Source organism: Onychomys torridus, chromosome 8, assembly GCF_903995425.1.
Source record: "Onychomys torridus chromosome 8, mOncTor1.1, whole genome shotgun sequence".
Lineage (NCBI taxonomy): Eukaryota > Metazoa > Chordata > Mammalia > Rodentia > Cricetidae > Onychomys > Onychomys torridus.
This window is the reverse complement of record NC_050450.1, coordinates 49,892,383-50,012,872: the sequence shown is the minus strand read 5'-3', so window position 1 is coordinate 50,012,872 and position 120,490 is coordinate 49,892,383. Positions and strand designations below refer to the sequence as shown.

Sequence of the window (120,490 nt, the reverse complement as noted above, 5' to 3'; positions counted from 1 at the left end):
GGCTGTGGAGGAATTAACAGCAGGCCTCAACTGGACTTCCAGTCCGGCCAGAGGGCTGGAGCCTGAGAGAGGCAGCTGGGGAAACGCCAGGCCAAGGCCGGAGGGCTTTTCCTCGCCCGCAAAACAATGGTGAAACAATGCGAGATGGGAGGCGGTTCCCTAACCTCCATCCATAGCAACGAAGCCCATGCTTCCCTCAGAAAGGAAGACAGTGAGATAATATGGCCTGCCTGTTTTGACACTACCAGCCAAGATAGAGGCTAGACCATGTGGTTGCCCTTATTTAAGATGGTGCCTTGATCATGTGATTGCCCTTGTTTAAGATGGCACCGCCTGATCATATGATCACCTCTATCAAATATGGCACCTGACCACATGTTCATGGAGGGTTTTATTTCCCAAAATAAAGCAGATAAGGAACAGATAAACTGAAGCATTTAAAAGTCAGTCAGCTGAGAGCCCCCTTCCAAAGCAGGGGGAAAAAAAAAAGTCAGTCCAGATCTCTGTGAGTTCAAGGCTAACCTGGTCTACAGAGCAAGATCCAGGACAGGCACCAAAACTACACAGAAAAACCCTGTCTCGAAAAAACAAACAAAAAAGTCAAAAAAATATAGGTGGCCATGCCAATCATACATTTCCACTCACACATAGGAAATAGACTTTGTGATTTAAAAAAGACAGAGAAGTAGCAGTGCACCTGGGCAGGAAAGACGGACAACACACACACACACACACACACACACACACACACACACACACACACACACACACACACACACACACACACACACACACACACACACAATCCCCCTCCACAACCCTAGGCTGTGGCATGGTCAGAGCAGCCTCAGGAAAACAAACCCAAGCCATGGGTCCGCAGCAGTTAGGGGCGGGGGGCACAATGAGGTATAAGGCCCATCAGACCGACCTCAGGCATCGCACAGGGTCATCAAGGGCCAACGATAATGATACAAGATAGCTAATGGACGTTTGTCACAAAGGCTATGGGCCATGGAATTGAGAGGGCACAGGCCATCTCCAAATGCTGTCGCATAGGGATGGGCCAAAGGGGTGTGAGCCCGAAAGACACATGATACTAGCAAGTGAAACAAGATGAATCTGACCTGTGGAATTGAGTGGGCACAGGCCATCCCCATATGCCCAAAAGTCAAGTAGTACCACCGAGCTAAACAAGACGAATCCTCACTTGTGGGGAAAATGGCCAGAAGGGAAAGGGAGGAATCTTACCGATCGGGTAGGGTGAAGGGTCCCCGGCAGTGCTCCAGCCTGAAAAATGGGAAAATGGTGGGTGCTACAGGATCCCAGAGCTGCTCAGATTGCTGGCCGGCAGGAGAAAGCAGTCGGATTGCCCGGCGACACTGGGTGTCAGTGTTATGAATTATTGAGAATTATTGCATGGGGGAGCACCGAGGGTATCCCACAAGTGCAGAGAAACATGCTGGACAGATGAGCAGCGGGATGGGCTGAACGGCATGTGGGCATGGCGGTGGCGGCAATGGCCAGTAGCAATTCACAACCCAGACGCTGCATCCAAATGGAGAGTTTATTATACTAGATGAAGAGAAAGATAGGAAAGAGAGAGAAGAAGAGAGTTCCAGGGTACACACCTCCTGGGAGGAAAAAGTGGAAGAGAGAGGAAAGAGAGGGGTTTTTCCTTAGAACAAGGCTTTTACATCAGGACGCAGGGTGACAGGCGACAACGGGGTGGGATTTCAGGAGGGGGTCAGAATATTAACAAAGTATATTGGTTTGGTTCAAGGTCTCCCCGCCCACCCACACCCACACCCACACCCCAGTAGATCTGGGTAGACTGAAAATTGTGTTAGTTACGTTCAGGATTACCCAGTAGATTAGGGTAGTGTGTGGAAAGTATATTGGTTTAGTTCAAGGTCCTGCCTTGCAACTGATGTTAAGAAGTCATTACTTAGCCGGCGGCGGTGGTGGCGCACGCCTGTAATCCTAGCACTCGGGAGGCAGAGGCAGGCGGATCTCTGTGAGTTTGAGGCCAGCCTGGGCTACCAAATGAGTTCCAGGAAAGTAGCAAAGCTACACAGAGAAACCCTGTCTCGGAAAAAAAAAAAAAAAAAAAAAGAAGTCATTACTTTACAAATTACAGTGCATTATCAAAGAATAGCCACGATACTTGAAAGGAAATTATGAAAACGGAGTAGAAAAAAAGAAATGAGTCTGATGTGGAATACTGTTATCCCAGCACTTGAGATGAGGAGCAGGAGGATCCAGAGTTCAAGGTCATCCTCAGCTTATATTGAATTTGCAGATAGCCCTGCCCTGTGTGAGGCCCCAGTATAACACACACACACACACACACACACACACACACACACACACACACACAGAGAGAGAGAGAGAGAGAGAGAGAGAGAGAGAGAGAACAAGAAATGCATTTCTAAAATTTAAAAAGATGTGTAGAAAAAGACTGTTGTTCCAAGTCAGCAAGCCCTTCAAGCTGAACCTGTGTTAAGCAAAAGTGAGCTGGTCAGAAATAGGCTAGAGAATAAAAATAAGGACTATCTTGAAGGGATCATAACTTCTCAAGAAGTTTACATCTTTTAAACATGGAATGAGAGCAACTGGGAAAGTGTAGGCTAAGGTTTTGTTTGCTGGGGCCTAGGTAATGCCTCCAGTGTTGCCGCGGTCAGCAGAAACCGTTTGCTCTGATTACTGTTTACTCTGGAAGCTTTGCTTCCTCTGTAGCCTTGTGGGCCTGAGGGTATGTGCTCATCTGTTACCAGCATTTGACATCGATCACTCACTTGATGAGTTTTAGGATTTTACTTCCTTCTTGATTTTTTCTGAAAGGAGACAAATCATTATGTAGCCCTAATTGGCACCTCAAAGTCCTAGTTGATCCAATTCTGCCTTCCAAGTGCTGAAATTACAGGTGAGTGCCAGCAGGCCGGACAGTGTCAAGGACAGAACAAAAAAGGTAAGTCTCTCTCTTCAAGGAGCTTATTCTCTATTGAAGGCAGAAGACCAGAGACAAGAGAAGGGTTACAAGAGATGATGCATTTGATCTTAACCCGGAAGCCAAGAAGCGATAGAACGAAGAAATGGTTTAAGGACTAAGAACAGAGTGAAATCTGGGGCTGGAGATGGAAAATGTAAAAGGGGTAGGGGACGACTTTAGAACAGGTGACCAGAGCTAGCAAGGTGACATCTGCATCAAGGTGAACCTTGGAAGAAGTGACAGCGTGCTCTTTCCAAACAGGACATCTCAGGTCAAGGAATGGTGTGTGCAAAGGCCTCCAGACAGGAGCCTACTTGTAGCTCAGGGTTGGAGCCAAGTGGACCAGAGGGAAAGTAATTGGAGACATCACAGAGGAAGTGGGTCAGATACTGTAGGGTCACAGCTTTGATTTCTCCCCTGAGTCAAATGAGAAGGCGTTGTAGGGGTTTTTTTGTTTTTGTTTTTGTTGTTGTTGTTGTTGTTGTTGTTTTAAGCAATGTAATTTAGGTTACCTGGGTGGGGGGGGGAGGCTTTAAAAAAGCAATTGTAGGTTCAAAGCAAAACAGCAGAAAATTCATAGACGTGGAGCCGGAGGGTAGATGGGTAGTAGAGCACTGGCTAGCTTACGTGGTTGCCTTAGGTCCAATGTCCAGCGTTGCAAAGGGTACAGAGAATTCTCGTCTAGTCCCTGCCCCAGCCCCAAGTAGTCTCCTCAGCTTCTGAATCCACCACACACACACACACACACACACACACACACACACACACACACACACACACACAGAGAGAGAGAGAGAGAGAGAGAGAGAGAGAGAGAGAGAGAGAGAACGCTACATTGGTTGTGCCCCCATGAATCTGAGAGTATACCTAGTCATCTGAACTCCATAGTCTGTGGATTGTGACAAAGGCCAGTTTCCCACCCCGTAAATAGATAACTAGGAACCCCCACCCCCACCCCGCTCCCGCCTCTTGACTAGATAACTGGATTTTTCAAGCACCTCTTCTGGTTTACCTTTTCAATGGTTGAATGTTCGCTCGTGAGTCAATAAATTGACCCTCTAGAGCGTGTCCGTGTGTCACAGCCTCTGTGTCCTGCTATGACCTGCTCTTGCCAGAGCAGACAGCAGAGCCACTGTCCTCTCCCAGTGCCCTCCACCCCGTGTTTGTAGGACTGCCACAGCTGAGTTCAAGTTGGTTCCTTCCTCTGTCCCTTTGTCTCTGGTGCTGGGGATAGAAGGCAGGCCTTGCACAAGCGAGGCGGGTGTTCTGCTGCACAACTACACACTTCAGCCCCTCTCACTGCCGTCAGCGCTGAGATGACCCGCTTGCTTTTAGAGCTTGGTACCAGTAGGTTTTGCTATTTCCTTCGTGGAAGGCTGGCCACACCCTGTGCTTCTTCCTGGAGAAGTGAGGATGTCTGTGTGGCTGACTGGCAAGGTTGGGACCAGGTCCCCAAGAGGCAGAAGAGGCTTCTTTGTACCCTGTGGTGAAGACAGAGCACTTACTTCCTCCTGAGTTGGGTGAGGATGCTGGATCAGCAGTTCTTACCACAGTGGGGAGAAAGGGAAATGAGTTTCTCCATGTTGGCAGTTATACACTAAGTAAATCCCGACTAGTCATTGTGTCTGCACTAGGAGAGATGCTTTTGGGATAAGAAAATAAGATTATGGGGGTTGGGGATTTAGCTCAGTGGTGGAGTGCTTGCCTAGCAAGCACAAGGCCCTGGGTTCGATCCTCAGCTCTGGGGGGAGGGAGGAAGACAAAGAAAATAAGATTATGACTGACTTGGTAACACACACCTTTGATCCCAGTACTCCAGAGGTAGAGGCAGGGGGATCTCTGTAAATTCAAGGCCAACATATCAAGTTCTAGGCCAGAGCCAAGGCTATATAGTGAGACCCTGCCTACAGAGAGAGAGAGAGAGAGAGAGAGAGAGAGAGAGAGAGAGAGAGAGAGAGAGAGAGAAACAAAAAAGAAAATAGGAGCCGGGTGGTGGTAGAGCACACCTTTAATCCTTTAATCCCAGCACTCCGGAGGCAGAGGCAGGTGGATCTCTGTGAGTATGAGGCCAGCCTGGTCTACAGAGTGAGTTCCAGGACAGGCTCCAAAGCTACAGAGAAACCCTGTCTCAGGAAGAAAAAAAAAGGGAAAGAAAATATTATTACTCAACAGCCTTGCCTTGAAATAAAACAAAGTTCAAGCCTCTGTGTGGGAGTGTGTTTGTTCTTGAGTTCACTTTTGATTTGGTTTTTGAGACAAGTGTCTCTTAGTCCACGCTGGCCTCAAACTTATTTTGTTTTAGCCCCCAAGTTCTGGAGTGACAGGTCCAGCATCATCCTTTTTTAAAAAAAAAAAAAAATGTATTATTAGGATTTCTAGAGTCTGTCGCCAAGTACTTCTCAGGTCATCAGACCTTTCTCTGTGCTAGCAGTAGCCTCAGCATTATCTGTTCTACAGGTGACAGAGAGGAAAGGGGAAGCCAAAAGTCTTGAGAATTCAAAGTCAACCTGGGCTACGTCATGAATTTGGGGACAGCCTGGGCTATATAGGGAGACTGGTCTCAGGCTTGGGAGGACCTACATAAACATAAAATGAAATGTGTAGCAGGTCTGAGTGGCTGGCTTAACAGCGGTCCTTGCCATTAGAAATGATACTCTGTGAAAGTGGTAGGCAAATGACAGACAAGACAGGGCATGCTTTGGCATGCAGAAGTGCTCTGTGTGGGCTCCCCTTTTGTCGACATGATGTTCAAAAGCATGCACTTAGGGGCTGGAGAGATGGCTCAGGGCTTAAGAGCACTGGCTGCTCTTCCAGAGGACCTGGGTTCAGTTCCCAGCACCCACAGGCAGCTCACACAGCTGTCTGTAACTCCAGTTCCGGGAATCTGACAGCCTCACGTAGAGGTGAATGCAGGCAAAACACCTATACATGTAAACGAACAAAAACATATGCTTCTGGGCTGAGATTTTCCTCAACTTAGTAGTTGCTGCTGCACAAAGGGAACTCAGGAAAAACTGGAGCTGGTGTTTTCTCCTGGCTTGCTTGTGTAGTGGATCGTGGTGAACACCGAGTTCAGTCCATCCAGGTTCCTACCAAGGGGCCAGGAGTTTCACCAACCACTTCTTTTATGCCTTTATCTCAGATATTGACACAATAAAGAGGCAGTTTGTCTATACTGCTGTGAAAGCATATTTGACTTCACAGTACCCCTGGCACCATCTTGGAGGCCTCCAGATTCCTCAGAATCCCCAAGTTGAGAACCATCGTGCTAGCCAAGCGTGGTGGTGGTTATATTTGAAGCATTTCTGGACTCAGTCAAATGACTTAAGAGAAAGGGAAAGTTGAGTTGATCGATGAGCTTACTAATTTGTGTGTGTGTGTGTGTGTGTGTGTGTGTGTGTGTGTATGCACACCTGTGTGTGTGTGTGTGGTTTGCATGTATGTGTGTGTTGTATATATGTATGTATATGGTGTGGGATGTGTGTGTTGTTTGTGTGGTGTGTATATGTGTATGTGGTGCATGTTTGTGTGTGTATGTGTGGTATGTGTGTATGTGTGGTATGTGTATATGTGGGGTGTGTGTGTGTGTGTGTGTGTGTGTGTGTGTGATGTGATTAATCTAGGGCTTCACACATCCTAGACAAAAGTTCAAGCACTACACTTCGGTCTCAGGCCAGCCTAAGCTTCCGGGAAGGTTAAATAACTGACTTCTTAATGCTGCTTGTTAAATCTGAGTATTGCAAATTTTACACATTACCTTTTTTTTAGCACTTTAATTTTATGATTATGCCAGGTGGTAGTGGCACAGGCCTTTAATCCCAGCACTCAGGAGGCAGAGCCAGGCGGATCTCTGAGTTCAAGGCCAGCCTGGTCTACAGAGTGAGTTCCAGGACAGCCAGGGCTACACAGAGAAACCCCATCTTGAAAACAACAACAACAAATACAAACATTTAATGTGAAATATTAGACATGGCATGGTAATGGTGGAAAATTACAGCCTGCTCTAGAAATCTTCCAGTTGGCATAACAGCCTCTGGGATGTGCTGTCCAGACCCCTGAGACGAAGGAGCTGCTGTGCACTGGGGCTGCAGCCATTAGCTTTCAGGACCAGCATCAGGCGGCAGCTGCACCCACCCTTCCATTAGGAGATGTGTTGTGGGATGTTTATACTCTGTGTGAAGACATTGCTGTGGTTGGGTTAATAAGGAGCTTTAGGGCCAGTACCTAGACAAGAGATATATGTGGGTCTTTCAGGCATAGAGAGAGAGAAGTAAGATGAATCTAGGAAGAGGCCAGGAAGATTGGAAACGAGTAGGACACACAGAATGGGAGAGAAGTAAAAGCCATGTGGAGTATGTAGATTAAAAAAATATGGGTTAATTTAAGTTACAAGAGCTAGTGGGGAGCTGGGCAGTGGTGGTTGCGCACCTTTAATCCCAGCAGTCGAGAGGCAGGGCCAGGTGGATCTCTATGAGTTTGAGGCCAGCCTGATCTACAGAGTGAGATCCAGGACAGGCACCAAAACAACACAGAGAAACCCTGTCTTGAAAAAAACAAAAAACAAAAACAAACAAACAAACAAACAAAAAGACATTTCCATGTCATTATTTAGGAGCTGGCTGTTGGGGACAGAAAAAGACTCATTACAGAGATGGGCTCAGTGCTGGACAACTGATTACTTTTTGTTTTGTTTTGTTTTGTTTTTAAGACAGGGTTTTTCTGTGTAGCTCTGGCTTTCCTGGAACTCACTCTGCAGACCAGGCTGGCATCAACTCTGAGTTTGACCCATCTCTGCCTTCCAGTGCCAGGATTGAAGGTGTGCACCACCACACCCAGCTGGCTCCTGATTTTTTGCTTCAGAACTTTCTGCTAGGGAGGCTCTCTCTCCTTTGGTCAAGGTTGTAATACATTTGACCTCAGTTCATTTCTGTTCCTACCCTCATCCATTGGTGGTAAGCTCTCCAGGTCAGTGTCTGCTTTCAGAGAACTGAACCTGTAGGGGTCCAGCCCTGACCTATTGAGGGGTCCTTTGAAGCGGGAAGTGAAGAACTGAGAAATGCTAGATAGACATATAGGTGAAGAAAAAAGATAGAGCTTCAGGAGGGCCCTGGGTTAATACCCAGCAGCCTCAAGATTATTTCTAATGGGCTTTTTATACACTGGCAAAGTGAGAGGCAAAAGACCTCCCTCTTTCAAGATCAAAGCACAACGTACAACCAAAGTGTAGACCCTTCAAAACACCTGGTAACCATGCCCCATGGCAAAGCATCTTGTGATTAGACCTTGAAGTATAAGACACCCAGTAACCTTGCCTTTGCACCCTATTACGCAGCCTTGGAGAGTGACATAAACTCTGACTCTCTGACCTTGAGTCCAGCCACAAGTTGGAATCTTTGTGGGCTCCCACATGAACCTTGGATGCTGTTTGATCATTTCAGTAGGTGTTTTTTTAGAGAAAGCACAAATCTAGATATTTATGCTAAGGATTGATCCTAGGGTGTTGTGCATGCTAAGCAAGTGCTCCTACACCTGCCCTTCCTTAAGAGTTATCATATGTATCGGTGTTTTCCCTGACTGTTACTTGCATGTATGCACATGTATTACATGTATGCCTGATGCCCACCAAAGTTAAAAAAAAAAAAAAAAAAAAAAAAAAGGCACCAGATCCCCTGGAACTGGAGTTAGAGATGATTGTGAGCCACCATGTGGGTGCTGGGAACCAAACTCAGTTCCTCTGCAAGAGCAAGAAGTGCTCTTAACCACTGAGCTCCCCCCCCCTTTTTTTTTTTGTTTTTGGAGACAGGGTCTCTCTGTTGCTTTGGAGCCTGTCCTGGACCAGCTCTGTAGACCAGGCTGGCCTCGAACTCACAGAGATCCACCTGCTTCTGCCTCCTGAGGGCTGGGATTACAGATGTGCGCCACCACTGTCCAGGTTTTTTTTTTTTTTTAAGACAAGGTTTCACTCAATCTTCCAGGCTGGTCTTCTGACCCTCCTGGTATCACCAGATTGTGCCACTAGACCTAAACAAAGACTTTACAGATTTTGATGGTATATGTCTTATTTTTTTTGAAGTTCTAACAAATCAATTATGACTAAAAATGCTTGATCCTTTTTAAAATAAGTAATACCATGCTTCATTTTTTAAAATTTGAAATGTTTCTATTTTTCTTTCTCTTTTCTTCCTAGAAATAGTATTTATTTTAACAAAACTGGTACAATGTCCCTAAACCTATATCCTAAGTCAAAATGTACAAATAAAATTAAAAGATAAGAGTGTTGTATTATAGACACTTCTGCATAAATAACTTTTTGTTTTTTGAGACAAGGTTCCTCTGTGTAGCCCTGGCTGTCCTGGAACTCGAACTGTAGACCAGGTTAGCCTCCAACTCACAGAGATTCACCTGCTTCTGTCTCCCAAGTGGTGGGATTAAAGGCATGTGCCACCACCAACCTGCTTATAACTTTTTAAACTGATAAAGTTAGAACTTCCCTGACATCTTCTGAGGTGTGTACATATCTGTGTCTGTGTGTGGGTATGTACATGTGAGTATAGTGCCTCAAAAGCCAAGAAGAGCATGTCAGATAACCAGGAACTGGAGTTGTAAGCTGCCTGATGTAGATGCTTGGTTCCAACCTCAGGTCCTCTTATCCAACCTCAGGATGTGTTCTTAACTGTCAAACCCAGCCCCTTGACAAGACTTAACTTTAAATGCCTACTTGCCCTCTGGACCTGCACTTCAGGCCAGGACAGTTCAAAATCCTCATCAGAGAAGCTTGTTTGCAGTTTCATTAAAATAAATACTATTTGCAGGAAGAAAAGAGAAAGAAAGAAAAATAAAAACATTTCAAAATTAAAAAAATTAAGCATGCTATTTATTATTTAGTTTAAAAAAGGATAAATCATTTTGATGAACACAGAACCCACAACTGACCTAGATAAAGAGAATAAGAGATTTTGGAATGTTCCACGCAGAATGGAACATAGACATCACACCCCACCACCAAAGACTCAGGGATTATTGCGGAAGAGGGCATGGAAAGAGTGTAAGAGCCGGAGAGGGTGAGTGACTATAAGGACACAGTGTCTTCTGACACATACATGCAGCTGCATGTATGAAGTTGTGACAACGTGCACAAGAACTGTGTGTTCCCAAGCAAGACCAAATCCCAGCATGGAGAGGGGCATTAGGCGCACAGTCCTGCTTCTAGCAGAGGAAGAACTGGTGACTGCTAGCTCCTGGTTGGGTGTGAAGGAAGGTGAATAGGGTGGATCTGGGAGAGTTGGGGGAGGGAGCGCTAATATGATCAAAACATACTAAAGTCTCAAAAAGCTAATAGGAGTATAGAAAATCAAACATTTTCTCTTCAGTGAAGTTCCCTTTGGAGTTAGCCACTTGACTCAGCCGTTACTGACATCATGATGTTAAACTCTTTGGGGTCAGACATTCAAGTTTTAAAAGCAGCTTCAATTTGAGCGAAGTTCATTTTTCCATGCTTTGTTTCTCTGGCATCTCCCATCTCCCACTGAAAATTATAGCCAAGGAGTTAAGCAGTTGTACTAGAACTCCAGGGCCTAGTAGATCATTGTGAACACACTCCAGTGGATCTTCCTGGTCACTACGAAGCTGAAAACATACAGTCTTGACAAGACTGCCTCTCTGTGCGCACGTGTGAGTTTTTTCAAAGGAGAAGGAAGTATGGAGAAGACTGTGGTCTGACCACCGAACAGCAGCTCAGTGAAAACTGAAGAAAACGAGCACTCAGCACCGAAATTCAAATGACCAGATGTGTAGAGTGCCAGTTCTGAGTTCCACTGTGAATACCACATTACAAATAAACGATTTTTAAAAGTAAAATCACAATTCAGCGGAAGGGGGGAATTATCTAAACAGTTGAATGACACTCCCATACATGTTAGTTCCTGATAAACGTCAAGTCAATCATCCCTTTTTCCTCTATCCCCAGTTCACTTAAAGTATCATCAGCAAATCTCTGACCTTCAGAGAAACCCACGGGAGTGAACTGGAACCCACAGTCTTTAACAGTAGGGCTTGAGGCTTCTGGAGGTATGTGGTCATTTCCTGTCCTGTTCATTCAATGACCTCAATGTAATGTAAGCCCCTTCTTTCTTATCTCCATGTCTTTGATGGAACGGTTTTCCCTCCTAGACAGACATGTTGAAAGGGGCTTCATGTGGGGGTTTCTGCACAGCAGAGGTCTCAAGTGAGCAATCTCTCACTGTGGGCTTGCAAATCCATCTCTCATTTTCTTTTATGTATCATTAAAAATGTTTATTGTTTAGAAAATTTGATATTTCCAATAGTTTACTTGGGGAACATGTGCTTTTAAATGTATCTCAGTGATTTTTGTTTGCAAATGTTCTTTATTTAAACCACTATGAAAACAAGGTCTTGCAAAACAGATACTTTTTTGAGCTAACAAATATGGCTATGGTAAAAATAAGCCATTATATTGTGAGATGAAAATACTCGTCGGGGTGGTGGCACACGCCTTTAATCCCAGCACTTGGGAGGCTGAGCCAGGCGGATCTCTGTGAGTTCGAGACCAGCCTGGGCTACAGAGCGAGTTCCAGGAGCAAAACTACACAGAAAAACCCTGTCTTGAAAAACCAAAAAAGAAAACAAAAAAACAAAAACAAAAAACCCAAAACAAAAAACCCCTCAATTACTGTTTATTTGTTTATGTTTTTGTTTTTTAAGACAAAATCTCATGAAGTATGCAGCTTTGCTCCCACATCCCCTCCCCCAGAATGCTCTGACTCATCAAGAAACAACAGAGCCGGTGGGTCGGTCGCCTAAGGACTGCAACCGCGTAAACCGGGAGCCAAACATAAATCTCCGCCCTTTGAAGTTGGTTGCTGGGTCTTTGTCACAGTGATGACTGACTAACGCCCGGAGTTTGGAGGATCTTCGCCAGGACTTTTGTGGGTTGTGAGTTGTATCCTAAGACAAAAACAGAGACAAACATGTATGTACACCATGCATTCGGCCAGCCAGTGTGTCCTCCCTCATCTGGACCCGGAGGCGAGCAGCAGTAAGGGCGCTGGGTGCTACTGCTGGTGAGTATCGAGGAAGTGCTTGCTCTCAGCACACAGCACCGAAGCTGGCTGCTTCTGGGTACAGGGCAGGTCCTCTGTGCCCTGCGATCCTGCTGCCGTCACACTGTGGGAGCGCTGCCAGCCCCACTCCAGCTGTGTCGTCTCCACCCTGTTCTAGTTACTTTTCCTGTGGTAAAAATACCCGGACAGAAGCAATCTGTGACAGTGTTAACTGTCAACTTGGTAGAATCTGGAATCACCTGGGAGATGGGCTGCAGGGCACACTTTCGAGGCACTGATGTGGGAAGACTGAAAGGAACAGAATCGTTCCCTGGACTTGGGACCCTGCACTGAATAAAAGGAGAAAGCGAGCTGAGCACATGCACTCAGGCTTTCTAACGCGGATGCAATGTGGGACTGAAAGGCTCCCTGGAGCTCCTCTGCGGTGACGGTGACGTCCCTGCCAGGATAAACTGTAGCCTGGAACTGGGAGCTATGCAAGCCTTTCTCACATTGCATCTTCAGTGGGAAGCAGAGAGTGATGAATGCCTGTGCTCAGCTGCCTTCCTCCGGCCCATTTGAGAGTAGGGCTCCCCGCTTCAGTGAACCTAATCACGATATGTTGTAGAATATTATTTTAAGGTGTGTTACTTTTGTTTATGTTGCATTTGTTTAACTCTGTGAAGCTGTGTTACTGTGCCTCTGCAAAACACCTGATGGTCTAATAAAGAGTGAACGGCCAATAGCGAGGCAGAGAAAGAATAGGTGGGGCTGGCCGCCAGAGACAAAAAAAAAATAGGAAGAGAAATCTGGGGGGAAGAAGTAGTCAGAAAAGGAGGAGGACCCAGGGGCCACCCAACTACACAGCAAGCCACAGAGTAAGAGTAAGATTTACAGAAGAGAACAGGAAAAGCCGAGAGGCAAAAGGTAGATGGGATAAAGCTGGCAAAAAAAAAAAAACAACAAAAAACAAACAAACAAACAAAAAAACGCCAAACTAAGGCCGGGCATTCATAATGAAGAATAAGCTTCCATGTGTGATTCATTTGGGAGCTGGATGGAGGGCCCCCAAAGAGCAAGAAGTAAACCAACCAACAACAATACAACAATACTCACTTCCAGGCCTGCCCAGAGGCTGATCTAACCTAAAGCTCCTTCACGGTGTGCCTAGAGGCTTGTCTCCTAAGTGACGCTGTGTCCTGTCAGGTTGATAAGCAATACTATCACACACACACACACACACACACACACACACACACACACACCATTGCTCTCCTGCACTCAGACACCTTACATTCACTACTTCTGCAGAATTTATAGGTAGTGACCTCTCTAGGTATTTGTATTTGTTGGGAAACCGCTCATGGTAGATCTAGCTACATGATGCTAAAACATTTGGGGTCAGTACACTTGAAAACTACATGAGGAGTAGTTGGAAAAGAGGAAATATCCTGAAGGCCCTGGTCTGTGTTGAGGGAGTACCAAATAAAGTTGGTTTTGATATTTTACTTTTAAACAATCTTTAAATAGTAATTTTGTATGTACTTGATAATATTCCAAATAGTTTATACTTTGAGCTCATTTCCTAATACGTGTATGTTGTGTTTGTGTGTCTGTGTGTTTGTGTGTCTGTGTGTCTGTGTTGTGTGTGTGTGTGTGGGTGCTGGCAGAGGCTAAAAAAACGAACAGCTGATCCCCTGGAACTGAAGACACAGGCAGTTGTGAGTAACCTAGTGTGGGTGCTGGGAACTGAACTTGGGTTCTCTTGCAAAAGCCTTACATTCTCTTATCTGCTGAGTGGTCTCTCCAGCTCCCATTATTTAACTTTCTACACAGCCCAGGGAAATAGTGGCTGTCCTTGTCCCCAAACCATAGATGAGGACACTGTAGATTGGAAAGTTGAGGAACTTGTACAAGGTCCCACAGCCTCTCAAAACCAAAGAGCTACCCTTCAGTGAGTGTCATAAAATTATATTTATATCCTATAAGTGTTCACATTACAGATAAACTTCGGAGTCTTTCAATCAGGTAAGGGATACACTCAATTTTGTAGAGTTGTTTAATGTGGTCTCTGCTTCTGAAGGCCAACTTTCGTATTTAACACAGCCACTGGGCCAGTTTTTACAGTAAGGATAGAAGTGAGCAGTCAAGGAAGCAGAATTCCAAAGCCCCACGCGTTGGGAGGATGAGGAAGAAAGGTGCCAGGGCTTGGGTATGGTTTGTTCCTTCTGAAACAGTAGATTTAATCTCCCTAAGAAGAGGTGGGGCCAGGGACTGTTAAGGGGTGACTGTGGGTCTGTCCTCACATTCATTCATGAGGTTACTAAGCTCATATGTTGTTGCCTTTGGAGTGGGTCTGCTGTAAAGTAGTTAGGGAGGGCCTGGGAGTTGGCTCATCTGATAGGATGAAGATGTTTGCTATGTCACCAATCTGCCCACCTGTGTTGCACGATTCGAATCCTAAAGAGTCTTATTAAAAACGCGTAGTCAGATATTGGGGTAAGTGCTGAAAGATCAGAGAGACACAGCAACTTCTCACCACTACCGAATCCTCACGCCCAATAGAAGGCGAGATCCTATCTCCACGAATCCTCTGACTGCAGGCCTCTGAGTCCTGAGCCAAAAAAGCTCTCTAGTTCCTGTCTCCTCTTGCCTTCTATGCCTTTCTCCGCCCAGCCACATCACTTCCTTCTTAGTGTGGGGATTAACGGCTTGTGTGTTTTCCAAATACTGGTAGCAAACGCATGAGATCTCAAGTGCTGGGATTAAAGGCATGTGACTCCCAAGTACTGGGATTAACGATGTGTGCCACCACTGCCTGGCTCTGTTTCTCTCCTAGACTGAATCAATCTCATGTAGTCCAGGGTGGCTTTGAACTCAGAGATCCAGACTGATCTCTGCCTCCCGAGTGCTAGGATTCAAGGTGCGTGCCAGCACTGCCTGGCCTCTATGTTTAATCTAGTGGCTGGCTCGGTCCTCTGATCCTTAGGCAAGATACACACACACACACACACACACACACACACACACACAGTATATCACCACACACCTGAATTCCACCTCCACGTCCCCTGCAAGTTATCCTCTGACCTTTACATGAGTGAACAAAAGTATACACAATAAATACATATTTTTTTTAAAGTAGTTAGGTATTGGAGTTATAACTCGCTGCAGGGCACTTTGCTTAGCATGGGTGAGGTCCTAGGTTCGATCCTCAACACCCAGAGGAAAAAGTTTCGGCTTGCCTAGATCCCCCAGTAGACCCTGGATCTCATCTTAGGATGCTTTGTGATACCTTGTGCCACTTCGTGACTCTGCCAGCAAGGAAGCCATCACCAGATACAACCTCCCCACTGTGGACAAGAACGACAAGCCAAAATGAACTTTCACAATTTATTGCTATGGTTTGTGTCCCTCAACGTTTCTTGCACTGGATGCTCGGTCTTCAGTGTGGTGGGAAGTGAGGTGAATTGAGAGGCCATCACGGGCAGGGCCCACGAAAGGGATTGCTGTAGGGTCTCCTGGACACCAGTTCTTTCCAGAGTTGTGATAAAAGAGCAACACCCCGGTCCCTTCCCACACTCTGGCTTCTTTGTGGTGTCATCTCTCTCTGTCCCATAGTCCCCTGTGAAATCTTTCTCCATGAGCCCCTTGTCAGAGCTGGTGCTTTGCTGTTTGGAGTTTCAGCCTCCAAAGTTGTGAGTTGCATAAACGTCACGTCTTCATAAAGGACCCAGCCTCGGGCATTTTGTTCTGACATCGGAAAATGGGCTTACTGAGTCTGTGGTATTGTGTTCTGAGGAACACATCGACTAAAAGAGACATTGCTTTCATTCCTGACCTGTCTCAAAGCAGGAGGTTTTTAGGGTCTCTACCTGGTTGTCAAGATGAGTGAGTTTCAAGGGGGCTGGGGAGACGGCATAGTGGTTAAGAGCACTGGCAACTCTTCCCAGAGGACCTGAGTTTGATTCCCTGCATGGTGACTCACAACCACTTGTAATTCCAGTCTTGACAGCAGCATCCCAGCACACTGAACACCCGCTTAGGCACAGAGTCACCCGTATTTGGGGAGACACTTCCTTGAGCAAAAATCGACGGTCATTTGTCACCCGAACAATCATAAAAGAGGGAGGGGGAAAAGCCAGAGGCACACTGTGTAGACGGTTCTCTTTAGAAAGGCTCACAGTAGTGAGTCCAGACAATTTCTCTCAGAGGAGGTTCTGAGCCTTCCACAGAGATCCAGGGATCCCCCGCAAGGCCCAGATCCGTGTCAGACTCTATCCCTTCAGTGGGAAGGCTGGCAGCATGCCCTGGGAGTTTTTGTCTCCACCAGACGACCCTGGCTGTCTGCACCGCATCAGCGATTCCCGGAGCCGGAGTTCAAGATCCGCCCCTTAGAGGGCGGCTTCAGGTCAGGGCGTGGCAGGCTCCAGCCTGCCCCGGCGCCGGCCCGGAGTCCGCAGCCGGTAACTAACCAGCTGTGGCCGCACCCGCTCGCCAGCTCGCTTCAGCGACGGTGGACTCGCCCGGGTGCCTGGCGCCGCGTCCCGGGGCGCGCACTCCTTTTCTCGGCGGAGGGAGCAGGACTGGGGCGCGTCGTCCTACAAGACGCGCTGACGTCGCACTGGGCCGGTAGTCGGCGCGGAGCGGCCGGCGCGCGCGCGTGCGTTGGGCGCTCCCGCGGAGCAGGCAGGAGCTACCACCGCGGCTGTGCGGGTTCCAGGGCGGCGGCCGGCACACAGCAGCGCCGCGGGCGCAACCGAGCCGAGGCAGTCGCACCTGCGGGGATGGCGCGGCCCCGGCCCTGCACCGCTGCCAGGCGCGCGGGTAGCTCCGGGCACGCCCAGTGACGGCGGCGGTGCCCTCGGCCGGGCAGCGCCCAGGCCGCTTGGCCAGAGCCCCGCGGCCGACGGCGGCCCGGGCCATGAGGAGCGGCCGGGCCCAGGCCTCGCTGACCCCGGCTCCGCGCGGCGGCCTGTCCCGTTTCCGCTCCGGTCTCTCGGCATGAGCGTCCGTCCGGGCCCGGGGCCGTGGTTGCCCCCGTCCCGCCGCCCGTGGGCGCGCTCGGGGCCCTCGGGCCCGCGGTGCTGATCCCGGCTCTCCGCCAAGCTGCCCACCCAAGCGCTCTATGTCCCGGGGGCGCGGCCATGGAGGTGGTGGGCGACTTCGAGTACAGCAAGCGGGACCTCGTGGGACACGGGGCCTTCGCTGTGGTCTTCCGGGGGCGGCACCGCCAGGTGAGCGCCGCTCGCCCGCTGTCTAGGGAAGGCCGGGGAGCCGACGCCCCGATCCCGGCCGCTGGGCTGGCGCCCCGAGCCGGCCTGCCTTTGTGCTTGCTGTCACTGGCTCAGGGTTTGTTTTGGAGGCCGGAGCCGCTAGACTGAGCTCCACCTACCGACCGGCGGCGGGCCACTGATGTTCTTCGCTGTCCGTGTGCTGGGTAACCGGAGTACGCCCAGGGACTTGCTGCTCCGGGCAGCCAGCGGTCCCAAGGCGACTAGGACCCCAGGGCTTGCAGGGTGCAGCGTGCTTGTCCCGGTTCATGTTTGGTGGACCTTTGTCCCCTCTCCGCCGCCCAGGGCTTTCCGGAGCTTGTCACCTTTAAGGTGGATAATTGCACACCCAGCGGAAAACGGGCGAGTTTCCCGTTAGCCCGAGGCTTTCTCGGACTGGGAGGTATCGCTTTCCTCTGTGCCTGGGGTGCCCTGTACCGTCTCTCCGCTGCTGCTTTTTTCTTTCTCCGCTTCTTAAGTTAGACAAACTCCAAGTGGGATTTTGACCCTAATCAAATAATACAACGTGGATGCAAGTTCCAGCCTCAAAAAAAAAATTTTTTTTTTCAAGCCGCTGTTTCACAAGTAGGGTCACACGGGGTTTTAGAATCTAAAGAATTTGAGAAGGCACATCGGGAGTGGAAATAATTTTTTTAAAGGCCTTGGTTTTGATTGTTGCCAAAGGGCCTATTAAAAATAGTACAGTCGTCTGTTTCTCATTCATTATAAAATGACTTTAAAATTCAAGAAAAAAAAAGTGTAATCCAGTCAGGCTAACTTTTCACCGAACTCTGTCACTTTCCAAGTTTATATACACATTTCTCCAATACTCCTATGTTGTTGTAAACCTTTTCCAACTAATGCTGTATTGTACTTACTAGTTTTAGTGACTGTGTTGTAGGACATACCCTTGTTATTGTGTCGTTTATCAAATCATATTTTAGTTTGGGATTTGTGATCTTTATCATGTTTCCCCAGGACTGTATGCACATTTATTTGCTAAAAGTATATTTATACTTAACAAGTTTTTATTGTTTTTGAGTCGTTTCTGTATTATAATTTTCAGGCATAACATTGTTTTTCCTTTTTCAGAAAACTGATTGGGAGGTAGCTATTAAAAGTATTAATAAAAAGAACTTGTCAAAATCACAGATTCTGCTTGGAAAGGAAATAAAAATCTTAAAGGTATGCTATTTTAGAGTACAATTACATATTAGGTTAAAAGTTACCCTGAGTTAAATGAGCATGTGATGACATCCTTTGAAGTTTGATAAAAAGTTTGGAAAATTTTACTTGCTCATTTTTGCATGCTCAGTTTTATTTTTGAAATATTGAATACTCTGAAGCTATTTTCAGGGGTTTATTTATTTATTTTGAGGCAAGGTCTTACCATATATGTGGCCTTGGTTGACTTGAAACTCACTGGGTTGAGGCTGGCTCCAAACTCACAGAGATATGCCAGCGTCTGCCTTGAGTTCTAGGAAATGTTTATTTCTTTATGTGTGTGAACAGGCTGGAGAGTGCAGTGGCCAGTGGAGGCCTTGGGAATCCCCGGATCTGGATGTGAGTGCTAGGAACGGATCTTGGGTCCTCTGCAAGAGCATCAAGTGCCCTCAACCATTGAGCCATTTCTGCAGCCCCCTTTGAAGCTATTTTTAAGAATAGATGTTTGTGTCTCTTGGCCAAACAGAGGGGATTCTATAAAGAATGATTTTAACTTCTTATGATTTTTTCTAGTTATTGTGTTAACGTTTGGATGCCAGGCAGGTACAATTGGTATATTGTTCTCTTCTGTTGACATTCTTTGTATTTCCCTAAGTGTTTGGGGAGGGACAGGAGAACTTGGTGTCTGTGTCTGCCCATCTCCCTCACCCCTACCCCGTTATAAATAGCAGAGAGTTCTTTTTCATAGTCATTATTTCAGGTTTGTTTATTTCATTGCCTTATGTGTGTAAGTGTCTGGTGCCCAAGAAGGCCAGAAGAGGGTGGTTCCCCTGGATTGGAGTTACAGGCAGTTGTGAGCTGCCGTGTTGGGTCTGGGAATTGAACCCAAGTCCTCTGTAAGAGAAGCCAGTGCCCTTAAGCACTGAGCCAAATCTCCAGCTCCAGAAGGAAGTTAATTTTTAGATCTGTTCACAGCCTGTAGCATCATCAAAGTGAGGTGCTCTCAGGGGAAAGGTAAAAGAGTCCATGGTCGAATAAACTTGGTAAACTTTGTTTACTGAATATTTGTATAGTTACAGACATTTGGCTCACTAAAGAAAGGAACATTTTCTACTGGTTTGGGTATACTAAACCCAGAGCTTCCCAGACTAATTGATCATGGAAACTTCATCCAGCATCTGCTTTCCTTGAAAGTATTCTGTGGAGAATTTTTAGTAAGAATTACAGTTCTTGAGATAGGAGAAATGGCACAGCAGTTAAGATTACACACACACACACACACACACACACACACACACACACACACACACGCGCGCGCGCGCGCACGCAGAGTTCTCTGAGCTATGATTTATGTTCCAGGCAGATAATGCTTTTTTGGAGCACTTGGGAATTTCATGTCTTTATTACTATTTGAAATGGTGAGGACTAGTAGACAGTCTGCAACCAAACTAATAGTGGCATTTGTTTGGCACACAGCGCTCATTAGAAGTCTGAAACGTACAGTGATGGGCTGCAGAGAGCTGCTTTTCTAGAGGATCTTGGTCGAGTTCCAGCCATGGAACAGCCATGTGGCAGTTCACAGCCAACTCCAGCTCCAGAGATACTGATGCCTCCAGCCTCTGCACCCATATAGTGCACAGACATACAAGCAGGCGAGAGCACCCATACACATACAAGTAAATAGATAAATAAAACGTTAACAAAAAGAACTGGTGGTAAAAAACATCTAGGCCTCAAGTAAAGTCTGATCAGAGGCGTTTTCATTCAGTGAAAGGTCAGCTTGTTCTAAGTGTTCATAAAGGTGTCCTGTGCTACAAATACTATAGGTGTCTACAGAAATGAGTTTCATTTGCATACTATAAATATATTAAGATTATCAGACTATGTAATAATAATTTAAATTCTTTATTTCCTTACCAGGAACTTCAGCATGAAAATATCGTAGCACTCTATGATGTTCAGGTACTTTATTTTGGATTTTTTTAACTTGAAATTTAAAAAAGTTTATTGCATGTGAATTTAAATGGATTTTAATGGAAACTTAAAATTTCCTTTGTTAAAAAATTCATTCATTCATTTATTTATTTGTTTGTTTATTCATTCATTCATTCATTCATTCATTCATTTATTTATTTATTTATTTCCAGAGCTGAGGACCGAACCCAGGGCCTTGTGCTTGCTAGGCAAGTGCTCTACCACTGAGCTAAATCCCCAACCCCCAAAATTTTCTTAATTTATGTTGAAAAGACATACAATTTGAGTTGCATTAAATTTTTTTTTTTTTGCCGGGCAGTGGTGGCTCACGCCTTTAATCCAATCACTTGGGAGGCAGAGGCAGGCGGATTTTTGTGAGTTCAAGGCCAGCCTGGGCTACCAAGTGAGTTCCAGAAAAGGCACAAAGCTACACAGGGAAACCCTGTCTCGAAAAACCAATTTTTTTTTTTTTTTTTTTTTTGCCAGAGCTGAGGACCGAACCCAGGGCCTTGTGCTTGCTAGGCAAGTGCTCTACCACTGAGCTAAATCCCCAGTTGCATTAAAATTTAAAAAAAACAATTTTAATTTTTAAAATTGGATATACATGGGCTAGAAATATGGCTCAGTGGTTAAGACCACTGGCTGCTTTCCAGAGTTTGATTCCCAGAACTTACATGGAGGCTCACAACTGTCTGTAACTTCAGTCCCAAGGGATCCAAAGCTTTCTTCCAGCCTCCCTGGGTACCAGGCATACACGTGATGCACAGGCATACATACAGACAAAACACCCATACACATAAAAATGAATATAAGTGTAGCAAGCTTTCTTCTTGGATTATCTTTGGACCGACAGCCCACAAATGATGACCTGGAGACTTATTATTAATTATGAAAGCTTGGCCTTAGCTTAGGCTTGTCTCAACTAGCTCTGATAACTTAAATCACCCCATTTATGTTCATCTACGCTCGCTCTGCCACGTGGCCTTACCTCTCTTTCGTCTTTCACCTCCTGTTCTCCTCCTGTCTGGCTGGAAACTGCCTTTCTTCTTCCCAGAGTTCTCTCTGGAAGTCCCGCCTACACCTCCTGCCTTGCTGTGGCTGTTCAGCTTTTTATTACACCAATCACAGCAGTACATCTACACAGTGTACAAATATTCTGCAACACAGAAGTTTTTTAAATTGCATTTATTTCATGTGTCTGTGTGTGTATTATATATGTGTGTGGGTGAATGCATGCCGTGGTGTACATGTGAATGTCCAAGGAACTGAACTTACATCCTCACCAGCTCCGTTTTTTAAAAGTAGCAGAGCCCTAGGTTAAAATAATAATGTGTTGTATGAGTAAATAGAACTACACTGGAGGGTGGTGTTGCTGTAGCTAACTTGTGGCTTATGACGGACTAGCATTTGTTTGTTTGGTTTTACAAGACAGGGTTTCTCTGTGTAGCTTTGGCTGTCCTGGAACTTGATTTGTAGACCAAGCAGGCCTTGAACTCACAGAGATCCGCCTGCCTCTGCCTCCCGAGTGCTGGGATGGAAGGCGTGTGCCACCACCGCTAGCTCCTAGCGTTTCTTTATTTCTTTAGTAAATGTAAAGACTGTTGTGGTCTACTTAAAATTAGGTAAAAACCTTTTTCTCATGAAAGCAGAAATTGTGAGTCATAGAAGTAGTAGGAAATAAGTAAAAATAAAAACAAGGATGCTGTGCATGTTTACCGTGTGTGTGTGTGTGTGTGTGTGTGTGTGTGTGTGTGTGTGTGTGTGTGTGATGGCATATGCTAAGAACTGAATTCTAAGGTCATTTTTTTGTTTGTTTTTTTGAAGCAGACTCTAAAGTCATCTAAGGCAAACTTTGTAGTCAGAATCATTCTTGGAAATCTTTGGAGAAAAGTAGTTTTCTGATGAAGTAGTTGGCTTGCATTTAGATGGTATCTGATGCTTTTTTAAAAGTCATGGTTTACATACTAGAGTCATGTATGGCTAGTGTGTTCATTGTGAGAGCACAGGGACTCTGGAGGGAGTAGAATAACATGTTCTTAAAATCCATACTCCATGGAAGACCAGTGTTTCAAGTTTGCCTTACTTTTTACTGTTTTGCTTCCTCTCCATCAGTTGAATTTCAGGAAAGTAAGTGGATGGTTAGATGATTCTGCTTTATTTCTAGTTAAAAACGTTTCTGTTTTTTTTTTTTTTTTTTAATTCTGCGGATGCATTGGTTTTGCAAACCTTTTGAATGGTTGCCATACCCCACACAGTATTCTGAGTCCAGCAATAAAGTGATGGACCAAGGTCTTGACTTCACTGTGAGGTGATACAGAATGGACTCACGTGCTTATCTGGTCGTATCACACCACAAGATATTTAACTAAACCCATGCTAGGTTTTTCTTATACAGAAGCAGCAGTAATACATCCCTTCTGAAAGTATCTTTGACTTTGGCTCAAATACTATAAACAGTGTTACACATTTTGATTATAGAGTATGATTGCTCTCCAAAAAAAACCTGCAATATAAACTCCCGTGCACAGAAAATAGGAACATCGGCTCGAGTAGATAGAACTCACTCCTTCACTTATGAAATACAAAGCAATATAGAAAGGGCCAAAAAATTCTCAAGTCGAAACTAAATGCGTATCACCATCCCTCGCTGGAATGTCCATTCTCCTCAGTGCTGTTTGTGAAGCTTGTGCTCTCCGTGGATAGAGGGCACTGGGTGGTGCAGATGGTGCCTAGTACAGAACTTGTCAAATGATCTTGACTCCTGCCTTCCATTCTTAGAGGGTTGGAGAACCCCGGCAATGGCAGAGCAGAGTAGGTTTACTTCGATGTCTTTCCCTTAGAATGAAAGTATTTTCAGTACCAGTTTTGATTGTGGAATGAGCTATCGTTAGAAAAAATGTAAACAAAATCCAAGTTATCAATCTTTGAATTCAAGGTGGCTGCATGAAAATGTTTTCCTACCCATTTTGTACTCCTAGAACTAAGTTATAAAATAAACTTAAGTATAATGTTTGGCTACCAAGTAAACAGGCTAGACCTAATAGTTTAGATTTGCTTCTTTGATTCTGTTTGTTCATAAAGGGAATAGTATGCTTAGAGACTAATATAAGACTTTATATAAACAGGAACATCACTTTTATTGACCAGTTTTGTAGACCTGTTTCTATTTAATTTTTTTTTTTTTTCATTTTTGTTGATTTTTGTGTGGGGGATGAGGTGCTGTGGTCGGGTTTTGGAAGTCAAAGGACAACTTTGAGGGGTTGATTCACTTCTACCATGTGGCGGGCACCTTTACCCACTGAACCATCTCATTGGCCTGTCTATGCTTTTTTGTTTTGTTTTTTGTTTTTTGGAGATGATTTCTCTGTGTAGCCTTGGCTGTCCTGAAACTTACTCTGTAGACCAGGCTGGCCTTGAATTCACAGTGTTCTGCCTGCCTCTGCCTCTCAGGTGCTGGGATAAAAGGCCTGTGCCACCACCACCTGGCATGCTTATGCTTTTATAAATCGCAGATTTTCCTTTCCTCATTCACCTCCTTGCATCCCCTCCTTTTCTTATTCCTTGTGCTGGCGTTCAAACACAGTAGGCCCAGGCCGTGTGTATGACCTAACCCAGGTCCTAAAGTTAGAACTTCTGGGGTTGTTGTAGTTTAGATGACATAGAAGGAAACACATTTTTTCTCTAATTATGTTAAAACCATCAGACGCTGTTAGGATGACAAAGTAGCAAAGAAACGACAGTTCTCGGATGTAAATATTGTTTGGTATATTTCTTTTAGAACTTTATGGCCTGGCAGTGATGGTGCACACCTTTAATCCCAGCACTCAAGGAGGCAGGTGGATCTCTGTGAGTTCAAGGCCAGCCTGGTCTACAGAGTGAGTTCTAGGACAGCCAAAGCTACATAGAGATATATTATAAATAATGCATGTTAAACCTTAGTTTTTATACTTTTGTGGTTGTTGTTTTGTTTTGTTTCAACAGTGCTGGGTTTTATTAGAGATCTTATTGAAGTTAAACCTCTAGGAATGAGGGAGTCCTAGTTAGAGGCACCAAAGCCTACAAAGCCTCCTCAGATCTCATAGCAAACTTACTGGCTCAGGTTCTTTGGTAGGATCACCCCTTGTTCAAGATACAGATTATTGTAAGGGCATTGCTTTGTTCTCACAGGTTGGTAGGAGGGGAAAGTCTCCCCAACCCAGAACATGAAAACCATGAAGGCCACGAAGCTGAAGAAACAGGTGTAGGGGGACGTGTCCACGCAATTCCTGATACACATGTCTAGGTACTAGCATATTGGTTCATCCCAGTTCAACCTCAAGTCTAGGTGGCCCCATTCATACTACGGATACCCACTTCCACACACATATTATACTTCTCGGCAGCCACAGACTCTTCTGGGGTCCTAGGATAAGGCCCTAGCAGCATACCTTGGTCATGTTGAAGGCTGTGTGCGCCCCCAGTGGCACCATGCTTCGAGTTGCCTTTTGCAGGCAGCCACCAGACTCCCATGGCTGCATCCCGGCTGCAGCCATCTTCACTCAGTTTTTATACTTTTTTTTTTCCCAAGACAGGGTTTCCCTGTGTAGCTCTGTGCCTTTCCTGGATCTTGCTCTGTAGACCAGGCTGCCCTCGAACTCACAGATCCGCCTGGTTCTGCCTCCCAAGTGCTGGAATTAAAGACGTGTGCCACCACCGCCCAGCCAGTTTTTATACTTGTAACTGTGAGACATTTATTAAGAGTTTTGTACAGAAATGCAATGTGTGTTTGTCAGGTGCTGTCCCCCTGCCCCTCCTTTGGAGACAAGGTCTCTCAGCAAGTGCTCATGAGATAGGCAAGCCTCATCCCTAGGCAGCAAGTCCTGCCTGTTGCTGCTTTCCCCCTGCACTGGGATTACACTGTGTGGGTTCTAGGGCTTGGATTCAGGTCCTAGTACTTGTAAGGCTCTTTACCAACCGAGCCACTCCCCAGCTCACCTTTTTTTTTTTTTTTTAAGTCTCACTATGTAGCTCTGGTTAGACCGGCACTCACTATGTACACAAGGTTTATCTTGAAGTCACAGAGACCTACCTACCTCTGCCTCCCTAGTGCTGAGTCTAAAGGCTTATGTCTGGTAGGATTCCTGTCTTTTTTGAAGTGGAATTAGTGGTTTAAAAAAATGTATCGTGGTGGAGAGATGGTTCAGAGGTTAAGAGCACTGACTGCTTTTCCAAAAGGTTCTGAGTTCAATTCCCAGCAACCACATGGTGGCTCACAACCATCTGTAATGAGATCTGGTGCCCTCTTCTGGCCTACGGGGATATGTGCAGACAGAACACTGTATACATAATAAATAAATAAATCTTTAAAAAAAATGTATCATGCTGGCTCTGAAAAGGTTATACCAGTTTATTTCAAGCAGTAGGATGGACACACACACACACACACACACACACACACACTTGACAAATGTAGGAGAAAAATATCTGAATTTAAAACAATTTTATTTCATAAATCATTAGTAAATGGATCATCTTATTATATTTGCTTTTTGTTCATTCAGGTTTTTTGTTTGTTTATTTTTTATTTTATTTTTTTTGAGTTTTCAAGACAGTTTCTCTGTGTAACAGCTCTTAGCTGTCCTCGAACTCCCTTTGTAGACCACATTGGCCTTGAACTCACAGAGATCTGCCTGCCTCCCAATTGAGCCACCACTGCCTGGCTGCCCTTTGTTATTTCTTTTCTGACTTCCCCATTGCTGCCTCTGGTGTGTTCTTTGCTAATTTCCTTGTGATTGGTATTTCCTTGAATCAGTTAAGGAGATGTACAGAGTATAGTGGTGAGCAGAAAAGTGGTTCTTGTTTATGGTTTTGTGTGAAGGTGACATTAAGCAAATAGTTTCTGATTGTAAGCGTGCCAAAGGCTGTATGTGAAGAAGTGTCGCAGAGCTTTGGAAGATGGGGCTAGGAAAGGCTCCCTGAAGAAATGATTTGATTAGGTGGGTGGGAAGGCTAGGCTAGGGTTGGTGGGATAGCAGCAAGGAAGCATCCGAAGGACTTCCCTTGTGAGGACCACAGCAAAGAAGAACTATTGCTCTATTAAGCTTGATGATCAAGGAGAAAGCGTCCTTGAGCAGAATGCAGAAATGAGAGCTCATGGTGCTGGAGAAGTTAGAAGGAGCCAGGTGGTGTGATCTTTTTTCTTAAAAAAAATCTGTTTTTGTGACTTTTAAGAAGCAGCAGAAAAGGAGGTAGAAATGAGGAGAGTCAGGATGGTACTTGTTGGTAGGAGGAGATGGCAAAAAGATGTCAGGGAGCTTTATGGGAGGGGGAATGTTACATGTCTTGATCTGAAGGGCAAACATTTGTCATGATTAATTGAAATATTTAATGTTAATGTGTATAAAGTATATGCCAGTTAAAGGCAAAAGAAGGCGATTGGCATTCACAGTTTGAAGAAAAACTTACAACACAAAGTAAATTTCTATTACTAAGCTACCCAGACTATAATTGATTATTATAGCAGGCAGAAATGACCAAAGATAATGAGCCCTGAATGTAAGGAAACCTAGATTAGAGTGTTATTTTTACAGCAAACTCGTTTAGGATCTTGTCCATATTCCCCTTGTCACGATAATGGGCATGTACCCTCTAGGATACTCTGAGGTAAATAACACTAAGGGTTATAGGAACAGCATTGTATTTCTTCTTTCCTGTGAGATAGCTCATGGAAGTTGCCTGAAGATCAGAGAATGAATTAAGAAATGTAGCAGAACCAGATGTGGTGGGGCACATCTGTAATCCCAACACTGGAGGAAGAACAGGTGGATCTCTAAGAGTTTAAGACTGCCTGGTCTACATAGCCAGACCCAGGGCAGCCAGGGCTGTGTAGAGAGCCCCTGTCTCAGCACAAGCAAACGTAACAGAGGAGCTGGAAGATTGGATTTTAGAACTATCAGTTTCTCTTCTCCTCTTCCTTCGTTAGTAAATTGTTTCTATTGCTTCTGTATCCTGTTGTTGTTTCCTCCATTTCTGCCCCAAGTCATGTCAACTCTGCTCCAGAGAACACTTGGTCCTGCTGTCCAGTTGTAAAGAACTCATTTTCAAAATCAAGTAATAGGCTCTTAGTGTAAAAACAAACTGTCTTATTGACCATGTCTTTTGCCCTGTAAAAGCTTCTCAGTTTCAAGAGGTCCCATTTATTAATTGTTGTGCTCAGTGTCTGTGCTACTGTTATTATATTTAGGAAGTGACCTTCTGTGCCAATGCGTTCAAGAGTACTTCCTACTTTCTCTTCTATCAGGTTCAGTGTAACTGGATTTATGTTGAGGTCTTTGATCCATTTGGACTTGAGTTTTGTGCATGGTGACAGATATGGATCTATTTGTAATCTTTTACATGTTGACATCCAGTTATGCCAGCACCATTTGTTGGCTTCTTTGTCAAAAATCAGGTGTTCATATGTGCATGGATTAATGTCAGGGTCTTCAATTCGATTCCATTGGTCCGTATATTGGTTTTTTATACCAGTACCAATCTGTTTTTATTATTATAGCTCTATAGTAGAGCTTGAGGTCAGGGGTGGTGATGCCTCCAGAGGTTGCTTTATTATACAGGATTCTTTTAGCTTTCCTGGGTCTTTTGTTTTTCCATTTGAAATTGAGTATTATTCTTTCCAAGTCTGTGAAGAATTGTGCTGGGATTTTGATGGGGGTTGCATTGAATCTGTAGATTGCTTTTGGTAAGATCGCCATTTTTACTGTGTTAATTCTACCTATCCATGAGCATGGGAGATCCTTCCATTTTCTGACATCTTCTTCAATTTCTTTCTTTAGAGATTTAAAGTTAAAACTCTCCTCCTGCTAAATGACCAGAGGACCCCTCCCCCTTCAACAGCCCCTCAACTAACCCCTCCTCACCATCGAGACTATGCCTATGGGACTCTCCTATCCCACCATCAGCAAAAGCAACTCCCCACTCAAAACTCCAGCCCTATTCCTGGAATTCTCTAACCCATTCATATTCATTCTCATTCTCTCTCTCTCTCTTTGAAATGGATTCGTTTGTTTTGTTTCTTTTATTCTTCATTTTTCTTTATTAAGAAAATTTCTACTCCACACACTATCCACAGATCCCCTTTCCTCTCTCCTCCGACCCCTCACCCCTCTTTCCTAAGCCACCCTGCATCCTCACATCCCCCAAATCGAGGTCTCCCATGGTGAGTTAGCAGAGACCAGCACACTGAGCCTAGGCAGGTTGAAGCCTCTTCCTTCTGCACCAAGGCTGTGCAAGGTGTCACACCACAGGGACAGATCCTGATCCCCCTGCCTGGGTGCCCCCCAAAAAGTTCGAGGAGATGATATTTCTTTTTGTGTAGCCTTGGCTGTCCTGGGACTTGCTCTGTAGACCAGCCAGGGCTGGCCTTGAACTCACAGCAATCTGACCTGCCTCTACCTCCCAAGTGCTGGAATTAAAGGTGTGTGCCGCCAAAAAACAAAACAAAACAATTAAATTGTCTAACAATACATAAAACAAAAATGAGCTACTTTGTTCTCGACTCATTTACTTCTTCTAGAAGAAACCTCTGGTGTACCATATATATAGCTTTCTCTTTTTTATATTCATTTTACTTTATGTGTATGTTTGCTGTTATTAACACATATATGTACCACATGTGCGCATGGTAGTGGTGGCCGTCAGAAGAGAATGTCAGACCTGGAACTGGAGTTACAGGTTTTTTTAAACCTCCATGTGGGTGCTGGAAACCAAACCCAGGTCTTCTGCAAGAGCAACAAGTGATGTTAATCAGTGAGCTATCTCTTTAGCCTCAGCTTTCTCCTTTTTTAGTACATGTATGCTTATATACATACACTCAACATTGTTTGAAAATGTTGCATTTTTTTTCCCCTCAAAGTGCTGGAGATCCAGCCAAGGGGCCTTGCATATACTAGAAAGAACTACATCTCTAGGCTAGCTTTCTTCTCCCTCCTCCTTCCTTCCTTCTCCTCCTCCTCTCTTCTATTGGCTCTTTTTTTGTTTTGTTTTGTTCTTTGTTTTTTGTTTTTGTTTGTTTGTTTTTGAGCAGGGTTTCTCTGTGTAGCTTTGCACCTTTCCTGGAACTCACTCTGTAGCCCAGGCTGGCCTCAAACTCACCTGGCTCTGCCTCCCTAGTGCTAGGATTAAAGATGTGTCATCACTGCCCGGCTCTATAGGCTCTTTATTGAAGCTATCTTTCCAAATCTGGAGTACCTCATTAATTGTATATTACTTTCACATGCTTTCCACCAAAACCACTTCCTTTAGAGGCTGAAAGAAGTGGAAAAGGCTTCTTGTGGTTTCTCCTTCACGTTGAAATAGGTCTCGCCAAGGTTCTCTAGAATGTTTGGTAGGTAAGCACAGAACCTCTAGTAGACACTGCCAGTGAATTGCTTCACACTCCTACCAACAGCATTTGAAGGTTCCATTTGCTCCATGTTCTTGCTAATATTTGGCAATTTTAGTTATTCTGGTGATTGAATTCAGTTAGGATTTTTTATTTTTTATTTTTTATTTTTTTGAGACGTTTGCTTAAATAGTCCGCACTGGTCTCAGACTCACTATGTAGCTTAGGATGACCTTGAACTTCTGATGTTTTGCCTCTACCTCCCAAGTACTAGGATTACATGGGTTGTACAACTTTGCCTAACTTGTAATTATGTTTTTTTTTAAGATGTATTTATTTATTTATTTATTATGTACACAGAAGAGGTTGCCAAATCTTATTACAGATGGTTGTGAGCCACCATGTGGGTGCTGGGAATTGAACTCAGGACCTCCTGAAGAGCAGTTGGTGTTCTTAACCTCTGAGCCATCTCTCCAGCCCGTAATTATGGTTTTAATTAGTATTTTTCTATTGTCTCTGGTTTGAATGTGATTATATGTTTATTAACCGTTTAAATATCTTTTTGGAATTCCCATGCAAGTTTTTTGCTTGTTTATCCACTGGGTTGTCTTTTTGTTGTTTATTAGAAGTTTTTTAAAAAAAATTTATTAGCATGACTTTGTGTGTGTGTGTGTGTGTGTGTGTGCGCGCGCGCGCGCGCGCGCGCGCATGCACCTTCGGAGGAGGCCAGAATAGGTCATATATCTCCTGGAGCTGGAGTCACAGGTGAAGTGGGTAGCCATCCCAGCCTTGGCCTGGAAGTTCCAACCCCCATTGAGGCTTCGGTAATGGTCACGCCTACAAGGCGGGGTGGAAGAGGAAGCTGAAGACCTAGGATCAAGAGGAGAGGCTTCTCTTGGTTCCAGGATCCTGGATACTGGAGGACCTCCAGAGAACACCGCCGGACTGCGCCATCCCTTTCCCAGACCCTGCAACCTATCCCTTCATTTGTAAACTACCCCACAAAATAAACCTCCCTTTTAACTAAGTAGAGTGGCCTTAATAATTTACCAATACACAGGTGATTGTGACCTGCTGGGCATGAGTGCTGAAAACCAAACTCATGTCTTCTGGAAGGGAAGAAAGCGTCTTTTTTAAATTTTTTTATTTTTTATTTTGCCCCAAGACAGGGTTTCTCTGTGTAACAGCTCTGGTGGTCCTGGAACTCACTCAGTAGACCAGGCTGGCCTCGGATTCTCAGAGATCCACCTGCCTCTGTCTCCTAAGTGCTGGGATGAAAGGTGTGTGCCACTACCACCCGGCTTCAATTCTTTTTATCTAGTTCTCTTGAGAAATAAGTGAAGCATATCATTCTCAGTCACTGACTTTCTCGTAGATGTAATTTCCCATTCAGAGCTAGCTTTGCAGTTGTACTCATTGCTGGGGTTAATGGTTACATCTGGGAAGGGACTGCTTGACTTCCTGACCTAAAGCACCAGCTTTTATTTCTGATGTGGGTGAGCTGAAACTTAGTAACAAGTTACTGTAAAAGGGAGTGAAAAGGGGCCTATGAATGGACATCCAAATTGAGGGAAGGGACTTATTTTATTCTGGTCTGGATCCTGAACATAGGGCTCATATATACATATTAAGCAAGTGTTGTTTTTGTTTTTGTTTTTTGTTTGTTTGTTTTTGTTTTTGAGATAGGGTTTCTCTGTGTAACAGCCCTGGCTGTCCTGGAACTCACTTGTAGACCAGGCAGGCCTCGAACTCACAGAGATCTGCCTGCGTCTGCCTACCAGAGTACTAGGATTATCAGATTCCTATAGTTAACTTCTCTAATTCTCTGTTGTAGACATAATGTGGATAGTGTACTCCCTTTCTGTAATGCCCTCTTTTGTTTCCGATGGATCACCTTGCCTTTGAATTTGGATTTGTTGAGGTTAATTGCTGCCTGTGAAATATTGCATTTTGAGTCATTTCAGCATTGGCTTATGTTAAGCTGTAGGGCCAGTTAAAAATAATTTAGCATTACAGTTTTTAAAAAAGCAATTAAAAAAATTTGCAGTTTATTAGTCTCTGAATGACTAACCCAACAGGCTTGAAGCTACATCAGTGTGATACTTTGTAAACATATTCAAATTAATTTTCTTAAATCTTTAAACATATCTTTGTGTAATGTAATAAGACATCTTCATTTGCCAACAATTTTCTGATAATATGATTGCCCTAAATAAACAAAAAACCCCAAAACTACTTGTCCTAGTTAATGTGTTTCAGAAATCGGTGTGTTAGTGTTGATAGGAAAGAGTATAAGCCATGTACCACCCATCTGGAGCTTTCCAGGTTGGAAGCACTTCCGTGAGGACAAAGGAAGCCTTCCTTCTCACAATTGGTGACTCGATAGATTGTTTTTATGGGTGATGGTAGTTGGAAACAGGGTCTTGATGTGTTTATGAAGCCTTGAGTTTTTGGTGCTCTTCGTGTGCCTAGTCAGCATGTTTTTATTTTACTGTTTTCCATAACCCTAAGCTGATTTATCCTTTAGTATTCTGGAAACAGAATTGAACTTCTTGATGCCTGTCTTAGTGTTATCAAAATTTAATTTGGCTGCGCAGAACAAATGGTTAAAACATTGTGTTGAGAAGTTTAGAGCTGGAGGTACAGCATTTAAGGGTGCTTTCCTAGAGTGGCCCAAGCCCTGGGTTCCATCCCTAGTAGTGCAATGAAATAAAAAACAAAAGACTCCTCTTGCCTGAGAATTTTAATTTCACTTTCTGATGTATTTTCTGAGTTTATTAGTTCAATAATGAATAAATGTATTTTTTATTAACTCACCATTTTTAAAGTTAGTGTTTAATTTTTTGTGATATTTATATTTCTTTTCTAGGAATTACCCAACTCTGTCTTTCTGGTGATGGAGGTAGGTATTCTACCTGTATTGACAAGTAAGTATTAATAAAGTTAATAGAAAGATTTAGAGTCTACTTCATAAAGAATGTAAAATTTAAGTGTTTTAATTAGATAATTAAAATACTTTAAAATTAGATTTTATTTTGCAAATGATTTTTAAATTAAAATTAACAATGATTAAGTTCACTTTGAATCAATGTCCTTATTTTAATTATTTGTCTTTTTTAAAATTAAATTACATTTTATTGGCTGGCATGGTGATGCATGCCTATAATTCCATTAGAGTCAGAGATAGGTGGATCTCTGTGAATTTGAGGCTAGCCTGGTCTATAAGGCAAGAGTTCTAGGACAGCCAGAGCTACATAGTAGTGATTCTTTCTCAAAAAGAATTAATTGCATTTTATTTATTATTTATTTAGATATGTATTTATTATGTATCTGTGGGGGAGAGGGTGGGAACTGTCTTGGAGATCATAGGGAGACTTCCAAACATTGGCTCTCTCCGTTCTGCATCCATCATGAAGGATTCAATTCAGGTCACACTTGACACCCCTCCCTCCTGGGTCACTTCAAACACCTTCCTTATTTCTTTTTGTTTTTTTTTTTTTTTTTTTTTCTTTTCCTTTTTTCAAGACAGGGTTTCCCTGTGTAGCTTTGCGCCTTTCCTGGAACTCACTTGGTAGCCCAGGCTGGCCTTGAACTCACAGAGATCTGCCTGCCTCTGCCTCCCGAGTGCTGGGATTACAGGTGGCCACAGCCGAACCACCACCACCACCACCACCACCCAGCCCTTATTTCTTTTTAAACCTAAAATATTTTTGTTGTTGTTTTTCTTTGAGACAGATCTCATTGTATATCTTAGCTGGCATTGAACTCACCTTATAGACCAGGCTGTCCTTGACTTACAGAGATCTGCCTGCCTCTGTCTTCCAAGTGCTGGGATTAAAGAAGTATCCTACCTTGCCAGGGTATACAATACTTTCTTTTAATCACAATAGCAATATCTTTTGAAGTTAATTACTTTTTCTTTTACTTATCAGTATTGCAATGGTGGAGACCTGGCAGATTATTTGCAAGGTAATTTTGTTTCTGCATTTACTTGTGTGTGTGTGTGTGTGTGTGTGTGTGTGTGCATGATCGCGCCCACATGTGCATACATACATACCATAGCACACATGCAGTCAGAGGACAATTGGTGGGAATTGATTATCCTCTTTCACCATCCAAAATGGACATCATGTAGTCAGGTTTAGTCATAGACACTTTTCTTTATTCGCTGAACCATCTACCCTGCAAGGTAAATTTAAGTTTATCTGTTAATACCCAGTAAAGAGCAATGTGTTTCATTCTGAGATGTGTTTCTGAAACTTGTCCCAAATTTGTATAGAAATACTCAATAAATATTTATGTGCTGTTTAACTTGTAGTCACTTTGCTGATCAGCTGGTTTGTTTGTTTGTTTATGGTTTCTCAAAACAGGATTTCTCTGTGTAGCTTTGGAGCCTTTCCTGAAACTCACTTTGTAGCCCAGGCTGGCCTTGAACTCACAGAGATCTGCCTGGCTCTGCCTCCCGAGTGCTGCAATTACAGGTGTGCGCCACCACTGCCTGGCCTGGTTCTTATTTTCTAAACTCACACAAGGATTGAACTTTTTCTGACTATGAGGAAGGGATTTAGAGGAAGGGCTTTCCCCAGGAGGGAAGAAATCAAATAGAATATGTTTCTCTTCAAAAGGTACAGCTGGCTTGCCATCATTGGGCCAATTAGTTCTTTTCATTTCTTTTTTTTTTTTTTAAGATTTATTTATTTATTATGTATACAGTGTTCTGCCTGCATGTGTGCTTGCAGGCCAGAAGAGGGCACCAGATCTCATTGCAGATGGTTGTGAGCCACCATGTGGTTGCTGGGAATTGAACTCAGGACCTCTGGAAGAGCAGCCAGTGCTCTTAACCACTGAGCCATCTCTCCAGCCCTCCTTTCATTTCTTTAAAAATAAATTTTTTAGCTGGGTAGCGGTGGTGCACACCTTTAATACTAGCACTTGGGAGGCAGAAGCAGGCAGATCTCTGAGTTTGAGGCCAGCCTGGTCTACAGAGTTGCAGGACAGCCAGGGCTACACAGAGAAACCCTGCCTCAAAAAAAAAAAAATTTTTTTTTTTAAAGCCATGAAAGTAGAAGGGAGGAGTGAGTGGGAGGAGAAAGGGAGTGGGAAGGCAATGATATGTATGTGTATATACAAAAAGTCGTTGTTATATATAATGAATGTATGCTAATAAGAGTCAGAGACATGGTGGCCCATTGGGTAAAGCTACTTGCTGCCACATGGTGAAAGGAGAGAATATATTCTTTTAAGTTATCTGCTGACCTCCATATGTGTGCTCCCTGCCCACTAAATGAATAAGTAAGCATTATTTAATTTTTTTTTTTTTTTTTTTTTTTTTGGTTTGTTGAGACAGGGTTTCCCTGTGTAGCTTTGTGCCTTTCCTAGAATTCACTTGGTAGCTCAGGCTGGCCTCGAACTCTCAGAGATCCACCTGCCTCTGCCTCCCGAGTGCTGGGATTAAAGGCATGCGCCACCACTGCCGGCTTAAAATTTTAATATATGCTAATAAAAACATTTGGGCCACGTGGTGGTGGCACATGCCTTTAATCCCAGCACTCGGGAGGCAGAGGCAGGCAGATCTTTGTGAGTTCGAGGCCAGCCTGGTCTACAGAGCGAGATCCAGGAAAGGCGCAAAGCTACACAGAGAAACCTTGTCTCGAAAAACCAAACCAACCAAACAAACAAAAAACATTTGAAAAATTAAAATCATAGTCAGTGGGGTAGGAGTGATGATGACCCAGTGGTTAAGAGTACTGGCTACTCTTCCAGTGGACCTGGGTTCAGTTCCCAGTATCCACATGGCAACTCACAATTTGTAACTGTAGTCCAGAGGATCTGATGCCTTCTTATGGCCTCTCAACACCAGGCTTGCATGTGGTGTACATACATACATGCAAGCAAAATACCTATATACATAGAAATTAAATTTAAAAAATCATAGTCAAAGAATATATTTATATGGATATTTGTTATAATTTAAAAAGCCAGTAATGTAATAAGAAATTTAAAATATTGAAATTATTTTGTGGTAGATTTTAGTACTAAATGATATTTGAAATTCTGAACCCCAAATGTGTACAACATATATATGTATGTTTGTTGCATATCAGATATTTTATTACGATTCATAACAGCAAAATTACATTTACAAAGTTACAACAAAATAATTTTATGGTTGGGGCCACCACAGCATATGTGAGGGTAGCAGCTTTAGGAAGGTTGAGGACTGTGATCTAACATTAATTTGACTCACCTACTAACGTACAGTAAGAAACCTATATCTTAGCATTTATAGGAAAGTAGATGTGGAAGAATGTATTTCAGATTTTTAATTTTTAATTAATTAATTTATTTAGATTTGTTTTTATTTTATGTGTATTGGTATCTTGCCTGCATGTGTGTCTGTGTGATGGTGTCGGATCCCCTGGAACTAGAGTTACAGACAGTTGTAAGTTGCCATGTGAGTGCTGGAAACTGAACCCAGGACCTCTGGAAGAGCAGCCAGTGCTCTTAACTGCTGAGCCATCTCTCCAGCCCGTATTCCAGATTTTTTAAAATTTATTTTTGTTATTATTATTTTGTATGAATGGGTTGTTTTGCCTGCATATGTTTGTATACCATGTGCATGAAGTGCCTCCAGAGGCCAAGAAAGGATGTTGTATTCCCCGGGACTGGAGTTACAGATGGCTGTAATCTGCCCTCTGTAAGACCTAGGGATCAAACCTGAGTCCTTTAGAAGAGTAACCAGAGAGTGCTCTGAACTGTTGAACCATCTCTCCAGCCCCTAGCCCCCCAATTTTATTTTTTTGTTTTTTGAGACAGGGTTTCTCTGTGTAGCTTTGTGCCTTTCCTGAACTTATTCTGTAGCCCAGGTTGGCCTCAAACTCACAGAGATCCACCTGGCTCTGCCTCCTGAGTGCTGGGATGAAAGGCATGTGCCATTGCCAGGCTCTGTAGAGAGAACCTGTCCAAAAAGCAGGGGCAGCGCGGGGGTGGGGGTGGAGAGGAGATCAGAACAAAGAACCTCAGAGGAGAAGATAAGAACAGGCCTGATAGGAAAATAATTTAGTAATTTTTAAACCATGGAGATTGACTTTATTTGATCTTAAGGACATAATGTCAACTAGTTATTAAAGAGATTTTAAACCATGAAGTGTCACTTGACATGTTATTAAAATAATTTTAAAGCTATAGCTTTTCACTTGTTACAGATGTTAATGTTATTTTTACCTTTCTTGTTACACGTTTGAAAATGCTATAGAATGTTCTCTAAGTATTGTAAGGGCAGAAATATGCTCACAAAGTAAAGATTTAGTGTGTTTGGGCATGTGTATATAAATGTGTGTCACATATGCAGCTGCATGTGGGGGCCAGAAGAGCTCATTGGATGCTTCTGGAACTGGAGTTAGAGGTAGTTTTTAGTCACATGATGTGGTGCTGGGAACTAAACTTGGTACTGGAAGCACTCGTAATTGTAAGCCGTCTCTCCAGCCCATCACGAAGGATTTAAATCTTTCGTGTAGATTCAGGAGATTGCACTTGTCACATTGAGATTCATTGCTATAGAAAGTTTATACTTGCATACCTAACTATATTTGTGTGTACATAATATGGTAGGCCTTTTTGAAGTTTTCAATACTAAGTATATTGTTTCGTATTATCACAATTACTTTATAAATTCAGTCTCATCAAATTTATAGAGAAGAGGGATTGTCTTCCAGAGTCATGCACAAGCAGGAGCTGGGATTTTAAAAGCCCTACACCCTACACCAAGATATTAGCCTATAGCCTCTCTAAATGCAGTGATAGTTACTGAGTAATGATTACAGGAGTGGAAACAGGACTTCTTAAATGTCCCTTCACTTATGAGAAATCCTGTGTGGGCAGGAGTACTGTAGTTATGAGAGGTAAGGGGAAGAGACAATAGAGCTCCCTGGCAGTGGGTTCCACATAAGGATTTCATTTGTCTTTAGTTTCTGTTCATGAGCTGCTTGGTACTAAACTTGAATAGTTTTCCTGAGTATGGCCAGTGTAAAGGGAACTTATTTTTTGTTCTGTAAAGACATTGCGTTTGTTGAGTACCTCTTGTGTTCAGAGCTGTGCTATAGGAACCTTGACTTGTAAAAATGGGAAAGAAAAAAGACAAGACATTAAAAACAAAATTGCAAATCAGTTCTCTTTAACAGATCAGTTGCTGTTTTTTGAGAAATCTTTTATCTTTTTATAGATTTTGGTTGTTAAATTACCAAAAGGAATACATGTGAACCCTAGCTTCTTATGTATTTCATACCCTCCTTAACTAAATTCTTTTAGTAGAATGAAAAGGTCATTGATTGTGTTTAAGTATTAATGTGACTCCTCTCCCACCAGCTAAAGGAACTCTTGGAGAAGATACTATCAGAGTGTTTCTTCATCAGATTGCAGCAGCCATGCGAATCCTGCACAGTAAAGGGATAATCCATAGGGATCTCAAACCACAGAATATCTTGTTGTCTTACGCCAGTCGAAGAAAGTCAAGTGTCAGTGGTATTCGTATCAAAATAGGTAATCTGCCATATATTGCTTTGTGGAAAGGACATTTTCAGACAGTACTTTTTAGATCATTTTAGTTCAGATATGTTAGACTAATGGATTGTATTGATGCTGTTTTTACATTGTTACAGGTTTCACTGAGATCTGTTTAGATATATGAATCTTTTTCCTGAATCTAAGAAGGGCCAGATCCAAGCCTGCTTCTCTGGGAGAGGAGCTGATACAGTGTGCTTACAGGCAGCAGCTGGTCACTAGCACGCAGCTGTCCCTAGGGCCTCCCTCAGCCTGGGCTGGTGCTTTAGTGCTCTTGGAGTGTGTGAGGCTACTGGTGTTACTGGTGTGATGTTTGTGTTTGGGGGGAGCTGTGCTCACTCATACTGCATTAGAAGTAGCATCTCCACTTGCAGAGAGGGAGAGGGTCCTTGGTTAAGTAGCTAGTGAAGTAGTGACTGCATAGTTGACTGCTGCTACTCTGTAACTTCTTTCAGTTGAGATAGCTACTTGTTTTCCTTTGGTGTATAGACTTTTTCAATAAACACTTGATTTTTACAGTTCTTTTGTGCCTTATGTGTCTTACAGAATTATATTGTATCTGTAAAGTGTGAGCAAAGTGTCATTTGTTCTTTTATTTTTTTTTTTTATTTTGTCAAACAGCCGATTTTGGTTTTGCACGTTACCTACATAGTAACACAATGGCAGCAACACTGTGTGGATCCCCAATGTACATGGTGAGTGAGAAGAACTGCTGTACTTGATCTGAACAGCGATTTATATTGTTGTTAATTATGTTAGCCATAATTGAATCACACAGACAACCTTGCTTTAGCTTGGAAGACATAAAAAAAGTTGTTCCACATTTGTTTTTGGTTTTTGAGTCTTTTTAAATTTTATTATTTTGTGGGATGAATGTTTTTCCCAGCACATATGTCTGTGCACCTCATAAATGCAGTGCCTGAGGAGGCCAAAAGATGGTATCAGATGCTTTAGAACTGGAGTTACAGACAATTGTAAGTCATGTGGTTGCTGGGAATTGAACCTGGATACTTTGGAAGAGCAGACAGTGCTCTTAACTGTTGAGCTATCTCTCCACCTTTCCAGCTCCCTGTTTTTATTTATTTATTTGGTTGGGTTTTTATTTTGTTTTGTGTGTATGTGTGTTTGTGAAATAAGGGCTCACTGTGTAGCCTTGATGGCCTAGAATTCACTTTGTAGACCAGGCTGCATTTAATCCGTCTGTCTGTGCTTCCAGAGTGCTAGGATTAAAGATGTGTGCCACCATGCCAGCCTGTTTTTATTTATTTTTTAAGATCAGTTATGATAGAACCTAAGTATTGGTTCTTTTGTTGTTGCTGTGATAGGAAAGCATGAGCAAAGGCAGCTTGTAGAAGGAAGAACTTATCTCACTTTGGCTTATGGTTCCAGAGAGATAGTAGTCTATAATGGCAAGCCAAACATGGCAACGGGCAGCTGGAGCAGGGAGCTGGCTGAGCACATTGGTCCACTAACAGGAAGCCAATAAGTTAGAGAGAACAGGAAGTGGGGTGAAGCTATAATCCCTCAGTGCCCACCTCCAGTGACATACTGCCTCCAGCAAGGCTTCAACATAAAAGTCCCACCGCCTCCCCAAACAGCACCATCGGGGCCGGTGTCCAAACACACGAGCCTGGGGATATTCTCATTCAGACCTCAGCGCCCAGGTCGAGTCAACTGAAATAGAAATGTCTGCAATAATAAGAATACTTACAGAAAGCCGGGTGGTGGTGGCGCACGCCTTTAATCCCAGCACTCAGGAGGCAGAGGCAGGCGGATCTCTTCTTGAGTTTGAAGCCAGCTTGGACTACACAGACTCTGTTGTTTTGTTTTTTTTTTTTAAAAAAAGAATACTTACACAATGCCTTTTGGGGCACCGCCTCCTCTATAAAATATGCATATCTTTTACATTGTCTGTCTTAACAAGTTCCCTACATTGTCGAAGTTGTTTTCTTTTTCTTTTTCTTTTTTTTTCTTTTCTTTCTTTCTTTTTTTTTTTTTTTTTTTTTTTGGTTTTTCGAGACAGGGTTTCTCTGTGTAGCTTTGAGCCTTTTTCCTGGAACTCACTCTGTAGACCAGGCTGGCCTCGAACTCACAGAGATCCACCTGCCTCTGCCTCCCTAGTGCTGGTATTAAAGGTGTGCACCACCACTGGCCTGTCAGAAGTTGTTTTCTTTTAGCTCCACACTTAATGCTGAAAAATAACTTCTTAACTTCTTATCCTTTGATATACAGTGGGTTATGAGACTTATAAACTAATGTGAAGTAATAAACTTAAAAATAACTTAGTTATAGAGCTGCAGGATTATATGAATAAATAAATATGCCTCTCGTGAGGAAGAAGCAAATAGATCTCTGTGAGTTTGAGGCCAGCCTAATCTACATAGCAAGTTCCAGGCCAGCTCAGATTGCACAGTGACACAGTGATAGCCTGTCTCAAAACAAAAATGCCCATTTCCGTTCTGAGTTTGTGTAAACTCAACTTTGAGTATTGGCATTTGTCTATAATCTCAGAATTCAAGAGGTTGAGGTAGGATGATCGTGAATCCCAGGTCAGCCTGGACTGATTAGCAAGATCTCATCTCATAAAGCCAAAACAAATCAAAACAAAACTTTGAGGTCAAAGGAACCAGTAATCCAAGGTCTAGGGTTTTTGTTGTTGTTGTTTGTTTGTTTGTTTTTAAATAGGATTTACTTTTTTTTTTTTTTTTTAAAGATTGATTTAGTATGTACAGTGTTCTGCCTGCATGTGTGCCTGTATGCCAGAAGAGGGCACCAGATCTCATTACAGATGGTTGTGAGCCACTATGTGGTTGCTGGGAATTGAACTCAGGACCTCTGGAAGAACAGCCAGTGCTCTTAACCTCTGAGCCATCTCTCTAGCCCAGGGTTTACTTTCTAAATCACAGTTTTATTGCTTGTATGTAATAAACTCTACACTTTAATAAAAATCTAAAAATTGTAAATCTTAAGTATGAAATTAGGTCAGGGACAGGGCTTGGTGGCATATGCCTATAATCCCAGCATTTAGGAAGTGGAGGTAGGAGGATCAAGAGTTAATTAGGGCCAGCCTACGCTATGTATATAGCAAGACTATGTCTCAAAAAAGAAAAAAGAAATTTTAGCCTTGAACAAAGTCTTTTGGCTGTTTATTAAAGAAAGTTGACTATCTGGGGAATATAGCTCAGTGGTGCAGGCCCAGGGTACAATCTCCTGAGCCATGAGTAGGGGAAAAAAGACTCAGTTGAGAAATGTACTGGGGAGCAGAACGAGAGAACACAGCAATTAAGAGCACTCACTGCGGCCGTGCATGGTGGCACACACCTTTAATCCCACCACTTGGAGGTAGAGGCAGGTCAATCTCTGGGCTACAGAGTGAGTTCCGGGAAAGGTGCAAAGCTACATAGAGAAACCCTGTCTTTTTAAAAAAAAAAAAAAAAAAAGAGCACCCACTGCTAGTGTAGAGGACTTGGGTCAGTTCCCAGCACCCTTCAGCGGTTTCTAAGCATCAACAGCCTCAGTTCCAGGGGACCTCTGAGGGCACTGCACACTTGTACCCAGACACACATGCAGGCAAAACATCCAAAAATATAAAATAAAATGGAAAAAATTTAAATTTACTATGAACAAATGTTCTGTATGGAAAATAGTTTCACATTAAGTGTAGTTGACCTCTTTACCAGTTGTTTGGTTGAGTTTTTTTATTTTTTAGGGGGTGGGTGGGTCTTATTTTGAGACAGGGTCTCTCTATGTAACTTTGGCTGGCCTGGAGCTTGCTATATAGACCAGACTGGCCTCAAACTCAGAGATCTGCCTCCTGAGTGCTGGGATTAAAGGCATATGTCGGCAGAAGTATGTTTTTAAAAAACAATACTTGGGGGCTGGAGAGATGGCTCAGAGATTAAGAGCACCGACTGCCCTTCCAAAGGTCCTGAGTTCAATTCCCAGCACCCACATGGTGGCTCACAACCATCTGTAATGAGATCTGGCACCCTCTTCTGTGAACATAATAAATAAAATATTTTTAAAAAACCAATACTTGATGAGGTTGGCAAACCACTTAAAACAAAGGGCCACTGCTTTTTATTTTTATTGTACTTTTTTTATGAGTCAGTGTTGCTCAAGCTTGTGAACCCTCAGCCTCCCAAGTATTAGGATTATAAACATGTACTTCACACCTGACTGTCTTTGATTTATTTTGGGGATAGGGTGGGTTTCGAGACACCGTTTCTCTGTGAAGTTTTGGTGCCTGTCCTGGATCTCACTCTGTAGACCAGGCTGGCCTGGAACTCACAGAGATCTGGCTGGCTGGCTGGCTCTGCCTCCCGAGTGCTGGGATTAAAGGGATGCGCCACCACTGCCCAGCTATTACAAATGTTTTTAAATTACAGAAAAATATAAAGGATAATGTAACAAACATTTGTGTACCTACCATCCATTCTTAACAAAACATTTTGCTGTTTATGCCTTGATCTTTTTTTAATGAAAAGATATTCAGGCAATACAAGTCCCTTTTGTCCCTTCCCCTGATTCTGTCATGTTCTTATCTCTTACCCTGCGGGAGCCTCTGGACCTGTAATTAGTATATAGTTTCTTATTGCTATAATACTCTTACTATACTTTGTATCCATTATAAAATAGACATTTATTTCTTTTTTCATGCAACATTGTATTGTAATCCTAACTTCATGGCAGTATCATTCTATCAGAGTAATATCACAGTATGTTAACATTTTATTTAGTAATATGATCAGATCATTATCAGTGAATCAACATGTGCACATTAAGGCTGTAACTAACATGGTTCATGTCTCTTGAATTTTTGTGAACAGGCTCCTGAGGTCATTATGTCTCAACATTATGATGCTAAGGCAGATTTATGGAGCATTGGAACAGTGATCTATCAATGCCTAGTTGGAAAACCACCTTTTCAGGTAGGCTGACTTTGTCTTACATCCCTGGTTCTCAGATCTAGCTTTGCAGCTGCCTTTGGTTATAAAATGAGGAAACCTTTGGTTTGTTACGGGTGGTCTGTGGGGGCCGGGGCGTTTGCCTTTCCTCTCTGTCTGCTTGCCTTTGTGGTTGGACCGGCATGAAGGCTGCTGGATGTTTTCTAGGCTAGTGGAGTAGAGGCAGGCCTAGCTAACCCTGAGAAGAATGGAAACCAAAGCTCTTCCTGCTAGCCTGGTGTGGGGTCATGGAATCCAGATGAGGTGGGGCTGTTCTGATGGGTCATGGAAGTCTCATTTCCAGCTCTCCATTCCTGGCTCTCTGGGTGAGAAGGGGGCAGTTGTTGAATTTTTGGTTCTTTCTTCCTCATCTCCTTTTCCTATTAAGAGGATGACCTTCAGAAGATAAGACAGCATCTCTTGAGTTCATATTATCATGTTATAATTTTTTAGTCTTATTCATTTTTTAACCTGAAAGTTGTAACGGAGTGAAATTCTGTACCCAGCATGGTATAAAAAGAAATCAGTAATGCAGTCCAGTAGTTGCTCGGCCTTCCCAGTGTGGTTTGTAGATAAAGGAAGTCTGACTAATCCAGCCAATCTTCCTGCGACAGTGCTGCTGTTAGGTAGAGACAGTATGGCAATATGCTTGCTTGAAAGTCAGAGAGTACAACACCTAGAGTGTTATACACAACAACAATGTACTTACTGTGTGGGCCATGGAACCTCCAGAGTAGCAGAGTAGCAGCTCTTCTGTTTCAGGCTCCTTTGAGGGTCTGACCCCAGAAAAGGTATATTGTACCAAGATACTCAGAATTTGCAAATTATCTCAGAGGTTTTGTATGTCTTTTGTGCCCACCAGTCCATTCATGATCAGTCCATGGCACTCAGGGTCAGCATCCACATACATTCTACAGTAGGATCATGAGTGTTAATCATGGGTTTGGAAGTTTTGTCCTACTCTATTTAGAAAGTTAATTTGTTATTTTTCTTAAATAGGCTAATAGTCCTCAAGACCTAAGGATGTTTTATGAGAAAAACAGGAGCTTAATGCCTAGGTATGTGATTAAAATTTATTTATATTACACTGGGTTTTACTTTTTTAAAATGTTATTTACTTGCTTATTTAGGTAGTAGTCTTTCTCTGTAGCCCGTATAGCCTCAAACCCACAATCCTACCTTACCTTTGTAAGTGCAGGTACAGGGTAATAACCATCATTCTTGTCTAGTCTGGGCTTACTGTTTATGAATGCAGTGTTATTTATTTGAATGCCATGTTTTGTACATTTCTGTTGATGAGTCTGTTTCAATTTATAGTAATGTTATAATAGGAAATTATAAAGTTGCTAACACACCATAAATACCTAGGTAGTGTTGTGTTATTTGTTTTTTAAAATGCAAATTTAAGAGAAGACGCTGGGTGGTGGTGGTGGTGATGGTGGTGGTGGTGGTGGTGGTGGTGGTGCACATCTTTAATCCCAGCACTTGCAAGGCAGAGGCAGGCTGATCTCTGTGAGCTCAAAGCCAGCCTGGTCTACAGCTTGAGTTTCAGGAAAGGCGCCAAAGCTACACAGAGAAACCCGGTGTCGAAAAAAAAAATTAAGAGAAGACATCACAGAACCTATATGTGTTACTGTGTGGAGGCAAATAGACACAGATTCATAAAGCAGAAAGTAAATTCCTATCTAGGCTGTGTACACTCCATAGCAATAATAAGAGTTATTATGTATTTTTCCAAATGTTCTTTGTGGGAGTTCGTTACACATACTTGAGAGAGAATGTGTGTGTCCATGTCTGTGTCCGTGTTCGTGCAGTTTAAAGTAAATTACATTTTGAGTTGTATTTTCTTTTTAAGATTGGCTCTTGCTCAGCTCAGCCTCCTGAATGCCAAATTTACAGACATGCATCACCATGCCTGGCTTCCATTTGTTTTTTATGCTGTATTTTAGATGTTCAGCAGCAGTATGTTCATCTTTTTTAATAGCTATGCAGAGTCTTAGAAAACTAGATGTTCTATTTTATTTAATCACATTCCTGTTCTTTTCATTTTTTGCTTACTACAAACAAGCTTTAGTGAAAGTATAGGGGGTATCATACACCACTGTGCATTTCTTTTTAGAATTAACTGCTAGAAATGGAATTGTTGGACTGACTGACAGGTGCACTCTCTAAATAGTCTTTTCTGTTAGATGCAGCAGTGTAAAGAAAAGACCTTTCCCCATAAAGGGAAAAGACCAATTAGATATTTTCTTTCTTTCTTTTCTTTTCTTTTTAAAATTTATTTATTTATTTAGGTTTTTTAAGACAGGGTTTCCCTGTGTAGCTTTGGAGCCTGTCCTGGAACTCTGTAGCCCAGACTGGCCTCCAACTAACAGACATCCACCTGCCAATTAGCTATTTTAACTTATATTATTCTCCTCATTAATGAAGTTGGCTCATCTTTATTTGCCCTAGTATCTTTTACTTATTTGTATCCCCTGACATATTATATTTCTGTTCTGTTCCTATTTTTCAGTTGCTTTGCTATTTTAATACTGGCTTTTGGAATTGTATTCCTTGTCAGTTGTATTTAATTAATAAGCTTTGCCCTTTTCTAGACAGACCTGGAGGAGTTTTTTTGTTTTTCTTTAGAGACTCTTATAGCAACTGTTAATACAAGTTGTGTTAAAACTCAGGCTCTCCGGTTAGGGATTTAGCTCAATGGTAGAGCGCTTGCCTGGCAAGCACAAGGCCCTGGGTTCGATCCTCAGCTCAAAAAAAAAAAGAAAAAGAAAAAGAAAAGAAAAAAGAAAAACTCAGTTCTGCTCTCTGTTCTAGCAGATACTTGTAAATAACAGTGTTCAACACACGAGGGATCTGTTCAAGTTGCTGGTAATGATCAAAGTTAGTATAGAGAGTGCCCTTTTCCTCACTTGAAGGCATGCAGTTTCGTCGGGTCTTCTTGTTATAGATGTAGTATTTGTGAAAGTGTGTATGTATACATTTTCATACATACAAACTCACCACTTACATTATCTTTTACTTCAGTATTCCCAGAGAAACATCACCTTACTTGGCTAATCTCCTTTTGGGTTTGCTTCAGAGAAATCAAAAGGATAGAATGGACTTTGGTAAGTAATAGCTTTAAACTTTGCATATTTTCTAATTTTGTATTTTCTGAAAAGACTGTATAATTTACATAGAGATAACAGTAAAATAAAAGTCCATTTTGCATTTTTTTTTTCTGGTTTTTCGAGACAGGGTTTCTCTGTGTAGCTTTGCGCCCTTCTTGGATCTTGCTCTGTAGACCAGCCATTTTGCTTTTGTTTGTATTTTTTTCCACTATTTTAATAAAGATTCATCAAGTGCTTATTATGTTCCAGGAATGTGAGATAGAGTAGTAAAGAAAATCTGTGTCTTCATATAGTCAATCATCTAGAGGAGAGATAATAAATTATAAACTATAATTGTTTGTTGGGTTAGACAGTGCCAGGTACTGGTGCAGAAAGAGAAGGAGGCGATGTGGAGTGAGGAACTAACATTTTAAACAAGGTAGTCCACTGTCGTAGCAACAAAGAATCAGTCAACCCCAAATGAAGATCTGTTGTGTGGCTACCTCTGGGAAGAGAATTTCCGGCAGAGGGGAAATCGTTGGGGAGGCTTTGAGCTGGGATCGTGAATGGAAGCTTGAGAAGCAATGAAGAGGCCACTTAAAGACTGAATGTGATGGAAATTATTTGGTTTTGGGGGGAAAATTGATCTAACGTTTTGTTTTGTTGTTGTTGTTTTGTTTTGTTTTTGTTTTGTGGAGCTGAGGATCAAACCCAGGGCCTTGCACTTGCTAGGCAAGCACTCTACACTGAGCTAAATCCCCAACCGGTTCTAACGTTTTAAAAAGTATCCATCTGGCTATTTCTTTAGAACAAACTGTTGCGACAGGAAAGTAAAAGGCTGAGAGTTAATTCATTTGACAGCAGAGTGTAGCTTAAGTTGGGATAATAGCAGTGAAGGATGTATTAAGTACTTGGGATTCTGGACTTTTCTAGATGTGGGGTTTCAGTATTTTTTTCTAATGGTTTGATAAGAAACAAACTTAAAGATGACTTCATGGGTTTTAGCCTGAGCAACTGGAAGAATGGCCTGTCAGTTACAGAAATAGGAAAGCTGTAGAAGAGAAGGGACTGTGGGGATCAGCAGAGATCTGATTAAACTGATTCAATCTGTTACATTTATGATGACCACTGGATAGCTAAGTGCAGATGTCAGAGAGCACGTGAATGTTGGGCGAGAGCTAGGTTGAGGATAAATCTAGGAAATGTCAGCCAATGAGTGGTATTTATTAATCATGATTTTTTAAAATTGCTTTATTGACTTATTAAAATTTATTAGTTATTTTCTTAATGGTTGATACAGGGATTATGATGTGTATCTTATCACAGTCTACTTCATATAACTGGCAATTGAATTCCATTAAAGACAGAAAATTAATTTTCTGTTGTAATTCCATTTTGTCCTTTGTAATGTGCTGTAACTGTCACACAGTACACCTATGTTATTTAAACACAATTAAGTATTGTGTTATGTAGTCTTAAAAAAAAGAATGAAAGAAGAAAAATATCTATATAGAGTCTTAGTAGTAACATAAATATTTACCACTTCTGATATTTGAAGTTACTATTCCATATCTTTTCTTTGCTCTGATAAATTTCTATTTATCTCTGCTCCTTTTGCAGTCTCATTGTTATTTCATCTAGTTGTGGATATCTTTTAGTTGGAAGCCTTAGCTTTAATGGCTGGGACATCTCTCCAGCCCTAGTCAGTGTCTGTCCTAAAGGTTGTGTTCTCACGTTTCATTACAGAAGCATTTTTCAGCCATCCTTTTCTTGAGCAAGTTCCAGTTAAAAAATGTAAGTACCCATTTTTACTTACAGAGAGTATGCAAGCTGAAAGAAAAGATTAATGTTTTGAAACACAAATTTAATTGTGTTTCTCAAAAATTCCTTGAGCATTCCCTAGATACCTATAATTGTCTGATCAACAATTTTCCTTTCTACATCCAAATTGAAAAAGGTTTAGTAACTGCTGCATTTTTATTAAAAAATATAAAATTATGTTTTATGAGTGTGTGTGTGTGTGTGTGTGTGTGTGTGTGTGTGTGTGTGTACACCCAGAGGACAACTTGCAGGAGTCAGTTCTCTCCTTCTACCATGTAGGTCCTGCTGATCAAACTCAGATGGTCAGGTATGGTGGCAAGCACCTTTACCTGCTAAGTCATCTCTCTAGCCCAGTTTCTGTATTTTTTGTTAATTTTTAATTTTTAAATTAAGATATAAAAATATTTCTCTTTGTTATTCTTAAGCATGTCTTTGTGTCTGTGTATGGATATGTACACATGAGTGCAGGTGCTCAGGAAGGTTGGATCGCTTGGAGATGGAGTTACAGATGGATGTGAGGCAGCTGATGTGGGTGCTGGGAACCAGACTAGCACTCTTCCCTGCTCTTTCATTTATTTATTTATTTTGTGTGTTTGTATGTTCCTGTATGTGCACACATGTGGAAGTTAAAGGACAACTTGATTGGGTTCCTTCTTCCGTGGGTTCTAGGGTTTGAATTCAGGTGGTCGGATTGGCTACAAATACCTTTACCTGCTGAGCCATCTGCCCAGCCATTTTTTTGTCGTCCCACCCCCCCACCTCCCAAGATACCGAGATAGAGTTTCTCTATGTAACAGTGTGGCTGTCCTGGAACTCGATCTGTAGACCAGGCTGACCTTGAACTCCCAGAGATCCACCTCCAGATAGGCCTTCTGAGTGCTGGAATCAAAAAAGGTGTGTGCCGCCACCACCTTGCTTTTTTCTTGCTTAAATAGTTTGTTGCATTTTTTGTTCCATCCATGGAAGCACTAATGAATAGATGAATGCAAATTTTGGGTTAAAATGAGGTGGTTGTTGTTTTTTGAAGAGCTTGTACTCTTAGGCAGATCTTACAAGCCACTATAGAGAAATACAGTTTTTGACTTGTTTCTTCCCCAGCTTGCCCAGTCCCGGTGCCTGTGTATGCTGGCCCTGTCCCCGGAAGCTCCTGTGGCAGCTCACCTTCTTGTCGCTTTGCCTCTCCACCAGTAAGTTGGGTTTTATTAATAACAACTTCAGAGTTAGGGCTTTTGTTCTTTTAATGGATGTGTTTACTGTGCAGCTGAGGTCTAGAAGAAAGGACATGGGAGTTGGATCAAGTAGGACCAAAAGGGCCTTGGCCCTTTCCTCTCTTAGCTGTGCAATTTCAGGAAGAAATGATGTGTCTGTAGACCATTTTCTTCTGCACCATGATTGTTACTACCACCTTCTTGTTCCACATGGGAATTTAGTGGTACGTGCAAACAAAGAATGCTCGTTAGAGGTGGATAAGCAGTAACTAATTACTGTACACTCTAAGTGTTCCGATTCCATGGGTTTGAGGAGTGGGGGATAACCTTGGAGCTGGACGTCACTGGCTGCACAGTGATGACTAGCCCTGCCACTCCAACCTCCTAAGTCTCTTGCAGTCTCTCAGTTAATCCTTGGAGGCTGGGTCCTCTCCAGTTTAAGTGCTGCTTCCTGATCCTGAAGACTTCCGGTTCTCGGGTTGTTTCTTCTTCCTGTTCTGTTCTGTTTTACCTAGTTCTTTTCTACATGTTGTTAGGCCGATCTCCAAGGCTATTATGCCTTATGATCTTGAGACTTTACAACTGTAGGCCCTGAGGGCTCTTGTGTCAGATGTTGTCTTTCACATATTAGCCAAGTAGACATGAGGTTTCGGACAGAAAGATAGGGGAAGCATAAATAAGAAGGCAACTGTGTTAAGCCAGTTGAGACAACTTAAAAGGTTAAGACGAAGCTTTAAAGCTTCTGTATCCCATATTGACATGGTAATAGGATGAGGGCCTTAATCTCTCTGAGCTTGTTTCTTCATACTGAAGTGAATGCAAGCTCTTACCATTTATCTGACACTCAGTACATTTACAGGCAGTGACCACTGCTGTTATTATTTTCATGAGAAACCCAATAGCCATAGATAAAAGAGATGGAGGAACAAAGCTAATTGCTAAAAAATGAGTTTTAGTTTTAAAACCATTAAATAGGGGCTAGAAGCTTGTTCAGTGGTCAAAGTGTTGGCTGTGTAAGCATAAGGACCTCAGTTTACCTCTCCCATATCCATGTACAGTCTGGGCATGATGGCATGTGGACCTAAAACCCTGGCACAGTGCAGTTTCAGAAACAGGTAGATCCCCACAGACTCGCAGAACAACCAGACTAACCAAAACAGTGAGCCCTAGGGTTAGAAAGAACCTGGTTTAAAAAATAAGGTGACGAATGATAGAAGAAGGAATCTGAAGTCAACCGACACCTGCATACACGCTTGTGCACACTTCTACATTACCAAAAAAGTTCATAAAACTACAATCTAGCTGGAAGATTTCTGGTAAAGAAAAAGACATACCCATACACAAAACTGAAGTCCAAGTGGATCAAAGACCTCAACATAAATCCAGTTACACTAAACTTAATAGAAGAGAAAGTAGGAAGTACACTTGAAAGCATAGGCACAGGAGATTACTTCTTAAATATAACACCAACAACACAAACACTGAGCACAACAATTAATAAATGGGACCTCTTGAGAAGCTTTTGTAGGCCAAAAGACACGGTCAATAAGATAAAAAGACAGCCTACAGAATGGGAAAAGACCTTTTCCAACCCCACATCTGACAGAGGACCTATCTCCAAAGTATATAAAGAACTCAAGAAACTAGACATCAAAATACTGAACAGTCCAATTAAAAAATGGGCTAAAGAACTAAACAGAGAATTCTCAAAAGAACAATCACAAATGGCTGAAAGACATTTAAAGAAATGCTCGACAGCCTTAATTATCAGAGAAATGAAAATCAAAACGACTCTTGAGATACCACCTTACACCTGTCAGAATGGCCATGATCAGAAACACTAATGACAGTCAATGTTGGAGAGGATGCGGAGCAAAGGGAACACTCCTCCACTGTTGGTGGGAGTGCAAACTTGTACAACCACTGTGGAAGTCAGTATAGTGGTTTCTCAGAAAATTGGGAATCGATCTACCTCAAGACCCAGCCATGCCACTCTTGGGCATATACCCAAGGAATGCTCAATCACACCATAAGCACACACGCTCAACTATGTTCATAGCAGCACTATTTGTAATAGCCAGAACCTGGAAACAACCTAGATGCCCGTCAACTGAAGAATGGATTAAGAAGATGTGGTACATATACACAATGGAGTACTACTCAGCAGAGAAAAACAATGACAGCATGAAATTTGCAGGCAAATGGATGGAACTAGAAAAAATCATCCTGAGTGAGGTAACCCAAACCCAGAAGGACAAACATGGTATGTACTCACTCATAAGTGGATTCTAGATATAAAGCAAAGAACAATCAGACTACAACCCATAGAACCAGGGAGGCTACATAGCAGGGGGGACCCTAGGATGACTGTGGCTTATAATAAGTTTGGTTTTACTCAATTACTGGGCAAGCCTCAATCAAAGATTTCACTATTAGGATAAGAATTTATACTGTATCAAGCTGATAATAGAAAAATTAATTAATTAATTTTAAAAAAAATAGAAAAAGAGACAAAACCCAAAAAAACCCCTTCTTTCACAACTCTGCACATATAAACCAAATAGAAAAAGTGGTGTGTTAATAAGGCTTACATTACATTTCTATGAATTTGATAGTTTAAGATGAGAGAATGGGCCGGGCGGTGGATGCGCACACCTTTAATCCCAGCACTCAGGAGGCAGAGCCAGGCGGATCTCTGTGAGTTTGAGGCCAGCCTGGACTACGGAGCAAGATCCAGGAAAGGCTCAAAAAAAAAAAAAAAAAGGAGAGAATGGGTGCATGTTCCTATATCTGTCCGGAATACTTGGGGTTGGGGAACCAAACACTAGACTTATGAGTTACTTTTCTTGCTGCTGTGATAAAATGCCTGAAGAAGAGGAAGCATTTATTTTTTGCTCACAGTTTAAAGGGATACAGTTCATTATGATGGGAAAGATGGTGGCAAGAGTTGCCTAAGGCTGTAGCACCTGGGAAGAACTTGACCAAGGTTGTGTGGATCAGGAAGCAGAGAGGGCCTTGGGACAAACTAACTTTTACAAGCACACCTATGGCCTACATTGTCAGCTAGGTCCCATCGCCAAAGGTTCCATAGCCTCCAAAGACAGTGCCATCAGCTAGTGCCCAAGTGTTGAAACATCAGCCAGTGGGGGACATTTTACATTCAAACCATAACATTCTACTGTTGGCTCATAGTCCTCTCTTAATGCAAAATACTCTACCAGACTTTAAAAGTCCCCATAGTCTTAACATTTCAACACTGTTCTGAAGTCCAAAGTCCTCTAAGAATTAAGGCATTCTTTACTGTGAGCCCCCGTGAAATTAAAAAAAAAAAAAAAAAAAAAAAAAAAGTTAGGTGCTTCCAACATATAATGACCAGGGTAAACATCCCCTTTTCAGAAAGGAAAAACATGAGAATATCAAGGAAATAGGGGCCAAAGCAAGGCTGAAACTGTCAGGACAAATATCAAACCCTACAGCTTCCTATCTTCTATCTAGGGTTCATTTGGTACCATCTGGGCTCCATCAGAGCTTCACTTTCATGGCTTCTTCATTCACAGCCCACTAAAGAGCTCCATGTGGGGAATCTGACTCTTCTGTGTATTGCCTGAGCCTCAGCAGCTTCCTTAAACCTTGCCCCAAACCTCCTTTACCTACCCAGTCTTGCCTGTTCATGCCTGAAAAACCAGTAGCATGTGGATGATGCCAACTTCAGTGGAATCTGTACCCTTGGAGCAGAGCTGTAGTGGCCTCTGAGTGTCTGACTGGCTGAACTTGGGAAAGTATTTCCCTAGAAGGCCCTATCTGAACAGGATGTCCAAGAGGCGCTCTCATTCAGTTCCCTTTAAAGAAGTTTTTCAAAAGGGTTTTGCATTGTTATATCATGACACTTTTCACAGACAGGATCTTCCCCTCAAGTTACCTTTCTTATTTTCCAAGTCCAGAATGTGTGAGGTAAGGAATTTGAGTAGGTGAAGATTGATTTGCTGAAAAATGGTTAAAAGTGAGGAGGGCTGGCTGTAGCCCAGTGTAGGGCATTTAGCATGTGTGTATGAGGCCCTCAGTTCTGTCCCTACCCATGCAGAATCAAAATTAAAAATAAAGAAGAGGTGATTTAAAAAAAAAAAAAAAGGCTGGGCACAGGAGTACACACCTTTAATCATAGAACTTGGGAGGCTGAAGCAGGCAGATCGATCTCTCTGAGTTCGAGGCCAGCCTGTTCAAATAGTGAGTTCCAGGACAGCCAGAATACAGAGTGAATAGTAATTAGAGGGGTGTGGGGATTTGAGATGAAAAAAAATGAAACATGTTTGTGTAAAAGGTGGGATCTGCTCTGTGCCGTGAGGAGGCAGATCAAATGGACTACAGAGCAGGCTGGACAGGTAAGCTTTGGATATAAGAGAAGCATTGCTTCGAATGAATAAGAAAGGAGGACAGGGTGGTTGTGGATGCAGGTGCTTTTGGATAACAGAGAAAGAAATTCCAATGTTTCAGTCTAAGTCACTGGCAAGAAATTAGAGTTAGGTACTCAATTTCACTGACTTTTAGTTGTGTAATATTGGGGAAATGACCTGACCCTCTGAGGTTTCCTTTTTAGTTTATTTAGTTGTGAAATGGAGTTCAGAATACAGCTAGAATTAGAGCTGAGCTGAGCAGAGTGTCTGGTTCACAGTTAATGCTTGGGAGTGTCAGTCCTTCATCCTCTCTTCGCTTTACTACCTCAGACAGGGTCTTTAGAAGGGCGACAAGGGAAGTTTCATTACCTATGTGAGAGACACAAAAGCAGAACATGGGACTAGGGAGATTTGCCACAGGTCTCAGCAAGAGACCTTGTTTCAAACAAAACAAGGTGAGAGAGCTGGAGTGATGGTTTGGAGTTAAGGGCACTTGCTGCTCTTCCTGAGGACCTAAATTAGATTGCCAGCACCCATGGAGGGCAACTTACAACTGCTTGTAACTCTAACACATAAACACACATACACACAAATCAAAACAAATAAATAGTTTTTTAAAAGAATAAAATGAGGGTCAGGGCCAGTGGCCCACACCTTTAATCCCAGCACTCATGAGGCAGTGACAGGTGGATCTCTGTAAATTCAAGGCCAACCTGGTCTGTGTAGTTCCAGGACAGCTGATGAATGGCTCTTGGGGAACACCATTAGAGTTTGACCTTTGGTCTCCTGATATGTGTGCACTTGCACATACAACTTCACACATGTCCAAATGTACACACATAAACACAAACAGATGTGGTAAAGTGGTTGAAACTTATTTCCTTCCAAGTGATATTCAAAGTCTCAGTAGAAGTGAATTGGGCTTTTAAGGCTTGAGTTTAAAGAGCATGATGTAGGGGTTTTTTGTTCTTTTTTGTTCTTTTCTGAAATACCAAGAGTAAACAGGAAATCATAGCGACTTAACACAAGTTATTAAATTGGTTGTTTTAGAACTATTGTATAATCAAGTAGCATTATCACCAGAGTCCTTGAACTTGGCAAATGCCAAAAGATACATACAGCTTATACCTAAGTCATTTAAATGTAATTATATACTTCTCTTCCTTTCTTGTCCTATTTCCCATAGACAAATCACCTCCTCCTTTAAAAACAAGCAAAAAAGGAACACACCCATATGCTAAGTTATCTGAATCTTTCTGTGAGTGTAAACTTGTAGTCTAACAGACATTACCCATATTGGTATGTCTGTTCTTTTACATAATAGGATCTTTTGCTTCTCTGTGTACAATGTTTTCTAAAATATGTCTAGAACTTTTTATGCACAATATGGGATTAAGTTGCTAGACATTTTATATTGTTAAGTAAATAGTTACTTAGTATCTGCTTTGCAAGGCCATGATCTGAGACTTGAGAAGTTGTAGTGATAAAAACTCAACCTTCTTAAAGCTTCAGGCAAATTAGACATATACATGTGATAAATGCTATATTTTTAAGAATCATTTGGAATAATGTCTCAGAGGTCTTTCTGTAAACATTTTAAATTGCTTTTCTAAAAGACAGATTTCTGAAGAGATTTTTTTTTGTGTGTGAAATCTTAGATAGAAATTTATTCCCACTTTCATAAAAGCAATACTCTCTAGGCTATTCTGACTTGCATTTGATTATCAGGACAGTGTTAATTTTATGTTGTTAATTTCAGTCCCTTCCAGATATGCAGCATATTCAGGAAGAAAACTTATCCTCCCCACCATTGGGTCCTCCCAACTATCTACAGGTGTCAAAAGATTCTGCCAGTAATAGTAGCAAGAACTCTTCTTGTGACACGGATGACTTTGTTTTGGTTCCACACAACATCTCGTCAGACCACTCATGTGAGAATCTTTTCTACTTGTACACATTATAATTTTTAATATACTAAATTTAAACCTCTATATTTCAACTTGTTGTGTAGGGCACCTTTACAAATGGGCATTTATTTAGTTGTTTTGAATTCTCAGAATTATATACCTACTTTTCTAAAATATGGTTAGTGATTTTCTATAAGATAATATTTTTGAACTCTGAAGGTAATGAAACTGTGTGAAGAAATAATCTCAAATTATGTTTATATCCAAACAGAAAGAGAAGCAAGCAGAATGAGCAAGTATCTTTAAAGAGATGAAGTAAAGGAAGAATCCATTTGAGGGGGAAAGAAAAAGAAATCTAAAAGTCAGAGGAGTCTTTTTGTTGTTTACTGTTTGTTTGAGAGACAGGATTTTCCCCTAGCTGACATCAGACTTGCAATCTCACTGTGTCAGCCTCTTAAGCTCTGAGATTATTTTGGGTATGTACCACCATACTTAGTTTTAGAAGAATCTTTAGGAAATAAGTTCTGGAGAGAATCCAGATTAAATAAACCTAGCCAGGGCTGATTGGAATAGCGAAGAGTGTCAGAAAACCCACAGAGAAGAGAAGTTGGGCAGAACTGATGACAAGGTGAAGAACCAGGATGTGGTTGTGAAGGGGTTAGGCTCAGGAAGTAGAGATCGGCACTGCCTGTGTGCAGAAGAGGTTTGCATTTGGTCTACTTAGTTGCTTGTCACCCACTTACTTCCTAGGTGCTTCTCCCAGGCCTTGTGCTTGCATGTGCATTTGCAAGGTCATAACCCCAGCCTGGACAACCGAAAGGGAAGGAAACAACACGGGCCACGGCAGGCGTGTGGTTTAGAATCGGTGCTGTGCAACTTAGGGTTGCCTTTAAATATCCTGTACTCCTTTATTCAAAGAAGTTAAACCTGTAAAGTTATGAAATATTTCAAAAGAATATATAGCAGAAACTCAAGTCGTCCACCATGACATACTGCTTCTGCATGTGTCAGTATTCTGCTGTATTTATTTTAAACGACTTTTCTAAAGATAGGCAAGTACTACGAGTACATGTAAGTCCCTTTCCTCTTCTCAATCCCCAGGACATGTGTTTTTCCCGTAGATGTTCTGATTCTTTAACCTGTACCTGGACTCATAAAGAGCCTGGTATTTCTGTCCTTTTACGCTCGAAGTAAATGTTATACAGAATTTATTTTTCTAGTTTTTGTTCCTATTTTTGTTATGTGTCTGGATGCATGTCTAAGTCATATGATTAGTTCATTTTAATGCTTCAGTTTTACAGGACAACTCAAACTCCGTTTGCCTATTTCCCTACTTATTTACAACAAATTATTTCTGAAATTTCAGTATTTAACATGTATTATAGGTGTCTGTACAGGCCCCTTTATAAAATATGAGTAGGTGCCTTGTAAATTATGAGTGCAGCATTTGTCTCTGTGAAATGTCAGTGTCAAGAAGTTGTGCCTCTGATCTCTGTTATGCTGCCCAATTTACGATACTTTCTTTTTAAAAATCGATTTTTTCGTATTTAGCTTTACATCATGCAATTAATTTGTAGATCGAGTAAATGGAAGAACCTGATAATCACTGTTTATTTAGTATGTGTGCCTGCATGCCTGGAGGTCAAAAGACAACCCTTAGGGCTCATCTCCCTCCTTCTATCTTATGGGGCCCCAGGATCAGACTCAGGTCATTGGCTTTAGCAGCAGGCCCAGTTTAAAGTCTTAATTGACGTGAGCTGGTCTGGTGGCACATACCTTTAATCCCTTCAAATACTTCAAATTCTCTATTCTTTTTTAAAAAAGATTTATTTATTTATTATGTACACAGTATTCTGCCTGCATGTATCCCTACAGGCCAGAAGAGGGCACCAGATCTCATTACAAGTGGTTGTGAGCCACCATGAGGTTGTTGGGAATTGAACCCAGGACCTCTGGAAGAGTGGTTGGTGCTCTTAACCCCTGAGCCATCTCTCCAGCCCTCTATTATTTCTTAAATGATTTATTTATTTTTATTTCATATGAATTTGTGTTTTGCCTGCATTTATGTCTGTATAAGGGCATCAGATCCCCTGGAAGTGGAGTTATAGACAGTTGTGAGCTGCCATGTGGGGGTACTGGGAATAGACCAGGGTCCTTAGGAAGAGTAGTCAGTGCTCTTAACTGCTGAGTCATCTTTCCAGCCCCAGTTAAATTCTCTATTATTATTTTTAAGATTTATTATTTATTTTTTTACTTTGTTTGTTTTTCAAGACAGGGTTTCTCTGTGTAACTTTGAAGCCTGTCCTGGAACTTGCTTTGTAGACCAGGCTGGCCTCGAACTCACAGAGATCCACCTGCCTCTGCCTCCTGAGTTCTGAGATTATTATTATTTTTATTTTATGAGTGTGTTTATTTTATATAGTATGAATGTTCTGACTGGCACATTGTGTATGTCTGGCACCTACAGAAGCAGGAAAAGAGAACTAGATCACTTAGAGCTGTAGTTAAGGATGGTTGTGAACATGTGGGTGCTGGGAACAGAATCTGGGTCCTCTGCAAGAATAACCAGTGCTCTTAACCGCTGAGCCATCTCTTCAACCCTGTAAATCCTCTTAATTATGAGTATACAACAAAACATTGCACTGTGAAATAAGAACTCCTATAATTAAAAATCTGACAAGTAAATAAAGAACTCAGCAGAAAAGTGCTAAATCCTACAGGAGGTCATTGCTTCGCATTAACCTGTGGATTAGGACTCTGTGGATAACCAGAATGAAGTTATTTTCAGTGAACTTTCACAGCATCATTCTGAAACTGATCTCTTGTGAAGTCAGACGTACTATCATTGCAGAGAGATAACAGCTAAATTTCTCAAGCAATCCAGTTTCAACTGGCATCATCATTAAGCTCCCTTTGCCTTGTCTTTTCACACACACACACACACACACACACACACACACACACACACACACAGAGAGAGAGAGAGAGAGAGAGAGAGAGAGAGAGAGAGAGAGAGAGAGAAAAGTCATCCAATGCTGAGGAGTTACTTATCATTCCCTATGCTCTGTCACCCTGTTCAGACCTTATAAGGAATGTGACTTGTAAATAACCATGGCTCCTTGTTTTTTGTTTTTTTCCTTCTTCAGCCCTTTCTGATTGTAAAACCAAACTTCACTACTCAGCCTACGGAATGCTTACTCTGCTTCATAGAACAAAGCAAAAGCAGTGGCTAATTCTACAGTAGAAAATAAACGCAATTAAGATTTTGTTTTGTTTTTCAAGATAGGGTTTCTCTGTGTAGCCCTGGCTATCCTGGAATTTGCTTTGTAGACCAGACTGGCCTCAAATTCAGAGATCTGCCTGCCTCTGTCTTCCAAGTGCTGGGATTAAAGACCTGCCCACCAGTGGGAGCTTGAAAGCTGTGTTTTAGCCAGGCATAGTGATGTGCACCTTTAATCCCAGTACTTGGGAGGCAGAGGCAGGCAGATCTCTGTGAGTTCAAGGCCAGCCTGGTCTACTTAGCGAGTTCCAGGACAGTCAGAGCTACATAGTGAGACCCTGTCTCTAAATAAATAAATAAATAAATAAGCGGGGGTGGTGGTGGTGGTGGTGGTGGTGGTGGCGGCCTTTAATCCCAGCACTCAGGACAGAGCCAGTCAGATCTCTCTGAGTTCAAGGCCAGCCTGGTCTACAGAGTGAGATCCAGGACAGGCACCAAAAACTACACAGTGAAACCCTGTCTCAAAAAACAAACAAACAAACAAACAAACAAATAAATAAATAAAAATAAAAACACACACAAGAAAGAAAAGAAAAAAGAAACAAAGCTGTGTCTTACCTCAGTGTCTGTACTGCGGTGGTATATATGGCCGTGACATCTCACTGGACTATCTCCTTTGTGGAAGCCTGCTCTGACATGGTCTTCTTCCTAAAGAATATAACCCTGTGGTATTTTAGCGTGTAAGAGTTAGTATAAAGTTGCACTTAATAGCCGGGCGGTGGTGGCGCACGCCTTTAATCCTAGCACTCGGGAGGCAGAGCCAGGAGGATCTTTGTGAGTTCAAGGCCATCCTGGTCTCCAAAGCGAGTTCCAGGAAAGGCGCAAAGCTACACAGAGAAACCCTGTCTCGAAAAAAAAAAAAAAAAAAAGTTGCACTTACTAGCCTACGTGTCGGGCATTTTAGCTGTAGCACTCCTACCTTCAGCTCTGTAGTACAGGGCTAGCTTGACTCTGTCTCAAGTGCACAGATCCAGTCTTCAGCTTTCCTTGTGGATGAGCACTGCTGCCTACAGAAACTGGAGAGGACTGCTTCAACTGCTCTTTCCTCTGTGCAGTTTAAAATAAACTGTGCTCTGGTTACATTTAAGGGATAGGATATTTTGACGGTAAGTATACCTAGTAAAATGGTTACCATAATGAAACATAGAACTATATTCTCACAGTAACATCTTTTCTTCCACAACATAAACAGTTATAATCTGCTCATTTATCAAAAATTCTAATATGCAAATTCTAATATTTACCTTATTCTAACTTTAATTTTTGTTTGTTTGTTTGTGTCAAGACAGGGTTTCTCTGTGTAGCTCTGTCTGTCCTGGAGCTAGCTTTGTAGACCAGGCTGGCCTCAAACTTAGAGATCTGCCTGCCTCAGCCTCCCAAGTGCTGAATTACAGGTCTGCACCATCACACCCTGCTTTGTTTTTTATTGAATTTATTTATGTATGTATATGTGTTTGTGAAGGTCAGAGGACAGCTTTCGGAAGTCAGTTCTCTCCTCCTGTGTGGGCCCGGGGGAATTGAACTCAGGTCCTCAGCCTTGGTGGCAAGCATCCTTACCTGCTGAGCCAACCTGCCAGCCTGTCTTTTTAAACCAAACGTTTAGATAATCTGTCTTTGGTCCTACCTTGAAAGGTATTGGCATCTGGTATTGCTAGTTATTTAAAGCCTTTTAGGGTCTGTGATGTAAAGTGATTTGTTTCTGAGTTAATCATTCTATTTCCATGGGTCAAGTAGATGAAAAAGAACCTAATCTTACTACATCAGCTTTCTGATTTACTTTCTTCCCTTCTTCCCTTCCTCCCTTCCCTCCTTAGTTTCTTTCTTGTTCTTTTTCCCTTTGTGAGGCATATTCTTAAGAGGTTTGTACTACCTTCCTGAGTGTGTGTATTTGTGTGTGTGTGTGGGTGGTGGTGGTGAATATAAGAATGTGGCACCAAAACCAGCCCCAGCTTGTACATTTCTATGGTAGTAAGCTTTTCTTCTCTCCTTGCCTGTATAAATACAGGTTCTTATTTGTCTCCTTTCACCTGTGAGGTTTCAAAGTACCAGTGTGAGATCAGAGGACAATATGAATAGGACTTAAATATAATTACTGAAAGCTTTTTTTGGGGGGGAGCCTTTTGTCATTAGGGATATACAAATTATTCAGACCTAAAGTCACTTGAAATATCTTCCCACTCTGTGATTAAGTTACAAGTTGATATGTAGTTAAGTTCCTTGCTTCATGCTACTTTTGGTTTCTAGGGATTACTTCTTTTTTTCTTCTTCTTCTTCTTCTTTTTGGATTACTTCTTTTGATTTAATTTTGTTTTATAATTACTTAGTTTCAAATTCAAAACTTTTTAAAAAAGTACATTTATGAAACATATATATGTGTGTGTGTGTATGTGTCCTTTTTTTAGATTTTATTTTTATTTTTATTTTATTTTATTTTGTTTTTTTCGAGACAGGGTTTCTCTGTAGCTTTGGAACCTGTCCTGGACTAGCTCTATAGACCAGACTGGCCTTGAACTCACAGAGATCCACCTGCCTCTGTCTCCCGAGTGCTGGGATTGCAGGTGTACACGCCACCACCACCTGGCTTAGATTTTATTTTTAATTACTTGTATATGTAGGTGAGAGAAGGTTGTACACTTGAATGCAGTGCTTGAAGAGGCCAGTCCAGATTGGATCCCCTGAATCTAGTGTAACAGACGGTTGTGAGCTGCCTGATGTGGGTGTTCGAACCAAGCTTGGGTCCTCTGGAAGAGCCATAGATGTTCTTAATCACTGAGCTGTCTCTCTGACCCCAGATGTACATTCCTGCCTCTTCTAGTTTCCTTACTCCTCCACAGGGTCTGTTTGAGGCTTTAGGTAGGCGCCTGTCTTGGTCCACGACTTTCTGTTCATTGCCTTCATTTAGTTTCCCTGGACCCCCTTATCACTACCTGACATTATTTCTCTATACCTAGAATTTCTTTTACTTCTAGGCTATAAGTACATGAGAGCTGGACCTGAGATGTTCCAAATAAATGCAGTCCAAATACGAGTCTCTTATCAGGGTCATTCACAGGAGTTTTTGCAACTCCCCTTTCTTTTCAAGTGAGCATAGGTTATCAGCATGTTTTCTTTTTCCAAAAATATATTATTTGATTAACTGTTATTTAAAATCACATAGAATGACATAAGATAATGTGATGTAGTGAGTATAGCAGTGACAGGCCTGAGTTCTCAACTGTGTGGAACTGAAATATATAAAAGATAGGCAAGAAGATGAAGATGGCCTGTGGTATCTGCTACTGCATTCAAAAGAACAATGTCTTATTCAACAAGCTATTCAGAATCTGACAGAGGTGTTATAAAAAGGATGGGTACTCCAGCATTCTGTTGAACTATGCTTTGTTTTATAACCAGTTAAGGTATAATATAATGTATATATATTCTGTGCAAAATTGTGTGGTGAAAGTCACTAAGTCATCATGAGAATCTGTCTCAAAAAGCCAAGAGTGTAAAAGCAAGCTCAGCATGGTGAGATATACCTGAAGTCCCAGATACAGTTTGGAAGGAAAGGCAGGGCAGATCGTGACGTGGGAAGGACTCTTGAGTCTGTGACTTTCAAACTAGTCTGAGCAACATGGTGAGGCACATCTCAACAACCAACAACCAACAACCAAGAACCACACACACAACACATAGAATTACCACACACACACAACACACAGGATTACACAAGGCTAGGAAAGGAAAGAGCACATGGGCAAAATGATATTGGGGACATAGTATTCAACACTTCTCAGTGATCTATGAAAAGGAACCTGATAAAAATAATAGCATGGTTTTTGTACATGGTAAATTGTGAAGAAAGACACAAACAGAGCAACACATATGGAACTTTAACTCAGAAAAAGATCATAGGCTATGTTGGGTGATGCCCAGCCACAGCCTACAAACACCCAGACAAGAAGGTCTTTCCCAGGCCTGCAGTTCAGATTCAGCCAGGAGAAATTAGTTCTTATAACTTTGAGTGGTGAATTTGCCTAAAGCCATAAATAATAACAAGCCCAGAAAGCCAGGCAGTGGCACACGCCTGTAATCCCAGCACTTGGGAAGCAGAGAGGTGGTAAATTGAGGCCAACCCAGTCTACGAAGTTAGACCCTATTTTCAAAACAAGCAAACAAACAAGGTTGTAGGTTTACTTATTGAGGGAATGGCTGGTTCAAGTTACAGCTTGTGTTTTTGGCTAGGTGTAGTTTTCTGTGTTCACCTGTTTCTCATGGAAGAAATCAAAGCATAAAAATTAAATGGGTATGGTGGCACATACCTTTAATCCTAGCAATTGGGAAGGCAGAGGCAGATATCTATGAGCTTGAGGCCAGCTTGGTCTACATAATGAGTTCCTGGACAGTTAAATGTAGAAAGACCCTGTCTAAGAAACTAAAACAAATGACTCCCCCCCCCCAAAAAAAAAACCCAAAAGTGGGGAATAAATTCATAATATATTCAGGCTATTTCTAAATCATCACGCTGGAAGAGATTTCCATTCTCTAAAGCATGTGGTATAACGGAATTGATTCTTTCTTTCTCATCAGATGATATGCCGATGGGAACTGCTGCCAGACGTGCTTCAAATGAATTCTTCATGTGTGGAGGGTATGTTTATATATTTTACCAGAAGAGTTTTCATATTTTGGGCCCAGGGGTGTGTTCAGTTGGTAGAATGCTTTCCTAGCTTGTACAGAGCCCTAGGTTCCACTGCAGGAGCATGTAGGTGAATACTATGGCACACTATTGTAATCTTAGCACTTGGAAAGATGGAGGGAGGATGATCAGAAGTTCAAGCTTTAATTTTAGAAACATTTTTCATATTTTGTTATTTTTGTGACTTTACTAAATTTTGCTCTTGATTTACACATGTATACATTCATGTGCATAACATGTATACATACTATTTTGGGGGTTCTTGGTTTTTGTTTTGTTGTTCATTCGTTTTGAGCCTGGGAGTTGAACCTAACACCTCAGGCATGCTACATAAGCACTCCTATTGAACTGTGTGCCATTACAATTTTTTTTCCTATTTTGAGATAGCATTTTGGTAAGTTGCTTAGGCTAGGCTTGAACTCATGGAAGCTCGAGCTGACTTTGAACTTGCAGTTCTCCTGTCTTAGTTTCTTGAGCAGGCTTGCACTACTAGGAAAAGCTAACAATTTTTTAAAAGAAAAAAATAATACTTTTCCTTTATGTGTTTATGTATGTATTTGCAGTACTAGAGTTTAAATCTAGAGCCTAGCACATGGTAGGGAAGTTCTGTGCCACTGAGCTATTTTCTCTAATTTTTTTGGTTTTCATTTTAAGACAGTTTCTACGTTATCCAGGCAACCTTGATCTAGAAATCTTGCCTCAGCTTTCTAAGTAGCTAGGATTACAGCCCTGTGTCACCAAACCCATTAAAACAATTTTTTTTTTTTTTGTGGCTCTAAACAATTTTATCTGAAGGAAAGAAAAGAGAGAGAGAGAGAAAGAGAAAAAAAATAAAAAGAAGCATCCCCAGAAGGGGAAGGCTCTTGGTGAGCCCCTGCCTGTCTTTCTTCCTGGCTTCAGAGACTTCCGCAGAGGCCCAGCTGCTCACTGGCCCCTCAACTATTCATGGGATAGCAGCCACCTAGCCTCCTTCCCACCTCTTGAATAAGCCTGCTCCCCAGAGTAATCAGGTGCAAATCTTAACTTCTGCTCCAGGAAGGAAGAGCCAGTGGAAGTGCTGGACCCAGAGAGTGTGCACAGATCCTCTGCTGGGTACTCTAAGCAAGCACAAGGCAAGCCCAGATTCAGTGTGTCCAGTGTCCACAGATACAGCACGTGTAGTGTGCAAAGGAGCACAAGGGCCCGGGGACTACACACTGGGAGCAGGCAAGGTCGTCAGTACACGTCCACTCTGTGTCTCACTCCACTCACTGCAGACAGACACACCACAGGGCCTCGGTTCAAAGTCACGCTTGCCAAACTGTCCAGGTCCCATGCCAGACGTGGGCAGTGAAGGAAAGGGGAATGGGGTTAGCTTGTTGCTCTGAGCTATCTGCAGTTCTAGGTCCCAAATCCCCCATCCCCACAGTTATTGCTGTCATTCTAACCCCTGATGCCGTAACTGAGCTCAGGAGCAGGTTCTTGTTTTTAAGGTCTTCCACCTGTTGTCAAGCACATCATTGTCTAGCTGCATGCAGTTGATCTAACCCCTGTAGTTCCTCAGACAACCGATGGTTGCTCTGCCGCAGCTCCTGCACATAATCACAGGCTTTGGACAGGATTCCACCTTTATCTAGCCAGACTTGGTGCTCTCCATAGAGCAGCCTGGGATGACTTTGGACAGCTGCACAGTCTAGTTGTTGATCTTGTCCAGGCGGCAGCGCTTCACTTCATTATGTTGAGCCTGGCGTTTCTGATCTTGAGTTGTTCTGGGAGCCTCTGACTCTGGGGAATAAGGGTGGTGCCTGGGGACAACTGAATGCTGGCTCCCTCCCTGTGATACTTCTTGTGGTGACATCATCACAAAGAATGGATTGTTACTGGGAGGGTTTGCCTGCCCCAGCAGTGCCTCTGAGCCCTGGGTGGTAACAACAGCAGTTGTACTTCCAGATGTGGTACCCCTGAACCATCTCCCACTGCAGTGCTGGGAAAGTAAGTATAATGTGTTTCAGCAGCTGTTCCTTCTTGTCAGCTGCATCATCACTGGTGAAAGCACTCTGGATCACTGCCTGGATCACTGTGTAGCAGGGTAGCCACTGATGGCACCAGTATCCTCTGTCTGGCCATCCAGCTGCCCTTCAGACACCTCGATCTCCCTGTACTTCACCTGGCCCCCACTCTCTGTTCAGAAGACATACTTGATGTTGGGGTCAGAGAAAGTAGCAGCTGACTGGATGCTGGCGACAGCTATACTAGTTGGGTCCTCTCCAGTGGCCGCTGCACCTTCCTGAATCTGCACTGTCCCCTCTTTGGTCTCAGCTGTTTTCTGCCGCCCCTTCATCTCCCTGTGAGGTGCTCACGCACAGAACTGGTCTGTTTTTGGAAGTCTTCGTATCTCCTGACTCAAAGGCCTGAGTGCTAAATCCAACCCAGGCTGCTTTAGTCGCCAGTTTCCCCTGGTGGCGTTCTCTCTCTTTGAGTCTAGGTCTCTCCATGGACAGCTGCTCATGCGCAATCGCAGCCTGCGGCCATCTTAAAACAGATTTTTTTTTTAAATTTTTATTTATTTATTATATATACAGTGTTCTGTGTGCATGTACAGCCGCAGATCAGAAGAGGGCAACAGATCTCATTACAGATGGTTGTAAACCACCATTTTGTTGCTGGGAACTGAACTCAGGACCTCTGGAAGAACAAGCAGTGCTCTTAACCTCTGAGCCATCTTTCCAGCCCTTAAAACAGATTTTAATTATGATAACAAATGCATAAACTCTATCCTCTTAACTACGTCAAAGCTTATAGTGCAGTAGGTTATGTATATTCTTATTGTTATGCAGCCTGATTAACCCTGGCACTCAGTCAAGTGACAGATGTTGCAGCTGATTTCCCCCACTTCCTGGGAGTATAGCCCCCCCCTCCCCTTTTGGTTTTTTCAGGACAGGGTTTCTCTGTAGCCCTGGCTGTCCTGGAACTTGTAGACTAGGCTGGCCTCAAACTCACAGAGATCCACTTGCCTCTGCCTCCTGAGCGCTGGTATTAAAAGCATACACCACCACCACCCAGCTGTGCTACCACTACCTGGTAGGAATATATCTTAATTTATATGCTGTGTGCCCATTGATATTGGTTTATAGAATTTGTGTTTTTGCCAATTAATTCTACGTAGCAATTTAAATTTTATTTATAAATCCAATATAGTAATGCAGAATTGTATATTTGTCCACATGTTTATTTACCTATACCTTAATTGATAGACTCCCCCTCCTTTTTTTTTTTTTTTTTTTTTTGGAGCTGAGGATCGAACCCAGGGCCTTACGCTTAGCACTCTACCACTGAGCTAACCCCCCCCTCTTTTTTTTTTAAAGACAGGCTCTCTCTCTGTAACTTTAGCTGTCCTAGAGCTTGATATGTAGACCAGGCTGGACCCAAATCCCACCTTTTTTTTGAAAACATGCTGATTTTTTTATTTTTTATTTTTTGAATGCCAAATGCCATTTATTGAAGGAGGAAGTCTTAAATACAGGCTTACAGCACAATGGGAGAACCCCGGAGGGCAGAAGTTCACTTCCAATGTTTTACAGTCTTGCATCTAAGCTGTTAACACCCAATATGCAGGATACACAGACAAGGAACTTCCCTTAAGCTTCATATTACTATCTAGTGTCTTTTTTTTTTTTTTTTTTTAATCAGGGAAAGTCTTTTCCGAACGTCTACATTTGGCAGGGGGTTCAAGACAGGGTTTCTCTGAGTAGCTTTGGACCCTGTCATAGAACTTTCCCTGTAGACCAGGCTGGCCTCACCTCACAGAGATCTGCCTGTCTCTGCCTTCTGAATGCTGGGATTAAAGGCATATGCCACCACCACCACCTGGCTAACATCTACAATTTTTAAAAAGTTATTTACTTGCCGGGCCGCAGTGGTGGCGCTCGCCTTTAATCCCAGCACTTGGGAGGCAGAGGCAGGCGGATCTCTGTGAGTTCAAGGGCAGCCTGGTCTCCAAAGCAAGTTCCAGGAAAGGCGCAAAGCTACATACCCTGTCTCGAAAACAAAACAAAAAGTTATTTACTTACTTGTGTGTGTGCATGCATTGTTCAATAATGAAAGGTACATGAGCAAAATTTAAATGTATGCAGAAAATATAAAAATATTCTTTCATTCTTTTTCTGGTTTTTGTTTGTTTTTCGAGACAGAGTTTCTCTGTGTAGTTTTGGAGCCTTTCCTGGATCTCGCTCTGTAGACCAGGCTGGCCTTGAACTCACAAAGATCCGCCTGGCTCTGCCTCCCGAGTGCTGGGATTAAAGGTGTGCACCACTGCCACCGCCCGGCTTTTTCCTTTTTTTTTGTTTTTGTTTTGTTTTGTTTTGTTTTGTTTTTGAGACAGGGTTTCTCTGAGTAGCCCTGGCTGTCTTGAAACTTGTTCTGTAGTCCAGACTGGCTTCAAACTCAAGAGATCTGCCTGTCTCTACTACCTGAGTGCTGGGATTAAAGGCATGCTCTCCTACCGCCTGGCTATAGAAAGCTTTCTTATACAGTAATCTTCAACTATTGAAAGTGTAATAAATGGGGTGGGGGTGAGCATACAAGACAAAGGAAAGAGAAGAAACATTGAGGCAGCTCCTTTACCCTCTGAACTTGGGACACTGTCAGTTATGTTTGGGGAGTAGGAGCAGTTGAACTCTTGGGGACTCCTGTCTTCCTATGGTTTATACTACTGTTGAGTTTGTATTACACAAGTGTCCGTGTTCACCACTTCTTTGTATACCAGAGGGCTCAGCTGGCTACATTTAACTTCATATCCTGTTGACTAGACAGGTTCTGCCCCTGCCCCACAAAAACTCTCCAGATCATACCCTGTGGTGTGACTAAATGTCCAAGGTGGTGCCATCTCTTCCTGTGTTTGTGGTATGAGAAGTAAGCATAGCACTGAGTTCTATACATGCAGAAGATCTGCCTTCCTACTTTCCAAACCTCCTGAGTGTTGATCACTATGCTGGATGCAACTTAGATGTCCAGAATTTTGCTGGTACTTGAGAGTTTTCAAACTACAACAGTGAGCAGCACTGTTAGCTACAGAGATAATTCACCTGTTGACCTCCAGGATTACTTTTGCTTAATGAGGTCTTCTCATGATTACTGAGGGCAGTGCCACTTTCCCCTGTGCATTTGCACAAATAGGCTTTATATTATTTTTTTTTACAAACATTCATTTGTGTATGTGTGTGTGTGTAAATATGCAGATGTCACAGTACACCTGTGAAGGCCAGAGGACAACTTGCAGGAGTGGGCTCTCTTTCCATCATCTGACAGATCAAATTCAGGTTGTCACATTTGGTAGCCAGCTAGGGCTATACAGTGAAACACATATCTAAAAAAAAAAAAATTGGAGGACAGGAAGTTTCCTGAGATGCCATGTTCCTGTTCAGGTGATTGATAGGCTCACTTGGATTAACTCTTTATCTATCTATCTATCTATCTATCTATTAATCTAATCTATTAATCTAATCTAATCTAATCTAATCTATTTTGAGCCATGGTCTCTCTACATAGCCCTGGCTGTTGTGGAACTCACTAGGTAGATAAGGCTGGCCCCATATTTTGGAGTGCTGGGATTAAAGATACTTGGTCAGGATTAATTCTTAAGGGAAAGGATGATTGTCTTTTGCTTCCTTCCTCCCTCCCTCCCTTCTTCCCTCCCTCCCTTCCTTCCTTTCTTGGTTTTTTGAGACAGGATTTCTCTGTGTAGTATGTCTTTTTCTTTTTTTAATGAATGAATTAAGCTTGATACAATACAAATTCTTTTTTTAAAAAGATTTATTTATTTATTATGCATACAGAAGAGGGTGCCAGATCTCATTACAGATGGTTGTGAACCACCATGTGGTTGCTGGGAATTGAACTCAGGACCTCTAGAAGAGCAGTCAGTGCTCTTAACCTCAGAGCCATCTCTCCAGCCCAACAAATTCTTATCCTAAATGTTTCACTGAGGCTTGCCCAGTGATTGAGTAAAACCAAAACTTATTATAAGCCACAGTCATCCTAGGGTCCCCCCTGCTATATAGCCTCCCTGGTTCTGTGGGTTGCAATCTGATTGTTCTTTGCTTTATATCTAGTATCCACTTATGAGTGAGTACATACCATATTTGTCCTTCTGGGTTTGGGTTACTTCACTCAGGATGATTTTTTCTAGTTCCATCCATTTGCCTGCAAATTTCATGCTGTCATTGTTTTTCTCTGCTGAGTAGTACTCCATTGTGTATATGTACCACATTTTCTTAATCCGTTCTTTAGTTGATGGGCATAAACTTTTTTTTTTCTTGTACAGTACTGAATAGCAGAATATGAGTAGATGAAACCTTTTTGCCAAAACAGGTGTTTTTCTGTTGTTGTAGAGGAACTTTTTCCCTAGATTATTGATATAGTTCTTTTTCCTTCCTTCCTTCCTTCTTTCCTTCCATCTTTCCTTCCTTCCTTCCTTTTCGTGTGTGTGTGTGGGGGGGTCTTTTTTAGATGGGGTTTCTCTGTTGCTGACCTGGGACTTAGAGAGCCACCTGTCTCTGCCACCATGTCCAGCTTTGATACAGTTAAAATTTTTAGTCCTCAACATGTGTATGATGCCAGGAGAGTTCTTTGTTTGTTTGTTTGATTGATTGATTGATTTTTGAGACAGGTTTCTCTGTGTAAGTTCTGGCTGTCCTGGAACTCACTTTGTTAGACCAGGCTGGCCTTGAACTCACAGAGATCTATCTGCCTCTGCCTCCTGAGTGCTGGGATTTAAAGGCATGGGCCATCACCACCAGGCTATCAGGAGTGCAGGAGTTTTCTTGACAGATGTGAATTTGGGGTACATAAGTTTTTTTAAACTGGATTATTTTTTACTCACATTTAAAAGTGATCATTTGGCTTTCTAGACTTTTCTCTAAATATAATTAACAGGTCAACTGAAAGAAAATTAGTCTGACTACTCTTTCTTTCTCAAATTGTGGTGGCAGGCAGTGTCAGCCTACTGTATCACCTCACAGTGAGACAGTCCCAGTTCCAGTTCCTACTCAAGTAAGAAATTATCAGCGCATAGAGCAGAATCTTATATCCACTGCCAGCTCTGGCACAAATCCACATGGTTCTCCGAGGTAAGCCAGTGTCTTTTTTCTTTTCATTTGTTTAATAGGTTTTGTTGTTGTTGTTACTGATACTCAAAGATTATTTGTGTTTAACCTCACAACATGAATTTGCCTAAGAATATAATTACCTAGGAAGAACTTGAGCTGGGGATATAGCTCAGTTACAGAATGTTTACCCATCATGCACAATTCAATACTTCATTCAATCCCACACACTGTATAAACTAGGCAAGATGACACATAACTGTGATCCTAGCTTTTGGGAGGTAAAAGCAAGATCAGAAATTCAGAGCTATTTAACTGTAGTGAATTCAAGGCCATCCCAAGCTACATGAGCTCTTGTCTCAAAACACAAAACCACCACCAGCAACAAAAACAGTTTTGGTGGCACACACCTTTTATTACCTGCAAAAAGAAAGGCAAATGGATCTCTCGAGTTGAAAGCCAGCTCGGGCTGCATAGCAAGCTCCAGGCCAGCCAGGGCTACATAGTGAGACTCTATCTTAAAACTAGAAAACATAAAGAAGAACTTGTTTAATAGATACTTTTTCTGATGTGGTGGCTCATGACTGTAGTCCCATCACTTGGGAGACCAAAGCAGGAAGATTGACAGTTTGAGATGACTCTGGGCTACATGGTGAATCTTTGTCTGAGAAGAAAAAATAACAAGGGAAGAAGGCTTTCGGTTTCAGCAGATTTTTTATGTGTTGTGTGCTTGTTCTACATCTGAGACCACCTCCCTCCCTGAAGGTGATAGTAAAGACCAACTCCATGAACACAAGTAAGATAATGAGATGTTTCCTGGTGACAGATGTCACTAAATTTCTAGTAAACAAAGATGATGACAGAATTCCTACTTCCTCAGAGCAGAAGTGTGCGTGTAATCAAGATTCTGACGGGATGGAAATCACTGTGCCCTATATAGTCCTAAATCTCAGAGAATTTGGTAGCATGGAAGGAGGAAATAACACTGCAGTTCTAGCAACTTATTCTTAATGTATCTGTACATGGTCAGATTCATATTCTCCATAAACAGTCTTTGAATATGACATAGCTTATTGTTACAATAGTGAAAGGGGGAAATAAGCCAGTGTCCACCAGTGTTTTCATACTGATTATTGTACTCCATCTACGACAATAGAAAAATATGTACCTTCTATTCGATCTGACATAAAGAAGTTCCCAAGGTATAATATAAAATGAAAAAAATGTGATTTTTAGCCAGGCAGTGGTGGTGCATGCCTTTAATCCCAGCATTTGGGAGGCAGAAGCAGATGGATCTCTGTGAGTTTGAGGCCAGCCTGGTCTACAAAGTGAGTTCCAGGACAAGCCAGGACTGTTAAACAGAGAAACCCTGTCTCCAAAAACAAAAAGTGTGGTTTTTGGATCCCTTCATAGACCCCATAGGTCAAAACTGCTTGATAATAAGACTAGGATATGGCTTGCTTTTCTCATTGTGTTGATGTATGCATTATGGTGAAGAAAGGAAAAATGAATAAAACTGCTGTGTCTTAACATGAATCAAGGTAATGACCTACAAGTGTACTGTTAGTCTTTGTGATCTCTGCAGCCACATACAAAGACTGTCTTCAACAAAGCAGCAAAAGCTAGTCTTTGAAAATCACAACCCTAGGGTAGATAGGCTACCCAGTATGCTTGTGCTTCAGCATGTTTGTAGTATATTAGATAGTTACATTAGGAAAAACATTGCATGATTGGATTGCCAGCTAAACTAGCCCCCTTTTCACTGAGCACTCTTTATTTTAAAGAATGACAAACTATGGTATGGGAGTAGAGCAGCCATTTTGTCAGAAATGAACTAAGTTTTTCTACTTGGAAGAAAACAATGAGGATAAATACCAATAATGAGTTTTCAAACAAAACCAGACCTCTGGAAAACATACTCACCACTGTAATGCTGACAGGTATTGTTAGTTTTTGCTCTGATATTTCTGTATGATTGATGGTGACATTTTTTTAGATTTATGTGTGTGAATGTTTTGCCTGCATGTATGTTTGTGCACCACTTATGTGCCTAGATGCCCTTGGATGTGGAAGAGAGTGAAGGTGTTCAGTCCTCTGGAACTGAGTTACAGATGGTTGTGAACTGCCATGTGGGTGCTTTAACTTGAATCCTTGTCCTCTGCAAGAGCAAAAAATGCTCTTAACCAGTGAGCCATCTTTCCAGCTCCATATCAGTGACATTTTGGTATGAATGTGGCCCTTTGATATTGTGTAATGTGTCAGTATTTGGATTATCTGCATAATCAGTGGAACAGTATTATCCAAATTGTGTTAAAAATGATGCACAAATTAAAGATTTATTCTAAGTGCCAATACTTTTCAGAAGAATGAACTTTAATGTTAAATATTCATGGATAGTTTCACATTGTAGCTAACTCTTTAGAAATCACTACTTGCTTAGTATCAAAGAAGAGTATCACAGTTATCTGAAAAGGCTACCAAAATATGTTTGCTTCTCTAGGACATACCTGTGTAAATTTGTCCTCTTCATATATCACTCAAAATAACATAGAGTGTAACAGCTTGATTGCAGAAGCAATTATAAACATTCAAACATCTTCTATTAAGCCGGTTACTAGAGATTTTCAGAAGTGTAAAATACCATGCTTCCCTCTAATTTACTTTCTTGGAAAATATATTTACCATTGTAATATTAGGTTAAATGTAATATGTTCATTATTTTTTTAATTTAAAAGCTTTGTTTATATATAATAAATAACAAGATATAGAAGTTAATAAAAGCTGTCTGGAAGCTAAATAGTTTTTCAGAGGATAAAAGAATCTGGACCTGAGTCCAGATTGACAATGATTAGTATGTCATGTGTTACTCATTGATTAAAAGCTGATAGTAGTGTTATGCATTCAGGGCATTAGTGAGCTCAGGAAGGATACACCAGAAACTAAGAATAGTGGTAACCTTCATAATAAGGGTGGAGAAGCATGAAGAATTGGGTAGAAAAAGACAAGAGAAGAAACTATCATTTTACTACTATTTCTTTCTTTTTTTTTCTTGAGACCAGATCTCGTTGTGTAGTCCTGGACTCTGTGTCCACCTGCCTCAGCCTCCTAAGTGTTAAAGGCATGTGCCACCACACCTGGCTCGTTTTACATTTTTCATTTTTGTTCCTTGTAACCATTATGTGTTTTATGTTTTAAAACTATTCTACATGGAATGCTGTCTGGAGTTATCAGAAAAAAAAGTGTCAGAAATAAAGTTCTGACTGGAGTCCTGTCAGATAGGAAATAATTCTCTTTTTCTTTTCAGATCTGCAGTAGTCCGAAGGTCTAACACCAGCCCCCTGGGCTTCCCCCGGGTCGGGTCCTGCTCTCCGGTACCAGCAGAAGCAGTGCAGACAGGAGGCCGAAGACTCTCGACTGGCTCCTCCAGGCCTTACTCACCATCCCCTTTGGGTGAGGAGAATTGAATGCAGTCATTTCTAACCTGATTTTTCCCTGGAACAAATTTGATATAGCACATTCTTTTTTTTTTTTTTTTAAATTGGCCATTCAGTTCTTTGTTAGACCATCAGGTGTTTTAGACAGACACAGTATCACAGCTTCACAGAGTTAAACAAATGCAACATAAACAAAAGCAATACACCTTAAAATAATATTCTGCAACAGAGAAAGAACAAAAGGAAAAAATCCTGTATTGTTACAGGGTTTTACACAATGTTGAATGCTTTCTCTATTCTTGGAGGAGGTCTGGCTGGCTGGCATGGATTCTCCCATGAAGTCTGGTTACTGCGTTGTAGCTTGGCTTTTTTTTCTTTAATGCCGAATGCCTTTTATTGAAGGAGGGAGGAGGTCTTAAATACAGGCTTATTTAAGATATACAGCACAATGGGAGAACCCTGGAGGGCAGAAATTCGTTACCGATGTTTTACAATCTTGCATCTAAGCTGTTAACGCCTAAATTATAGCACATTCTTAAGGAATACTGAGTGATAATAGTAGTGCTTTTAAGCTGATTATAGGACATACTCTGCTGTGGAGTAATTCTCTTTGTACACTGTGAAGATTTGTTGCTGTGATTGATTTAATAAAAAAGCTGACTAGCCAATAGCTAGACAGGATTTTCAGGGCAGAAGACTCTGGGAAGAAGGACAGAGTCCTGTGGAGATGAACATGCCATGCTAATAAAGGTACAGCCACGTGGCAGGGTGTAAAGGAATATGGGTTAATTTAAGAATTAGTTAGTAACAAGCATGAGCTATTGGCTGAGTGTTTATAATTAATATAAGCCTCTGTGTGGTGATTTGGGAAGTGGCTGCCAGGTATTTGAGAGTTTCTGGCAGGACAGAAACTTATACCTGCAATACTCTATCCTTTGTACTGCATTCTACTCCCAACTTCACCTTAAAAATCTCAATGCTGGCCAGATGTGGTGGTGCACACCTGTAATCCCAGCCTTGGAAGGCAGACAAAGTAGATTCCGTTTTGCTTCTCCCTAGCAAGCTGGTGACTTCTGGATTTGATTGGGAGACTGTGCTTCAAAGAATAAGGAGGAAGAGTGAGCAAGAGAGACACATAGAGAAAAGGAAAAATAAAATTTCTAATCTGTATGATGACTATTGGAAATATAAATGTATCTTTTTTTCCCTTCAGAGCTGAGGACTGAACCCAGGGCCTGGTGCTAAATCCCCAACCCCACAAATGTATTTTTTATCTCAAACGTGTCTTCATCCTCTGGTTAGCCTAAGCCCTGGGTTAAAAAACATCAGATGTTTTCCCTACTTAACACTCAGATGAGTGAAGATTAATTAAAATGCAATAGCCCTGGATCACATTCACCAGAAGCTTTCTGGCTCAGAGTGATAATATGTCAGCAACTTTGTTACAAATCTTCCTGTATGTATGTATTTATTTAAGTATATAGTGTTCTATCTGCATGCATACCTGCAAGCGAGAAGAGGGCACCAGATCTTATTACAGATGGTTGTGAGCCACCATGTGGTTACTGGGAATTGAACTCAGGACCTCTGAAGAGCAGTCAGTACTCTTAACCTCTGAGCTATCTCTCCAGCCTCAGATATTCCTACTTTTCCTTGGTGGTTGTTTAAGAAAACCTAAAACAAACAAAAATACCAGAAACCACAGTAAACAGAAAAGTAAACTGCATTTTAAGTGAAATTAAGAAACACAGTTCTGAAGTCAGAGTATATGTAAGGGAGGCCAAAGTACCTAGGTCTGTAGTATCTCCTGCTCAGAGTACCCAGACGTCATCTGTCGTCATCTGTCGTCAGAATCCAGCAATTTGCTGATACTGTGTTTTTAAGTTTTCAGTTAGGGACTGAGAAGACAGCTCAGTGGGTAAAGTGCTTTCCACATAAGCATGAGGATCTGGATTAGAATTTCCAGCACCCATGTAAAAGCAGCACACATCTGTGACCCCAGCACTGGGGATAAGCAGGGTGAGTGGATACCAGGGGCTGGTTGGCAAGGTAAGAGACCCTGTCTCAAAAAACGAGGAAGAGAGTCATAAAAGACAGCAGCATCAGCTTCTGGCATCCATATTTATGTAACACACACACACACACACACACACACACACACACACACACAAACAAAATTGAAAGAGCCTCATCACCCATTCTGTTTTTACCATATATATATATATATATATATCCAAACCAAATGGTGGCCTCGCTTCACTCCTGCAGGTGCCACTGGAGCATGCTGTCTATGGTCTGCAAAGACAAGATCCAACGTTATCCTTAAAACTAGAAGGGCCCATTCCTTACCACTTGACAGAGCCCTTTCCGTTATAGACAAGTCTTTTTTTTTTTTTTTTGGTTTTTCAAGACAGGGTTTCTCTGTGTAGCTTTGTGCCTTTCCTGGAACTCGCTTTGTAGACCAGGCTAGCCTTGAACTCACAGAGATCCGCCTGCCTCTGCCTCCCGAGTGCTGGGATTACAGGCGTTCGAAACCACGGCCCAGTCAATAGACAAGTCTTGTGTCTGGTAAACACCCTGAAACTCCTTGCTCATGGCAGTTTGTGTTCACAGGAAGGTAGATGAAAAGAAAGTATTGTGTATCCAGGAGATTGATTGGGGAACCACCTGTAAAGGCTAAGGGGAGGGTCAAGAGGAAGCAGAGAAAGCTTCAGACCAAGGTACAGATTTGACACCAGGGAGAGGAGGGAAAAAAATCAAGAAAGAAGAACGAGTCTCAGACTATAGCAAAGTCTGTAAAGTTTTATCCAGACTACAAGAATAGCCCTAAGCACTGAGTTGTCAGATGAATTCCTTGACCTATTCAACAGGCCTAAATTTGCCATTGGTTGGTAGCAGCTTTCAGGAGCCTGACCTCAGCTCAAATGTGATATAAAAGGACAGCAACTAGACTATCTGTCAGCTGGACCCTGCAACCCACAAGCCCACATTTATCCAAACTCTGGAACTTCCGTTACATCAACCTACCTGTTGGGGGCATTAATTTGTTTTATATATAATACTTTTAAAATCTCAGCCTTCCTGGCACCTAGAACACTGATTAGGTATATTAAATCTTTGCCAATTAGAATTATATAAACTATTACAGACTGAGCAGCGTGTGTGTGTGTGTGTGTGTGTGTGTGTTGTCCATTTCTATCTTTCATTGTTTTTGAAATTTTTTCTTCTTATTTGTTTCATTTCTAGTTGGTACCATTCCTGAACAGTTCAGTCAGTGCTGCTGTGGGCATCCTCAGGGCCATGAAGCCAGGAGTAGACACTCCTCAGGTAGGAAAATATATTGTATTATGAGTGGATTTGAATTATATTTTTCCAGTCTTCTTAAAAGAACAGAATTGCCGGGCGGTGGTGACACACACCTTTAATCCCAGCACTCGGGAGGCAGAGGCAGGCAGATCTCTGTGAGTTCGAGGCCAGTTTGGTCTTCAAAGCTAGTTCCAGGAAAGGCGCAAAGCTACACAGAGAAACCCTGTCTTGAAAAACCAAAAAAAAGAAAAGGAAAAAAACAGGGTTTTTCTGTTTAGTTCAAGATATGCTGGGCAGTGGTGGCACATGCCTCTGATCCCATCACTTGCAAGGCAGAACCAGGCAGATCTCTGTGAGTTCGAGGCCAGCCTAGTCTACAGAGCAAAATCCAGGACAGGCACCAAATCTACACAGAGAAACCCTGTCTCAAAAAAAAAAAAAAAAAAAAAAAAATCGCCCGGCGGTTTGTGGCGCACACCTTTAATCCCAGCACTTGGGAGGCAGAGGCAGGAGGATCTTTGTGAGTTCGAGACCAGTCTGGTCTACCAAGCGAAATCCAGGAAAGGTGCAAAGCTACACAGAGAAACCCTGTCTTGAAAAAAAAAAAACAAAAAACAAAACAAAAAAATCCATATTTAGTTTAGGCTGTCTTGGAACTGTCACTATGTAGACTAGGCTGGCCTTGAACTCACAGAGATCTGCCTCCAGAGTGCTGGATTAAAAGCGCCTAGCCTCCAATGGTATTTTTATGTTGTTGTAATTATTGGATGGCTTGTTATTTAATTGGATTTTTTATTTGCTTCTTTGAGATAGGATCTTGTTAATGTAGTCCCAGGCTGGCTTTGAACCTGAGATCCTCTTACTTTAGCCTCTCAACTTTGGCATTACAAGTGTGCACCACCAAACCTGGCTTTAGTGTCTGTCTTTAGAAGATAATACTTTGGGCACTAGGAATACTTTCGTGCTCTTAATGTCATAACCAAATTAGTAATAGTTTGGTTTGCAAGAAACTTTAGAGAATGTCTTAGTGGAACTTAGGTATTAGTGACCTTTTCTGGGCAACAACATGATTTATGCACGAAAGGGATGCCTAGTCTCTGAGGTAGAAGTGTTGCTTGCCTGCCTGTCTCTCTCCACGTCTCAGACAATGTGGAGGATAAGGACCGACACCTGAGGCTGCCCCTCTGGCCTCTACATGCATACTCCATAATACACTCAACTGCCCTTGGACACGCACATTGACACAGACTGCCTCTCTTATTTCCTGTGTTCTATCTCTGCACTCTCTGTGGGTTTTAATGTTGCCTTCTTTTTGTTTTGATAGGTTCTCCAGTGCCACAGACCCAGTCACCACAGTCACTCTTACTGGGTGCTAGACTGCAGAGCGCCCCCACCCTCACTGATATCTATCAGAACAAGCAGAAGCTGAGAAAACAACACTCTGACCCCGTGTGTCCATCCCATGCGGGAGCTGGGTATAGTTACTCACCTCAGCCTAGTCGGCCTGGCAGCCTTGGAACCTCTCCCACCAAGCACATGGGGTCCTCTCCACGGAGTTCTGACTGGTTCTTTAAAACTCCTTTGCCAACCATCATTGGCTCTCCTACTAAGGTGTGTTTCTTAAGCCCTTTTATACTTCTGAACTGGTACTTGATGAAAGGATTCATTGTGAGAATAGTTACAATTGTAGTGAACAGTTACTGGGTTGGGGCTTTCCTTTCATAAAAGGAAATTGAGCCTAAAGAGCTTAAAGGAACAGCCCAACACTACACATGTTATAAATACAAAGCCAGTATCTGAATCCACATATAAGTCCCAAAGCTATACTCATGACCAGTGTACCATATAGTCTGTTGATTCTGAACATTTTGTGTATCATATTAACTAGCGTATATATGTTTCTTTAGACTACAGCTCCTTTCAAAATCCCTAAAACACAAGCATCTTCTAACTTGTTAGCCTTGGTTACTCGTCATGGGCCTGCTGAAAGCCAGTCCAAAGATGGAAATGACCCTCGTGAATGTTCCCATTGCCTCTTAGTACAAGGAAGTGAGAAGCAACGATCTGAGCTACAGAGCAAGGCCGTATTTGGCAGGTAAAAGACTATTTTCTCTTTACCCTTTAACATGAAAACTAATCAATAAATCAATGTGTTCTGTTGTAAAAGCAATGAGATACATTAGTTTAGTAGGTGGTTTATGCCATGTGATTAATAATATGTACCATATACATTTGGAATAAGTCAGGGAGAAGAGGGTTTATTTGGCTTATACTTTCACATCACTGTTCATCACTGAAGGAAGTCAGGACAGGAACTTAAACAGGAGCTGATGCAGAGGCCATGGAGCGGTGCTGCTTACTGGCTTGCTCTCCATGACTTACTCAGCCTGCTCTGTTGTAGACCCCAGGACCACCAGCCCAGGGATGGCCCTCTCCACCGTATGCCGATCACTAATTGAGAAAATGCCTTACAGCTGGATCTCATGGCGGCATTTCCTCAACTGAGGCTTTTTCCTAATGACTTTAGCCTATATCAAGTTGACACACAAAACCAGCCAGTACAGAGCTCTTCCTGAGTTTCTTAAATAAACTATTTATTTTATTTTGTTTAGAGAAGTTTATTTATACCCTGAATTTATTTTTAGTCAGTTTTTGAAAAGGTGTTTTTCTATTATTCACATCACTGTTCTTTTCAGATCTGTCAGTACTGGGAAGTTATCAGACCAACAAGTAAAGGCACCTTTAGGTGGACACCAGGGCAGTGCAGATAGCTTAAATACAGAACGACCAATGGATATAGGTAAGAAAATTTTCTTAATTTGTCAACAGGTAATTGGTTAGCATATGCATAATTTATTACTTTATAATAAAGTGTCACAAGCTTAGTGGCTTAAAACAGCACAAATATGTATTCTTATATAGTTGTAAAGGTCATTCCTGTCATCCCATCTTCCTTCTCACTACCCATCCAAACAAATCTTACTCAGTATCTTGATGAGCAATACTCTATGATTGGAAGATTTGTGACCAAAATGGTGTTGTCAGTAGGATTGTCCTGGCCAAAGTTCCCTAAGCACAGTGCCTCCAAGCCTTTTTCTTTAAAAGCAGCTGAATCCCAGAAAGATCCAATCACTAAGGCCCCTGAAACTCCAGGGCATGTATCTATTGACCACTCCTTTCTAGATTATCTGAACTGATTATCAAAAAAAATCAACAACAAATAATCAGAAAAACACCAGGGAGATTCCATGCCCTTTTCCCATGCTTGTTTACAATTAAAATTTCTGGAATATATTCTAGAAATACCTAAGTACTATATACACCCAAATTTTGCAATCTATCATAAACTTCTTGTTTTCTCTGTTTTTTTTGTTTGTTTGTTTGTTTTTTGTTTCTTTGAGACAGGGTTACCCTTCATAGCCCTGGCTATCCTGGAACTTACTGTAGAGATGAAGCTGGCCTAAAACTCAGTGATCCACTTGCCTTTGCCTCTTGAATGTACTAGGATTAAAGGCTTGTGCCACCATGCCCTGCTCTCTATTGTCTTTATTGAATCCTAAAAAATACCTTGGGCCAACAAATTACCTGCTTGTATTTGTTTCCTGTTTATTCATTCAGTTAGTTAGTTATTTTGGTTTTTTGAGACAGAGTTTCTCTGTGTGGTTTTGGTACCTGTCCTGTATCTGGCTCTGTAGACCAGACTGGCCTCAGACTCACAGAGATCTGCCTGCCTCTGCCTCCTGAGTCCTGGTATTATTGGCCTGGCTGTTTTCTTATTTACCATTTCAGGTTGTCTTTAGTTGCTTCTGTGGATTTGCATTTCCATCTAATGTTATTTTCTTATTTTGTTTGAGGTGTATGAATGTTTTGCCTTTATGTATGTATGTGCACCATGTTTGTGCATGTTGCACATGGGTTACAAATGGTTGTGAGTCACCATGTGAGTTTTGGAAACCAAACCCAGGTTCTCTGCAATAGCAACGATTGCTCTTAACTGCTGAGCCGTCTCTCTAGCTCCATGCATGTTATTCTTACACAGTTACTTTTCAAATCATTTGAGAAAGGAGAAGGAGGATGTAGTGGTGTTTCTTAATAACTACATATTTACCTTTCTAATGCACTTTTATTTCTCCCTCACTTAAGTGGATTAGCCTCTGAGTCCAGTTTCTTATGGCTTAAAGAACTTCACTTGGTATTTCTTGTCAGAATACCAAGTCTGCTACTCTTAAACTCTCTTAATTTTTTGTTTACTTAGCAGCATTTTTTTAATATTCCTTTAAAAAAAAATCTATGCCAAGGAGCAGTGGTGCACACCTTTAATCCTAGCACTCAGGAGGCAGAGGCAAGCAAATCTCTGAGTTCAAGACCAGCCTGGTCTACAGAGGGAGTTCCAGGACAGCCAGGACTACACAGAGAACCCCTGTTTTGAAAAACAAAACAAACAAAAAAACATTAAAAAAAAAATCTGTGTGTATATTCATGTTTGTGTGAGAATGGAGTCAGAAGACACTTGGTGCCCTTCTTCACTTCTCTGTGTTGGAGGCCGTCTCGTTCAATGTGGTCTATACTAGGCTGACTGCCCATGAGTTTCCAGGGATTCTCGCGATTCCACCTCCCACTCACTGCAGGAGCACTGGGATGCCAGGCATGCTCAGCTTTGTGTGAGGTCTAAGGATCCAACTCAGGGTAGTGTAGTAAGTGCTTTACCCACTGAAACATCTCCAGTAGGAAGTATGTCGATGTAACCTCAGGTCAAAGATTACTCTTTTTTTATTCTTATGCAGATGAGGATATAGCCCAGCTCTTGGATTCACTTCTGAAGAATTTTCTAGATAAAGATTTTTTTTTGTTAAATAACAATTCTTTATTATGTCTTTGGGAATTTCACATCATGTACCCCAATTCTGCTCACCTCCCAGTCCCTCTATATCTGACCCTCACACCTGCAGCACCTCCCAAAAGAATCTTTCCCCCGCAAAAAATTAATTAAAAACAAACAAAAAACCACCCCACCTTGCTTCTCTGTTTTTCCCGTCTCTCCAACACCTCTTTATTGGTCCTACTGGCATTGGGAGCTGCAGTGTGTCATTCAGTATGCCCTTTTTGTCCAATCAGCCCCACCCACAAATGTTCATTGCAATGAGTCATTGGTCTGGTTCAAGGCCTCTGGCACCGTCATCACTGGACCCTCACGGAACTCCTCTCAGATATACTGCTCTTGCCCCAATCATAGGGATCCTACAGCTAACATTCCACAGGACCAGTGTGCTCCAGAGGTCACAGATGGGGTAGATGTTAGCATGGGCCAATTCAAAGCCCAGGATGTGGGCCTGGGTGGTAGCTGAGCTGGTCAGTGCAGGCCTCTGGGACTGCCCCACTCAGGCAAGTGGCAGGGCCAATTCTCCCCTGAGGGGCAAGGCCAGATCTGCTGCAGTGTCCAGCAAGGGGCAGTGCCAGTGAAGGGCAGGGCTAGCTCAGCACAGCCCCCAGACTCCAATATGCCATGCGCTGGCCCCAACCCCAGTGGCTACATGGGCCACAGCCATCAACACAGTTCCCAGCTGCAGCAGGACCACAATATGGCCCTGGGTGGCAGCACAGGCCACTCAGATGGGCATGGCCTCAGCAGCAGCATAGCCTGTGAACACCAGTATGGCCACAGGTTGCATCACAGACTTTGGGCATCCGTATGGTCTTTGGTGGCAACATGGGCCACAGACATCAACACAGATCCTGGTTGCTGTAGGACCACAGACCCAGACATGGTCTTTGGCAGTAGCCTGGGCCTGGATGCCAGCATAGCCCTGGACATCAACATGTTCCCAGGTAATGGCCCAGACCCCAGACATCAGCATGGCCCTTGGGATAAAAGCAGGAGCCACTGTTAACAACACAGTCCCTGGCTGCGGAAGGGACCCCACATGGCTGTTGGCTGAAGCCTGGGCCCAGGCATCACCATGGTACCTTGTGGCAGTGCAGGCCACTCAGATATGTATGGCCTTGGCTGCAGCATGGCCCTCAGACACCAACATGGCCCCAGGTGGTGGTCCAGACCCTGAGTATTTGTATGGTTGTCTGTTTATAATGGGAGCCACAGTCATCGACACAGACCCTGGCTGTGGCAGGGACACAGGTGGCCCCACACTACAGCCTGGGCCTGGATGTCACACAGACCCAGACGTGGCCCTAGGCAGCAGCCCTGGCCCAGGTTGGCAGGCAGGCTGCCCACATCAGCCTGTTCCTCACCGTCCTCACTTCTTGAGTTCTGCCTCTTTCCACAGCACACGAACTGCTCTGCCTCCCTTCCTCTCTACCACATATTTGCTCATTGTAATGGTACCTACCTGCCTGGTGCTGCAAGGCACGGGCAGGCCTGTGGATGTCTCCATCTAGCCCAGACGGTCCAGAGAATATTCTCAGTTGGCAGCTTGCTGTTTCAGCATCGCACTGTCCCACCGTCCTGGGCTCCCACCATTTCTGATTACAAGTTAACTATAACTTTTATGTGGGTTAATTTTGATATGACAAGTTTTTGGGTTTTTTTCTGCTTTCAAGATTTCCTCTTGTGTTTTCACTGTTTCGCTCATGTTTACAGGTAGTTCACTTTGCTGTATGCTGTATAGGGACAGGTAGGGTGTGCGTGCGTGTGTGTGTGCGTGTGTGCGTGTGTGTGTGTGTGTGTGTGTGTGTGTGTGTGTTGCTGAGAACTAAATCTGTAGATATGTTGTACAACAGAATTATATTTACAGCCCCTTGGGTTAACTTTTTAAATGAAATTTGGGTAGTTTTTGCCATCATTCATTGCTTATATTTTCTGTTTCTTTCTCTCTTCTTTTTGTGTTCCATATAAATAATTGTCTCCTTTTCTTCTGAAGCTATGTTCATCATACAATTAACCCTTAAACAATATGTATTTGATCTTTGTGGATCCCCGGATTTTGACAGGAAATTTATAATGATTTGAAAAAATTGACATACCCATGTCAGTTTAAAAATAACAAAAAGTACAAGAAAAAGGTTTTTCATGAGTACATATTTATATAGAGATAAGAATTTTAGATTATTTCCCTAAGCTATATACATCTATTATCAAATATTAAAATTTATTAAAACTTAAATATTAAAAAGCATACATGAAGCCACTCAGTTAAAAGAATTATAGGGGTTGGGGATTTAGCTCAGTTGTAGAGCGCTTAAGGCCCTGGGTTCGGTCCTCAGCTCTGAAAAAAAAAAAAGAGACAAAATAAAAGAATTGTAAATAAAGCATAACTGCATGAATTAGCTAGTGCATGTGTGCCGCTGCTGTTTCTCACAGCTGCCTCTTGTTGCTACTGTGCTGAGGCTGAGTGCACAGTAATCTGCTGACAATGCCTTGTTCCTCTAATGAACAGTTTTTTCTCCATTAAATTGTGCATCACAGTGCTAAAAATAGTCTCTTCAGTGAGTGGTGCTGGACCGCTCTTTCTCACCATATGTGAAAAGTCACTCAGAAAGGATTAAAGTCGACACTTTAGGCATCATATAGGCAAAGAAGTTTTTGGATAGGCTCCCAAAACAGTTCAGGAATTGTATCAAATGAAGAAGCTTCTCCACAGCAAAAGAAACTTGTGATTTGAATCTGAATATCCCCTAAAGATCCATATTTTGAATGATCTAACCAGATGGTGGTTCTGTTGGCAAGGTTCTGGAGACTTGGGGAGGTGGGCATGCCTGCTGCATATGCATTACTGGATGCAGCCATGCATTACTGGGTGCAGATATGTATTACTGGATGCAGATAGGCATACTGGATGCCACCTCTTAGAGGATGTATTACACCTTGCTCCTTCCTGTCTTGCTCTCTGCCTCCATACCCTTGGTGATATAAACAGCCCCAATCACATCCCCCACCCCCACCAACAATCTGCTTTGCACTTATAAGTGCGTATTATAGAACTGTCGTATAGGGCCCGTGCTATAGCTCAGAGGTAGGTCCTTCCCCCAGAACTGTTCAATTGTCCCATCAACAGATTGTGATGGGTGTGAGATGGTACTTAAAGAAAGCACTTTAAAAGTCGTGGCGCATGCCTTTAATCCCAGCACTCAGGAGGCAGAGGCAGGCGGATCTTTGTGAGTTCCAGGCCAGCTTGGTCTACAGAGTGAGTTCCAGGACAGGCTCCAAAACTACAGAGAAACTCAGTCTCAAAAAACCAAAAAAAAAAAAAAAAAAAAAACCAAAAAAAAAAAAAGCAAGCATTTTAATTAGGCATGATGTCCCACACCTTTAATCCCAGCACTTGGGAGGCAGAGGCAGGTAGATCTCTGTGAGTTTGAGGCCAAGCCTGGTCTACAGAGTGAGTTCCAGGACAGCCAGGACTATACAGAGAAACCCTGTCTTGAGAAACAAAAACAAAAACAAAAACAAAAACAAAAAAAATTTCACAACTAATAACTTGGATTTAAATTATAACATGTTCATGTAGAACTATTATACAATTGAAAATTTGTTTATAAAAGAAAACTAAACATAATAGTAGTCACTCAGATAAGCTTTTTTAAAAAATTGTCCAAATAGTTAGTGACTGAGAACAACAATTTCTAGATTATCATGTAAAGAGCTCTTTCCTTCAAAGACTTGCTCCTCAGTAAAACTATACTGGAGAAAAAATTATTACTATTATTAATTATTTGGTTTCTCAAGACAGGGTTTCTCTGTGTAGATCCGACTGTCCTGGAACTCACTCTGTCGACCAGGCTGGCCTCACACTCACAGAGATCCACCTACACCTACCTCCTCAGTGTTGGAATCAAAGGCAAGTGCCACCACCACTCGGCATGAAACATTTGTTTCTTAAGGATATTTAACCAGCCATAAATTTTGATAATTCGTATTCTTTTATTCTCTTGAACATGAACTTTGTTAACATTTAAAATTACACATTTCTCTTTTTTAACCATGAAGTCTCAATTTGAGGAAATGAAAACTTCAAGCCTTCTGAAAAATATAGCATCACTGGGACTTAAAATACACTAATAAACATTCTTAAATACTTTTTGTTTTTGAAACATGCTTGGCATTGATTTCATTATGTAGCCAAGGATCACCTTAAAATCCTGATCTTCTCCAGTCTCAGGTTCTCAAATTATAGGAGTGCACCACCATGCCCCATTCTTAAAAACTTTTATACATGATGCATTAAAAACCTTGAAGACAGGGTAGTGGTGGTACATGCCTTTAATCCCAGCACTCAGAAGGCAGAGCCAGGCGGATCTCTGTGAGTTCGAGGCCAGCCACACAGAGAACCTGTCTCGAACCCCCCCCCCCAAAAAAAAACCCTTGAAGACATTATACTATAGTATTTGCCTCATTTTCTAAATTTTGTATGATATGTGCTTTATGATTTTTACTTAACCACTCACTCACTCCCTAGAATGTTTATGAGCTCTGTACATATATAGTGCTCTCATGTAGACAAGATGGACACTGCAGTAATTTCCTTTTCTGTCCTGTTCAGTGTTCTTAGACTTAGGGCTGGAGACTATAGGTGAGAAAGAAACCTCAAATCTGCATCTTAGGGGCCTGGGGAGAGGTGACTCAGCAGTTAGGAGCACTTACTGCTTGCAGAGGACCTGGGTTTGGTTTCCAACACCCACGTGGTGGCTCACAACTGTTAGTAACTCCAGTTCCAGGAGTTCCAGTGACTCCTCCTTCTGACCTCCACGAGTTCCTATATTTTCATACATACATACATACATAAAATAACTATTTTTAAAAACTACACCTTGGGGAACTCAGTACAGTCACTGCTCATATAGGAAGGAAAAGTTGTGAGTGTGAAAGACCCCCGGAGAGATCTCCCTTCAGGAGAGACCCCCGGCTCAATGAGCACGCAGCGACCACCGATCAGATGCAACAGCATGAGGTTTATTAAAACACAGGTACCTGGGGCAACCAAGCCTCTCGGAAGACCAGCGCACCTCTGGGTTGGTGGGATGGGTTTTTATAGCAAGAAGCGCGGGAAAGCATTAGTCAAAGGGTTCTGATTGGATAGTTTAAACAAGGCGCGAATGGTTACAAAGCTCTGATTGGACAATTCAAGTGAGGCGCGAATAGTCAAAGGGTTCTGATTGGATAGTTTAAACAAGGCGCGAATGGTTCTGATTGGACAATTCAAGTGAGGCGCAAATATATAAGCATAAATCAAATGGGGCGTGGATTCAGGCTCAGGGCGGTTTGTGGGTTTCCTTGGTAACCAGATATGTGTGTCAACTCAACCCCTATCTAGAATTCCAGCTGCTCTGGTTGCCTTCCAGCTGAATTCCTTTGTTCCCCTACGTGCCTCACAAGCTAGGGGGTTTGCACAACAGGGCAATGCTTATCGGCTATCTGGGCTGCGGTGGGGCCATTCTATTTCCTGGAACTGTCTTTTGTTCCCTTATAAGCCTTGCAAACATAGCATTCCTATAGGGGTGCCGGGGGGTCTTTCAAGTGCAGTGATGAGGAAATGATGTGCTGAGTGAGTATCCACCCTCACACCCTCCTCATTCGAACACCCTTGTAGTAATAACCAAACCATCCTTTCTAGGCCAGGCTCTGTAATAAACATGTAATTTTCTTGCAAATGAAGCATGGCTCCACTTATAGCTAAGAAACAGTATCAGGAGGTTGTATGTTTGTGTCAGATGATACACAGTGTTATCTGAGGTTACTGCATGTTCTATGCTCTGTAAAACAACACAGAAAGCTTCTGATTAGTAAGTTGGTATGCTCCATGTCTTTTTAGTTACTTTCTTAGAAATAGTTAACCTTGCAGTTTAAGATACAAAATAAGGAAAGATGACATAAAACAGTGTCTGACAGTGAACGGTGTTAATTTCTTAGGCATCTTCAGTTAAAGGTGTCATCTGCACCAAAGTTAATGGAAGACTAATAACATATGGTTCAGTTCCCCCCCCCCCTTCCTGGACAGTGTCTTTCACTCTGTAGCTCTGGCTGGCCTGGAACTTATTGTGTAGACCAGGTTGTAGTGTTAGGAACTGAATCCACAGCCTTGTCACACCAGGGAAAGTATATATACTATTGAGCTCTATCCTAGTCTTTCAAAATTAGTGGTTTATAGGACTGGAGAGTTGGCACCGTTGTCAAGTGTTTGTTACTCTTACAGGGGACCAAGCTCAGTTCCCAGTACCTACCTGGGAGCTCAAAATATTCATAACACAAGATACAGGGGATCCAGCACCTCCTCTGGCTTCCATAAGTACCAGGCACATGTGTAGCACACATACATAATTGGAGTAAAATACTCCTTTACTTGAATAACTTCAGAAAGCAATTTATGGACATCTGAAAGCAGGCAAAGCTAGAGGACTTATTAGCTTTTCCCTCAGTGTAAGGCCTTTTCTTTCTTTTCTTTTTTTTTTTTTAAAGATTTATTTATTGGGGTTGGGGATTTAGCTCAGTGGTAGAGCGCTTGCCTAGCAAGCGCAAGGCCCTGGGTTCGATCCTCAGCTCCACATTTAAAAAAAAAAAAGATTTATTTATTTATTATGTACACAAAAGACAGTGACAGATCTCATTATGGACGGTTGTGAGCCACCATGTGGTGCTGGGAATTGAACTCAGGACCTCTGGAAGAGCAGTCAGTGCTCTTAACCTCTGAGCCATCTCTCCAGCCCGTAAGGTCTTTTCTTTAGTGTTTATGATTTGTGTGTAAATATGTATTATTTGGTTCCATAAAGGTAATAATATTTAAATGTCTGGCTTTAAAAAGGCTCTGAAGTAAACTTGCTGATTCTGCTTGCTTTGGTGGATGGGACTTTTCACCCACTCTTCATTTAACCCAAGATCAACCCACCAGCCCCAGCCTGCTCAGCACCTCTTGTTCCCTGAGGCTTTTCTGATAGATGTAAGGGTCTAGTCTGAAGGCAAAGATAGATTTTGTTTTAACTTCTGTGTTGTTTACCTTTGTATTTTTAATAGATTTTTCTTTTTTAAGATTTAATTATTTTTATGTGTGCTGGGTGTTTTGTTTGTTTTGATTGCATGTATGTCTTTGTGAATGTGCCAGATCCTTTGGAACTGGAGTTACAGATAATTGTAAGCTGCCATGTGGATGCTGGGAATTGATTTTTTGTTTTTTTTCCAAGACAGGGTTCTCTTTGTAGCCTAGCTGTCCTGGAACTCACTCTGTAGACCAGGCTGGCATCAACTCAAAGATCTACCTGCCTCTGCCTCCTGAGTGCTGGGATTAAAGGCGTGCACCACCACTGCCCAGCTGGGTGCTGGGAATTGAACCCAGGTCCCCTGGAAGAGCATCTAGTGCTCTTTCTTAACTGCTGAGCCATTTCTACAGACCTTACCTTTGTAGTGTTTTTATTTCTAGTTCTCAGTGTCTAATTTTTCTAATTATCAACAGATATAACTTGCATTTTAGGTATTTTATAACTATCCAAAACTTTGAATACTAGGCTTTGGTGTGAAGATTCACAGAGGCAGAGATATTACTCTAAATTTTTTTTTCTTACAGATTTTTTTTTCAGAGACACTATCTTACTATGTAGCCCTGTCGGGACTGGAATTCACTAAGTAGGCAAGGCCCTTCAAACTCCTAGAGATCTGTCTGCCTCCGTCTCCTCAGTTAAATTAAGCGTTTTATTGTGTGTGTGTGTGTGTGTGTAGGCATGCATGCCGCTGCATGCCTGTGGAAGTCAGAGGACAACAGTTCTCTTCTTCTACCTTCAGGATCTGGGATCAAACCCAGGTCGTCAGCTTTGATAGAAAGCACTTTCACATGCTGGCCCGTCTTGAAGACCCTCTAAAATATTCTTACTGGAAATACATATTGGATCATCTAATTTTAGAATAAATTTAGAATTGATATTAAACAGGGCTGGAGAGGCAGCTCATCAGTTAACAGTGCTTACTGCACTTGCAGTGGACCTGAGTTTGCCTCCAAGCATGCACATTGGACAGCTCACAACCTCCTGTAACTCCAAGGGGATCTGACGCTTCTAGCCTTGGTGAACACCTGTACCCATATGCGTATACTCTCCATCACACACACATACACATCACTAAAAATAATAAAAACAAATGTTGAAATTAATATAAAAGCATAAGTTTCCTTATGTTCCACTTCCATATAGGAATATTGTGAATGTAATCTAATATCTGGCCAACTTTTTGTTGTAGCTCCTGCTGGAGCGTGTGGTGTTATGCTGGCATTGCCAGCAGGAGCAGCAGCAAGCGCCAGAGCTGTCCTCTTCACTGTGGGGTCTCCTCCTCACAGTGCCACAGCCCCTGCTTGTACTCACATGGTCCTTCGAACAAGAACCACCTCAGGTAAGGAACAGTTGTTCTAGTGTGGTAATGGCTGATGCTGATAGGGTGAAATGAGACAGGTCAGTTCACTTCTCTCGGCTTCAGCTTCTGTTCCAGTAGAGTGATCGTAGCTGTTTACCTTCCTCAAAGAGTTTTATGTCAGCAGTAAGTGAGGTAACTGGTTAGGGAGGACTTTGTAAAGTAAAAGTAATATATATACATATACTAAATGGGGGGTGCTGGAGAGATAGCTCAGGGGTTAAGAGCACTGGCTGTTCTTCCAGAGGTCCTGAGTTCAGTTCCCAGCAACCACATGGTGGTTCACAACCATCTGCAATGAGATCTAGTGCCCTCTTCTGGTGTGCAGGCAGAATACTGTATACATAACATATAAATACATCTTTAAAATATATATATAGTATATGTATACTTATGCATGTTTATATGCAGTATAACATACAATAAAATATAATTTCTCCATAAAGAAATAGATATGCATGTCTAGCTTGTATGCTACTTTTTTTTTCTTTTCAGTTTTTCAAGACAGGGTTTCTCTGTGTAGCTCTAAAGCCTACCCTGGAACTTGCTTTGTAGACTTACAGAGATCTGCCTGCCTCTGCCTCCCAAGTGCTGGGATCAAAGGCATGTGCTACCACCACCTGGCTGTATATTACTTCTTTATTCATAGACTGAAGTCTTATTTTAGTAGACCTAATAAATTATCTGAAAATACACTTTATTTTTTGTGGTACTGGAAATTGAACTCAAGGCTCCCCAAATGATAGACAAGTGTACCACTGAACTGCATTCCCAGTTTCCCCAGGACCCTCTTTTGAGACAGGCTCTCATGTGGATAACTTTGAACTCCTGATCCTCCTGATTCCACCTTCTAAGTGTTGAGAATGCAAGTGTACACCTTGGTGCCCTCAATGTGCCCCCCTTTAAAAATCATATGTGTATGATAGTTTTGCATGCATGCATGCATGTGTATGCACCTTGTGCCTGACTGGTATCCAAGGAGGCAGAAGAGGACATTGAGTCCCCTGGAACTGGAATTACAGACAGTTGTGAGCTGCCATGTGCATGCTGGGAATTGAATTTAGGCTCCCCTGGAAGAGCAGTGGATGCTTTTTAACCACTAAGCCATCTCTCCAGCTCCTTCCCCAGGTATTTTTTTAAAGACAGGGTCTCACTGTGTAGTCCTGACTAGCCTGGAATTTGCTACATAGACCAGGCTGGCCTTGAACTCTCAGAGATCATCTGCCTCTGCCTCCTTAACACTGGGATCAAAAGTGTGTGCCACCACACCTGGCTTCCTTCAACACCCTCCCACCCTGCCCCCACACTTTTAACTTTTTGGTGGTTTTTGGTTTTTTGGTTTGGGGGGTTTTGTTGTTGTTTTGTTTTTATTTTTGAGACAAAATCTTGCCAAGTTTCCCAGGCTGCTCTTGAATTTGTAATGTAATCCAGGCTGGCCTTAAAGTTGAGATTCTCCTACCTCAGCTTCCCTTAAGTTTTATTTTACTTTTGCACTTTAGGTACCAGTGTTTATACTTAACCAGATATATATAAATCATCCTGTCTACGTTGTTTAAGAAAGTATTTGACTGAGATTGGAAAGCTGGCTCAGTGGTTAAGAGCACTGACTACTTTTCCAGAGGATGGAGGTTTAATTCCCAGCATTCACATGCTTGCTCACAACTGTCTATAACTCCAGCCGCATTGAATCCAACTTCTCTGTCCTCTGCAGGCACATACCCACACACAACATTTAAAATAGTAGATTAAAAAAAAAAAGTATTAGAGTGGATTTGAAGAGATCATGGGTCTTAATTTTATGTGCTGTGTTCTGTGTCCTCTAGTATTCTAGATAAGCTTGTATTCTAAATTCTTGTATTTTAAATAAGTTGCTAATAAGCTGCTAATCAGGGTACTTGTAAATTAATAAGGGAAAGATGAAATAATGAGACATAGAGTAGTGTTTTAGAAATACTCAAAAAATACACAGTGAGCTTTAGTCCAACCAGGTCTGCCTGGAGAGGAGAGACCCTGTCTTCAAACAAAACAAAAAACAATAAAATATTTTTAAATCCTAAATAATAAACTACCATTTTAATCCAGTTAAACTTTTTTCTTCTTCTTTTTTTTTTTTTTTGATTTGTAGACCAGACTGGTTGTAAAGTCGTACAGATCCACTTGCTTCTGCCTCCCAATTGCTGGGATTAAATACATGTGCCACCAGGATCCAGATATATCAGCATTTTTTAAAATATAAGGCCCAGGGTGGATGTGGTTTAGTGGGCATACCTAATGCTTCTTGAGAAAGTTATGTGGCTAGTCTTAGGAAGTACTATAATAATAGATATAGTGGTGCACACCTTACATGAGCACTTGGGAAGCAGAGGCAGGCAAGTCGCTTGAATTATAAGCCACCCTGCTCTATAGAGAGAGTTCCAGAAAAGCCAGGGCTACATAGAAAGATCTTTAGTCAAAAAATGACAAAAAAAAAATGTGTATAATGTTTTGCACTTTGAAAATTCCATTCTTACTTTGGAGTACTTTGTCACATAGATCACCTAAGAAAAATGATTTTAGTAATATCTTGGTTTTGTTGTTGTTGTTGTTGTTTTGAGACAAGGTTTCTCTGTGTAGCTTTGGAGCCTGTCCCGGAACTCACTCTGTAATCCAGACTGTCCTCAAACTCACAGAGATCTGCCTGCCTCTGCCTCCCAAGTGCTGGGATTAAAGGTGTGTGCCACCACTTCCTGGCTAGTAATATCTTGTAATACAAAAAAATCCATACTTTAAATGATTCCAGATATACTTTTTTATGTAAAGTTACTGAACTACTGTGCATCAATTACATTTTTATTCTTATAAAGCCAGTGGAACATTAATGAGAAAGAAAAATTGTATGAATTGTATATTACATAAATTTGTTTAAAACAGAGTATAGAAAAACTGGAAATGATGGTTCTGTTTTATTTATGTATGTATGGAATAAAGAGAACATGTTCATATATTCATATAGGATGAGGAGCCTGGGGCTTTTCTTTAACTATTTCTTTGTCACTTGAATAGGTTATGTTCAGTAAATGAAAAGTTAGTATGGAAGCCCCTTCTGACTACTCTGGACATGTGCTATATATATTGTTTCTTTGCAGTGGGGTCCAGCAGCTCCGGAGGCTCCTTGTGCTCTGCAAGTGGCCGTGTATGTGTGGGCTCCCCACCTGGGCCAGGCTTGGGCTCTTCCCCACCAGGAGCAGAGGCAGCTCCCAGCCTGAGATATGTGCCTTATGGTGCTTCACCACCCAGCCTAGAGGGCCTCATCACCTTTGAAGCCCCTGAACTACCAGAGGAGACACTGATGGAGGTGGGGAGACTGTGGGGTGGATGAATGTGTGGGTGTTCTAGCGGTGATGAAAGAACAAATCAGATCACATATCTCTGAAATTTCAAAATCCCTTTTGTGTTTGTTTGTTTGTTTGTTTGTGACAGGGCCTTACTTATAGCCCAGGATGTCCTAAAACTGTGTAGACTAGGCTGCCCTTGAATTCGCCAGTGCTGAGATTGCAGTTGTGCATCACCCATGTCCAACTCTATTTGTAGGATTGTAAAAGATTTTTCCCTAGAAACAAACCTTTTATCCTCAGTACTTTCTTTCTTTCATTAGGTAAAAATGCATCTAAACATAGATTAAAATGCCAGTCTAGGGAGGCAGAGCCAAGTAGATCTCTGTGAGTTCGAGGCCAGCCTGGTCTACAGAGCAAGATCCAAGACCGGCACCAAAGCTACACAGAGAAACCCTGTCTCAAAAACACCAAAAATAAATAAATATAAAGAAAGGAAGATAAGCTATAAAAAAAAAATGCCAGTCTGTGGACAGTTTGGCTTCTGAGAAGGAGTCAGTTTTCTTTAGGATGTGGCCTCTGTAGCTCCAATGGATGGCCCGTACCCAGAAGTATATATAGGCAGCACAAATTGGACTTGGTGGGTTGTTAAAAAAAGTGGACATGATGATTAGGAGGTAAGGAGGAGGGAGTGGATCTGGGGGCAGTTAGGGAGCGAAGAGGAGTAGGCGCTTATATGGTCAAAATACATTGCATGAAGTTCTCAAAGAATTAATAAAAATATTAAATTATAAAATTTAAAAATAATTATTCCAAGTTGGTGATATAGACCTGTAATTCTAGCACTTAGAAGCTGAGGCAAGCCAGGTGGTGGTGGCGCACGCCTTTAACCCAGCGCTCGGGAGGCAGACGCAGGTGGAGTTCCAGGACAGCCTCCAAAGCTACACAGAGAAACCCTGTCTCGAAAAACAAAAAAAAAAAAAAAGAAAAGAAAAGAAAAGAAAAACAAGAAGCTGAGGCAGGAGTATTGGGTTTGAGGTCTACCTGGGCTACATAGTAAGAGCCTATGTCAGTAATAATAGTAACAATACACCGTAATACCAGGCTAGTGATTAACACAGAAATATGTCAGTAATAATAGTAACAATACGCCGTAATACCAGGCTAGTGATTAACACAGAAATATGTCAGTAATAATAGTAACAATACGCCGTAATACCAGGCTAGTGATTAACACAGAAATATGTCAGTAATAATAGTAACAATACGCCGTAATACCAGGCTAGTGATTGACACAGAAATATCCCTACTCAAGCAAATGAGATGCTACACCCATAGATCAATACTTAACCTCTGGGGATCCAGTTCTGCAGAAAAAACTTCAGTGTGTGCCATCTGCCCCATGCTGAGCACAGATCTAGAACCAGAGGTCATTTTAGGATTTTGGAGTTGTGCCTCTTAGTTCCTCACTTCAACTTAAAGACAACACTCCGTGTATTGGTGAACATAGTTTCCTAGGCCCTCACAGAACTGGGAGACTTTCAGAAGTTCTAGCGCTTCAGTCTCCTGTGTGAGAGAAACTTGGGAGGCTGGGGAGACAGCTGTTACACCTGTACCCAGAACCACATCAAAAAGACAGACAGACAGACATTGCATGCCTCTAACCACAGCCTTAAGGGAATGGGTTCCTGAAGCGGATTGCCAGCCAGTCTATCTGAATCACAGCTTCACATTTAAGGGGAGATTCTGTCACAAAACAGAAGGTATGGGCTGGGAGAATGCTCAGTGGTTTCAAGCACTTGGTACACATTCTTGAGTAACAGAATTTGTATTCTAGCACCCAGGTAACAAGCCAGGTGTCCCACACCCACCTGTAAGTCCAGTTTCTTAGGGGACAGGACAGGCAAATCACTGGGACTTGCTGGCTTCCAGCCTAACTAAGAAAACAGGAACTCCAAGTTCAGGGAAAGACCCTCCCTCAAAAGAGTACACAGGGAGTGGTGGAGGAGGACACCTGATATCGTCACATCGTTCATGCACAAGTGTGCCAGTCCACTCACACATATATGCACATGTATTCACATAGACACACACACAAATACAAATAATTTTTTTAAATTCAAGTGGAAGCTGACCAAGGAAGGACATACACTCTAACACACATACAATTTAGTGTTTAATCTTATTTGAAATTTTAAAGTTCATTTATAACTAAAGATGAAATTTTGAAATCATTTTGAAAGGGCATTCTTCAGAATATCTTTCATGCTCTCATCTGTAACTAAGTAGGTCACGGAAAATCAAAGCTTTATTGTGATTCACTCTTAACTAAAAACCTTCCCAGATTTAAAACTCTCTAAAATAACAGGTCAGTAAACTCACTGAACTCTAAAGAAATGTAGCATTTGTTGGCAACATCTGTAATTCCAACTATTCAGAGGGTCAAACAGGAGGATGGGAGTTACAGACTAGCTGGATACATAGCAGGACTCTAGCTCAACAAACAGAGAGAAAGAAAAAGAAAAACGGTTTAATTTTGTGTTAAGAATGTCTTTGTAATATTTTAATTTTTTAAAAAAAGATTTATTTATTTATTATGTATACAGGAGAGGGTGCGAGATCTCATTACAATTGTGAGCCACCATGTGGATGCTGGGAATAGAACTCAGGACCTCTAGAAGAGCAGTCGGTGCTCTTAACCTCTGAGCCATCTCTCCAGCCCCCCATATTTTAATTTTTAAAATTTATTTATTATGTATATGGGAGTATAGGTGCCACACATATGCTATGTAGGGTCAGAGGACAATTTTTGGGCATTGGTTCTGGGACTCTGAGTAAGATCTCTCTTGTTTCTGCTGCAGTATGTGCTCCAAGATAGCTGACCATAGATTTTGGGATGATTTCCCATCTCTACTTCCCATCTTGCTAGGGTAGTTCTGAGATTACAGATGCCTATCTTTCTGGCCTCTATGGGTTCTAGAGATTAAACCCAGGATTTCAGACTTTTCATGGCAAGGGCTTTTCCCTGCTGAGCATCTCTCCAAATCTGTCCTTGTAATCTTTAAATTTTTTAAAGTTTATTTTCCTGGGGCATTGGTGGCACATGTCTTTAATCCCAGCACTAGAAGGCAGAGGCAGGTGGGTTTCTGAGTTCAAGGCAGCCTGCCCTACAGAGCAAGTTCCAGGACAGCCAAGGCTAAACAGAGAATCCCTATTTGGATGTTTTGCCTGCGTTATGTCTATGCACCATTTGTGTGCCTGTTGTCCATAGGAGTCAGGAGAGGGCATCAGATCACCTAGATCTGGGGTTATAAGTGTTTATGAGCTATCATGTGGGTGTTGGGAATTGAAGCCCAGTCCTCTGCAAGAGCAGCCAGTACTCTTAACAGCTAAGCCATCTCACCATACCAACTCTTATACTCCTGGTGTCTATTTTTTCATGTCTTTGTTTTACACATATTGATTCAATTATTCAGGTTTTGGTTTAGTTTGGTTTTATTTTTCTGGTAAATGCACAGTGACCTCTGTAGCCTACTTAACATGGGTGCTGTGATACACGCAGACTTATCTACATTGAATATTTGGTTTGATTTCTATTTATTTTCTAACAGCTCTCTAAAATTTAATAACATTGGTTTTCTTTGATCATTCCAACATTCCTAAGTATGGGATAACCTTGTATATATAATATACTTAAGTCCTTGATCAAAACTGTTAAAAAACAAAACAAAACACCTTACCTTTGCAGCGAGAACACACAGACACCTTACGCCACCTGAACGTGATGTTAATGTTTACTGAATGTGTGCTGGACCTGACAGCAGTGAGGGGTGGGAACCCTGAGCTGTGCACATCTGCTGTGTCCTTGTACCAGATTCAGGAGAGTGTAGTCGTGGACCAGATCAGCCAGCTAAGCAAAGATTGGGGGTAGGTACCTCCTGTCATTCATTTCCAGCTTCTTTATGCTTTCTATAAATTGTATTTAATTGTAAGTATTGTTATCCTTAAAAGTCACATCTCAGCTGGGTGGTGGTGGCACATGCCTTTAATCCTGGCACTCAGGAGGCAGAAGCAAGCAGATCTCTGTGAGTTTGAGGCCAGCCTGGTCTACAGAATGAGTTCCAGGACCGTCAAGGCTGCACAGAGAAACCCTGTCTTGTATGTTGGGGGAGTGGGGGAGTCATGTCTCACTTTTAAAGCTGCAAGGAAGAGTGGAAGCAGGTGTGAGTGGGTACAGTGGAAGCAGTCATGGCTGCCAAGGTGTTTGAGTCCATCGGAAAGTTTGGCCTGACGCTAGCGGTTATAGGGGGCGTGGTGAACTCTGCCTTATATACCATGGATGCTGGCCACAGAGCTGTCACCTTTGACCGATTCCGTGGAGTGCAGGACATTGTGGTAGGGGAAGGGACTCACTTTCTCATCCCTTGGGTACAGAAACCCATTATCTTTGACTGCCACTCATGACCCTGGAATGTACCAGTCATCACTGGTAGCAAAGATTTGCAGAATGTCAACATCACACTACGAATTCTCTTCTGGCTGGTGGCCAGCCAGCTTCCTCGTATCTATACCAGCATTGGTGAGGACTATGATGAGCGGGTGCTGCCATCCATCACCACAGAGATCCTCAAGTCAGTAGTGGCTTGTTTTGATGCTGGAGAATTGATCACCCAGCGAGAGCTGGTCTCAAGGCAGGTGAGCGATGACCTCACAGAGAGAGCAGCAATGTTTGGGCTCATCCTGGATGACGTGTCCCTGACACATCTGACCTTCAGGAAGGAGTTCACAGAAGCAGTGGAAGCCAAGCAGGTGGCTCAGCAGGAAACTGAGGGTGGAGAAGGCTGAGCAGCAGAAGGCAGCCATCATCTCTGCTGAGGGTGACTCCAAGGCAGCTGAGCTGAGAGCCAACTCCCTGGCCACCTCAGGTGATGGCCTGATTGAGCTGCGCAAGCTGGAGGCTGCTGAGGACATCGCTAACCAGCTCTCCTGCTCTCAGAACATCACCTACCTGCCAGCCAGGCACTCGGTGCTCCTCCAGCTTCCCCAGTGAGGCCTCCCCTGCTTGCACCTTCTTGGGCCAACCAGGCCATGGCCTCCATCACTCTGAATACACTTTTCTTCTGCCCCACCCCAGAAATCACTGTGAAATTTCATGATTGGCTTAACATGAAGGAAATAAAGGCAAAATCACTCAGATCTCTTAAAAAAAAAAAAAAAAAGCTGCAAGGAAATCTAAGTTATTTTATTGTGTGAGATGTTAGCCAAGAATTTATTATGCAACCTTAACATCACCTTTCTCTGAAAATTTTCAACTGAAGATATTTGATTACCAAGAGGTCACACATATTTTTGTTTCAGTGTTCCTATAGTATTCCAAGTTCACATATCTTTCCCCACACTAATTCTTCTCCCTTTAGGAGTTAAATGTATATTTAAAAGTCAGGAAGGAGCCAGGTGTGGCATTACACATGCAGCATGAAGGCAGGAGGGTTAATAACTTGAGACCTGCCAGGGATACATAGGGAAATCTTGTCTGGGGTGTGGTGTGCAGGGGAGGGGGCAGGATGACAACAAAATCCCCGAGAAAAGCTGTGGCCTGATGTTTAGCATGCTGACTCTTGTGGGTCAGTTCCCAGGGTAATGCTCTGCTCCTGTCTTCCCGTGCAGCCGGGTGGAGCAGCTGGTGTTATACATGAAAGCAGCACAGTTGCTGGCAGCTTCCCTGCATCTCGCCAAAGCTCAGATCAAGTCCGGGAAGCTGAGCCCATCCACAGCTGTGAAACAAGGTACAGGAGCAGACCAGAGTGTGTGGGTCCAAGGGCCTGGGACACACCTTCCTGTCCCACTGAGTCAGTCTCTGCTGACCGTTGTTTCTAATTGTTCACTTGACACAGGAGTCAGAAGTCCTTATCTGTCTTTTCAGACTGGAAAATCATAGAACCTGACTTTGTCTTTTCCTTCAGTGACCATGTAGTGTCACTTTTTTTCAACAGCAGGAAAAGTACATGTTGCTGTGTTATTTCTGGAAGGAAATTAAAACTAATTCCAATTTCAACTTTGTTTCAGTTGTTAAAAATCTGAATGAACGGTATAAATTCTGTATCACCATGTGCAAGAGACTTACAGAAAAGCTGAATCGCTTCTTCTCTGATAAACAGAGATTTATTGATGAAATCAACAGTGTGACTGCAGAGAAACTCATCTATAATTGTGCTGTGGAAATGGTAAACCTTTTCAAAGCCTAGTATTTTATAACACTCCAGTATTTCTCTGAGGGTCTTTGGAATTGAACACCTACTTGAAATGATCTGCCCTTTAAGAGTTTATGTCCTACCCTTTCTCAAGTCCCAAGTGTCATGATTACTTCATGAAGTAATTGTACTTAAGTGACATTTGAGTACTTAATGTAACTTATTTAACTAACTTACTATAGTTTGTAATCCTGGCTGTTATATTTGATAACTTTTATTTCCTTTTAAACTTCATTTCCATAGTCATGTTCTCATCCTTTTATAATTTTTATCTAAAAATGAATTAATATGTTTCAGCATTTTTCTGCTATTTAAGAAATTTTGGCTCTGTAGGACTTAGAAAAAAATAGTGCTTTGTTAATCCACAAAAATGTAAGTCCTGAGTTTGACTGACTGACTTTATTGAAGTATAGACACCAGGGGAAGCTACTTTCCATTTCTCAGACTATAACACTGGAGTTTTCTCTGTTCACTAGGGGAAAATGGCTCTGAGGAATAAATAACCTACAGTTATTAAGTATCTAAATGGAGAAAATGTATGCACTAGTGTTATTTTTCCTGTTCAACATAGTCGACCGCTGCCATGTAGATGACTGCAGTTGCACTGTTGCTGTCCTCTTGGCTTTACCTTGACAGCTGAAAAACAAGTAGTTCTCTGATGAGAACATGTTCTATTACTCTAAGCTACTGACAGGAATGGTAGGCAGTATATAACACTACACTACATTAGGACAGTAAGAATTTTATACTAGAAATTATATTGCCTCTTTCCTTTCTGGATTTAACTGTGACATTACAGATTCTTTCCTCCTTTCATCAAAATATATTGATTTTAATATGCTTTTCAAATGTGCACTGTTCATAAGGACTTGTATATCTTTGGAGCTGCAACTCTTCTCTGTTTTTGACTGGTTCCAGGTTCAATCTGCAGCCCTGGATGAGATGTTTCAGCAGACTGAAGACATTGTTTATCGGTACCACAAGGCAGCCCTTCTTTTGGAAGGCCTAACTAAGATCCTGCAGGACCCTACAGATGTTGAAAATGTGCATAAATGTAAGTTGCTCCTTTCTACAGCTAGGTTCAAAACTATTCAGTTAAAAAACAAAACAAAACAAAACAAAAAACCTCAGAAATAAACAGCCATAGATGGTTTTGTTTGGTTGTTGTTGTTGTTGTTGTTGTTGTTGTTTTGAGACAAGGTTTCTCCATGTAGCCCAGCCTGTCCTGGAACTTGCTCTGTAGACCAAGCTGGCCTCGAACTTGCCTACCTCTGTCTCCTAAGTGTTGGGATTAAAGATACATGCCACCACTGCCTGGCTCATAGTTTGTTTTTAAGTTTTTATTGTTTAGTTTTTAAAGAATTGGGTATCATTATGGCATTTAGATGTTTTATTTTTTTTATTTTATGTGCTTGGGTGTTTTGCCTACACATATGTCTAAGTGTACTGCATGCATGCCTGGTGCCTTTGGAGGCTAGAAGAAGGTATCAGATCCCCTGGATCTGGAGTTACAGAGAGTTGTGAGTAGTCATGTGGGTTCGAGGACTTGAACCTAGTCCTCGGAAGAGCAGCCAGTGCTCCCAACTGAAGAGCCTTCTCTGCAGCCTTCATTCTGGGAGTTTTCAAACAGAATTTGTCTCTGTTGTTTCCTTTGCCTTTCTTCTTCCCCAGCCACATCTTAAACTGATTGTTCTCTGAGTTGTGCTCTGCTGCTTGGGACCCGACTCACCTTGTCCAGTCCACACTTGCTGTGTGTGCTTTCTGCCTGTCAGTCACTTCTTACTATTAGTGGTTACAGGTATACTGCATTGATAGTACTGTGCTTGTAGATAGAGTTTGATACTATTAATAGTTTCAGGCCTAAATTGAGGGTATTAGAACATATAAAGGATATGCTTTGTGGGTAAGGAAGAACCACTGAATTTAATTAATTAATTACAGTTTGTCTTCTAAGTTTGAAATCATACTACCTGAGATGAATCTTGGCTTTAAAAACTTGAACAAAGCCAGGCGGTGGTGCATGCCTTTAATCCCAGCACTCGGGAGGCAGAGGCAGGCGGATCTTTGTGAGTTTGAGGCCAGCCTGGTCTTCAGAGCGAGATCCAGGAAAGGCGCAAAGCTACACGGAGAAACCCTGTCTCAAAAAACCAAAAATAAATAAATAAATAAATATAAATATAAATAAATAAAAACTTGAATAAGCCGGGCGGCGGCGGCGGCGGCAGCGGCGGCAGCGGCGCACACCTGTAATCCCAGCACTTGGGAGGTAGAGACAGGCAGATCTCTGTGAGTTCAAGGCCAGCCTTCAAAGCTACAGAGAAACTCTGTCTCAGGGAAAAAAAAAAAAAAAAAGAATATAGGAGGGTATGTTGTTTTATTACGTACTAGAACTCTTTCAAACTTTCTGGGCTTAGTGACCAAAGAATGTTATAACGATCCTGTGGACTACAGACTTGATATGATATAGCTAACAGAACATGGAGGGATGGGATACTAGGATGATCCATAGTTCTCCCTAGTATCTGCTGTTTGAGGAGGAGCTCTTCTTGTGTATGTGGTCATTCACAGGTTAATAACTGTAAGAGGACAGGAGTCCCAAAGTTATTGATACTTCTAAGCAAGTGAGTTGTTCGATCTGAATCTTTTCTTTGTAGTATGTTAATCCCAATTTCACCACTGCAGCATTAAACTACAGGTCATATCTGAGTTGTTGTTGGACAGAGGAAAGAAAGTGTATTCGTTCTGTTAACTATGGGGCAACGATAGAGCAGGGGAGCATGGTGGGAGTGTTGTGACTTCCCCCCTTAGTTCCTCTGCCCTTGGGTTAGAAAACATAAACCGTTTTTATTACTAATGTCACTTTATTTACTTCTAGATAAATGTAGCCTTGAAAGGAGACTGTCGGCACTCTGCTGTGGTTCTGCAGCCCTGTGAGCAGCATTGAGAGGGGACTGTCTCACGCTGCTGTGGTGCTGCAGCCCTGTGAGCTGCTGTGGTGCTGCAGCCCTGTGAGCTGCTGTGGTACTGCAGCCCTGTGAGCAGCATTGAGAGGGGACTGTCGGCACGCTGCTGTGGTTCTGCAGCCCTGTGAGCAGCAGCTTGTCTGTGAACCAGCAGGGGGCGTGGTGGCACAGTTGGGATTTCAGCTTGTTTCTGTCACCCACCCCAGGAAACCGTGGTGACTACCAAAGAACAAGCAGTCATTTAAGAAGGAAAAACAATATCAAACTACAAGTTTGTAGAAAACCTGCCTTATTGGAGAAGTCACTCCCCTTTTCCTTTTTCTTTATAGAAGCAGAAGCAAAAGAGTATCAACACACTGAACCTGAAAATAAATGTACCTTAGAACTAGAACCCTAAGTACAGTTATTCTTGTGGATAATTATCAGGAAACAAAGTGACACTTCAATGGGCTCTCTGGTAATATATGAAAGTCCATAAAGAGTCTACAGCTCATCCAGACAACTTGAGATTTGGGGTAAGTTTGTCTGAATCTGAGCATGCATATGCATCTTTAAACAGCTCAGAGGAAGAGTTTTAAGAAGAAGCAAAAGGTGACTCTTGGATGAATTGTGAAATCTTCAACTTGATCTAATGTGGACATATGTTAATCTTCCAAAATCTTTCATATTGCACTAATTTATTAAAATAACTGTGTATTGGATTTTGCAATTTAAAACTAACTGAGGCACAATGGACTTGTTTAGAATATTTTACTTGATTACATACATAGGCCCTTTTCAGAATTCATGTGTACTCTCCATTGAACTTTTAAATGGTCGAAACTTGCATTCATGTGAACCTTTGCATTTTTCTCACCTCTAATTTTCACCAACAGATCTTCTCAGTGGTATTTTGAGTTGCTGGTTGTTTGCATTTTTTGTTGTGCATGCAGAATGTGCATCGATACCTGTGACCTTAGGTTTATTAAAGTCTAAGTTTATTTGGGCAGTATTAGAAAGCTATCATGAATCAAGAAATACTCTTGAGAATTTTAATAGGGCCAAATCAGTGATGAATAAAGGCTTGTTAGTGATGTGGAGTTTCTACATGAAGTTAGTAAGAAGTGAGGTTTGTTTTCTCTTAGAAAAATGGGCAGCTCTCTCCAGACTAATGTGCACTTTTCAGTGTTAATCCTGACAGTTCACCAAATAGCTAGTCACGGTGAATTAACATCTCTCCAAGAATGGTTCCTATGTTGTATATTATTTGGTTTCTTTTACTTACCTGCTTGAATACTTGAATAAAGCATTCACCCGTCTTACCCTTTTATTTCAATAAAATCCCTTTCACATAATGACCTGCACTCTGATAGCTGCGTAGAAGCTCTTTGGCATCGCACTTAACAGAGACAACATGGTTTTCATTTATTTGGTGGACACAGTAATGTAATTTTTACATTATTTATCTGTATGACGTTCCAGCAGTTAATTTGAACATTTGTTTCTAAGAAGTTTGTATTTGTAGGTCTTTACTACGGTGTTTCTACCTCTCATTTGTAACTGCATGCATTAGTCTTCAAACTAGGTAAAACTCACTGAATCATTGTGTAATAGCCTTTTTTAAATTGCTTGTACAAATGTATATTAAGGTTAAATAAAACTGACAGTGTTTTTAGGTTATAGTTGGGTTGATATTAAGTGGCTTGTCAAGCCAGATGCTTCCTTAGTGAGTGGGTCGGAAACTTGGTTATTAATATCCTTTGTCCTGCTCCAGGATTTAAGACTCTTGGTGACTCTCATGCAGGCTCCTGAAAACAAACTATACCCCCTCCTTATATTAGTGAGAACATGTCTTAGGTAATTTTTTTAGGTTTTTCACTAAATTCTTTCATGTTCTCTTAATTACCCCATGTTCTCTCAGTTGATTTTCCAAGTAAGTAGATGTACTTGACCTCTTCTGCCACTTTTAAAAACACAGTATGAACAGATTCAGAGAGGGTGAGGTTGGTGTAACGTCAGGAACTACCCTGTGCCTCAAGCTCGACTTACTTGGAGGTGGTGTGTAGAAAGCAGTGACGCCTCAGCAGGGAGAACAAACTGCAAACCCGGGAGTGATGGTTCTGATTATACTACCGTTATCAAGGCTGGTTGCTTACAAAGATTTTTGCCTTGATTATAGCAATAATAAATAAATGCTTTATGTTTCTGTATTTTTTATTTCATATCATTTGTTTCATAAAATGGAAATAGACAAGTTCACACATTCATGGTTCAGCACCAGCATTTAAGTCATAACCTGGAAAGTTATCAGCCATGCATATATAAGTAGAGGAATTATCAGGAAACTTGCTCATTTGTTTTTCTTGCTACATGGATTTTCTTTGTCATTTGCTGAAGATCTGTTCTTGACATAATTATATCCTGCAGCCCTCATGTGCCCTCTCCTCTACTAGAAGAATAACCAGTGGCATCCCAAGAACCAGGTACAGGAGCTTGTGAAGAAGCTCTTATTAGTTGACACTTTAGTCTCCAAGGGTGAAAGGGAAGTTGTGTTGAATGCAGAAGAGATGAGGGGCATAGAACAGGACCTGATGCATCTGACATGTCTGTACCTCCATTTGTATGGAGCAGGTGCTTGGTGTCAGCTTCTGGCAGCCCTTCAGGTCACAAAGGGTGACATCCCTCCTCCACTTCATTCCTTTGCTGCTTCCTCCTCTACCCAGTGGGCAGCGGCCCTGTGAAGTAGTATCTCCTGCTTGGGAATATTGTGCTTAAAACCGCTGATACCCAGTTTTATTATTTTGTTTGAATGAATGAATGAATGAATGAATGAGTGACTTGTTTTCTGTAGTACAGTGCCCCCTGGTTCTCACAAGAGGAGCTGTTCTACAGTCCAACATAAGAACCAGGAAGGGTTGTGATTAGGGATGGCCTGTCTCAATCTCAAGAACAAGGAAGAAGAACCTGAGTTGGGTAAATTAGGCATGAGCCTGTGGACTCAAACATTTGAAAACCCTGAGGAGGAGCAGACTTCACTTTAATGTGCCCTTCCCCTTAGTCTTTGTGAGCAATCCTGTTTGGCCTTTCTATAGAACAGTTACTGCTCAGAGAACTTGTCTTGGTCAGCCTCTCATACACGCACCTTAGCAATGTCTGCACCCAGCTCTAGATGGCATTGGGTGCTTGCTTGTGGGTTCTGAATCATTGAATCATCAGCTGTGCAGACAATTATTAAGTCCTTCCCAAGTCCCTTTCATGCTTTACAAAGACCCGGTAAGAACAGATGTCTTTGAGTGAAGAATCAAAAAAGTCAAGGCAGTGTCTTTGTCAGATAAATCAGGAAATTGGATCTGAAATGGCCCTAAAAATGCAGTGCAGCCAGGTGTGTGGTGTACACCTTTAATCCCAGGAATGGGGGGTGGGGTGGGCAGAGGCAGGTGGATCTCTGTGAGTTCGAGGCCATACTGGTCTACATAGTGACCTCCATGACGGCCAAAGCTACATAGTAGAGAGAACCTGTCTCAAAAATGAAAAAATAAATTTATAAAGCAGTCTATAGGAGATGGTGATAATCCATGATAAAAATTGCAGCATTGGTGCCAGAGATGAAACCAAACTGGTAAAGGATCAAGAAGAAAAGGCAACAAGGCTCTGGTCTTACTGTCATGGTGACCACACAGCACCCAGTAAAGGCTGCACAGGAGACCAGGCCACAGAGCCCTGCTGTGGCACTGAGGGAGAATGGTGTGAGGAGAAGTGGAATTGCCTGTAGGCTTTCTGTGGTTGGTTTTGTTTGGTGTTCCTAAGGTTTATTCCTACAAGTGTTTTGCCTGCATGTATGTATGTGGTGGACTGCCTATGTGCCTGATGCCCATGGAGACCAAAAGAGGGCATTGATTCTCTGGAACTGGAGTTACAGACTGTTGTGAGCTACCATGTGAGTGCTGAGAACCAAACCTGGATGGGTCCTCTGCAAGAGCAGTATGCTCTTTTTACCACAGCTATCTCCCCAGCTGCGGGTTTTACTTTGCTGCTCTTCCTTAGTTCAATTTTAATGTTCTATTAAGACCTTTGTTACTGAACATGTATTAGCAGATTTCCAAGGAGTTCCATGGGCTGGGCTCACCTGGAGACTGTTCAGCAGTAGACACCTCTGTGGGGTTGCCCAGCCTCTGTAAGATAAGCTACCCAAGCACACCTTCCAGGCCCTGCCCTATGCAGCATGTTACATCTAAAATGGTTCTGTGCTCACACTATGGGTAGGTGTTACCATGGTGTCAACTTAAACATTATCTACTGAAAACTCCATTCTACATCTACTTTAGGGTCTCTGCAGCTCAGTTTGGCAGCTTAGCTTAGGGGTCCACCTGGCCACAAACCAGCTCTGCTGCATTCAGCTGTGTGTCCTTGGGCATCTATCTTAATCTCTCAATTTGCTGAGCAGGGGAAGAATTGAACCTACTAGGGTTGAAGGAGAATTGACTGAAGTTGCCCATGAAGTCATTGGAGCACCACCTGGCACAGTGAGAACTCTGATGCCTGTGTTGTGATTACTCAGAAGCTCTTTATGTTGATGTATTATGTTTTAGTTAGGACAGGGTGAAAAATAACTTGGTTTTTGTATCTGTTTGAAGTAAAGCCTAGATTTAGGGCTCAGTGAAGTCACATGCATTGTGGCCAGTTAGCTGCTAGAGAGGTCTAGTTCTTGCAGAAAAGCAACTTTTCTACAGCTTATCACCAGGCATTTGGCTTGGGGCAGTCTTGGTGTTGGCCCTTGAGCCCCTTGACTCCTTTAATGAAGTGTCTGTCAGGCTGACATTTGTCATTTCATCTGGTCACCAATGACCCAGAGCATTTCAAAACCACAGATAGTTTGTAATCCAAAGAGTGGTGTTGATATAAGGTTAGATGTCTAAAATCAATGGAATAAAGTCCAGTTTACAAAAATAGAGATGAACATGGTGGCCATTGAGTTTGACAAGTCAAAACTCTTCAAAACAGAACACATTACAGATTAAAGGACTAGAAAAATTAGTTTGCTCAAATATGACTGGGAATAATGGATATCCATATGCAGAATTTGGCCAGACCCTGTCATACTGTAAATAAAATGTAACCTGAAGTGTTAGGATGCATTGTGGGAAGGGAATGTGCATTGCAGTAAAGAGTTCCTGGGGCTGGAGAGATGGCTCAGAGGGTAAGAGCACTGGCTGCTTTTCCAAATGTCCTGAATTCAATTCCCAGCAACCACAGTGTGGCTGACAGCCATCTGCAGTGAGATCTGGTGCCCTCTTGTGATAGATGGATGGATGGATGGATGGATGGATGGATGGATGGATGGATGGATGTAGAGATATATTCCTATAACTTAGATGTAACACCAGGCAAAATAGTGAACTGCTTGGGGCTAGAGAGATGGTCAAGTGCTGTGGCATGAAGTATAGGCAGGACAAACAGGAGAGGCTGGGAGATGGAAGTCTGGAGGAGATGCCAGCCTGCTGTCCAGGGAGCATCATGTAAAGGCAGCAGGTAAAGCCAGAGAACATGTGCCAACATATAGATTAACAGAAATGGGCTGAGTATAAGAATAAGAGCTAGACAATGATAGGCCTGAGCTAATGGCCGAGCAGTTTAAGTAATATAAGCATCTGTATGTTTATTTTTATATTTTCTTAAATCAGATGTTCAGCCGGGTGGTGGTAGCTCACGCCTTAAAAAAAAAAAAAAAAAAAGATTATTATTTATTATGTATACAAAATTCTGCCTCCATGTATGCCTGCACACCAGAAGAGGGCACCAGATCTCATTATAGATGGCTGTGAGCTACCATGTGGTTTCTGGGAATTGAACTCAGGACCTCTGGAAGAACAGCCAGTGCTCTTAACCTCTGAGCCATCTCTTGCAGCCCCTGTAGGTTTATTTTATAAGTGGGCTACCTTGCTGCCAGGGCTTTGCGGGACCCAGAGAGAAAAACTCAAGCTACAGTCAAGCAGTTAAGATCACTTACTGAGAGCCAGGGTTCAGGTCCTAGCACTCACATAACAAGGTGAGCATCCTATACAGGCCTATACCTCTAGTTCTAAAAGGGGCAAAGATGGGATTACTGGAGCTTGCTGGCTTCCAGCCCAGTCAGAAAAATGTAAGCCCTGCTTCAAAGGAATAGATAGAGGATACCCAGCACTCTTGTGGCCCCCATATGTGCAAACATATGCACCTACATACATTGTTTACACACGTTGATTTACAACAATTTTTTGATTTTTTTTTTTTTTTTCAAGACAGGGTTTCTCAGTATAAGAGCCCTGGAAGTCCTGAAACTCACTTTGTAGACCAGGCTGGCATCAAACTCACAGAGATTCACCTGCCCACTTTCCTACCCCTTTTGCCCAGTGCTGGGATTAAAGGTATGCATTACCACCGTCTGGCTGATATACATCATTTAAATTTTTTTTAAATTTTAATAGATTACTGGGGCTGTAGTGATAGCTCAACAATTAAGGGCACTCACTGCTCTTGCAGAGGACTTGGGCTCACAATGGTCTTGTAACTCCACTTTTGGGGGACCTGATTCCCTCTTCCGGCCTCCAGCTCACAACAGGAAAAAGTAGGAATCTGTAGTCAGGAGCAGGTGTTGGCCAAGGATGGAAGTGACTGAGAGGAAGCTTGGTTGGAGAGGGGTACCCACTAAGCCACCTAACAGAAGGTCGGGGTATCCAGACATCATTGCAGGAGGGAGGTAGAGGACGCAGAGCTGACTGGATCTCAAGGGGGATCTGATATGAAGGATGGAGGTCTGGCTCACCTGCTCTAGCAGAGTTCTTGCTGAAACTGGGCAAAGTAGAGCTGAACCAAAAGTCTATTGCAAAGGAACTGGGAGGAGCCTGGGGAGAGTCTGCTCTGGAAAGAGACATGTCGCTTCCCAGCCAAAACCTGAGGAATTGATTCTGTAAAAGGGAAAGGAGTCACACAGACTAGGGCTCTGGGAAGGGGGTCAGACTGTGGGTTGCTGAAGACTTGTAATCCTGCTAAATGTTACTGCAACATTATCCCAGAAGGTTCCAGAGACAACTAAGGTTAGCAGTCCCTGGCCTTCACCACCTCTAGGCTGGGAGGGGCCTCATTAACCAGCCAATCAAAATGCATTTGGCTGAGGGTTTCTGCACAGTCAATGGATTGCCTCTGAAGGCATCTGGAGTGAAAATTCCATACAACCAGCCGGGCTAGTGGTTGAGGTTCAGGCAGAATTGCCGTGAGTTTGAGACCAGCTAGACGACATAATGAGAGACTAACGAAAGTACACCAAGCGAGAAGGAACTTGTCTATTTTCTTGGATTTCTCTCTTCTGTATAGGTTTATTTTTATATCTTTGTGTGGGGACAGTACCTGCAAAGGTCAGAAAAGAGCCTTTCTGTCTTTCCTAAAAAGGTCTGTTTTTACTTATGTGTGTGCATCTGCATGTCAGTATTCATATGTGCATATATGAGCCACCTGAGGTGAGTGCAGGGACCTGAACTGCAGTCCTCTGCAAGAGACGCCAGAATTCCTAACCACCGTGCCATCTCTTCAGCGTCTCACTGGTTTTGGTTGACTGTGTTTACTTGGTGAAATTTCTCTTTTCCTCCTGATGTGGAAAGGTGTGACTTAAGCTTGGGCGTCCAACATGGGTGATGGGTGTGGCTCAGAAGCCTCTGATGACCCACAAGGCTTAGGTGGCATGAAAAGTTCGTTGGTGGTGGTAGTGCGCATATTATGATTTGGATACGAGTGTCCTCCAAAGGCTGGTGTGTTGAAGGTTTAGCCCTTAGCTGCTGGTGCTGTCCGGGACAGGTGGGAGAAAGTTAGGTCATTGGGATGTAGCCTTGAAGAGGTATTGGGGACAGCCCTTCTCTCTTTCCAGCCACCGTGATGTCAGCAGCTTTTACTGCTTCGCCACAAGTCCTGTGACCACGAGCCAGAACACATCCTTCTTCCTTTAGGTTATTTTGTCACAGACAGAAAGGCGACCACCACACTGTGAGCCAACGGTTTAGGACTCATTGGTGAGTGCAGCTGAACTCAGCCTGTCCTGAGCAGTTAGAGTGTGTTCATCGTCTTCCACAGTACTGGCCTTTTAGACAGCCCAGACCTGAAGGGATGCCCCCCCCCCTTCCTTCAGCTTCTGCATTGGCCCGGCTGCCCTTGGTGCCATGAAGAGCCCAGCTGCTTCTCTATATGGAAACCCCTCTTCAGGCCTACATATCTGGCTTCCCAGAAGAACTCCACTTTATTTAGCCAGGTTCTTTTGGCACTCACTCGGCTCAGGATTGGTGACTGTCTGAAGAGGCCTCACTTATTTGATTTGGAGGGCTTTACTCCTGCTAAGACAGCAGCCTAACCTGAGTTATATCCCCAGGCTGTCAATACTGTAAAGATAAACTCGTGTATTGTGAGACCTAGTAGTTTTTCATTAGATTTTACCTTTAAAAAAAGCTATAAGATCAAAAATCAGAAATGTTTTATTAATTACCCACAAAATGTAATGTATACTCAGTCCAGTGAACATTCCTGAAGGCTTCAGGACAGCAGAAACATGTACTTAGACTTTCCCACTGTGTAAGACATTCCATAGTGTGTGGCACGCCAAGTGAGTTGGGAGAGAGATCACCTGCACAGCAGAGGGCTAGCTATTCTACAGATGTGGTCACTTTATGCATGTGATAGGAGCAGAGCAGAAGTCCAAAAGCTCAGCTTAAAAGAGAGCCTTGCTGCTTTGGGGACCTCTGTACAGATGTGCAGGAGATGAGGATGACACTCCTCCATCATCCAGTCCCTCCCCATCCTTAGGAATGGCTTGAGGACAGACACTCCCAGAATGTGATTCCCAATGCCAACAGGGCACCCTCCACAGACCTATCAGAATCCTGATCCTCACACTTGGCTCCAGCCACATGAGCCAGGAACTTGGGCCCAGTATCCCATCCCATCAATCCATGATTAATGTTCACTGAGTTTAAGATCCACTGCTGAACTCAGCCTACCCTACAACTAGGGATGTAGCTCAGTGGTAGAGCCCTCTCCTAGATGCACAAGGCCATCTTCAGCAAACCATATGTACACACACACACACACACACACACACACACACACACACACACACACACTGTGGAGCAACAATGAACACATCAGAATACTTCCACCCGCAGGGCTGTAAGAACAAATGTTTTAAAAGGTAGCTGAGCACCTACATCAAGTGGCTCCTAACTGTAACTCCAGCTGTAGAGATTCTGACCCCCTCTTTCAGACTCTGAAGGCATCTACACAAACATAACATATTCATACAAACATACACATAATTCTTTAAACAAGAAGGTAGGTAGGTGGGTGTGGTGGAACAGCCAGTATCTGTCACTCAAGAAGAACCAAGTATGATTACTACCTCTCCACTTGGGGTAAGGCAAATATCATTTAAATTTTTTTCTTTGGCTTTTTGAAAATGAATACCCAGTGTTAATTCCACCAGTCTTTGAGAATAAAACCACTACCACAATTTAAAGTCAAATTTGAAGCAAGCTTTAACTAAATGCTGGGTAGGTTGATGGACTCTGGCCAGGTCCATCTCTGGTTTCCCATAAAATGGCCCCGAGTCATGCTTTGCAGGGGCTTAATAAGACAAAACCCATAATTCACTGTATTTCCCATGAGGTCCAATCAGGGGCAAGCATACATCCAGGTGTACTTCCTGCTGCAGGCCTCCTGCCTACATTCAGTCATGGGCAAGGGTCCATCCTGACATCTTTCCCACCCACATGTGATCAAGCACATCAGTGCAGATGGGTCAAACAAGCTTGTTTAGGTGAGTGAAAACATGTGGTTTGTTATCTCCCATAAACAATAGCCTATCTCCTTGGGCAAGGGGCTTGCAGATCAGAGGCATTTTTGTTTCATGGACCTCTTAGACAGTAATAAAAACTAAAAACATAACTTTGGCTCTCACACCAGGAGGCTGAGGCAGGAGGAGTGCTGTGTGTTTGAGACCAGTCTGGGGACAGAGTGTGAGTATGTGTGGACTGACTCCCCCAAGCTGTCCTCTGTCCTTCCTTCACATGCATGATGGGGCATACATGTGTCCCATACATCCATATTGAGGCTCACACCCAATAAGCAAACAAATGTAATCTGTACATATGCATGAATGTATACACACACACACACAGAGTTGGAGAGATGGCTCAGCAGTTAAAAGCAGTTGATGCTCTTGCAAAGAAGCAGAGTTTGGTTCTCAGTCCTCACATGGTGGTGGGTCATAACTATCTGTAACTCCAGTTTGAGGCAATCCAACACCTTCTGACCTCCATGGCATCAAAATGCATATGGTATACATACATGCATGCAAGCAAAACACTTATACACATATAATAAAATAAGCCTAAGAAATTAAAACTAACTTGGCTCCCTTGGCTGGTTTGGGCCTTTGCTGACTCTCTCTCCCAAGTCCACCATCCCCATCTGCCTCCACTGGAGAAAATCAGAAGCCCTGTTTTCACTTCCTGATGGGCAAGACAGTCATAGCAAAGAGGAAGCCACCAAGACCACTTGCCTTAGACCCCTGCCTGACCATCTCAATGCAAGTCAACCCCATTCTACACAGCTCCTTCATTAGTAGCCATCTTTTTAGGAAGGGGAGCTCAGAAAAGTGAGGGCACCTTTCCAAGGTCATTGGTCTAGGCTCTGTCATGTGACAGATGTTCCTGTGTTTGCATTTCAACAATTAAAGGGGAATCAGTCCCCTCCCACCCCTCTGGCTGCCCCTTCTCTCTGAGAGAAGCCAAAGCTTTCCACATGCTAGGAAATGAAGTATTTCTAAACTTGGTTCTTTCATCCACAGAGCAATACTTAGCTTCCAGTTTCCCCTGGTTTCACCAAGTGGCTGTTGCTGAGGGTCTCCCAACAGGTGCAGCTTGCTGGTAGCCAGGACTGTTGTCATGGGGTAACTCGTGTAGGATGAATGCCTGCTATGGTTCACAACAGCCCAACCTCCAAGAATAAGGTACCGAGAGACTTGACATCAGCCTACCAAAGACTAGTCTTCTGAAGAGGAAAAGTGGATGGAGGAGTGGTAGCAGCAAAGACCACGTCTAGCTGTGTGTGTGCAGAGCGGGGGGAATGACTCCTCTCACTGGGGATCCTGGAACAGTGATAGGCAGGAGCCATCGTGGACTGGCTTATGGGAGTGGAATTCCTTTTACTTTCCAGGATTAATGCCCTTGTGTTGTGCAAATATAAAACAACTATGTGATTTTCCATGGAGAAAAGGCCATGCACTTGACATTACAGCTCTGTGAACTAAAGTTCTCAGAAGAAAGGCCCAGGTAGGTTAAGGAGTTTACAAGGCTGATACCAATCAGAATTTCATGATTGTGGAGAGCTGGAATGTTGGAAAACCAGAAACAAATCATCTTGGGCTTTCTCTGGTCTCCTTCACAACACCCTTGTAACTACCAGGGAAAGCCTTTTGGAGTGCACTAACACTAGCTGGCCATCATCAGCTTCCTCAAGCCAAAAGCTAAAAAGGTCATCAGACAGCTTCTGAGACCCAACCAGAGCACAGAGATCTCCTCTTGGCTGTCGCCGGCTTACCTGGTGATCCTGCAAATGTATTTGGTAAATGCTTTGATTTATGACTTTCTTTTGGTCCACAACTATAAAAATGTCACGAAGCCATTTTTATTTTTGTTATTTTGTCTCCCTCCCCCCGCAGAGCTGAGGACCAAACCCAGTCTACCACTGAACTAAATCCCCAACCTCCCCCTGTTTAAAAAGATTTATTTATTTATTCATTTATTTTATGTATATGAGTGCTCTGTCCTCATGTAGATCAGAAGAAGGAATCTGATCACATTACAGATGGTTGTGAGCCACCATGTGGTTGCTGGGAATTGAACTCAGGACCTCTGGAAGAGCAGTCAGTGCTCTGAGCCATCTCTTCAGCCCCCAGAAATCGTTTTTACATCCATGTTAGTCAGGGCAACATTAATCCATGTTCCTGTGCCATGGTCCCTTACATTTGGTTGAGAATAAACTATCCCTGCCTTTGTGTTTTATATTGGCAACATATGTGTACTAGACATTTCTGGGTACTGTGAAACAGTAATTAGTAAAAGAGACAATGAATTTAGTCTCGTGGGGCTTAAAGAGGTTTGGGTAGGGCTATTTATCCTATCATTGTCCAAATACAAACTGAGCCCCCCAATCCCAAAATCCAAAATAGAAAATGCTCCAAAATCCAAAAACATTTTGAGTACTGAGATAATATCACAAATGGAATTTTTAAAAATAATTAATTTTAGCCAGGCGGTGGTGGCGCACGCCTTTAATCCCAGCATTCAGGAGGCAGAGCCAGATGGATCTCTGTGAGTTCGAGGCCAGCCTGGTTTATAGAATGAGTTCCAGGAAAGGCTCCAAAGCTATACAGAGAAACCCTGTCTCGAAAAAACAAAAACAACAACAACAAAAAAGTAAATTCTGTGTTTAGACTTAAGCCTGATCTTAAAGTGTCTCACTATGTAAATGCAGAGTCTCCAAAGTCCGGGGACAAAAATCAGAAATCCGAAACACTTCCCAAACATTGTCCACAAGGGATTATTGAGCACGTGATCGATTAGCATCTGGGTTTGGCTCCAGTCGGAGACTGATTTGTTTGGAAAGGGAGTGGTTTACAGAAGACTCAAAAGTGACACTTGTGCAGAAAAGAAGTGTTAGGAAGAATCTGTGGGGGAGTGGTCTGTAGAGGAAAGTGTATGCCTTCAGGGCAAGAACGCAAGACCAGGCTGTCTGCCCACAGGGATGAAAACCAACCCACGCTCGCTTCGGAGCAGTCCAGGGCGGGCTGACCTCGGAGTTCTGAGTAGGCTCTGCTGAGCCCAGTCTGTGTACCCCGCTCTCTCTCTTTTCTCTGTCTTCCTCTGAGGGTCTTCCTCTGGGGCGGGGAGGAAGGCGTGGGGGCGTGGAAAATCAGTGGTGGCTCCAGAATGTGAGTTGAAAGGGAGGAGTCTGTCACTGCTGGGACCGAGCAGTGCTCCTGGCTGCGATTGGCTTAGCCGCCCATGCTTAGGAGCGAACCACCTAGCCGAAAGGGATGACTTGCCCCGATTGGCCAGTTCCATCCACACACCAACAAGTGCATGATGGAGTCAAATCTGCCACACCCCGGTGTGTCTTGAGAGGAAGACAGAAAATCCAGCTATCAAAAGATCACAGGTTGAAGGTCATCCTTGGCTATAAAGAGAGACTTGTCTAGGATAAATGAGAGCCTGTTGCAATTAGTCAATCACCAATCAACCAAAAGTCCTGTAGCGACTGTATTCATTAATGCACACACCTAAGGACAGTTAAGTACAAAAGAAATCAAGAAACTGAATGACAGCAAGGCAGAGTACAGAGGAGGGTTGGGAGGGATAAAAGGAAAGAGGGAAATGAGGTAAGTGTATCATCATCTCAAAAGTTAAAAAACAATGTAAAATTATTGAATGTTTAATTAAGTAATAAATCGGGGTTGGGGATTTAGCTCAGTGGTAAAGTGCTTGCTTAGCAAGCACAAGGCCCTGGGTTCGGTCTCAGCTCTGGAAAAAAAAAAAAAAGTAATAAATTTAATTAAAACTTTAAAATGGGCCGGGCGGTGTTGGCGCACACCTGTAATCCCAGCACTTGGGAGGCAGAGGCAGGTGGATCTCTGAGTTCGAGGCCAGCCTGGTCTACAGAGAGCTACACAGAGAAACTCTGTCTTGAAAAACCAAAACAACAACAACAACAACAACAAAAAAAAACAAAAAAAACCAAAAACCAACTTTAAAATATCCTGTAGAAGAGGCATCAATGTAGTCCTGCAAATCTGCAAATGTTATCTCATAGGCCTTGCTGGAAGGCTCTAGCAGGACTGAGCATGGCAAACATAGCCCAACAGGTTTTTGCCTTTACCCTTCTCTCTCCCCCTTGCTAAAAAGTTAGATTGCATTCCTAAAGTGAGATACCAAGGTCTTCCCTTATGTGGCCACTTCCTCCTCCTGAGGCTGACTACCAAGATCCAGCTATCAAAAATCCAGCAACCAAACCCCACTTTTTTTTTTTTTTTTTTTTTAGCTGAGGATCAAACCCAGGGCCTCGCGCTTGCCAGGCAAGTGCTCTACCACTGCTGAGCTAAATCCCCAACCCCCAATCCCTACTTTTGACTACCCTAAAATTGACACACTCAAATCAAAAGAAACCCACTCATCCCACACAGGGATCCCCTTTCCCTTTATAAACCTCCATTTGCTGTTGGTCACGGCCGCCTCCTCTCTATCCAGAGGCAGTCCTTTGTCCTTTGTGTCTCTGGGGCAAACATCCCTTCCCCCTCTCTTGTTCCTTTTCCAGTCTTCTTTGTCCTCTGTCTTCTGTCTTTGTCCCTCATCCCTGCCCTGTCCCTCTGAGGCAAACAGGTCTCCTTTGTGCTGAGAACTTGGTCTTGGTGATGTGTCCTGTGCCAACTCTGGTCCTTTCACTAGCAAGAGATGTGTCTCATGAGAACTGTCAAGCAAAGGAAGAACATTCAAAACAACCTCATTGGTGAAGTATCACCTTCACCTCATTTACAATTCAGAGACTGAAATGCTTATGCTCTTGGCCTGTAAAATAACGTGGTAGTGTGTGAAGACCTGATGTCTCTAGCTCCAATGCAACGCAAACACCATAGCTTTCATCTTAAGGAGACAGTTTATTCTGGAGCCATTTTGAGTGATGATGGACCAGGAACATAGATTTAGGTTTCCCTAAATTCCATGTTCTATTTTTTGTTTGTTTGTTTGTTTTTCGAGACAGGGTTTCTCTGTGTAGCTTTATACCTTTCCTGGATCTCACTCTGGAGACCAGGCTGGCCTCGAGCTCACAGAGATCCGCCTGCCTCTGCCTCCCAAATGCTGGGATTAAAGGCGTGCGCCACCACTGCCTGGCCAATTTTTTTTTTTTAAAGTTTTTTATTTTTTGGGAATTCCACGTTCTAATGTGGGAGTGGTTTCATGAAGTTCTTAGAGTTTTACAGAACAAAGAAAGTCATTAAGTCAAGTTTAAAAATCCCTTGGCGGGTGCATCAGAAAGGCAGGTACAGCGGGGTGGCAGAGGCTTTCCTGAACTTACCAGACCACTCTTTCCACCAATCCAAAAGCTGAGAACGCCCTCAGATAAACCAATAGATTCCAAAGGGTTTCTTTCTATCAAGTCACAAGATGTTAGCTCAGACACAGAGGTAGGCAAGAAATGGCTATTTCGAAGGGCTAGAACTAGCCCGAGATGTGGTAACTAGCTTCTGGACCTGGAACATCCAGTCTCTTCACAGGGCTGATATCCTAGTCAATCAGGCACAGCTTCTTTTCAGGAGCTTTCGTTCACATTGCCAGTGAATTCTAGCTACCCATGTGCTCCCCAAGGAATTCCAACCACCCTCAGCCTTCTGAGGATTCCATTCTAGCCATCTGTGCCCCTTCCAATCAATGTCTGCATGTCTCACTTGTGATCTGGAGGTGGTATGGTGGTATGGGAGTCTCTGAGTATCAATGTGGAGCAAGGCAGTGTGGTTTATCAGTCCATGGCTTTTCATGGGAAGCTTAGTTCCTATAGCTATTAAAATAGAGATAAACCTGGTGGTGGTGACACATGCCTTTAATCCCAGTACTCAGGAGGCAGAGCCAGGAGGATCTCTGTGAGTTCGAACCAGCCTGGGCTACACAGTGAGTTCCAGGAAAGATGCCAAAGCTACACAGAAGAACAGAGAAACCCTGTCTTGAGAAACCAAAAGAAAAAAATGGGTTGGGGATTTAGCTCAGTGGTAGAGTGCTTGCCTAGCAAGCGCAAGGCCCTGGGTTCAGTCCTCAGCTAAAAAAAAAAAAAAAAAAAAAATAGAGATAAGTCCTACCCCATCTCTGAAAGTTACTGTTTATATTCCTTAATATAAATGATATAAAAATATATATCATTGTGCTGTTAGCCTGTATTTAAGACCTCCTCCCTCCTTCAATAAACAGCATTCCGCATTCAAAAAAAAAAAAGGAAAGAAATAAATTGAAGACAGTGATGTTCTAAAACAGGAAGTGGTGATGGTGTCATGGGCCCATGAGGATGCTAGACTAAAGTCTATCAAATGCTCAAACAGGAAAATTGTATACTATGTGAATTATCTGTCAATAAAGCTCTTATAAAAATAAAATATATATAAATGGTCTGATATCTGGTGTGTGCAACATGTTTGTTATTATGTTATAAATGATAAGGGATCACCATATTTGAGGTATAAAGAATTCAGCAGAACCAAAACAAAAAAAAAACCACAAACAAACAAAAACACAAAAAGCTGGGCAGTGCTGGCTCACGCCTTTAATCCCAGCATTCGGGAGGCAGAGGTGGGTCAGCCTGGTCTCCAGAGCGAGTTCCAGGACAGGCTCCAGAGCTACAGAGAAACCCTGTCTCGAAAAAAACAAACAAAAGAATTCAACAATGATATTATATCAACAGCAATCAATTTGCTGGGAGTGGTGGCCACACTTTTAATCCTAGCACTAGGGAGGCAGAGACAGGTGAATCTCTGAGTTCCAGGCCAGCCAGGGCTACATAGTGAGAACCTGTCTCAAAAACATTTGTTTTTGGAAAATAATTATTTTTATTATTTTTAATTATATGTATGTGTGTATGTCTGTGAGGAGGCCAGAGATCCTCTCGGAGGTAGAGTTACAGGCAGTTGAGAGCTGCCAGATACTGGTTTTGGGAACCAAACTCTGGTCCTCTGGAAAAGCAGAATACATACTTAACCGCCGAGCCAGTTCTTCTGTAATAAAGGAAGAGAGGCACAACAAAGCGGATAACAATGATGATAACTGAGCATCCACTGTATGCCAAGAACCTTGCTGAGAGGTTTGGGGATTTCTTCCTCACTCTCCACAACCCCATGAGATGCGGGTACCGCTGCCATCTCTTTCTCAGAAGAGGAAAGGGAGCCAAAGAGGCGACTTGGTTCAAACCTGCAGACCAGTAAAGACGTGAACGCAGTCAGAATCTGTACATTTCAACCTGCACACTCGCGAGGTCCACACTTAGAATCTTGGCAACCTGCTGCCAAAACTTAC

The 120,490-nt window shown here is 42.4% G+C and overlaps 1 protein-coding gene and 3 pseudogenes across 2 annotated transcripts; 2 read left to right on the top strand and 2 right to left on the bottom strand.

Annotated features, from left to right (window-relative positions):
* Positions 1-16,492: 16,492 nt before the first annotated feature.
* On the top strand, positions 16,493-105,046 carry Ulk2 (unc-51 like autophagy activating kinase 2). 2 transcript variants are annotated; one of them, XM_036195665.1, is made up of 27 exons: positions 16,493-17,285; positions 18,414-18,506; positions 20,406-20,447; positions 32,687-32,719; positions 33,750-33,786; positions 38,182-38,355; positions 38,998-39,071; positions 43,206-43,307; positions 44,322-44,380; positions 46,350-46,432; positions 48,161-48,208; positions 49,334-49,422; positions 55,594-55,765; positions 63,591-63,651; positions 70,668-70,805; positions 74,086-74,231; positions 77,462-77,542; positions 78,846-79,132; positions 79,429-79,616; positions 80,218-80,321; positions 90,693-90,842; positions 93,986-94,194; positions 97,920-98,098; positions 99,839-99,957; positions 100,238-100,395; positions 101,341-101,476; positions 103,298-105,046. In XM_036195665.1, the coding sequence occupies exons 1-27, from the start codon at positions 17,196-17,198 to the stop codon at positions 103,354-103,356; spliced, it is 3,111 nt and encodes a 1,036-aa protein (XP_036051558.1). In that variant the 5' UTR covers positions 16,493-17,195; the 3' UTR covers positions 103,357-105,046. The 2 variants fall into 2 exon arrangements, with proteins under 2 accessions (XP_036051558.1, XP_036051559.1); XM_036195666.1 differs by lacking the exons at positions 16,493-17,285; positions 18,414-18,506; positions 38,182-38,355; positions 38,998-39,071 and having other exon boundaries at positions 20,414-20,447.
* Positions 24,536-27,053, bottom strand: LOC118590168 (annotated as a pseudogene).
* On the bottom strand, positions 64,986-66,019 carry LOC118590163 (annotated as a pseudogene).
* LOC118588947 lies at positions 98,335-99,374 on the top strand (annotated as a pseudogene).
* Positions 105,047-120,490: the final 15,444 nt, after the last annotated feature.

Excerpts from the sequence above, each read along its gene's own strand:
- Ulk2 (XM_036195665.1), top strand. The coding sequence starts at position 17,196 with ATGGAGGTGGTGGGCGACTTCGAGTACAGCAAGCGGGACCTCGTGGGA. Across the intron at positions 49,423-55,593 it reads GTCGCTTTGCCTCTCCACCA|TCCCTTCCAGATATGCAGCA; the intron begins GTAAGTTGGGTT and ends TGTTAATTTCAG. Across the intron at positions 79,617-80,217 it reads AGCAAGGCCGTATTTGGCAG|ATCTGTCAGTACTGGGAAGT; the intron begins GTAAAAGACTAT and ends TGTTCTTTTCAG.